At 35.4% G+C, this 144,179-nt stretch overlaps 9 protein-coding genes, 2 long non-coding RNA genes, 4 other non-coding genes and 1 pseudogene across 21 annotated transcripts; 9 read left to right on the top strand and 7 right to left on the bottom strand.

Annotated features, from left to right (window-relative positions):
- Positions 1-7,381: 7,381 nt before the first annotated feature.
- On the bottom strand, positions 7,382-9,202 carry LOC131175916 (uncharacterized). Its single transcript, XM_058140612.1, has 3 exons — positions 8,708-9,202; positions 7,659-7,889; positions 7,382-7,432 (listed from the first exon to the last, which is right to left on the bottom strand). The coding sequence occupies exons 1-3, from the start codon at positions 9,200-9,202 to the stop codon at positions 7,382-7,384; spliced, it is 777 nt and encodes a 258-aa protein (XP_057996595.1).
- A 25,848-nt stretch (positions 9,203-35,050) lies between these two features.
- On the top strand, positions 35,051-35,157 carry LOC131176200 (small nucleolar RNA R71). Its single transcript, XR_009146325.1, has one exon. It is a non-coding gene; the product is annotated as a small nucleolar RNA R71 (small nucleolar RNA).
- A 4,465-nt stretch (positions 35,158-39,622) lies between these two features.
- Positions 39,623-43,016, top strand: LOC110654938 (G-type lectin S-receptor-like serine/threonine-protein kinase At1g11410). 3 transcript variants are annotated; one of them, XM_021811085.2, is made up of 7 exons: positions 39,624-40,966; positions 41,090-41,215; positions 41,422-41,627; positions 41,704-41,914; positions 42,065-42,302; positions 42,477-42,538; positions 42,623-42,970. In XM_021811085.2, exons 1-7 carry the CDS (start codon positions 39,703-39,705, stop codon positions 42,664-42,666), a joined length of 2,151 nt encoding a protein of 716 aa, XP_021666777.2. In that variant the 5' UTR covers positions 39,624-39,702; the 3' UTR covers positions 42,667-42,970. The 3 variants fall into 3 exon arrangements, with proteins under 3 accessions (XP_021666776.2, XP_021666777.2, XP_021666774.2); XM_021811082.2 differs by having other exon boundaries at positions 39,627-40,966; positions 42,388-42,538; positions 42,623-43,016; XM_021811084.2 differs by lacking the exon at positions 42,065-42,302 and having other exon boundaries at positions 39,623-40,966; positions 42,623-43,016.
- Positions 43,017-45,125: 2,109 nt separating this feature from the next.
- LOC110654940 (U-box domain-containing protein 8) lies at positions 45,126-46,789 on the top strand. The gene has a single exon (XM_021811087.2). It carries the CDS (start codon positions 45,278-45,280, stop codon positions 46,388-46,390), a length of 1,113 nt encoding a protein of 370 aa, XP_021666779.2. The 5' UTR covers positions 45,126-45,277; the 3' UTR covers positions 46,391-46,789.
- Positions 46,790-53,185: 6,396 nt separating this feature from the next.
- On the top strand, positions 53,186-56,826 carry LOC110654941 (probable NAD(P)H dehydrogenase (quinone) FQR1-like 1). Of its 2 annotated transcripts, XM_021811089.2 has the most exons (5): positions 53,192-53,340; positions 54,931-54,992; positions 55,083-55,176; positions 55,982-56,244; positions 56,414-56,826. In XM_021811089.2, exons 3-5 carry the CDS (start codon positions 55,093-55,095, stop codon positions 56,643-56,645), a joined length of 579 nt encoding a protein of 192 aa, XP_021666781.2. In that variant the 5' UTR covers positions 53,192-53,340; positions 54,931-54,992; positions 55,083-55,092; the 3' UTR covers positions 56,646-56,826. The 2 variants fall into 2 exon arrangements, with proteins under 2 accessions (XP_021666780.2, XP_021666781.2); XM_021811088.2 differs by lacking the exon at positions 54,931-54,992 and having other exon boundaries at positions 53,186-53,340.
- A 5,182-nt stretch (positions 56,827-62,008) lies between these two features.
- Positions 62,009-62,115, bottom strand: LOC131176108 (small nucleolar RNA R71). The gene has a single exon (XR_009146236.1). It is a non-coding gene; the product is annotated as a small nucleolar RNA R71 (small nucleolar RNA).
- Positions 62,116-78,086: 15,971 nt separating this feature from the next.
- On the bottom strand, positions 78,087-78,193 carry LOC131176258 (small nucleolar RNA R71). Its single transcript, XR_009146382.1, has one exon. It is a non-coding gene; the product is annotated as a small nucleolar RNA R71 (small nucleolar RNA).
- Positions 78,194-86,088: 7,895 nt separating this feature from the next.
- On the bottom strand, positions 86,089-86,195 carry LOC131176123 (small nucleolar RNA R71). Its single transcript, XR_009146251.1, has one exon. It is a non-coding gene; the product is annotated as a small nucleolar RNA R71 (small nucleolar RNA).
- Positions 86,196-88,150: 1,955 nt separating this feature from the next.
- Positions 88,151-91,523, bottom strand: LOC110654942 (transcription factor bHLH112). Of its 2 annotated transcripts, none has more exons than XM_058141048.1 (8): positions 91,019-91,523; positions 90,082-90,685; positions 89,887-89,994; positions 89,693-89,758; positions 89,544-89,609; positions 89,218-89,268; positions 88,841-88,979; positions 88,151-88,755 (listed from the first exon to the last, which is right to left on the bottom strand). In XM_058141048.1, exons 1-8 carry the CDS (start codon positions 91,396-91,398, stop codon positions 88,727-88,729), a joined length of 1,443 nt encoding a protein of 480 aa, XP_057997031.1. In that variant the 5' UTR covers positions 91,399-91,523; the 3' UTR covers positions 88,151-88,726. The 2 variants fall into 2 exon arrangements, with proteins under 2 accessions (XP_057997031.1, XP_057997032.1); XM_058141049.1 differs by having other exon boundaries at positions 88,151-88,760; positions 91,019-91,522.
- A 9,735-nt stretch (positions 91,524-101,258) lies between these two features.
- On the top strand, positions 101,259-102,834 carry LOC110654944 (multiple organellar RNA editing factor 9, chloroplastic). Its single transcript, XM_021811091.2, has 4 exons — positions 101,259-101,665; positions 102,017-102,114; positions 102,212-102,277; positions 102,382-102,834. The coding sequence occupies exons 1-4, from the start codon at positions 101,274-101,276 to the stop codon at positions 102,555-102,557; spliced, it is 732 nt and encodes a 243-aa protein (XP_021666783.1). The 5' UTR covers positions 101,259-101,273; the 3' UTR covers positions 102,558-102,834.
- Positions 102,835-103,999: 1,165 nt separating this feature from the next.
- LOC110654945 (uncharacterized protein At5g39570) lies at positions 104,000-104,986 on the top strand. Its single transcript, XM_021811092.2, has one exon. It carries the CDS (start codon positions 104,000-104,002, stop codon positions 104,984-104,986), a length of 987 nt encoding a protein of 328 aa, XP_021666784.2.
- A 9,163-nt stretch (positions 104,987-114,149) lies between these two features.
- Positions 114,150-114,869, top strand: LOC131175995 (uncharacterized). Its single transcript, XR_009146112.1, has 2 exons — positions 114,150-114,298; positions 114,510-114,869. It is a non-coding gene; the product is annotated as an uncharacterized LOC131175995 (long non-coding RNA).
- A 1,313-nt stretch (positions 114,870-116,182) lies between these two features.
- Positions 116,183-117,202, top strand: LOC110654946 (uncharacterized). Its single transcript, XM_021811093.2, has 2 exons — positions 116,183-116,693; positions 116,912-117,202. The coding sequence occupies exons 1-2, from the start codon at positions 116,249-116,251 to the stop codon at positions 116,962-116,964; spliced, it is 498 nt and encodes a 165-aa protein (XP_021666785.2). The 5' UTR covers positions 116,183-116,248; the 3' UTR covers positions 116,965-117,202.
- Positions 117,203-127,208: 10,006 nt separating this feature from the next.
- Positions 127,209-129,509, bottom strand: LOC131176025 (uncharacterized). Its single transcript, XM_058141074.1, has 2 exons — positions 128,161-129,509; positions 127,209-127,514 (listed from the first exon to the last, which is right to left on the bottom strand). The coding sequence occupies exons 1-2, from the start codon at positions 129,122-129,124 to the stop codon at positions 127,477-127,479; spliced, it is 1,002 nt and encodes a 333-aa protein (XP_057997057.1). The 5' UTR covers positions 129,125-129,509; the 3' UTR covers positions 127,209-127,476.
- Positions 129,510-129,749: 240 nt separating this feature from the next.
- LOC131176026 (uncharacterized) lies at positions 129,750-131,528 on the top strand. Of its 3 annotated transcripts, XR_009146170.1 has the most exons (4): positions 129,768-129,888; positions 130,516-130,586; positions 130,914-131,317; positions 131,425-131,528. It is a non-coding gene; the product is annotated as an uncharacterized LOC131176026 (long non-coding RNA). The 3 variants fall into 3 exon arrangements; XR_009146171.1 differs by lacking the exon at positions 130,914-131,317; XR_009146169.1 differs by lacking the exons at positions 130,516-130,586; positions 130,914-131,317 and having other exon boundaries at positions 129,750-129,888.
- Positions 130,787-131,935, bottom strand: LOC110654870 (transcription factor DYT1-like; annotated as a pseudogene).
- Positions 131,936-144,179: the final 12,244 nt, after the last annotated feature.

A 144,179-nucleotide genomic window follows, 5' to 3' on the forward strand; every position in this document is an offset into this window, starting at 1 on the left:
ACGCAAATCTAAGGCACACACACAAATCGCACAATCACACAGTATTGAAAAAAGAAGAAGAATAATACAAGATTTAACATGGTTCAATCGTAAGGTCTACGTCCAAGGGCAAGACAAGAGAAAAATGTTCCACTATGATGAAAAGAGCAAGATACAATCAATCAGAATTCTCAAACCCTAACCCCAGTGTGTTTCCTGAATATCTCACAACTCTACCGCAAAGGTAGAATATTATAATATTTATACTGATCCATACCGCGGGGGCATGGCCATCATATCTGTTGGATTATTATGTGTAGAGACTTTCTGCATAACTACAGTCTCCTGAGATACAATGTCCTGAATGAAGTGATATCTGACATCATTGTGCTTAGTTCGCTCATGGTACATTTGATTCTTTGTGAGATGTATTGCACTATGACTTTCACAAAACACTGTTACCTTATTCTGTATCAACCCAAGATCACCCACCAAATCTCATAACCATAAAACTTCCTTTACTGCCTCTGCTAAGGCCATATATTCAGCCTCTGTGGTAGACAAAGCAACTGTAGCACAACTGTAGCTTGTAATATTTCCTTCCAACTGATAGCACTTCCAGAAAGAGTAAATAACTAACTTGTCAAAGATCTCTTCTTGTCTAAGTCCCCTGCAAAATTAAATCCACATAGCCAATAACTAAATCACTCATCTTGGTCCTATCAAATGTCAGACCAACATCTGTAGTACCCTTCAAATACCTCAAAATCTATTTCACTGCCTGCCAATGCTCTTTCCCAGGACACCCCATGTATCTACTCACAACACTAACTATATGTAAAATGTCAGCTCGGGTGCATACCATAGCATACATGATGCTACCAACAGCACTTGAATAGGGAACACTAGACATGTGCTTAATCTCCTCATCTGTTTTTGGTGACATGTTTGCAGATAACTTGAAATGGGTAGCAAACGGAACAGTCACAGGTTTAGCATTATTCATGTTAAAACGCTTAAGCACTTTCTCAACATAGGCCTGTTGAAACAAGAAAAGCTTCCCAACACTTCTATCCCTAGTAATTTCCATTCCCAATATCTTTTTTGTAGCACCTAAATCCTTCATCTCAAACTCATCACTCAACTGCTTTTTCAGAATATTAATTTGTGACATGCTTTTAGCAGCAAGAAGCATGTTATCCACATACAACAGCAAATAAATAAAGGAATCATTTGAAAGCTTCTTATGATACACACAACTGTCACATGAACTACGATTAAAGCCATTACAAATCATGAATGTATCAAATCTTTTGTACCACTGCCTAGGAGACTGTTTTACACCATATAAAGATTTCTTAAGCAAGCAAACACGATTTTCCATACCTGGAATGACAAATCCCTTAGGCTGACTCATATAAATTTGCTATTCCAACTCACCATGTAAAAATATTGTCTTCACATCTAGTTGCTCAAGCTCTAGATCATGAAGAGCAACCATAGCAAGTAAGACTCTGATAGAACTGTGCTTTACGACTGGAGAAAACACTTTAATAAAGTCAATCCCCTCCCTCTGAGTAAATCCTTTTGCTACCAACTGTGCCTTATATTGAGGTGCTTCAACTCCTGGAGTGCCTTCCTTTTTCTTGAACACCCATTTGCAACCTACCACTTTTTGTCCCTCAGGCAATGTTACAAGCTCCCAAGTTTGATTCTTGTGAAGAGATTCAATTTCTTCACTCATAGCACCAACCCACTAATTTGTATCTGAACAAGAAATAGCCTCTTTATAATTGCTAGGTTCATGCACATCAACTGTCTCAGTAATTGACAAGGAAAATGCAACTAGATCTGCATATGCATATCTCTGCGGTGGTCTAATCTATCTTCTCTCTCTACCAGTTGTAATGCTATATGGTTCCTGCTGCTATTGCTCAGGTACATCCTCTTGTTGATCAGGATCTTGTACCTCATCCTCTGAATCACTAGACTGAACTACTGAAGTATCAATATCAAGCTCCACCTGTTCTCTAACATCGTGATCTGATTCTGCTATTGACTTCTCCCTCTGACTATCCAATGAAGCAGATTCATTAAATGTCACATTCCTGCTGATAATTAATCCTGGAGACTTTGGATCATTGCACCACAACCTGTAGCCTTTCACTCCAGATGCATACTCTAGAAATATGCATTTTCTTACCCTCGGCTCAAGCTTACCATCTCTCACATGAGCATAAGCAAGGCAACCAAATACTCTCAGCTGAGAGTAATCAGCAGGTGAACTGGACTAGATCTCAAAAGGTGTTTTGCACTCAATAGCTATAAATGGAGATCTATTAACTAAGAAATAGGCTGTATTAATTGCTTCAGCCTAGAAATCCTTTCCCAATCCTGAATGTGAGAGCATGCTTTGTGCTTTGTCACAAAGCATTCTGTTCATGCTTTCTGCAATACCATTCTGTTGTGGTGTCCTTGTACAAATGTGATGTCTCACTATACCTTCATTGTTGCAGAATGCATTGAACTCACGATTGCACAATTCCAACCCGTTATCAATTCTAAGACGCTTGACCTTCTTTTCTGTCTGCTTCTCAATCAACGTCTTCCACTTTACAAAGGTTGAAAATGCCTCATCTTTTGTTTTCAGAAAATACACCCACACCATCCGAGAGTAATCATCAATCAAAGTTATGAAGTACCTGGCACTGCTCTTGGACGGGATTCTGTTAGGAACCCATAGATTCGAATGGATATAATCCACCGTTCCTCTAGTCTTGCACACTACCTTTTTGTCGAACTTTACCCTGGTCTATTTGCCAAACACATAGTGTTCACAAAAGTCCATAGATTCTGTTTTCTGCCCATCCAACAAATCCTGCTTACTTAACACAGATAATCCTCTTTCACTCATATGACCAAGACACATATGCCACAATTGAGTCTGATTCTGATTATTGCTTCTGGATGCTACTGTAGCTTCCCCTGAAACTATACTGCCTTGAAGAAAATACAATCCTGAAACTAAACTGCTCTTCATGAGTACCATAGAGCCTTTGCACACTTTGAGGACTCCATTCTCTGTATGCTATCTGAATCTATGAGAGTCAAGTGTCCCAAGAGAAATCAAGTTCCTCTTTAGTCCTGGAACATGCCAACACTTTATAGTTCTAACAATACCATCAAACATCCTCAATCTGATGTTACCAATTCCTTCAACAGATAATGCATGATCATTGCCAAGAAATACCTTGCCACTCATCTGTTTGTAAGTGACAAACCAGTTTCTGTGTGGACACATGTTATAAGTAGCATCAGTATCAAGAATCTAGGAATTTTGTCCATGATTTGAACTCACGGATAAAATTTCTCCAGCACTGTCATCACCATCAAAATTAATAAAACTATCAACCACATTCGCAGAACTTTCTGGTTGCTTTCCCCTTTTATTTTTCAACTTATGACAGTCTCTCCTATAGTGACCTTGCTCTTCATACTCAAAACAGTTGGCCTTTTTCACTTTTGACTTAGATCTGACCTTAGATTTCTTTCTACTGGAAGAACCCTCCCTTGAATGTGTTCTTCCCTTGCTCACCAAACCTTCCCCCTCAAATATTTCTGATGTGACTTATCCGCAAGTATAAGGGTCGTCTCAAGTAATAAAGTGATGAATCAAGTATCGTTCCCACGAGGATTTGCTGTTTGATTACCAAACTATGAATGAAGCGATTATTTGGGCTAATGATTAATGAATAAATGGTAAATGTAAATGAGCAAGATAAATTAATTATTCTAATTGAAATGTGTAAGAAGCAAACAAATAAATTTTACTTCTAGTTCGCAATTAAACTAAATTAACAATGGGTAATTTAAATGAAAGTCTAATTATGGTAAAAGTGATTCCAGAGTTGGGGGTTTATGCATAAATTAATTGGGATTTGTCTTGGGCATTCCAATTTTTAGGGAAAAATAGAGTTTGAAGGAAATTGATTCTAAATTCCTTTGATATCTTTTTCAAGCAAACCAAAGTGTGTTTTAAAATAACCAAACCTACTTTTGTATGTTATTTGATTACTTTAAAACCCATTAAGTTTTGTAATCAATAATTAATTTCTCTTAAAATCCTAGTTTATTTCTAAATCTAGGTGGTTTTAAGTTCCAATCCTTGATTATCTATCAATGACTTTCACCTTTCGGTCCTTCAATCAAAGATTAACACAATACCCAATGGGTACCAAAATTAGGCAAGTAAATCAAGCACACAAGGAAGGAATCAAAATTCATATTTATGTAAAATAAGGAAATACCCAGTACAAATCCACAATTTAATCTAAAACATACTTCCCAACTCTGAAATCTAAAGAGATTACTCACTCATGATGGTATTTACAAGAAAGGATGATGGAAAAGTAAAGAAAAACATGATAAAAGGACTAAAATAGAAAAACCCAGGTAGAAGAACCAAAATCTCTGGTTTCTGGAGCTCCAGAACTGGTGCAGCAGCTCCTTCCCAAAAGGAATGGCGTCTCCTCCTCTTCCTCTATTAAATTTTCTTTCCTTTTTTTTTCTTTCCTCCCTTTCCTCTTGTGGCAAAAATAAGGAAATGATGAATTTATATCGTCCCAAAAAGTTGCCCTAAAAGTAAATAAGAGTCAAGGAGTGGGTAGGAAATGAGGTGTAAAATTATCCAAGTCAGCAGCATCTTTCACGTTCTGGGCAGTCTGCTTAGGGTTTGGCTTAACCCTAAGCAGCTTCTTAGCAGATTTCAGCTTCTGGTCGCACTATCTGCTTAAGGTTAAGTAGACCTTCAGCAAATCTTGGCAGACTTAGAGTAAAATGGACTTTTCTGCTCATGCTTGACTTGTGCTGCACCTTAAGCACTGCCGTTTTACCCTAAGCATGATCTTAAGCAAAGTTTTAAGCAAATTTCGGCTGGTTTGCTCTTTCAAGGCTTGATTTCTTTAACTTTCCTCCATGCTTAAAGAACTCCAAATCTCTTCAAATCACTTCCTCTTGCACTCATTGATCTTCGATTTGCCACGAAATCCTATCAAAATAACAAATTTACAAAAATCAAATATAAAGTATCTAAAATTAACAAATAAGATAAAATAAAGCTAAAAACATAAAATACACTAAAATATGAGGGCAAAATGGATGCAAAACTACCCTAAAATGCCTATATGAAATGAGTGTAACAAATTCCCCCAAACTCAAACCTTTGTTTGTCCTCAAGCAAATTAAAACAATTAATGCAATTTGGGGTACCTTACCTTAAATTTATGAAAATTATTTATCCAAACTCTCAAACTTACTTTTAGCCACCAACAAATCACATACCCACTTTCAAGATGCAAAGAATTCAATCCTTACCAAAGTTATCACCGCTTAGCCTTGGGTCAATTATCCTTATCATAAAGCCCAAACCAATCAATCACAAGGAATAATCATGCCTAAGTAGACTATAGGGTAGCCCATAAACTAAAGTGTCTCAAATAATGATGGAAGTAAATGAATGGATTAATGATATCCCAATCCCATAGGCAATTCTCCTATTCCAATCTCCACTAATGTAGCAAAACACCATCAAAAGATCAAAAGGACTTTCAAGGGTTGTAATGGGGCTAAGGAGGTAATAATGTTGCTAACAAGGAAAGGATAAAGGTAACAAAATATGAGAATAATCAAATTATTAAAAGATCAAGACACACAAAATCTCTCTCTCTCTTTTTTTTTTTTTTTTGAATCAAATGGGAGAAGGAACTTTACAACTATTCACTAATGCTAGCATATAATTTTGAAGCTTTTAGAGGGACTACATAAAAAGATTGACTTTGAATTATAATTGTCCCTTTCAATTCACCCCCAAACTCATTTCTTTGTGTACTTGGGTGGTGAATTACTTTACATACCATAATTAAATTTGCTAACCTTTTTATTTTAGTCACTTCTCCCAACTAATTGTTATATATATTTTTTTTCTTTTTTTTTTTATGTGTATCTATCACTCAAAGGATTATTCTCATGGAGGGTAGGTAAGTGTTTGGGTTTATGGCTAGGTAATAATTTGGGTTCCAAAGAAATAAGAGGGATAAATTTAGGCTCAAATTGATTCCAAAGGGAAATTTTTAAGTGAGGTTGGCTAAGGCTAAAATAATGGTTTAAAATTCAAAGAATGCTTAGATCATTTCTTTTTCAAGTGTATGCTATGATTTCGCCTTGAAAGGTTTAGAAAGATCGTTCTAGGATTGGTGAGACATCAATTAGCTACTTCTCACCCTAGAGTTTTCTCTAAGCACTCAAAATCAATGCAATTGATTGGGTGGCCCTTGGCTAAGAAGATATAAACAAAAGCAAGAATCTAATAACTTTGCACCTATCTAGAACTTTCAATCCATCAAACCCTTCTAAAAGTAAGCTTAATTGCTCTTCAAAGCAACTCTCAATCCTTTAAGGACAAGGTAAAAATTATTTTTATGATATGCATGATCCTAAAATGAATGCATAAATCGAATTAAAGCTAAGTGTAATCTATATGAAAACTATATGCAAATGTATGTGTATGAGTATAGGCATGTGTGTGGTTTATGTATATGTGTATGAATTATCATTATATGAATGAATGAAATGCAATAAATGAATGAATGAAAATTTTAAAAAATTTTGCAAAAATTTTGCCCTCACCCCCAAACTCAAATGAAATATTTTCCTCAATGTTTAAAATGAATGCAAAGATGGGCAAAATTGTGTAAACTACTCAATTAATGAAATTTATACAATTGGGGATTAAATCAATATAAGGTCAGGAATTCCAAAATTAGCTCAAAGTGATATTAACAATGAAGCTTTAGAGAGAAAAATGTGAAAAAGTATCCCAAGTGTATGAATTTACACTGCTTAAGATGTTGCTTAACCTATTGCGTAGGGTAAAGCGAAAGCATAAGCATTGGCAACATACCATAAGCATAAATGGTAAAAGGGTAAGCTGTTAACTCCAAATGATGTGAGATAGATGCGGCTCAAAGAAACTTTGTGCAACTCATCAATGTCAACAAAATTAGGATTGAAGAAAAAGATAAAATGCAAAAATAATGTGCAAGAAAATGAAAAAGTGTAAAGAAATAAAATCTAACAGTTAAATCAAAAATTAAACCAAAAAGCATTCACAGAGTAACTATGTCCATAGTAGAAAATAAAATAAAATAAAATAAAATAAAATAAAGGAAAGAAGTGCAAGTATAATCACAAAAACTAATTACCAAAGTATTACAACTATTACTAAAGTTTGAAAATTAAAATAAACAGATTACAAAATAAACCTAACACGTAAACCGAATCAAAAACTAGTAATCATATCGCATCTTGCATCAGACTAAAACTAATACTAAATTGCTGCTACTTTTCAAGCTCTGCTATCAAGGCTTTGCTGCTGCATCAGGGTCTGCTTCAGGTCCTGCAGTAGGTTCATTGTGATCCGAAGCTTCAGAAGCAGTTTCCAAATTTTCTGTGAGGTCTTTCATTTCTTGAAGCATGTCTTGGCCCCAATGATATAAATTGTTGTAAGATTGGGCCAGTTTGTTGTAAAGCTCCAACATTTGAAGTTGATGTTGCTTCTGTTTCTTTTTAAGAGATAAAAATCTCTTTTTAAGTTTCTTTTCTAGCTTCTTCTTTTGGTTAACCTGCTGCTGACCCATGGTATCAATTTTGACTTCTAAGCTCTTTAAGGTAGCAAGGATTTCTGTGGTGTCAGGTGAGGGAACAGATGGTTGGACAGTGAAACTTGCTATTCTGGATTCCAAGGATCTTAAGAGGGACAAAATGTCTGCTGAAAACTGTGGGGTAGTGGTTGGTTGGGGTTCTGCTGGTGCAAAGGTAGTGGGGTCTGCAGTACCAGTGGCTTCAGGATGCTGCTGTAACAGAGTATAGGTATGGCCTACTTTCTCACAAACATCCATGTGTAGCAACATTGTGCTGTCTATATATGATTCACCAGAAACTGGCAGCAGCTTATATAGACTAGCATCAAAGCTAAATGAGTTTGCTATAGCAGTTATATACCCCCCAAAAACTATACTACCTTTAGTATGCTTCGTGACAATTTGGTGCCAATGAGTAGCTATGAAATGGGCTGTGCTTACTTATTTTCTCTCCTTCATGCACCACAAGAAAAATAAGTCTCCAAAGACCACACATCATATCTGCGTCCCTTCCTAAAACAAAGGTAAGAAATGAACCTATGGAGGTATTTCAACACATGATCAACTATCCTAGAGGCTTTTGCAGTCCTCTGTCTATAATAACCCCCAAAAGGTGCAATATCTTTCCAGAATTGAACAGGGTCATAAACAGTTTGCTGCCACTCAATATTTTTATACCCCGAATCTTGAAAACCAAAAATTGCATTCATAGCATCCATGTCTAACTCCCTATCAATTCCAGCACATTGAAAATATATCACATCCTTATTCTCAGGTACTGTTGGTTTGAAATTTAGCCTTAAGGAACTCAAAAATTCCAGGGTCAAATCCTTGTACACTGGTTCCCTAATCTTAGCAAAATTAGTCCAGCTAATAGCATCCAAATAGGCAAATACAGAGTCATAAATGCCTAATTCTTTTAAAATTTGCTCATCCATATATTTGTTTGCCAAAATAGGTTTAGAAACTAATTTCTCATAGGCATTTTTCATATCCATATCCTTAAAAGCCCAAGGTAATGGAGAGAGTACCTCCTCTATATTATCGGCAGACGACGCAGGTGCTGCTGGAGAATTTAAGGGTGACTGAGATACAGGTGTTTGGACCGCTGGTGCTGGAGTTTGCGAGGAAGACCTAGTCCTTTTGCTGACTGGTTCAGAGGAAGGTTGAGGTGGAGAGTTTAGGTCGAAAGGAACAGAGGGTACTCTTTTTCGTTTTCCGACAGGGGTTTTCCTAGGTCGACCTGCAGCCTTATTAGTTTTGCCTTTGGTTTTCGTTTGAGTAGGCGCAGGCTCAGGCATTGGTTCTGGGAAATGAGTGTCGAAAATGGGTGTTTTATTTTGCAGTTCAGTTTGCGGCGAGAAGGGAGTCGGCGGAATGAGGGTTGGTGTTTGGTTTGGGGGTAGTAGTGGTGACTGAGGGGGTGGTGATTGAGGTAGCGGCGGCGTTTGCGGTGGTGGCGACTCAGGGAGCGACGGACTGGGACTGGAGTTAGGGTTTATGGGTAGGGAGGATGGAGCACCCATTTTCTATTAGACAGAGTGTTGAGATTTTCTGGGTTTGGGTTTGTGGGTAGACCATATTTTAGTTCTCACCATTTATTGAAAAGAAAGAAACTTTTCAGCTTCCCTTAAAAATTGCCGAAAAAAATGGTGCGGGAAGGAAGTCTGTAGAATGAGAGTTGTGGCTTATCGGGAGTGTGGGCGAGGGAGTTTATAAAAATGGCAGAAGTTTTGGGCTTTTTAAAATGTGGGGCAGACATCTGGTAATTTAGGCCATGCTTGGGGTTAAGCATAAGGTTCAACAGAATTTGCTTAGGACTCTGCTTGACAAGCAACATCATCAGCAAGTTTCGGCAGGTTTTGGGAAAAATTGTAGTTTTACTTACCAAAAACAGTCCAAAAGCTATGGAATGCTATCATGACCCTCAACAATTACCAAATACACACAAACACCATAAATTTGAGGAATTTAAGCTCATCATCTCTTAGAACTCATCAAACACTGTATATGTTCATTTAGCTTATGCAAGCATTTTTTAATTGAGGCACCAATTGTGACTACCTTTTTGCACACTTAATGAAATGGTCTCCTTTCTAAACTTATACCAAAAGTACATTTCAGCAGCATTTGAGACAAGTTCCAAACATTCAAAAATTGCAGAAAAGACATAGAAATTGACCTTTTAAGCAGCATGAACAGTAGTAAAAATCTGTAAACAGTAAAAACTAGCAGCAATTCAAACAAAAACATGTAAATTCCTATCAGACTACAAAATTATATATACACTAAAAGGTAAAACTTAACAAACACTATTTTTGCACCTCAATAAAGCTCACATCAGTCCTAAATATCAAAATTGATCCTCATTCAAGTTGCATTTCATAAAATTTACACAAGACACAAAATTAAACATGTGCTATCAAGTAGATTGCAATATCAGCCATTTAGCACAAGTTTAAAGGTGTTACTGTTCACAGGCACTGGATAAGGTGCAGAATTTTGCTTATTGCTTGCTCCCTTTCAATTCTTTGTTTTTGCTACAAGTGTTAATTTGCCCAATCTTCATGAAGGACCTACAAAAGATAAATAAATGTCACTTTTGAGTTTAATGAGGGCAAAAACTGAAAATGAAATGAAATGGAAAATTAATAAATTATAAAAGGATACGCTTGGGTTGCCTCCCAAGAAGCGCTTGTTTAAGGTCTTAAGCTTGACCTTCCACTCCAAATCACCTAAGTATCCCTGATTGGAGAACCAAGCCATGAAACCTCTACAACCTTTTATGTGGGTTCTCCAACAATATAATGCTTTAATCTCTGCCCATTAACTTTGAAAGTCCCTGAGGTTTCATTTCCTATCGCAACAGCTCCATAGGGGTATACCTTTATAACAGTGTAGGGCCCTGACCATCTTGACTTTAATTTTCCTAGAAATAACCTTAACCTAGAGTTGTATAGAAGAACAACATCCCCTTCCTGAAATTCTTTCTTCCTAATATGCTTATCATGCCATCTCTTAGTTCTTTCCTTTTAAAGCTTGGCATTTTCATAAGCATCCAATCTAAGTTCCTCAAGTTCATTTAGTTGCAGCATTCTTTTTTCTCCTGCAATTTTTAATTCAAAATTCAGTGTCCTTATGGCCCAATATGCTTTATGCTCCAACTCCAAAGGTAGATGACAAGCTTTCCCATAAACCAATCTAAATGGGGTGGTCCCAATAGGAGTTTTAAAAGCTGTTCTATAGGCCCAAAGAGCATCATCTAACTTTAGTGACCAATCTTTCCTTGAACTATTCACTGTTTTCTCAAGAATTCTTTTCAACTCTCTATTTGAGATCTCCACTTGACCACTAGTTTGTGGATGGTAGGGTGTTGCAACCTTATGCTTTACTCCATATTTTTGTAATAATCTTTCAAATTGATGGTTGCAAAAATGAGAACCTCCATCACTTATAATGGCACGTGGAGTTTCAAATCTTGTGAAAATGAACTTTTTAAGGAATTTAATCACAACTCTAACATCATTAGTTGGAGATGGTATAGCTTCAACCCATTTGCTCACATAATCTACTCCAACTAAAATGTATTTGTGTCCAAATGATGATGGAAAAGGTCCCATGAAATCAATGCCCCACACATCAAATAGTTCCACTTCCAATATATTTTGGAGGGGCATTTCATCTCTCTTTGAGATATTACCCATTCTTTGACACCTATCACATGCATTTACAAACTTCCTCACATCCTTAAACATGTGTGGCCAAAACAACCCTGCTTGAAGAACTTTTTCTGCAGTCTTTGTCACACTCATATGACCCCCATAAAGTGAAGAATGGCAATCTTTAATAACATTCCCTATCTCCTCATTAGCTAAACATCTTCTAATCAACCCATCTCCACATCTCTTGAACAAAAATGGCTCTTCCCAATCATAATCCTTCACATCAAAAAGAAATTTCTTCTTTTGCTGCCATGTTAGGTCAGGTGGAAGGATTCCACACACTAGATAGTTCACGAAATCTGCATACCAAGGGGTTTTTGCATTCATGATTACTAACAGTTGTTCATCAGGAAAATAATCATCTATTGGGGGCTCTTTTCCCAAATTATCTCCTTGTTCTTGCCTCAATCTAGATAGATGATCTGCTACCACATTTTCTACTCCTTTCTTGTCTTTAATTTCCAAGTCAAACTCTTGAAGGAGTAGCACCCACCTTATCAATCTAGGTTTAGCCTCTTTTTTCTGAAGGAGATACTTGATAGCTGCATGATCCGTGTACACTATTACCTTTGACCCCACAAGATAGGACCTGAATTTGTCTACTGCAAATACCACTGCCAAAAACTCTTTCTCTGTAGTAGAGTAATTTATTTGAGCATCATCTAAGGTCATACTTGCATAGTATATTGCATACACCTTCTTATCTTTCCTTTGTCCCAAAACAGCCCCAATGGCATAATCGCTAGCATCGCACATTAACTCAAAAGGTAATGACCAATCGGGTGACTGCATAATAGGAGCAGATGTCAAAGCTTCCTATATCCCGCAAAAAGCATTCATACAATTAGTATCAAAATGGAATTCCACATCTTTACTCAATAAATTAGTAAGAGGCTTAGAAATTTTAGAAAAATCCTTGATGAATCTCCTATAAAATCCAGCATGCCCCAAGAAACTCCTCACTCCCTTCACGGATCTTGGGGGTGGCATTTTCTCAATAATTTCTACCTTTGCTTTATCCACTTCAATACCCCTGTTTGACACAAGATGTCCCAAAACAATTCCTTCTTGTACCATAAAATGGCACTTTTCCCAATTCAAAACTAAATTGAACTCTTCACATCTCTGCAAAACCTTAGACAAGTTAGATAAGCATTCATCAAAAGATTTACCATACACAGAAAAATCATCCATGAACACTTCCATAATACCCTCAATCATGTCAGAAAATATGGACATCATACATCTTTGAAATGTAGCAGGGGCATTACATAGTCCAAATGGCATCCTTCGATATGCAAAGGTACCATAAGGACATGTGAAGGTAGTTTTATCCTGATCATCTGGGTGAATAGGGATCTGAAAGAACCCTGAATAGCCATCCAAATAGCAAAAATAAGAATGATGAGCTAGTCTCTCAAGCATTTGATCTATAAATGGTAATGGAAAATGGTCCTTTCTAGTTGCATTATTCAATTTCCTATAGTCTATACACATTCTCCATCCAGTTACAGTCCTTGTAGGTATTAGTTCATCATTTTCATTTTTCACTACTGTGATGCCCCCTTTCTTAGGTACAACATGAACTGGACTTACCCAATTGCTGTCAGAAACAGGGTAAATGATACCTGCATCAAGCAATTTCAAGATCTCCTTTTTCACAACCTCTTTCATATTTGGATTCAATCTCCTTTGTGACTCTCGAGAGGCTTTATGATTATTTTCCAACAAAATTCTATGCATGCACACAGAAGGATGTATTCCTTTAATATCATCAATGGTATAACCAATTATCCTTCTATGCTTTCTAAGAACTCTTAATAATTTTTCAACTTCACAATCATTCAATTTAGCACTAACAATCACAGGATATGTAGAATTTTGACCTAGAAAAGCATACCTGAGATTTGTTGGAAGAGGTTTCAACTCTACCTTTGGTGCTCCATTTTTTTCAAGCTTTGATGATGAAGTTGTATCTTGCTTCAAGTCCCCAATCTTTTTAATATCAGCCATAGGCAAAGGTGGATTTCCTTCCAAAATTGTAGCATATTCTGCAGCTTCTTCAATCTCGTCCCCTTTTTTGATGTTATGAACCAAACAAGCTTCTAAGGGATCTTTAGGATGTTGCTTTTTAAACACTTCTCTGACCTCTTCATCTATCACATCAACTCTCAAGCATGAATTTGAATCATCTTTCTTTTTCATTGCTTGAAACAAATTAAATTCAACTTTCTCTTCCCCAACTTCTAATGTAAGCCTCCCATTTTTTACATCAATCACAACTCCAGCAGTAGCAAGGAAAGGTCTACTAAGAATAATAGAAATGTGTACATCCTCCTCCATCTCCAATACCATAAAATCCATTGGTATGAAAAATTTTCCAACTTTCAGAGGAACATTCTCAATTACCCCAATTGGAAATTTAATAGACCTATCTGCTAACTGTAGTGATATGGTAGTAGGCTTCATTTCTCCAATCTTCATTTTCTCATAGATAGACAATGGCATCAGACTAACACTGGCTCCAAGATCACATAAAGCCTTATCTATACTGATATCCCCAATGTGACATGGTATGGAAAAACTTCCAGGATCTTTCAGTTTGGGTGGAAGCTTATTTTGCAAAATAGCACTGCTTTCTTCCGTGAGAGCTACAGTCTCAAATTCATCCAATTTCTTCTTGAGACCGGATACGAACTCTCCTCCGATCTCTATTAAGTGTTTATTAAAATTTTGATTTGAGACCGGATAAGAACTCTCCTCCGATCTCCTTTCTAAATGTTTATTAAATTTTTAGTTTGAGAACCGGATAAGAACTCTCCTCCGATCTCCTTTCTAAATGTTTATTAAATTTTTAGTTTGAGAACCGGATAAGAACTCTCCTCCGATCTCTTTAATATTTATTATAAAATTAAGTGAGGATCGGATAAGAACTTTCCTCCGATCTCTTTTGAATTTGGACACAGCCATATATCATAAGAGTCTAAGTTTAAGAGTTCTAATATTTAAAGGTGCCAAAGGTCGAAATAAGACTTTTTTTTTTTAACTCGTTGGTACTTTGTGACTAAATAAGGGACGCCGGACTGAATTTTGCTGACCTCCCCTAAGGTCACTTTACCAGTATCCTATCTGTACCCTTTTTCTTATCTGAGTTTTGATTTTAATTCCGCCTTATGGCATTATGCCGGATCGCCTCCCATGTCAGCCTAGTGATTCAATTTTGCTATTTTCTTGACGTGTTATTTAGACCCTCTTTTTTCAAAGAGACACTTTAGACACAGTTACCTACATTTTGTCTAGCTGCTTCTACGTAACTCGGGGCTAGATGACTTGTGTTCAGAAATAATGAAGGTTAACAAAAGTGTGGGTTAGCCAGCACGGGAGTAAACTAGAGCATATCTTTCCTTTGTATTTTTTTAGCGTGACATGAACTTAAAGAAAACAACAGGCACAAGAAAGAGAACGAAGGAAATACGTGAAACAAGAACTAGACTTAATAAAATGGCGATATTAACACTGACCTATAGGGAGACGAGTCTATTGAACTAACTACAGAATCGCAAAAAGTAGCAAGATTGCAGGTTGGCAGCCGGAGGTCTATGGTTCGCCTCGAAATGAAGTGTTCTTTGTTAAAATGTAAACGGGTCAGAATAACCAAGCTTGAGTGGAGTTGAGCTTAGACAATATGAATGGAAATAGAGGATAACAAAGACAGAAAGTGAGAGTGCCACAGGATAATGAACGAACTGAAAATGAAAAATTTCAGTATTCAAGAATCCCTTTTGCAAGAAAACACTTCAGAAAACTAGTTTCGAAAGTTTCTTCCTACGAAATCTCAAAAAAAATAGCAGAGTAACAAACTGAATTAAGTTTCAGAGTTATTCTGCTATAGTTACTGCCTCTTGTCTATATGTCTTTTTTCGTCCCCTTGAACAGTTTTCAGGCAGGTATTTATAGGAATCGGGTGCTCCCCATGAAGGGTCAGGATTTATTTTGAGGGAGATGGAGGGTCTGGATTTTGAAGGACATGATCGGATGCTTGAGAATTAAAGAGAACCAAAATGAACGGCTGAGATTATTCTTCAGAATATTCGTCCTTTTCTTCTTTCAATCTGACGGTCTCAAATCCTCTTGTCCGGAGTGATCTGAGGGCTAAGAGCGAAAGACGCTGGTCTTGTCGTCTTCTCTCTTGATCCAAGGGTTCCGGGCTCGTCCTTACAAGTGAGATCAACGGTGGAGATTGGGATGTACAGGACTGTCATGACATACCCTGGTACCTGTCAGCATTGCGGGCGATTCTTAGGCGTGCGGTGGAGATCTCGTCTGCCACGCTTTAACTACCTCGGCTCACGATTACGGCGGCGGTTATTTGGGATTTGTCTTTATTCTTTTTGCCTTTCGATCCCTCCCCCTTTTCGATCTTCTTGACACGCTCCTATTCCGATCTCTCATGCTGATCTCCCATCTTCCGATCTCTATTATTCCGATCCCTTAATCAGCCCTGGTCCGGTCAAAGCATTAATTCCTCTCGATTCCCGAAGCATCCGCTTCGTTTTCTGCTTAGCAATAAATGCCCGGTTTCTCCCTATATATACCCCTGACAAAAGAAACTTCCTTCATTCGATTTCCCTCTTTTCCTTCTTACTTTCCAGTTCTAGCTGCTCCGACAGAAGTTCCGGCCATGATTGTGGTTTTTGATCCCTTTCCGATAGACTTCTTTGTTCCTCGACTGAAAATTTATGATCTTGGTGATCGCATAACCTTGTTTGATGATGGTGAGAGAACTGGACCAATTAACCGATCTGAATCGCGGATCTCGATCGTGTCGATCCCGAATCGTTCCACAGACATAATCGGCGAACCGATTTTGGCCGAGCAAATTGCTAATGTTCCGCCGACCCTTGGCGGTTGCTCTTCCGAGTTTATTCGGCTTCTCACCACATTGGGTGTTCCGACAGCGGCTTTCCTCCACATTGGGTGTTCCAACAGCAGGTTAAGCTCCGGTCGGCGACACCCTTTGGATCAGTCACAATGTTGACTATTGACACAGGCCTCTTTAGATAGGATGTTCCGCTGATCTTTTAGAGATCGGCCTTTTGATGTAATCAGATCTCTAATGTATTCCGATCTTTAGATCACCCAAATTATGTAATCTGACTTTTGGAAATGTATTCCGATCTCTTGAGATCGCCCAAATGATGTAATCCGATCTTTTGGAAATAAAGATTTCATTTTGTCAATTGTTATCTTATTAATTATTTTCTGAGCTCTAATATGATTATCTGATCTGATTCTTTACCTGAATGACACTTATCCGATCCGTAATTCGAAACACCTGGATCTGCCGATCTATAATTAACCGATCTCTTTATGGAATCTTGGGAATATGCGTGAGACGTGTCAGAACAGCTGGCGAGTCCCGCTAACCGATGCAGTGCCTGGGACATCGTGAGCATTAAATGCTCGGACGAGTATAAATAGGGGTGAAGGGTTAGTCATTTGCTCCTGTATGTCATTTTCAGTCTCTTGCTCACAACTTCAAAGTTCTCTCGTTTTCTCAAGTTCTTCCGACGCCGATCAGACTCCGGTAAGGGTTTTGATCTTCTTTTTAGTTTAAATTCTTTATTTCCTTTGAAAATGAGCGGCACCGAAGGTCAGAGAGCGACGAGCCCTCCTTCCATTCAGTTCTCGTGGTCGTCTGATGAAGAAGAGGTGGTCGGGCCGAGCGCACAACCAGAACCTTCTAGGGTCTCCGTTCCAGCTCGGGGGCGGATCGCACCATCAAGGCATGCACCTTCTTCAGGGAGGGAGAGTCTTCCTATGGACGAGCTGCCATCGATCTTGCAAGAATCCGATCTGCAATCGTTCAGCCACGAGTACAATATTCGTCCTGATTCGTACGAACTTATCCGGTGTCGCGGCGATCATCGAGCCGATCACTTCTTTGAAGAGAATGACATGGTTATGGTATACGAGGAACAGTTAAAGGCCGGTCTTCGGTTCCCTCTGGACGACTTCTTCAAGGAGGTCCTAAAATATCACCGAGTGTGCATTGCCCAAGTTCACCCTAACTCGTGGCGGATCTTAGTAGCCTTCCGAGGCCTGTGCCGAGCTAAGGGAATTAGTCCTACGGCTAAGGTGTTCGCCGAACTGCACAGGCTAACTCGCCAAAAGGACGATGAGCACTGGTTTTTTCAGGCGAAGCCTCATTGTGGGCTCTTTACCGATCTGCCCTCCTCCCTTAAGAATTGGAAGAACCGCTTCTTCATTCTGAGGAGCAAAAATCCGACCTGCTTTGAGGACTTCCCCCGTAGCTGGTGGCACCAAGGGCCCTTGATTCCGAAGCGTATTACCCTGAACAAGGAGGAAAGCCTAATAGTGATGGAACTGAAGAATCAGGCAGCCACTCAGAAGTTCTCCTGTTTAGATGCGATGACTGCCGAGCTGCACCATTGGACCATACAGCTGATCACCGGCCAAGATCGCGAACTTCCGCTCTCTGACCTCTGCATTGGTATTTTCTACATCTCAGATCTCAGGACCTTAGCGATCTCACTGACCTCTTCTTTGTGCAGGTATGGCGGGTGGTGAGGGTTCCAGGAAGCGGAAGAAAGAAAGAGAGATTTCTCGGAAAGTAAAAGAGATGAAGCGTTCGGCACTACTTCAAACACCCGGCCATGAACCTGGGGAGATACAAGGGGACCCGCCTCGACCTTCAGGACCACCGATCGCAAAAGCTGTCCGATCTCCTCCTCGATGAGAAGAGCCGCCTCCACCTCCTCCAGTTGCTCCAAGCACAGAAGGGGGTCGTTCTCGACCTCCTGCGAGGCCCCCTTCTCGTGGCGCTCAAGTGCTGATTACTTCCCTGGAGAACAACCGGACTGTTCGGGAGAACCCCGATTTTTCCAAAGTCTTGGGGTCTTCCATCTGCCTTCGGGAGGATCGGACGCATCGTCTCCGGACAATCTTGACGACATCCTGACCCGATCCATGAGTTTGAATGTAGAGTGCCTGGTGAACCAGCACGTAGTCCGGGAAAAGGCTCACCGCCTGGGTAAGGAGGTCGAGAAGAAGAGTCAAGAAGTGGCATCCCTCCGATCCCAACTCTCATCCGCTCAAGATTACATATCTCAAATTGAGGGGCGCATGAAGTACTATGAGGATAAGCTGGCCGAACAGACTCATGTTCTGGCTGAAAGGGATCATGCTCTTAGAGAAGTCCAGGCGCTCCGGACCAACGAAGCTGCTCAGGTCGCTCACCTTGCTGAGGAGCTTAAGGCAAAAGATGAAGAGATGGTGACAGGAATAGCCGGTGCCTATGTGAATGCTCACAAGGATCTCTTGACCGAACTCCAGAAGCGTTACCCAGAGGAGGACTTCTCTTGGATGGCCGACCTGGCTCCCGGAGGTGAGAGTGAGGATAGTGAGGAGGAGGCTGAGGGTGAGTGAGAAGACGGACCAAATGTAGATCAGGCTGGGGGTGTTCCTCCAGCTGAATAACTTGTACAAATTTTTGAAATGAAATGAAGTGGAATGCCCTTTTTTATTCGATGAATGGTTATGATCGGAAAATTTCTAAATTATTAAACACTTGATTGTCTGAGTATGTTGAAATAACTGAAAATGATTATTAACCTAAGTGTGAGAGATCGGAAAACACAATGAGCATGAGATCGGTAAACGGGACTTGGTCAAAATCGGCTTAAACACTTAGGATCGGGGTCATCATTAAACCGGTATGGAACCTTTAATCATTCTTAAACTTTTGAAAGAGAGATCGGCAATAAAACTGGTAAGAAGAGATCTATTGTCAGTTTATTTCGTTTGCCAACAGAGATCAGGAATATACTTGACTGGTCCGGAGATGCGACAATGGGTTTGAGAGATCGGTGAGCGATCTAATAGACTGGTAAGGCTTTGACTGATGTGAGGACTTAGCATTGATTCAATTCTTTGTGAGGAGAGATCGGAAATGTGACTGTCTATCAAAGAGGGATCAGAAATGTGATTAGCTGTCAAAAGGAGACTTAGTACTGGGGGTCAGTTTCAAAGTTTTATTGATTTTGGGGATCGGCCAAAATATGGTGTCGACAGCTGCCCCTCTTTACATAATTTCTATTAAAGGGAAAATTTCCCGTGTAGGAATTATGTAAAGATTCAGACTCATATTTTGGACGATTAGGTGTTCGAAGTTAGGGAGCTAAAGCACACTTAAGTTGGTGACCTAAAAATTGGCAACAGAAGTTGAACTAAAATCAACTTGGATCAAAGAACCAGAGGTTGATAGCAGGAAATGTAAATTGCAGGTAATTAAAATCAACTTAGATCAAGGAACCAGAGGTTGATAACAGGAAATTTAAATTGCAGGAAATTAAAATTGGCAGGAAATTTAAATTGCTGGAAATTAAAATCAACTTAGATCAAGGAACCAGAGGTTGATAACAGGAAATGTAAATTGCAGGAAATTAAAATCAACTTAGATCAAGGAACCAGAGGTTGATAACAGGAAATGTAAATTGCAGGAAATTAAAATCAACTTAGATCAAGGAACCAGAGGTTGATAACAGGAAATTGCAGGAAATTAAAATCAACTTAGATCAAGGAACCAGAGGTTGATAACAAGAAATGTAAATTGCAGGAAATTAAAATCAACTTAGATTAAGGAACCAGATGTTGATAACAGGAAATGTAAATTGCAGGAAATTAAAATCAACTTAGATCAAGGAACCAGAGGTTGATAACAGGAAATGTAAATTGCTGGAAATTAAAATCAACTTAGATCAAGGAATCAGAGGTTGATAACAGGAAATGTAAATTGCACTTACAAAGCAAGCCTAATCCGGACACGAGAAGTTCTTCCCCAATGAAGTGTACTTAACAAAATCCCGAAGACTAATGATGAATGGAGGACGAGTTGCAAGACTTAACCTATGACCCCATTTCTTCAAATGCCCCTTTTCTGTTTTTTTCTTTCTCCCGAAAAGCGCCCTTGCGGGTTTTTACTTCCCCTTCGTCTATATGCCTAGAAGTGCCTTTTCGCTCCTACCCCTTTTTTTTTTTTTTTTAGGCATAGTATTTCTTGACGGTGTCAGCATTCACAGGTCTCGGAAACTCTTCACCGTCCATGTGGGTCAAGATCAGGGCTCCTCCAGAAAATGCCTTTTTAACCACATAGGGTCCCTCGTAGGTTGGTGACCATTTGCCCCGGGGATCGTTTTGATTCGGCAGCACTTTCTTCAGAACTAGGTCCCCGGGTTGGAATTCGCGTGGGCGAACGCTTTTATCAAATGCTCTAGCCATCCTCATCTGGTATAACTGCCCATGACATGCTGCTGCTAACCTTTTCTCATCTAGCAAGTTTAACTGATCCAACCTTGACTGGATCCATTCTGACTCATCAATCCCTGATTCCCTCAGAATCCTTAGGGAAGGAATTTCAACTTCAATAGGTGATACTGCTTCCATCCCAAAAACCAGTGAGTATGGAGTTGCCCGGTTGAGGTTCTTACAGAAGTCCGGTATGAGTGGAGAGCGTAAGGAAGCATATCATGCCAATCCCTATACGTGACCGTCATTTTCCGGATTATCCTCTTGAGGTTTTTGTTTGCAGCTTCCACCGCTCCATTCATCTGGGGATGGTATGGGGAGGAATTGAGGTGTCGGATTTTGTATTGATCACACAATTTCTGAATCCTTGGACCATTCAAATTCTTAGCGTTATCAGTGACGATTTCATTAGGGAGGCCATGCCGGAAGATGATATTGTTTCTGAGGAATTTGAGAAACGTGTTCTGCGTGATATGGGCGTATGACGTGGCTTCGACCCACTTAGAAAAATAGTCGATAGCTACTAGGATAAATCTGTGCCCATTGGATGCCTTAGGGTTGATGGGACCAATCACATCGATGCCCCACATTGCGAAAGGCTATGGTGAGGCGAGGTTGAACAATTTGTGAGGCGGCACACTTATCGGATCGGCATAGATTTGATACTTATGGCATTTTCGGAAATACTCGATGCAATCCTTTTCCATTGTAGTCCAAAAATATCCCCGTCGCATGATTTGCTTAGCCATCATGTGCCCATTGGCATGGGTTGCACAATTTCCCTCATGAGTCTCAAAAAGGATTTTCTTCGCCTCTTTTGCATCCACACATCTCAACAGTTCACCGTTGAACCCTCTCTTGTATAGGGTTTCACCACTGGGAAAGTATCCCAATGCTAATCTCCGAAGCATCCTCTTTTCGTTTCGGTTTGCCCCTGAGGGGAATTCTCTGGTTCTGCAGTAGACCAGGAGGTCATGATACCAAGGTTTACCGTCAGGTTCTTCCTCAATCATGAAGCAATAAGCTGGCTCATTCCTTGCCTTAATCTTCAATATCTGAGCCATCTGCCCTTCTTCGATTTGAGCCATAACGGCTAGAGTAGCTAAAGCATCAGCAAATTGATTCTTGTCTCTACTAAGGTGAGTGAAAGAGATCTCTTCGAATTTCTTAATCAGCTCCAGTAAGTACTTCTGATATGGGATTAGCTTGGGATCGTTGGTTTGCCATTCTCCCTTGACTTGGTATATAATCAGGGCTGAGTCTCCATATACCTCCAACTTCCTGATTTTCATTTTGATTGCAGCCTGTAGACCCCTCACACAAGCTTCATATTCTGCAACGTTGTTGGTGCAGTCAAATCTCAACTTAATGGCTATCGGGAAGTGCTTTCCATCTGGGGATATCAATACAGCTCCAATTCCATTACCGGACAAATTGACAGCTTCGTCGAAATACATTTCCCATACATCGGCTGGCCCCTCTTCTTCGCAGTCTACTTCATTAATATGCTCATCAGGGAACTCAAAATCCAGAGCTTCATAATCCTGGATAGGATTTTCTGCTAGGAGGTCAGCGATCACGCTATCTTTCACTGCCTTCCGGGTCATATAGACTATGTCATATTGGGAGAGTATGACCTGCCACTTGGCTATCCTACCTGGCACGAATGGGCTTTCGAATACATATTTGATAGGATCTATCCTGGAGATGAGCCATGTCTTGTGATTCAGCATGTAGTGCTTGAGGCGATTTGCTGTCCAGGCTAATGCGCAGCAAGTCTTTTCTAAGAAAGAGTACCTTAACTCACAATCATTGAACTTTTTGCTCAGGTAATAAATAGCCCTTTCCTTTCAGCCAGTATCATCATGTTGTCCCAAAACACATCCCATCGAGTTCTGTTGGACTGCCATATACAGGATCAAAGGTCTCCCCGCTATGGGTGGAACCAACACTGGTGGGTTTGATAGATACCGCTTGATTGTCTCAAAAGCCTCTTGACAAACTGAATCCCATTGGGTGGTGTTGTTCTTTCGGAGTAGTTTAAAAATAGGCTCGGCTTTAGCGGTGAGATTGGAAATAAATCTTGATATGTAGTTCAATTTTCCCAGGAAACTGCGCACCTCCCTTTCTATTTTTGGGGATGGCATTTCTTGAATAGCTCGAACCTTGTCTGGATCTACTTCTATTCCCTTTTCGCTCACTATGAATCCCAACAATTTCCCTAACCTAGCTCCGAATATGCATTTGGCAGGGTTTAGTTTCAACTGATATTTCCTGAGTCTCTCAAATACTTTCCTCAGCACCTGCACATGACTTTCTTCTCCCCGGGATTTGATGATCATATCATCCACGTACACCTCCATTTCTTTATGCATCATATCATGGAATAATGTGACCATGGAGCGCTGATAGGTGGCACCAGCATTCTTCAACCCGAAGGGCATGACCCGATAGCAAAATACTCCCCATTGAGTGATAAAAGCAGTTTTCTCTTTGTCTTCCTCATCCATTGGGATTTGATTGTACCCAGATGCCCCATCGCAGCATGAGCACCTGCCCAATCCCGCAGCATTGTCTACTAACACATCAATGTGGGGGAGAGGGAAATCATCTTTTAGACTTGCTTTATTAAGATCCCTGTAATCAACACACACTCTAACTTTCCCGTTCTTCTTCATTACCGGGACAACGTTAACTATCCATTGGGGATATTTGACTACTTCTATGAACCCAGCGTCGTACTGTTTCTTGACCTCATCCCTAACCTTGAGCAGTGTGTCAGGATTCATTCTTCTTAGCTTCTGCTTTACCGGGATTGTCCCTGGAATTAGGGGAATTTTATGCGCCACTATCTGGGGGTCTAAACCAACCATATCATCATAGCTCCAGGAAAATATGTCCAGGAATTCTCTGAGCAAACCGATCATATCTCCCAATTCCTCACTCTCCACAACCTTAAGTTCCCTCTTTACTTCTTCCGTGCCTAAGTTTATGGTGTGTGTTTCATCTCCACAAAGCACGAGGGAAGGTTTATCGTTTTCATTGCTTTCCTCTGTGAGCTCCACCTCAGAATCACTTGAAGTAATGGCAGTTATGGGGATTTCAAAATTAACCAGAGGAATCTCTGAGTCTATTGGATTATTAGGTGTTAGATGAAAGGTCCTGAATGAACGAAAATAGAATATTTTATAAAGATGGAATTCAAAGGGAGAGCATAAAAAGGATTTGGAAATAAATGCGCTATTAATTCATTAAAAATTTATGTCATAAGAAAAGGGTCCATTTACAATGTTACACTTGCCACCATGGACAAAATGATCAAGTGTAGATAACCAAAGGTACTTTACTCGAAATTGAGTACAGGGATGTCCTCTGCCGTCCAGTTGTCCAGTTCTTGCCCCTCAGCTATTGGAGAGACCAGAGCCTCATACAGGGAATCCATGGATGGTTCTTCAGGGGACTCTTTCCTTTCATCCCCAAATTCTATCATGTTCACACCATTGCCTGCATTATGGTTGGGCAATGGGTTTGAGGTAACATTGGGGAGGGAATCATTTCCCTCAATTTTCAGCCACCCATTTCGGATTAAAGCGTGCACTCTCCCCCTGAGTGCACCGCAGTTGTCAGTTGAATGCCCTTGTGCCCCTCCATGGTACTCACAACGGGCAGTGGCATCATACCACCTGGGGTATGGCGGCTGGATCGGGTCTAGGGGAACTGGTACAATTTAGTTTATACCGACAAGGTATTGGTATATTTCACTGAGTGGGAGGGGAAGAGGTGGATCAGGGTTTCTTGGGGGTCTTGGGTTATTTTGTGGTGGTCTTGGTTGAGCAGGAGGAGGAGGTGGTCTCGGTTGGTAATTTGTAGGTGGGGGATATTGTGGGCGCGGGTGTGGATAATTTGGGAAAGGAGGCGGAATATTTGCGATGGTTTGGCCATGAGGGGAAGGATATGGCCGGTAATTGTTTTGAGGGAATGGGGAATAATTGTTTTGACGGGTGACAGAATGCACATCACCCTCCTTCTTCTTACCAAAGCTGGCAGTTTTCTTCGCAGGGTTCTCAGCCAACTCCTACAACCGTCCCATTCTTAGATTGGCCTCTATTCTTTCACCGGCCTGTATGATGTCAGAGAAGCTGTTGGAAGTGTTCCCAATCATCAAATTGAAATAGGGGGCTTTCAACGTCTCAATGAACAGAGAGCACAGCTCATTGTCGATCCATCGGAGGGTGTACTTCTACCGCCTTTTCTCTCCATCTCTGGGCATACTCCTTGAAGCTTTCCCTGTCCCTCTGCACCAGGTTTTGAAGATCCCTCCTTGTGGGGGCCACATCGCAGTTAAATTTGTACTGCTTTAAGAAGGCATTAGCTAAATCCTTCCAGGAGCGCAGTTTGCTCCTGTCCAACTGAATACACCACCTCAAAGCTGCCCCGGAGAGGCTCTCATGAAAGAAGTGGACCAGCAGTCTGTCATCCTCTGTCAGAGCAGACATCTTGGCGATATAGGTGGCCAAGTGAATGCGAGGATCTGAATTCCCTGTGTACTTGTCGAAATCAGGGACCTTGAACTTGGGTGGCACCACCACGTCGGGAACCAATCTAAGTGATGCCACATCAACTGAGCCATACATATTCAGCCCCTCTATCGCTCTCAATCTCTCTTCTAGTGCAGATAGTTTCTCATTTTCTCTCATCTTATTTTCTCCTCCCACTGTATGAAATGCTCCGCCAGCTGGGAGATGAGGGGTGGAGTGAACTGGAGGGATTAGAATGGAAGGGTATGGGTCGGTGTTTAAAACGGTTGGGTAATGAGAGTAAGTAAGTCATTATTCATGGCAGCCGGATTGACAGTGATTGTCGGGTCCGGAATTGGTGAATGGAAGGTAAAAGAAGTTGAAGCTTGGTGTGGATCATTTGTTTGAGGTGGTGGAGGAGGTAGCGGTAGGCTAGGCTCTGCTGTGGGTTTATTCTGGGACATTTCCCTCATTAGTCTCATAAGTTCTGAGATCTGATCTTTCAATTCGGAAACCTGCCCTTATAGGTTCTGTACTTGTTCCTGATCTTCCATTATCTTCTTTGTCCGAGATCTTGTTAAGTACACTCGCTTGGGTTGAACCGTGTTTTTGGTCGGACTTGCCTTGTTTGAAGCAATGTTGATTTCCTGTAAGAAAAAAAAGGTTTTTAAGGAATTTCGAATTTTGTAAAAAAAAACTAAAAGTCCTTGTTCGGACGAAGGATACAGTGGCGTTTGGGAGCCAGAATGAAATCTGCGAAAGGATGATTGCATTAATTTTATCATGGCATCGTTCGATAGTCTGACCGTGAATGACTGGATTGAATGCGTATTTATGATACCTGTCCATATAGCGCACTCAATTTTTCACATAACCCTAACGAGGAAGTTCCTACGGGAGTCATATTATTCATTCACAAATTTGCTAAACAATGGTCCAAAAATCATCTCATTAACTGAATAATTCGTACACCGTATTCTTTACATCGGCCTAGGTTCTGGGAGGTTCTTTATAATGAGATGGCATTTTCTGAGATACTCATATATCCTTTCTTCTTGTTTGGCAGGGTTGAATGCTTTCAGAGCATACTCGGATTCAGGTAATAGCTCTTGTTTTCCCTGTGCTATCGTTCTCTCCAGCTGGTCAACATTCTCTTTCAGCTCTTGATAGAGAGCAGCTTGTTTTTCTTTCTCTTTCCTTTCCTTAGCACACTCTTTCAAGATATCGTTGATGAGTAGTGCCTGTTCTTTTAATTCGAGCTTCTTCTTTTTGTTTTCCTGTTTATACTCTTCAACGAATACCTCTTGGTATTTCATCTTTTCCTGAAGCTTACTATTCTGCACTTTCATTTCTTTGACCTCAGCTTGAAGAGAGTCTCTTTCCTTTTCCCACCGTACCTCTTGCTCTTCGAACCCCATCTTTTCGGCCCTTGCTTCTTCCTTGAGCCTTCTCACCTTTCTTTTAAGTTTTTGTTGTTGGTCCTCCAACTGTTTTATTCGTTCTTGCCGTTGTGAGTTCTCGGTATTTGCCTTTTGTAGCGAGTCAACCAGGCGATCATCAGCTTCTTCTAATAGGACGTCTTGGCGCGGATCGCTGTCTTCGAATTCTGTAGTTGAGTATTCTCGGTCCCTGTCAGCTCTCCATTTAAGATAATCGTCCGAGGCGCTTGGGCCTTTAGGCGATCTCTCCATCAGAGTGATGTTTTCCCAAGACTTGCGAGCCATTTTCAACCCTTCCACTTCCCTGAGCTCATGGTAGAAATGACCTTGGTGGTATTCTTCAACGTTGATCCTGGTCTGTGTTGAACCAAACTGCCTCATTACCAATGCCGGAGTGTAACTTGTGTATTCGGTTACTCCGATTAGGGATACCGACTGATTACCTCCCGTGCTGATCAAAATGGATTGGCTCGACGCCACGACTTCCTCCAACAATAATCATGGCTATTGAAACTCAAAATCTGCTTTCGCCATCGTTGTTCATTCTTCTGATCGATTATTAACCGGTCATCTTCTCGATGGGAGGTGGTCAAGGTACCAAGTCAATCCCTTTGTCTCCACAGAGCATATGTGACCGATAATCCGGAGATATAACAGCTTGAGAACAACACTTGATGGACCCTTTACCTGTTGTGCAGAGGTAAGGGTTAATAAGGTCTCCGCAAGAATTGCCGGTATCGGATTGACCTCCTGCCTTTCTACCGCCCAGAATACTTCCACCGTGCTGCAGGTTATGATTCCTAATGGTCCCGGGAACAAAATCAGGCCATAGATTCCCAATGCGAGTGCTACTGAAGCTTGATCCCACTGTTTCTCTTGGAGGTATTGATCTAACCGCTTCTTGAGGTAGGTCCAATACCATCCATGCGTGTTCCCTTTTAACGTTTCTTTTGACTTAGCCTCCTCTGAAGGAATACCCAACAAAAGTGTTAATCAATTCCACGTCTGCCTATGCTCAAGGTGTAGGTAGATCCGATTCTGTGTTGAGTAAGGAATCTCTAGTAATGCCTGATATTCTTCCATAGTGGGAACTGTATCAATATCATTGAAAGAGAATACCCCGTACTTAGGACTCCAAACCGACAGCATGGCCTTTAATGCCGGGATTTGGACCTTGACTCGCATTAAGGTCGCAATTCTCCCGTATTTCTTTTCAAATCGTGCCTTGACCTGATCGGGAAGCGACCTCCAACCATTAGATGCACTCGAGGTCGTTTCATTCTAACCTCAATTTTATTCAGGTCCCATGAAGGTAGTAAGCTAGCATGTGCCTTGGAAACATCGTTTTGCGGGGGTACTGGAGTATGAGTTGATTTGGACCAAAGTTTAGCATTCTGAACTTCTTCTGCCGACTGACTCGAGGATGCCATGATAAAAATGATGCCTATCCTTTTTACAGACTTTTGGTTTGGTGATGCCTGTGGAAAAACTCGTTAGCAGGATAAATTCAGGTAATCTTGTATTATATTGTTGGCAGAGTGGTACCTACACATTTATCAAAGTAGGAAAATGTGCAGGTTTTCTTAACAACATGATTCAAGATTACCCTTAAAAGTAAGAATAAAGTAAAATTAACAGAATAGGGTAAGAGTAAGTATGCCCCTTTTGTCCTAGCATAGGAGACTCGATCTGGGATGAGTGCTACCTAATTGGATAGTTCTATCTTATAAGGTAGCTTACTACGGCTTTCAGCTATTGTGATAGTTTAGCTCAAGGTCTAATTTTCTAAAAGCCACAGGTTCCCAAATTGCCCCTACTGTAATAGTAGAGCCCCGTTCTATAACCATGATATTATCGGGAAAATTCCACGAGTATCACAGTGGATAGAACGAGTTTCAATCTGAGCAGAAGCCTTCACGGATACTAACGGGGTAAAACCCACGGGTACCGCTACATGACCCCCTCCTACTTTCCTAAAAGGGTAAGAAAGCCCGGGTATAGGACCGAAGTGTGTGAGGACATCGTGTGAGTGTTCAGTGTGTGAAGGGACACCTTTACCTCTTCCCAATTCAGGGGGATTTTATTCTTCCCATTTTTTCCCTTTTTCCTTTTTTTTTTTGAAACGGAGAGCACTGTAGGGAATAAAACAAGCGAAACAAGCAAAACAAGCGGAACAGTTAGTAGGAATAAACAAAAATTAACACATAAAATATTGCCGGGTGAGCCCACCTAACTATAATTTGATTGAAAAATTAAATCTACTTTTGGACCTCTAGACCGGGGTTAAATCTCAAGATTTCCCCAGTGGAGTCGCCAAGCTGTCGCAAGGTGTTTTGCGGTCGCCTGAACGAACCCTCACCGAAGTGGGAAAGAGTGAGGAGTCGCCACTTTAATTTTGAGGGAAATTAAAGAAAACCGTTTATGAAGATAAATCGAGATGAAACCACTTCTAGGCAGAGATTCTAGGTTCGGGGTCTGTAAACGGGTGGGGAAGGTATTAGGCACCCCACCTCGTCCCTTAACAAGGGTAAGTAGATTTAACTTTGCATTAGTTAGGAGGGCTTGGATGGACATGTTAATCCTTTTGACTAAAGGAACATTTGATTTTTCACTAAATTTGGATCACCCAGATACATAAGTAAATGAGACAACCTTAGTGAGTTACTGTTGTTTGTTAATTTTGTTTGAAAGGAATATTTTATTGAATTTTAATTTAAGGATCAGATAAGAACTCTTCTCCGAACTCTGTAATATTTATTAAAATTTTGAGTTGAGACCGGATAAGAACTCTCCTCCGATTTCTGTTAAATATTTTTTTAAAAATTCTGAATTGAGACCGGATAAGAACTCTCCTCCGAGACTCGTTAGATTAAAATTGAATTGAGATCGGATACGAACTCTCCTCCGATCTCTATTAAGTGTTTATTAAAATTTTGATTTGAGACCGGATAAGAACTCTCCTCCGATCTCCTTTCTAAATGTTTATTAAATTTTTAGTTTGAGAACCGGATAAGAACTCTCCTCCGATCTCCTTTCTAAATGTTTATTAAATTTTTAGTTTGAGAACCGGATAAGAACTCTCCTCCGATCTCTTTAATATTTATTATAAAATTAAGTGAGGATCGGATAAGAACTCTCCTCCGATCTCTTTTGAATTTGGACACAGCCATATATCATAAGAGTCTAAGTTTAAGAGTTCTAATATTTAAAGGTGCCAAAGGTCGAAATAAGACTTTTTTTTTTAACTCGTTGGTACTTTGTGACTAAATAAGGGACGCCGGACTGAATTTTGCTGACCTCCCCTAAGGTCACTTTACCAGTATCCTATCTGTACTCTTTTTCTTATCTGAGTTTTGATTTTTATTCTGCCTTATGGCATTATGCCGGATCGCCTCCCATGTCAGCCTAGTGATTCAATTTTGCTATTTCCCTGACGTGTTATTTAGACCCTCTTTTTTCAAAGAGACACTTTAGACACAGTTACCTACATTTTGTCTAGCTGCTTCTTCGTAACTCGGGGCTAGATGACTTGTGTTCAGAAATAATGAAGGTTAACAAAAGTGTGGGTTAGCCAGCACGGGAGTAAACTAGAGCATATCTTTCCTTTGTATTTTTTTAGCGTGACATGAACTTAAAGAAAACAACAGGCACAAGAAAGAGAACGAAGGAAATACGTGAAACAAGAACTAGACTTAATAAAATGGCGATATTAACACTGACCTGTAGGGAGACGAGTCTATTGAACTAACTACAGAATCGCAAAAAGTAGCAAGATTGCAGGTTGGCAGCTGGAGGTCTATGGTTCGCCTCAAAATGAAGTGTTCTTTGTTAAAATGTAAACGGGTCAGAATAACCAAGCTTGAGTGGAGTTGAGCTTAGACAATATGAATGGAAATAGAGGATAACAAAGACAGAAAGTGAGAGTGCCACAGGATAATGAACGAACTGAAAATGAAAAATTTCAGTATTCAAGAATCCCTTTTGCAAGAAACACTTCAGAAAACTAGTTTCGAAAGTTTCTTCCTACGAAATCTCAAAAAAAATAGCAGAGTAACAAACTGAATTAAGTTTCAGAGTTATTCTGCTATAGTTACTGCCTCTTGTCTATATGTCTTTTTCGCCCCTTGAGCAGTTTTCAGTGTATTTATAGGAATCGTGCTCCCCATGAAGGGTCGTGGATTTATTTTGATGGAGATGGAGGGTCTGGATTTTGAATTACATGATCGGATGCTTGAGAATTAAAGAGAACCAAAATGAGCAGTGAGATTATTCTTCGAATATTCGTCCTTTTCTTCTTTCAATCTGACGGTCTCAAATCCTCTTGTCCGGAGTGATCTGAGGGCTAAGAGCGAAAGACGCTGGTCTTGTCGTCTTCTCTCTTGATCCAAGGGTTCCGGGCTCGTCCTTACAAGTGAGATCAACGGTGGAGATTGGGATGTAGAGGACTGTCATGACATACCCTGGCACCTGTCAGCTCCTATTCCGATCTCTCATGCTGATCTCCCATCTTCCGATCTCTATTATTCCGATCCCTTAATCAGCCCTGGTCCGGTCAAAGCATTAATTCCTCTCGATTCCCGAAGCGTCCGCTTCGTTTTTTGCTTAGCAATAAATGCTCAGTTTCTCCCTATATATACCCCTGACAGAAGAAACTTCCTTCATTCGATTTCCCTCTTTTCCTTCTTACTTTCCAGTTCTAGCTGCTCCGACAGAAGTTCCGGCCATGATTGTGGTTTTTGATCCCTTTCTGATAGACTTCTTTGTTCCTCGACTGAAAATTTACGATCCTGGTGATCGCATAACCTTGTTTGATGATGGTGAGAGAACTAGACCAATTAATCGATCTGAATCGCGGATCTCGATCGTGTCGATCCCGAATCATTCCACCGGCATAATCGGCGAACCGATTTTGGCCGAGCAAATTGCTAATGTTCCGCCGACCCTTGGCGGTTGTTCTTTCGAGTTTATTCGGCTTCTCACCACATTGGATGTTCCGATAGCGGCTTTCCTCCACATTGGGTGTTCCGACAGCGGGTTAAGCTCCGGTCGGCTACACCCTTTGGATCAGTCACAATGTTGACTATTGACACAGGCCTCTTTAGATAGGATGTTCCGCTGATCTTTTAGAGATCGGCCTTTTGATGTAATTAGATCTCTAATGTATTTCGATCTTTAGATCGCCCAAATTATGTAATCTGACTTTTGGAAATGTATTCCGATCTCTTGAGATCGCCCAAATGATGTAATCCAATCTTTTGGAAATAAAGATTTTATTTTGTCAATTGTTATCTTATTAATTATTTTCCGAGCTCTAATATGATTATCTGATCTGATTCTTTACTTGAATGACACTTATCCGATCCGTAATTCGAAACACCTGGATCTGCCGATCTATAATTAACCGATCTCTTTATGGAATCTTGGGAATATGCGTGAGACGTGTCAGAACAGCTGGCGAGTCCCGCTAACCGATGCAGTGCCTGGGACATCGTGAGCATTAAATGCTCGGACGAGTATAAATAGGGGTGAAGGGTTAGCCATTTGCTCCTGTATGTCATTTTCAGTCTCTTGCTCACAACTTCAAAGTTCTCTCGCTTTCTCAAGTTCTTTCGACGCCGATCAGACTCCGATAAGGGCTTTGATCTTCTTTTTAGTTTAAATTCTTTATTTCCTTTGAAAATGAACGGCGCCGAAGGTCAGAGAGCGACGAGCCCTCCTTCCATTCAGTTCTCGTGGTCGTCTGATGAAGAAGAGGTGGTCGGGCCGAGCGCACAACCAGAACCTCCTGGGTCTCCGTTCCAGCTCGGGGGCAGATCGCACCATCAAGGCATGCACCTTCTTCAGGGAAGGAGAATCTTCCTATGGACGTGCTGCCATCGATCTTGCAAGAATCCGATTTGCAATCGTTCATCCAGGAGTACAATATTCGTCCTGATTTGTACGAACTTATCCGCTGTCACGGCGATCATCGAGCCGATCACTTCTTTGAAGAGAATGACATGGTTATGGTATATGAGGAACAGTTAAAGGTCGGTCTTCGGTTCCCTCTGGACGACTTCTTCAAGGAGGTCCTAAAATATCACCGAGTGTGCATTGCCCAAGTTCACCCTAACTCGTGGCGTATCTTAGTAGCCTTCCGAGGCTTGTGCCGAGCTAAGGGAATCAGTCCTACGGCTAAGGTGTTCGCGAACGCACAAAGTGCTAACTCGGCCGAAAGCACGATGAGCACTGGTTTTTTCAGTAAGCCTCATTGTGGGCTCTTTACCGATCTGCCCTCCTCCCTTAAGAATTGGAAGAACCGCTTCTTCATTCTGAGGAGCAAAAATCCGACCTGCTTTGAGGACTTCCCCCGTAGCTGGTGGCACCAGGGGCCTTTGATCCCGAAGCGTATTACCCTGAACAAGGAGGAAAGCCTAATAGTGATGGAACTGAAGAATCAGGCGGCCACTCAGAAGTTCTCCTGTTTAGATGCGGTGACTGCCGAGCTGCACCATTGGACCATACAGCTGATCACCGGCCAAGATCGCGAACTTCCGCTCTCTGACCTCGGCATTGGTATTTTCTACATCTCAGATCTCAGGACCTTAGCGATCTCACTGACCTCTTCTTTGTGCAGGTATGGCGGGTGGTGAGGGTTCCAGGAAGCGGAAGAAAGAAAGAGAGATTTCCCGGAAAGTAAAAGAGATGAAGCGTTCGGCACTACTTCAAACACCCGGCCATGAACCTGGGGAGATACAAGGGGACCCGCCTCGACCTTCGGGACCGCCGATCGCAGAAGCTGTCCGATCTCCTCCTCGACGAGAAGAGCCGCCTCCACCTCCTCCAGTTGCTCCAAGCACAGAAGGGGGTCGTTCTCGACCTCCTGCGAGGCCCCCTTCTCGTGGCGCTCAAGTGCTGATTGCTTCCCTGGAGAACAACCGGACTGTTCGGGAGAACCCCGATTTTGCCAAAGTCTTGGGGTCTTCCATCTGCCTTCGGGAGGATCGGGACAGACTGTCTCCGGACAATCTTGACGACATCCTGACCCGATCCATGAGTTTGAATGTAGAGTCCGGGAAAAGGCTCACCGCCTGGGTAAGGAGGTCGAGAAGAAGAGTCAAGAAGTGGCATCCCTCCGATCCCAACTCTCATCCGCTCAGGATTACATATCTCAAATTGAGGGGCGCATGAAGTACTATGAGGATAAGCTGGCCGAACAGACTCATATTCTGGCTGAAAGGGATCATGCTCTTAGAGAAGTCCAGGCGCTCCGGACCAACGAAGCTGCTCAGGTCGCTCACCTTGCTGAGGAGCTTAAGGCAAAAGATGAAGAGATGGTGACAGGAATAGCCGGTGCCTATGTGAATGCTCACAAGGATCTCTTGACCGAACTCCAGAAGCGTTACCCAGAGGAGGACTTCTCTTGGATGGCCGACCTGGCTCCCGGAGGTGAGAGTGAGGATAGTGAGGAGGAGGCTGAGGGTGAGCGAGAAGACGGACCAAATGTAGATCAGGCTGGGGGTGTTCCTCTAGCTGAATAACTTGTACAAATTTTTGAAATGAAATGAAGTGGAATGCCCTTTTTTGTTTGATGAATGGTTATGATCGGAAAATTTCTAAATTATTAAACACTTGATTGTCTAAGTATGTTGAAATAACTGAAAATGATTATTAACCTAAGTGTGAGAGATCGGAAAACACAATGAGCATGAGATCGAAGCGGACTTGGTCAAAATCGGCTTAAACACTTAGGATCGGGGTCATCATTAAACCGGTATGGAACCTTTAATCATTCTTAAACTTTTGAAAGAGAGATCGGCAATAAAACTGGTAAGAAGAGATCTATTGTCAATTTATTTCGTTTGCCAACAGAGATCAGGAATATTCTTGACTAGTCCGGAGATTCGACAATGGGTTTGAGAGATCGGTGAGCGATCTAATAGACTGGTAAGGCTTTGACTGATGTGAGGACTTAGCATTGATTCAATTCTTTGTGAGGAGAGATCGGAAATGTGACTGTCTATCAAAGAGGGATCGGAAATGTGATTAGCTGTCAAAAGGAGACTTAGTACTGGGGGTCAGTTTCAAAGTTTTATTGATTTTGGGGATCGGCCAAAATATGGTGTCGACACTTATCCATCTTCCTTGTCAAAGCATCAAACTTAGCATTAATCATATTCATGGCATCAAGCTCAAAGATACCAGCTGGTTTCTTGATCTCATTCCTCTCACAAATCCATTGGTAGTTGTTATAAGCAATTTTATCAAGAGGAGAAAAAGCTTCATCTTCAGATTTCTCCATAAGATCACCTCCAGAAGATGCATCAATTGTACTTCTAATAGCTGGTGAAACTCCATTGTAAAAGTATTGAACAAGCATCCACTTAGGAATCCTATGATGTGGACATCTCCTTTGCAAATCCTTATACCTCTCCCATGCTTCATACAAGCTCTCATCATCTCTAGGTTTGAAAGAAGTCAGCTCATTTCTTAGCTTAGCTGTCTTGCTTGGTGGAAAATATTGAGCTAAAAATGCTTGAGAAAGTTCATCCCATGTTGTGATAGAACCCAGTGGCAAAGAATGTAACCACTCTTTAGCTCGGTCCTTCAGAGAAAAAGGAAATAATCTGAGTCGAATTGCATCATCAGAAACTCCATTTATCTTCAACATATCACTGATCTCAAGAAAGTGTGCTAGATGCACATGTGGACTTTCACTTGGATTTCCTCCAAATTGTGATTGTTGTACCATTTGACAGAGTGCAGGCTTCAGTTCAAAATTATTAGCTTCTACTCTTGGTCTTGTGATACTTGGCATGAAATCTCCAATGTTAGGATAGGCATGATCCTTCATAGAGCGGTTGTTATTGTTGTTGGCCATTTCTTCTTGTAATTGCTCTTGCTCTTGTGCTCTTTCTTGTTGTTGTTGAGCTTTAATTTCAGCTTTTCTCCTCTTAGATTCTGCTCTTAAAGCTTTTGCTGTCTTTTCTATTTCTGGGTCAAAGAATAGATTGATTTCTTCACTTTTTGTCCTTCTCATAAAATAAAGCACCTGAAAAACAAAATAAACAAATTCTCAAAGTAAAATGGTAAAAAGAAAATAAAATAAAGTGCCCAAATTAACCAAACAAACAATTGTTCAATATCAAATAAAAAAAATCAAATCCCCGACAACGGCGCCAAAAACTTGATGTGACTTATCCGCAAGTATACGAGTCGTCTCAAGTAATAAAGTGATGAATCAAGTATCGTTCCCACGAGGATTTGCTGTTTGATTACCAAACTATGAATGAAGCGATTATTTGGGCTAATGATTAATGAATAAATGGTAAATGTAAATGAGTAAGGTAAATTGATTAATCTAATTGAAATGGGTAAGGAGCAAACAAATAAATTTTAATTCTAGTTCGCAATTAAACTAAATTAATAATGGGTAATTTAAATGAAAGTCTAATTATGGTAAAAGTGATTCCAGAGTTGGGGGTTTATGTATAAATTAATTGGGATTTGTCTTGGGCATTCCAATTTTTAGGGAAAAATAGAGTTTGAAGGAAATTGATTCTAAATTCCTTTGATATCTTTTTCACGCAAACCAAAGTGTGTTTTAAAATAACCAAACCTACTTTCGTATGTTATTTGATTACTTTAAAACCCATTAAGTTTTGTAATCAATAATTAATTCCTCTTAAAATCCTAGTTTATTTCTAAATCTAGGTGGTTTTAAGTTCCAATCCTTGATTATCTATCAATGACTTTCACCTTTCGGTCCTTCAATCAAAGATTAACACAATACCCAATGGGTACCAACATTAGGCAAGTAAATCAAGCACACAAGGAAGGAATCAAAACTCATATTTATGTAAAATAAGGAAATACCCAGTACAAATCCAAAATTAATCTAAAACATACTTCCCAACTCTGAAATCTAAAGAGATTACTCACTCATGATGGTATTTACAAGAAAGGATGATGGAAAAGTAAAGAAAAACATGATAAAAGGACTAAAATAGAAAAACCCAGGTAGAAGAACCAAAATCTCTGGTTTCTGGAGCTTCAAAACTGATGCAGCAACTCCTTCCCAAAAGGAATGGCGTCTCCTCCTCTTCCTCTATTAAATTTTCTTTCCTTTTTTTTCTTTTCTTCCCTTTCCTCTTGTGGCAAAAATAAGGAAATGATGAATTTATATCGTCCCAAAAAGTTGCCCTAAAAGTAAATAAGAGTCAAGGAGTGGGTAGGAAATGAGGTGTAAAATTATCCAAGTCAGCAGCATCTTTCACGTTAGGGCATGCGCTTAGGGTTCGCTTAACCCTAAGCGACTTTCTAGCGATTTCACTGGTCAGACCGTCTGCTTAAGGTTAAGCAGACCTTCAGCAAATCTTGGCAGACTTAGAGTAAAATGGATTTTTCTGCTCATGCTTGACTTGTGCTGCACTTTAAGCACTGCCGCTTTACCCTAAGCATGATCTTAAGCAAAGTTTCAAGCAAATTTCGGCTGGTTTGCTCTTTCAAGGCTTGATTTCTTTAACTTTCCTCCATGCTTAAAGAACTCCAAATCTCTTCAAATCACTTCCTATTGCACTCATTGATCTTCGATTTGCCACGAAATCCTATCAAAAACAACAAAATTACAAAAATCAAATATAAAGTATCTAAAATTAACAAATAAGATAAAATAAAGCTAAAAACATAAAATACACTAAAATATGAGGGCAAAATGGATGCAAAACTACCCTAAAATGCCTATATGAAATGAGTGTAACACTTTCTCTATTATCTGGAAATTTCTTTTTCAATTCCTTCGATTTTAGAGAATTACTAATATCGTCTAGTGAAATACTGTCTTTCCCTTACAACAGAGTATCAACAAAAGTTTCATAGGAGGGTGGCAAAGAACATAACATAATAAGGGCCTGATCCTCACTATCAATCTCAATATCAATATTAATATTCTTCAGATCCACAATGATTGAATTGAATTCATCTAGATGTTCTTTAATGGGCGTACCTTCGCTCATTCTCAGATTGTAAAGTCTTTTCTTCAGATACAGGCAGTTAGTCAGCGATTTGGCAGAGTATAACTCCTCTAATTTCTTCCATGCCGCTGATGCTAAGCTTTCACCAGTAATCTCGCGTAGGACATTATCAATTACGCTCATGAAAATCACACTCAAGACTCTCTCCTTTAGATCAGCCTTCTTCGCCTCTTTCATACCTTATGGAAAGTTATCCTCGATTGCCTTCCTTAGACCTTGTAGGATCAAGGAAGATTTAATTTTAATCTTTTACAAACTGAAACTTGATCCACCATCAAACTTTTCCATCTCATACGTAAACCCTAGGTTTTACGCACAAAGCTCTGATACCAGTTTGTTATAATAAGCACGCAAATCTAAGGCACACACATAAATTGCACAATCACACAATATTAAAAAGAGAAGAAGAATAACACATGATTTAATGTGGTTTAACCGTAAGATCTACGTCCACGGGCAATACAAGAGAAAAAGGTTCTACTATGATGAAAAGAGTAAGATATAATCAATCAGAACTCTCAAACCCTAACTCCAGTGTATTTCTCGAATATCTCACAACTCTACCACGAAGGGTAGAATATTACAATATTTATACTGGTCCATATCGCAGGGGCGTTGCCCCCACACCCCCAAGGAGATCAATAATGGGCTTCGGGCCTGGCCCTATCAGCCCATGCCCTCCACTACCATCACAGATCTCACTTTTTTTCCCAATCGAATAACAAAAAACGTGAAACTCTCAGGTCAGGCCACACATTCGGACCCATGAAAATATATTCAAAATTTTCAAAGCCACAAATAATAAACAAGATGCCTATGTGGCATAGCTTTTGGATACAAGAATTTTGATTTTTGATCCAAGGCAGAAGTAAAACAATTCTATGCCAGAGCTTTGATTATCCCACCAATACCCTAATACCAGGAATGAAATTTGTGCAGAATCGAAAGGTAGGACTGAATTGGATTTTGGAGATCAGCAAATGACCCAGGAATTGGAGACTACTCACTTGAGTTAAGCCTCAAAGGCTCTGCTGGAGATCAGCAAATTCAAATATTTTTTCCTTAAAATTAGAATCTACTCATACATATATGATGATGATTTCTAGCGAGACAATGTAAATATAAAATTCTCTAAATTCTAAAATATACCTTTTATTGTGTTTGTTGAACTAGTATAATATTTATTTTCCAATGTAGGAGATCAAACGATTTAAATCATAATATTCTCTTTTTATTTTAAAATTTTCAAAATATTTAAAAAATTACTCATCACCAAAGCATTTTTCAAAGAATTTTACTAGACATAATGACGCAAAATTTATCATAATTATGTTATAAAACTTTCATATATTAAGCAAAGGCTGGCCCGTCCGATCCTTAATGGCCTTGCTTGCGTAGTATTTTTCCAGTGAAAAAAAAGAAAGTGAGAAAATTTGTACATTATTTTGCCCAAAATAAATATGAGTTTATTATGGTTATGGATTTCATATTCATACAGAGAATTAGGAATGAAAATTAAGAGAGTAAAGACTGAATTTTTTCTAAGCCACTAAATTAAATCAGATTAAACTTATAATCCTTTGCTTTAGTTCTCTCAGCAAATAGTAAATAGATTATGAAAGGTTCTACGTAATTTTCATATACAAAAATAATACAACGTGCAGTTGAATCCTAAAACTAAGGACAAAAAAAATTCAAGATTCAATGGTGAAGGCAGTTCTGTCAAAATTATCTATGAACGCCAATTATCAACATTCAAATTCGGGCTTGGTTGACCCAAATATGAGGTGCTTGTTCATGCATAGTTAACGAAATTTCCAAGCAATTATCACTAGCACATGGTAGACAAGTAATTAACTTTTGAATTTTCTAACGTTAAAAATCAGCGACTTGTCAAAATAGCTTGTCATGGTAAGGACATCAAGCCACCCACAAAAAAGCATTCAAAACGTGACAAAATTCCCATGAAAAATGCTAGGGAAGAACCCTGTTTGAAATCAAAATGACTCATGGCTTCCAAGATACACTCTCTCAAGCATTTGCTTCTACTCTTCCAAATCACATTAGCTGCCTCCCTTGATATCATACCCATAAACCAATCCTTTACAGAAGGCAATCTTCTAGTCTCCAAGGGAAATAATTTTGCATTTGGGTTTTTTAGCCCTGGCAATGCTACCAGTAAATATCTTGGAATTTGGTTCCATCAAGTTTCAAAACCATCTGTTGTGTGGGTGGCAAACAGGAACAACCCTATCACTGGCTCCTCGGGAATTCTTTCGATCAACCCATGTGGGAATCTCGTTCTGTATAATGATCCTAACCGAAAAGTTCCACTTTGGTCTACAAATATTTCAGGGGAAGTAACTGATTCTTGTGTGGTTCAACTCTTGGATTCAGGAAACTTGGTTTTGCTCCGAGGCAGAAATAAAAGATTGGTGTGGCAAAGTTTTGATCATCCTACTGATACCCTTCTACCTGGAATGAGAATTTCGCTAAATCCGAAGACAGGTCTAGAGCGGATCTTAACCTCATGGAGATCAGAAGATGACCCAGGAACTGGAGACTACTCGATTAAGTTCAATCCAAGGGGGATACCGCAAATCTTTCTTTATAAAGGCTCAAATCCTCACTGGCGATCCTCCCCTTGGCCATGGAGGACTTTCTCAGATTTATACAACTACACTTATGAATTAGATCAAGAGGAGTTATACTTATTATACCATATCAAAGATGCTTCTATTATCATAAAAATTACGATTGATGATCAAGGATTCAACAAGTGGCTAAGGTGGCAAAAGAGTGATAATCAATGGAAGGAGTTCTGGTCTACACCTAAATACAGGTGTGATTTCTATGCACAGTGCGGCGCTTACAGTAAGTGTGATCCTAGCAATCCTGATAGATATGAGTGTTCTTGTTTACCTGGGTATGAACCCAAATCCCCAAGGGACTGGTATCTAAGAGATGCATCAGGAGGATGTGTCAGGAAGCGATTAGAATCTTCCTCAGTCTGTGGACATGGAGAAGGGTTTGTGAAAGTTGAAAACGTCAAGTTTCCTGACACTTCAACTGCAGCTTTTGTGGGCATGAATATGAGCCTTGTGGAGTGTGAACAGGAATGCTTGAGGAATTGTTCTTGCTCTGCATATACAAATGTAGAAATTGCTGGGAAAGATAGTAGATGTGTAGCATGGTATGGGGAACTAATAGACACAGCAGATCATATGGATAACAAACATAATCTGTATGTTCGTGTTGATGCAACTGAATTAGGTATTGCAACGAATTTTGAAATGATGAGAGATATTATTATTATTATTATTATTATTATTATTACTTTGGAAATCATTAAAGGGTCTTTGGAGTAATATTATTTTCTTTTTTCCACTGATGCAGTTGCAAATGCCAGAAAGTCAAGCTTTTTTCTCAGAAAGGGGCTAGACATTCTAATACTGTCCGTTGTTTTAGCATGGCTCACCGTTATCTTATTTGCCTATTTGTGGATTAGGAGGAAGAAAAGTGGTAAGAAACAAACTTACAGATTGCTTTTTGCTTTTCCATGTTTTATCTATTCTGCCTACTGTTCTCTACATGATCTAAGGAACACATAAGACTATCTTCTTAAATAATAATTTAAAGATTTTCTGAAAATTAACTGCTCTTTACAGAGTCCCATAATCCATCAACAAGTAGATTACTCATTAGTTTGTTAATTTGTTTAAGGACAGTGACTAAGAACAAATGGAAAAGAAAACTCTTTGATCCTACCACTGATTCAATCAACTACAAAAATACTCTGGTGGCAAGTGAGCTTGGTCGGAATAGCCATCCTCCTGACATAGAATTTTTTGATCTCGGCACCATAGTTGCTGCCACTAACAACTTCTCTCCAGCTAACAAACTTGGCCAGGGTGGCTTTGGTTCAGTTTATAAGGTCAGTCTCTATGCAACATCTGAATATTTATTGGCCTTGCCGGGTTATATATTGACTCATGTAGACATAATTTCAGGGTCAGATATCTAATGAACAGGAGATTGCTGTAAAACGACTATCTAAAAGTTCAGGGCAAGGAATAGAAGAATTTAAAAATGAAGTTATGTTGATTGCAAAGCTTCAACATAGGAATCTAGTGAAACTTCTTGGATGCTGTATTCAGGGAGGAGAGCAAATGTTAATTTATGAATATTTGCCAAACAAAAGTTTGGACTCATTTCTTTTTGGTAAGCATTCTTGCTCATTTGTTGCTTTTGTGACAAATTGGCTGCCCATTTTCTTATGTTTCAAAAGAAATATGATTGAGGTGCACAGCCACAGACTGCATGATTTAACACATTAGCCCAAATGATAAATATGTAAAATCTTTGTTGTAGATCAAACAAGAAAATCATTGCTTGATTGGAGGAAACGCTTCAACATAATAATAGGGATTGCTCGTGGGATCTTATATCTTCACCAAGACTCAAGGTTGAGAATTATTCATAGGGATTTAAAATGTAGCAATATTCTATTAGATGAAGAGATGAACCCAAAAATTTCAGATTTTGGCATGGCTAGAATATTCAAAGCTGACCAAATTCAAGAAAAGACAAACCGAGTTGTTGGAACATAGTAAGTATTAGATGATACAATAGTTTATCACTATGAATACCCATGAAAACTCACTCAGTCTAATTCAATAACTTTGTTTATGTAGTGGGTATATGTCACCAGAGTATGCAGTGTTTGGAAAGTTTTCAATAAAATCTGATGTGTTTAGTTTTGGCATCATATTGTTGGAGATAGTGAGTGGCAAGAAGAGCACTGGGTTTTACCAAGAGGATTCTTGCTTGAGCTTGATAGGACATGTAAGTGATGGAAACTTTTAGATACATATATTGGATAGTTCTGTTCATCCTAAGTATATATGCTAATGCTTTGAACCATAATAGATGTGGAAGTTATGGGAAGAGCAAAGAGTGTTGGAGATGGTTGATTCATCACTAGAAGGATCATATCCTCCCCAAGAAGCCCTGAGATGCACTCAAATTGGGCTCTTATGTGTTACAGAAAATGCTGTGGACAGACCAACTATGTCAGAAGTTGTAGTGATGTTGAGTAGCGAAACAGCTGCTCTTCCCTCTCCAAAACAACCTGCTTTCATTTTCAGAACATCTTGTAGCAATGCTATATCTCTAGCAATAGGGGAAGAGGAAGACTCATCTTCCATCAATGAGGTTACAATGGTTAGCTTTGTCACCCGCTAAAGATTATAAATGTGTATGTAAATTGTAATTATAGACTCAATCTAGTAGTCTATTTGGGAATTTCAGAAAAATTCCTCCATCATAGGACTTAACTAGTCGAATGCCTACATATTTTAATTGACTTGAATTGCACAATTAAAATCTTTAATTTTCTTTCATAAAATTACAAAATTAAATTAATTTTCATTTTTAATTAAAAAATTCCTCCTAAAATTAAATCAATTCCCATTTTAATTATTTGAATTAAAAACTCAATTAAAGATTTTTTTTTATATAAAATTGTACATTTTACTTAAAATGAAATTGTAATAAATTAAATCAAACAGTGTATAAATTGAAATTACTAAAAAAAAGTTAGAATTAATTAAAAATTAAAAATAAAAATAAATTGAATGGATCAAAATGATGATAAATCAAACCTAATTGATTCAATCTCAATCTCTTTTTTCTCAAATTAAAACCATTCAACCCAAAATTAAAACCATGGAAATTTAATGTTATTAAATTCATTAAACATTAGAACACGATGAGGGTGGAAAAAAAAAATATTGAGTTGACACGGAAAATATTAAAAAGGGACAAAAGAAAAAGCAAATCTAAACTTGTGCATAAAAGGCCAACTGCCACATACACATCACATATCACGTTGTCCCTTTTTATCTTCTTTTTCTTCCATTTGGCTTTTTTTTTTAATATTTTTTTATAATAATAATAATTATTATTATTATTATTATGAAAGTGAATAAAAGAAAGCAATCCACCTGTTAATTTCTTTTTTTTTTTTTTTTTAGCACGGCACCTCAATTTCTTGTCGTTTCACCTTCAACAAGAGGCTCATATTACTCCACCTATCACTCTCCACAAAGCATTTCAATTCAGTAAATTCATGCCACCCATACCCACGTACAATCTATGAAAATAAATCTAAGACAATGATTTATATGACTAAATTTACCCGATTGATACATGTTCAAGTCTTTCTGCTTTGATTTTCTGTTAAAAGAAAACAGTAAAAAATTATCAAAATAAAGAAAATTAAATTCAAAAGTTAGTTGGTTAGGTGAGTAATACACAACGTAATTAATTGGTTTTACATACACTGCTTCAAACTTAATTAAATTAAAGCCAATGTAGTATTTGATGGGCCACACATATAATAAATTCATATGACACATGCACAACAAATTTTTTTTTTTTTCAATTTTCCCCATTTGTTATTACCAGCAGGTGAATCTTTGATTGTACTGTGTCAGTACAGAATTGTGCTTGGAGGCATTTGCCAAATATACATTTTGTCAAAATATAAAAGAAAGCTTCCCCAATACTTGGGCAGGTAATGCCATTTCCCACCTATCCTTCTTTCTTGGGAAATGTCATTATCACTTACTCTCACACACACACTTGGCAACATCACCTCTTCATAAGCTTGATGGGTAATTGGGTTATTTATTTATTTATTTATTTGGGGACATTAATTTTTTTAAAATTAATTACTGAACTTTAATTAAAATATAATGACATTAGCTTTAATTTGTACTTTAATTAATTTATTAATTAATCACTTGATTGCCTATCTAAAAAAAAAAAAAACTAAACTTGCACTTATAGTTCCCTGTACCATAAGCATGGATTGATGTTGGGTATAATTTGAACGTTTCTTGTAATTCATTATTAGTGTGGAAACTTCACATTGATGACTTGAGAATTCTTCTCAAATTAAGTGTGAATGTTTCACATTAATGATATAAATATTTTATTTTTTTAATAATTTATTCAATTAATTGAATACACACTTTAATTAATTTTTTTTCCATAAAAATATGTACATTTTTTACATAAATTAAGATAATTAATTAATATAGTTAAATCATTAAATTTTATTTAATTTTTTAATACACTATTCTCTCATATTATTCTATTAAAAATTAAATAATTTATGTTTTTAAATTATTTTTAAACTTAATAAATTTTATTTTTTTAATACATAATAAATGAGATGTATTAATAAATTAATAAATAAACTATTATTTTTTAAAAATTTTGATTAATAATTTGAGATAGTAAAAAAAAATCCCTTTGTGTAACACACGGCGTAATGAAAGGAAAATTGGGGTATTTAAAAAAAAAAAGAAAGGAAATTGGGATGAAGCATGAGGGTAAAAAAGTAAATGCGTTAACGTTTAAGGGCTAAAGAGGCTTCTGGTCATCCTCCTCCTCCGAGCAGTTCCAAAAACCTCATAAAACCCCTCGCCCTCAATTTTAAGAGAGAGACAAAGAGAACCTCGATTTCTTTTTTAGAGAGAGAAGTGGAGGGAAAATTACAGCAACCCTCTTGGGGAAATGGCTACTCAGTTCCCGGACGATTTCAAGTGCCCGATTTCTCTCGAGATAATGTCGGACCCGGTAATCCTCTCTTCCGGTCACACCTTTGACCGTGCTTCTATCCAACGGTGGCTTGACTCCGGCCACCGTACTTGCCCAATAACTAAGCTACCACTTCCCGACCACCCTCCTCTCATTCCCAACCATGCTCTTAGAAGTCTAATTTCCAATTATACCCTCCTCTCCCCTCCAAAATCACAGCCTAACCCTTCACAGCAACCGCAGCCTCAAACCCTAATCTCCGCTGTCATTTCTCCGTCTTCTCCTCTCAACTGCAAGCTCGACTCCCTTTCTCAGCTCACCAGGCTTAGCAAACTAGACCATGCCCTTCGCCGCCAGCTGACCGAGTCTGGAGCCGTGTCAGCTGTTCTCAACTGTGTCAGCTCGACGGAGACTGTCCTTCAGGAGAAAGCCCTCTCTCTATTACTCAATCTCTCCCTTGACGACGATAACAAGGTGGGTTTAGTAGCAGAAGGCGCAATTGGTCGGGTTGTCACAGTTCTACGGATTGGGTCGCCGGATAGCCGTGCCTTGGGTTGCACTATCTTGACCAGTCTTGCAGTCGTAGAAGTGAACAAAGCGACAATCGGGGCGTACCCAAATGCAATTCAAGCGTTAGTCACACTACTAAATAATGGGAAAGTTAGAGAGGTGAAAGAAGCAGCAACAGCGTTGTATGCTATCTGTTCATTTCCGGATAATAGAAGGCGAGCCGTGGAATGTGGGGCGGTGCCCATTTTGGTGAGGATAGGCGGGATGGGTCTGGAGAGAGCAGTGGAAGTCTTGAGTGTTTTGGTGAAGTGTAAGGAAGGGAGAGAGGAGATGGGGAGGATTGGTAGGTGTTTGAGGGTTTTGGTGAAGGTGATTAAGAATGGGAGCGAGAGAGGGATTCAATGTGGGCTTTTCACTTTGAATTCTCTGTGTTGTTACAGTGAGGAAATCTGTGGGGAAGCCAAGAGAGAAGGGGTTTTGGAGATATGTTTGGGGTTGGTGGAGGATTACAATGAGAAGGTAAGGAGTAATGCTTTAAGTTTGGTGCAAACGCTAAGTGGGTGTCGCTTGGTGGAGTGATGGAGGGTCGCTGTCGGTTATGGATGGAGGTGAGTTGGGGATTTTTCGGTATTGTTTTTGTGGGTATGAGTACTCTCCTTGCTGGATAGTTCTGTGTACAAATGAAAGAAAAGGATTAGAGTTTGATGGGCGATATGTTCCTTCTTTTTGAAAAAAAAAAAAAGAAAGAAAGAATTTTTGTACATTTCAATAAATCAATCTCTGAATTCAGAAACTTGTAGTTGAAAGATTATAAATTGGTTCTTTAAATTGTAATTTGTCAAAATTTAGAAAATTTTGTATCCAAACCATTTACCATTTTCCTGCTTTTCATTGAAGTTCTTGAGGATTTTCAATTGGGTGGTGGGAGAAATAGCATCTGAACCTTAAATTTTATACAATATGACGGCTTAACTGTGATTTATGATATTGAAATTAGAAATTAGTAGAAAGGAAACCTGTTTATATGTATTAAATTTGAATCCCTTTGAGCTTGTATGAGAGTTTTTACAGCCATTGAATAAGCGTCATATCTGTCCGTGGTCGACTAGTTTACCTCGTCATGTTCCTGCTGTTATTCCTTCCTGTTGAAGAGCATCATCCCTTGCTTTTTGTTCCCGAGTATACATGTGGATTCATGGAGTTGTCCACTAAGAGTTCACGATTCTTGAATCGGGATGGACTCTTTCCCCTTTTGCTAACTTTGCACAATGGCCCCGGAGAAGGCTTGCTTTGGAATGGTCAGAATGTCCTTAATACTATAGATTCTGAGTGACTTTATTTAATCTCCATTATAGATATGTATCTATACATAGAGCTGAATAAGTTGTGTTAAGAGTTCTCAACATGATCTCTTGAGATGAGTTGATTCCACTAATGAGAACTAGGAATTGCATTTTAAAGCATGTAAAGGATACTCTGCTTCAGTTTAAAATATATGCTGAATGTTAAAGTTTTGCCAGGTTTTAACTCTCATACAGTTTAGAATTCTTTCCTAAAATGTGATTTGTTGGATCGAATGAACAAGGATTTGATTTACAGTAGTTCTGCGAGGGCTTCTACTTTCTAGTAGGGTGGAGAATTTTTGATGGGGAAGAACAATGGAACATCTTTGTTCTTAAGAATCAAATTTCTGAAGCTTGCATTGATGATTTAGTAATTTGAGCAAAATAGTTGTATGGAAGGGAACAAACAAGCTGATTTTTGTGGGTAGATGAAGAATTTGTTTGGCAGATTGGTACTTTCTGCTGGTTGATTTGGTGTTACTTTTTTGATGATACACTTCAACTCTACATGAAGCAACTGTGTGCATTCTTATCAGCAGCTCTACAATCACAACACTATACGTGAGGTGGTTGCCGCTGCTTCTGTATGCTGCATGGTTAATGATTACAAAACTCTTTCTAGATGAACGGTACATGGTGGGTCATTTTCACGCGGTACATGTACTGATACCTTTTCTTTAAAAGCTTTTTTGGTTTTCTGTGTTGACAAATGGTTCATTTTGCTCGAGCTCATTTTAAGCTAAACCATTTGTTAATGTTTGTCTTCAATTTAACCTGATAAATCCTGGCTTTATTGATAATTTGGTATTGGCAGATTGATTCTGTTACTCAACGCCCGCCAGAAAGCAGCAAAGAGATTAAGTTTGTATATATCTCACTGAAAAAACAATGAGCCGACTCCATCGGCCAATTTTGACGTTGGCTTGGTACATTTCTTTGACAAAGACATATATCAAGTAAATGAACTATATCATCCAAGAAGTAAAGAACAAGAAACTTTTTGAATTTTAAATTGGGTTGAAAGTTTGCTCCTCTCCTCCATTTGGAATAATGGTGTGAAACTAAGTTAAGATTCTCTATATGTGATTGGACATATTACCAATATCATCTTGACATTGATTTTGGATTAAGTGATTGGATTGTTAGAATTGTAATAGCTTCAAAATAACAGTTAACAGCAATTAAAAGGGTTAATGCAATTTCCTTGTGTGGCAAATTGAAAGCTCTTGGGGCCTGATTCGGTTGCCTAATACGCCATCCTTTGGGCTGGGGAAAGCTATGGGTGACATGGACAATCTTGAAGGAAAGAAACTCCAGAGTCTACACCTTTGATTCTGATTGAGCTATGCTGCTGTTCCTTGGTTGGCCAAACAGTGTGGAATTCTTGATTTTGTTGAAATAATAGAAGAATGTGGCAAAGTAAGTAGAGCTAATTTGTATAGTGGTGAAACCAAAAAGGAAGAAGAAATGTTCCATAATGGCATCCTCTCAAAGGGCAACACCAACTACCAAGAAAAGCCAATTTTGAAGCCATGATTGTGGAGAAGTAGGTTCATGTTTTTAAATATAAAAAGAAAGATTCGTGAAGACATTTGGCCTCCTCCTCCAAGCATTGCTTTGTTGGATATGATTTGAAGGAGGGGCCATGCTCTCCAAGCATTCGTGGAGCGCAAGCCATTTCTGCTTCTCAAGCTCTTTGTGGGTCCAATCAAACACGTTTATTTTATACCTACTGACTATTAATCAACTTTCAATGGTGATTTAAATTTAAGATTTTATAATTTATTCGATAAAAAATTATCGGGTGTTATTATTATTTTTATTTAAATTAATAAATTATCTTTTTTTATTTTAATAATTTATATTTAAATATTACATATAATAAGATGTAAATAAAAATAATTAAATTTGAATTTATCAACTCTCAAGAGTCAAAATTAATGTTAATTGCCCACTTTAATTCTTCTATTTCACCAACCTATAATTAGATTTTAATTGAAATGATGTCTTAGCATCATAGAGCACTAAATTATTAGGGTTAAGAGAATTTCATGCCTTGAGGACAACCCAAAATCCACTCATAATTTTCTCATTTCAAAATGATGCCATTCAAGATAAAATAAAATTAAATTTTTAATATTTTTAATTAATATATATTTAAAATAATAATGCTATATATATATATATATATATAGCATTATTATTTTAAAAATAAAGTGTTAGGAACGGTTGAGTTGACATCTATCAAAATTAAGTGGTGTGATTGTTAATTTACTTAGACAATATATAAATGAATTGGAAGGTTGTCATTATTTATTTATTTAGTTATGTATCTTAGCAGACATGTTTAAATTAAAATAATTTTCCACGTTGTAACAGTTTACTAGATATTAAAATATTTGTTAAATTATTAATCTTATAATATAGTTCTGAACCCAACTTGTTCAATTATATTCCCTATTTTTATCATGGATGCACCCTAACCATCATCTATTATTATTATTATTAATTAATATCTTTGAACATCAAATATTTGAATTGATTTTTTTTATTAATAAATAAAGAGGATCAAATTTAAAATCTTTTAATTTTTTTCATTTTTTAAATAATTATTTTTTTATATATTTTCAAGAAATAAAAAAAAATGACATGGGAGATAGGATAATGTCATTTTTTTATTTGTCCTTACAAAATAAATTTATCACCAACAAATGGTTAGATGAATGGCATGATCTGATTTTCAGGGATTCTTAATCTGAAATTATCTTTATTGACAGGGTTTTATTGGAATACGTAGGACACCACGTACTTAAAATAAAATAAAATAAAATATTTATTTTTTAAAAGGTTTTTTAAGATATAATTAAGAGTAAATCAAGTCAATGATCAAGACCCTCTAACTAGTGATGAGATGCATCAACTCTCGTGCACATTGCGTCTAGATTCATTAATTTGAATTTATTTATTTATTTATTATAGAGAGAATAAAATAAAAAAGTTGACTAGAGTGAATTGGGGGAGACGTGATTTGATCATTAAAGTATATATATATATATATATATATATATATATATATATATATATATATATATATAGTTAAAATAGTATCAATTGATTAGGCGTGCACATGATCTTTTCTTTCTTTATTAGGTTTCTCTTTTGCTTAAGCTAAAGATTATAATATGGAAAGCTATGTTCTAGACTTTATTTATTAAATAAAGGCTAAAATATTTTATTATAATTACAATTTTGAAGGGTTAATGCTCGTTATGTTTGAATAGAATGATCAAAATCAGACATGGTCAGCGTCCGAATCAATAATTCAAGAACCTGAATTGAAATTGAATTGATTTTAGAGAAAGAGGTTTTGTTTTCCCTTTTTAAGCTTTGAATTAAAACTAAATTAAAATTGGCAATTCAATTTGCTAACTTCAATCCAATTCAAATCGGATTAAAATTGGGCTGAATTATCATCCAATCTTATTCTAATTCATTCTCTAGTCAAATCTTTAACTATTAGTTACAATCCAAAATTAGTTGGAATCGAACCGGTAGCTACACCTAATAAAACCATATATATATTTTTGATGTCGTGAATCCTATATGCTTTTTCTATTTAACTTTAATAATATGCCGATTTAAAATTTTATAATCATAAAATAATATTAATAAAAATAATATTTTATTTCATATCTAATGTTACTATTTAAAATATTAAAACTCTAAAATATTAGCAAAATATTACTTTCAAATCAATCCCCTTAATGGTCATAAGTTTTTATTTTTAATAGCTATAAGATATTATTTGTTTATAATAATAATAATAATAATAATAATAATAATAATAAATATTATTATTATCAAATTATTTTAAAATAATTAAAATAAAATAATATTAAAATAAATTAAAATTTATTAAATATATAAAAGGAATGGAGAAAATTTTTAAGTATTGATTTTCTTTTAAAGTAAATATAAGTTTTGATTTTAAATATTTTTAAATTAAAAATTAAGAAATATAATAATGTGTAATAATTATATTTTTAAATTATATATTATAGCTATTTAGAAAATATGAAAAAAAATTTAGTGTTGACTTTTTTTTATTTAAAAATCAAAGAATAGATATTACTTTTAATTATTAAATATGTTTAAAAGAAAATTTAATCATTAGTTTCTCACAAAAATTTAAATATCTCCTTGTATCATATTCTAATTTAGAGTATATATTTAAAAAATAAAATAAACTTTCAGTTATCACAATAATTGAAGAATCAATATTTATTAAATTTTGAAATTAAACGTTGATCAATAAATTATCAGTAATTAAATACTAAATTTAAGTGCAATATATTTATTAAAAATACTATACTAAATGGTTTTGATTTTGAAAATTAAATTAGAAAATATGGGTCTTAATTTTATTGCCATTGATATTAGGAAATCTCACAATAAATGATAATTATATTTAATAATTAATATTTTTTATTATTTAAATTTAAAAGATCAAATTAATTAATGATTATATTTAAAAAATTAAATTATATAATAATTATTTAATACAAATGTTAGGAAATACAAAAAAAAAAAAAATACCATCATAACTTCAATGAAAATTTATCATTTGTTATAAATGTGATAGATTTAACATCTTATCTCTTCTTAAATTTGTTTTACAAAAATATGGATTATCTTAATTTTTTCTATTTCTAATTAAATTGGACTTTTCAAATAATAATAATAATAATAATAATAATAACTACTTAATATAGTATTAAAGTGTAATGATTAAATAATTTGTAACTTATATATATAATTAGAAAATTAATAACTTAATTATAATTTAAAGAAATTATATAATTAATTAATAAAAATAGAAAAAATTTAATGAAATTACTTGGCATATATATATATAATTTAAAATTTTTTTTAAATAATAATAAAATAATATACCATAATTAATACTACCCATTAATAATATTAATTACACTATAAAAATATCAAAAGAAAAATTTAATATTAATATAAATTTTTTATTTATCATAACTATAAAAATAAAATTTTATTTTAATATATATAATTTAAAATATATTTTTATTAAATATATATTAAAATAAAATAATATTAAAAGAAATTAAAATTTATTAAACATATAAAAAGAAAGAGATAGTAAAATATTTAACTTAATGTGATCATTTTTAGAATATAATTTTAAAATATTTTATTAATTTTAAGATATATAATGATTCAATTTTTATAATTAAATAAAATAATAAAATAATAAAATTATTAAAATATATTTAATATTTTTAATTAATTAATTATAAAAATTATGATAATAATGATGATAATAATAAAAATATTTAAAAAAACAAGTTAAAAGAGAATTAAATAAAAAATTAAATTAAATATTTATTATAAAAGATAATAATTATTATAATTATAAAATATAATAATTTATATAATCATAAAAGTTATGGTAAAAATAATAATAATACAAATATTTAAAAAATTAAATAAAAAAATAAAATTAAATATTTAATAGTAAAAATAATAATTATTATAATTATAAAATATAATAACTTATATATAATAGGCAACATGCGATAAAAAAAAGATGAATATATTTTGTTTTAGAATGTCACATATGATAATATTAAAAGAGAACTTTTCTATTTTATATAAAAATATAAATTACAAATATATAAATTACGCCAAACAAATGATATTAAATAGAAAAATGACGATGGGTATGACATCAACATCCTCAAATCACAAGTTAAAAATAATCAAACACAACATAATGGATAATTTATATTTTGCTACAGTAAATTTATGAATAAAAAATTAAATGAAATGATAAATAAAAATGTCTCATGAAATTTAATTTTATTTATATATAACTATTTTTTTTATTTAATTACTACCATTTTATAATTGATTAACCATTTCATAATGACGAAATTAGTGAATAATTAAAGGCTTTAACGAACTAAATTCTGGGTTCAAGCCAAGTCGACCAAAATAAATAAAGGGCCTTTTCTCCTTCCCTCTCGTGCATTTTACTCCCTCCTCATCCGCTTCTCTCTTTCTCAAACGCTCTCTTCTCTTGAGTCAGCTCAGGACTAGCGCAGACATACTGAGAGCTACACAGCCTCTGTCAATGGCTACAAAAGTCTATGTTGTGTAAGCAATACCATCTCTTTCTCTTCTCTCTTATCTTCTCGGTTTACTCACCCCCTCATCCTCTCTTTTTTCTGCCCTGTTATTGATTTGTTTCCTGCTGTGCATTAAAGTTTAGCTGCTCATTTCTTGATTTATTTTTATGTATTTTACCTTGATGATTAATGGGCTTTGCTCTTTTCATTATTTTGGAGGCTTTTTTTTTTTTTAATAATTTGTGTTGTGCATAGTCCTTTATTTTTTTCTTTGATAGAAAATAGCTCCTGGAAAATTTTGTTATAAGGCTCCATTTGATCTTGATGCTGGAAATTTAATAATTTATCCACTCTTAGCTATGGGAATCAATATCATGGATTTTAATTCACAGCGGGTCATTTTTTGGAGTACAGTACCACGGATTTTAATTTATTCTGGGTAGGAATACATGAAGCCAAAACTAGAAAAGATAGACTTCTAAAATTCTTGTGACCGATATTGCCATTCTTGATTGATTTCTAATTTATTGGAATGAGGGGCTGAGGATGTATATACTTTATGTTGGGCCAAAAAGATTGCGGAGTGGCCAAGACGTTTTGCCTTATGTGTGCTTGAACTATGGGCTGTGGATCTAGGTTTTCCATATTGCTCTTCCCTTTTGTTTCTTGTACAAGCTGGGAATGTTTTGATAGATAGAAAGCTAAAAGAAAAATAAAACACATGGAGATTGGATAACAAGCAACACATGTCTTTTACCAATTTATAAGGGTTGATATATGACAATATCTGAACAACTTGTGGCCCTAAAAAATTTATTTTTCTCTTTTCTGTTCTATTTTTTTTCCTGCTCAGTGGAGACCGTCGGTGATTTTTGTTCTCTTCCACATTTGACAGATGGATCTTAAGAGTGAAAAAATTCATATTTTTCAATCTTTGCCACTCATAGTGATAAATGACAATTATTAAAGCATATATAACTCCTGAAGGTCTTAGGTATAATAAATGGAGCCAGAGATTTAAACAAGAAGATTGCAAAAACTTATTGACATAATTAGGTGTTAGCCAAGAAAAAGTGATTGTGAAATTGGACCTACTCGTTGAAATTATAATTTAGAGAGGAATTAATGCCAGCCCCATACTTTTAGATCATGTGGTCCCAGTAGTCATCATTATTGAAACTAGTTCTTGGCATGTAATTTAATATGCATAAAACATCACAAATGGCTTTCATTTTCATGGCCTGGAATGCACAAGGAACAGCATCTAAATGTTCTATTTTAATTCTGGAAACAAACTACTCCCGATTTGTACAAATGGTGGATTTATTGAAGTAAAGCAATGATGTCCGGTGAAAGAAAAAATTTGTTCAAAGGGTACAAGCACGTCTTTTCTTTTCTCTGCACCTACGTCCATGCAATTATGGTGATTATACTGCCTTTTTATGGCATCTAGTTAAAAAGATATTTCCCTTGATGTAGGCCTATGTAGCCATTACACTGATATTATATGTGTTGTTATTGTCCTACCAAACTTCCTTTCTCCTTTCACTATCATTCAATGAGGTAACTTACAGAAAAATTTTATTGCTTTTGTGCTAAAAATCCTTTTCCCTTTCAGCATCAAGCATTGAAAGATTATCCCAATGATAACAGCCTGGAAATAAAGTCAATAAAAAAAATGTAATATATATAGTTTCCCCTGAACTGTATGTATTTTATTTTTCATGTTTATTGTGCTAGAATCTAAATGATCATTGATGCCTTATGCAGTTACTATTCCATGTACGGACATGTTGCAAAACTTGCTGAAGAGATAAAGAAAGGAGCTGCATCAGTTGAAGGAGTGGAAGTGACACTGTGGCAGGTTTGTAATTTTGTTTGCAATTTAACTTTTTGAACTATTGGGTCGATAAGCTTGTTTGTCTTGTCATTTAAATGTCTATCAGTCTGTATGATGTTAGACATTTTTCAGGTTGAACAAAGCATAGTGACTAGAACATAAGAAAATATACTGTCAGTTAGAGCATGCTTTCTTTCACTGATGGGGATGTTCTTTCAATTTGATGTAAATAAAGTTTGAAGGATTTGATTTCCTTTGTAGCTGGCTGGCCAGAGTAGTTTTAAAATCCTGTAAACTATATTGACTTTTGCCAGTCTGCTCAGAAATTTGCCTTGAATAACATAGCCATTGTCTGGGAGAAATCTAGGCAGACACGTATGAGATCACTGATTTAAATCTGGAGAGCATGCACTTCATCGAAAGTGAAGGATGCATCCTTTCCCCATTTTTCCCTCACATGACCTTGTTGTGGGGAACCTCATAACGGGTACTTGCTTGCTTGCTTATGCTGGACAAGACTGCCTTGTCAAAGAAGGTATCTTTTTATTTTATTTTATTTCTTTTGGAAGGGAAAATTGTTATTTCTTCAAGAACATAAAAGCCAGCTGAGTTGATTTTTTGACAAGATACAATTCTAATTTTAGTTGACTCCATCTAAATATATGTTCCTTGAGAATCTTCAACTTGATTCCATTATTAGCTTGTAAAAAATATTTGAATTTTCGCTGGAATAATAATATAAGTGCATTTCATTTCTAAGTGTTTGGTTTTCTCTATTCCAAAGTAAGAATTAGATATGCCTTATTGATTATAGTTGGCACATCAACAGGTACCTGAAACACTGTCAGAAGATGTTCTTGGGAAAATGGGTGCACCACCAAAGAGTGATGTACCTATCATTACTCCAAGCGAGCTAACTGAGGCTGATGGGGTTCTTTTTGGTTTCCCTACTAGATTTGGAATGATGGCTGCACAGTTTAAGGCATTTATGGATGCAACTGGGGGGCTATGGAGAACACAAGCGCTTGCGGGCAAACCTGCAGGAATTTTCTACAGCACTGGTTCTCAGGGAGGTGGACAGGAGACCACTCCGTAAGTTTCATTTCACCAAGTCTCACACTTCTTATGCTCCATTTGATTTTCTAATTGATCTAAAGGCTTGCTTTCTTGAGTACCTTTTAATGATTAATTTATATATTCTGAAATTTTTTTCCTTTTTGTTTTTTGGCCTTTCCTTTTCTCTAATGGAAAAACTATATAGGTTGACTGCCATCACTCAGCTTGTTCACCATGGAATGATCTTTGTTCCCATTGGATATACATTTGGAGCCGGCATGTTTGAGATGGAGAAAGTGAAGGGTGGCAGCCCTTATGGTTCAGGAACCTACGCTGGGGATGGTTCCAGACAGCCTTCTAAGCTAGAGCTTGAGCAAGCTTTCCACCAGGGAAAATACTTTGCTGGCATTACAAAGAAATTCAAGGCAACTGCTTGATTTTTATTTCTCATCCAACTTGTCTTGATCTTGCTATATATACCCTTAAAAATTTTATTCCGTTCCTAAAAAAGATTTCGGTTCATGTTCTTGTGAAGAATAACGTGCCTTTTGGATTATATTGTTGCCATGAGCTTACTGTTGTTCCATAATTACAAAGGCATCTATTATTGCAAAATTATTTTAGGCATTGATCTCAAATGTCATAATTTTCCCTGTTTCTGCACTTCCTAGAAAAAAAAGAGAGCATGATGAGTTCGTAACAGCTTGCAGATCAGAAAAAGCCAAGAACCTGGTGAAAGTGGGCAAATTTAAGCTTAAATTTTATTTACCCATTTATGTTCTTCCGTGCACACTAAAAGCTTTTATTGTTTTGGGAAGAGGAGTATGTGGTGTATATCTCATAGGCCATAGCATCGTGGAGAGTTACAGGTTATCTCTGCATTGAGTGGTCCAATTTGATCTTGTCACGGGCAAAAATTTATGGAGCCCAAATCTAAAAGAAAGTGGGTGGGCTTTCCCTTGAATTAATAGGCTCCCACTCAAAATTTTAACTTCAGCCCACTTGAAATATAAGAAAACTTAATTATATTTGCTCAAATTAAAAGAACCTCATATAACACATTGGAATCAAAATTGCAGTGAAGTGAGAACCTTGAGAAATCAAATTATCAGCTGTCTTGATGACAAGAAATTCTCATTTTCTTTTGTTTGTGCTACCTTTATAAAAGTGATAAGCAATAACATCCTTCTTTATCATTAAAATCACTAAGTTTTGTATTAACCGGAACTCTTGCAGAGTGCAAGAGAATGGAATATATGGTTTTGAAATGATAAAACAATGAGGTCAAAGAGCTTGACAACTCAAGGACATATGAAAGAACCAAAATAGGTACTTTCAAAATCATCTTTTGATAGCTTAAGCTATATATTTATATTTATATTTATATATATATAGGTATTTTAATTTGTAACGAGATTAGATTCAAAGGTGCAAAAAGAAATAGCCCTTTTTAAGCATGGAAAAACTTGCAGCATAAGACAACTCTTAGGTTTGTTCTTTGATTAGCCAAAACAAGAAAAAGAAAAGTTGTGCCATTATAGCAAAGCTTGTAAAACATATACTTTATTATTAACATTACAATGATGCCTAGATGCTTTTGCTTTTTAGTATTCCTTCTATGCTTCTTTCTTCTTTTCATTAAGAAAAAATTATTAAGAATTGAATTCTCTCTGTGGAGTACTGGTACTGATCCTGATGCTTGAAGCTATTGGTATAATACCCATCACCCGATCAATTTCAAAAAGATAATAAAGAAAATGCCGAGGGATACTAATCAACAAGAGATTAGCGATTAAAGTGCTTTTTCATGATTAGTCACTTGTCACAGGGATTCTTCAATATTAAGCTTTCTTTGAAATTTTGCTTACTTATTGATTGAACTCTACACATTTCAATGATATTGCTTTTGCTTTACAGGTTTTCGTATCTTTTCATTTATTTGGATAAAAAAGGCCTAAGATTTAATGTCTGCATTATTGCCAATTAATTAATTAATTAATACTTTTTTAAGGATTACCTATATAAAAAGAGAAGAAAATTCATGCTGCCGGTGGATCTTGGGTTGACAAATAGGTGTAATGAGTTTTGGATGGCCTGCAACCAAAGAAAGATGTAAGGGCTGTGGTCTAAAGGCAACCGCTCTTATGCTTAAATTAAAAAGTGTTTTGATATCTGCGAATGATAAAAATGAACAATAGCTAATAGAAAATGAAACGAATTAATTAACTTGTTGGACGTTAGGAGCCTAATTATAAGGTGAGGGGTTACGTATTAGAGTAATCCTTGAGATTTTGTTGATTTACGTTCAGCTGTACACCTCCTTATGTTTTAGAAATGTATCATATTAACAATATTCTCAGCAGTAATCTTACCTGCTTTAACGGCTTTTGTCCAATCTTTGTGTCTCTGAAGTGAACTCCATTTACCCGAACTCAATCCAAACTAGATTCTCAAAGTACCTTTTTTTTTATAAGCAAAAACTTTATTAATAAAATGTTAGGAAAAACTTAGCTTGCAATCATGCTAAACCTAGACCAGTAGGTCTCCCCAATATACCCACCTAAAGAGAAACAAGCTAAGGCAAAAAACTCGGCTAGAACGATACGAACACCATGACAAATAAACCAGAACACAACTAAAATAGAAACGAAAGCAATGACGAGAATCACAAGCAAGAAACAAAAGCACTCAACAAAGACCTAACAATAACTTATTGCAAACCACACCAAGCTAACAACCAAACATCCCAAGCCATAAAGCAAAATAGTGATAACTCTCCACACGGCATAACCATCAACATAAGGAGAAAGGATTTCAATAGCAATGAGCACCAACCAAGAAACACATGCTACAAAAAAATTAGGAAAGTAAGTAGTGATTGCATGAGAAATCAGAATTGCAAAAAATCAGAGGGTGGCAACCAGATATGTATTACGGGCAAGTCCTTCCTTAGCCAACGAGTCAGCCACAACATTAGCCTTACAAATAACATGGGAAATCAACATTGGTGGCAAGGCCTTCAAGAGATTGGAAATCTTATTCATAATAGAGGACTGTAATACCTCGAATTGTTAAATAATTATTTTATGTGTAATATATGAGTTTTGCCTATTTTAGAGAATCCAGGAAGCACTATATGATGTTGATAGGATATGGATTGAGGTATATGATTTAGAAGTGTTATTTGAGCTCGTTTGTAGGTTGGGTAGGTCTTAGATACAGGAGAAATTCTACTGAATTTTCAGCAAAACCTAGGCTATCTTTGACTCTTTCAAAGTTTTATTTTAAGTAAATATTGATCAGTTTGTAATGTAATTGTTTAGGTGAGCTGGGTCAGCTTTCCTCCTCTGTTCAGCCACTACAGTGACTTTCGGTTAATTTGTGACTAGATATTGGTTTTATTTATAATCTCAATATTATTATTGATACATACATTTTGCATAGTCATTTAGGTTTAATTTCATAGCCATTTTATTTGATTATTAGTCACTTTTAGCTAATTTCATTAGTTATTTAGATAGTTTTTCATATTTGCTAATTTTTGGATTAATTTGTAATTTTACTTTGTTTTGTAGGTAAAATGGTGTTTTTGAGGGACTAAAAAGAAATTTTACTTTTGAGGAGTGATTTCCACAACCAAAGATGTCAAAAACAAGTTTCAAAGTTGAAGTATGCATTGGCCAAATTGCGTATAACTTGCTACATAAGTTATGCAGTTCTGCATAAGGAGAAGAAACAATGTCCCAAACACCTACCGAAATCTGCATAAGTTGCCGCATAACTTATGCAGATTCGTGCCTCCCTTATGCAACCTCACGGAATCCTGCATAACTTATGCAGTCTTGCACATCGCTCATGCAGTTTCACACAGAGAGCCATAAACCAGCCAAAAACTGCATAAGGGACTGCATAACTTATGCAGTCCATTATGCAGTCCACTTATGCAGTCCCACAAAGACTTCATAATGAGCTGGCAGAAGATTCCCTCAGAAAATCACACCTCAAACACACCATTTTAGGGCTCCTTGTCAGAAAAAGTTATAAATAGACCCTTATCCCATTTTAGAAAAAGGAAGAAAAAAAAGGAAGAGAAAAGGGAAAGAAAGAGGGCAGCAACTGAAGAGTCAAAAACGTCACCCACACCATTTCCAACCAGATTTGGAGTTTTCTTTCCTTTCTTGCTTATTTCTTACCTTTCATGTATTGGGTTTCTTAGTTCTTAGCTTAAATTAAAGTTTTATTTCCATATTAACTCAGAATATCTTGTAAATATTATGGATAGTGAGTAGTTTTCATTAGATTCTAGAGTTGGGATGTAATATTTGAGATATTTTGTGGATTTTTGATTGGATAATCCATATTTTGTGGTCTTAATGAGTTTTATTCATTTCTTGTGTGCTCAATGACATGCTTAGTGTAGGATCCCATTAAGTGATGTTCTTAATCCATGGTTGAGGCACCGAAAAGAGAAAACCTTATGATAGATAATCAAGAAATTGGACTTACTTAACTTAGATCTAGAAATAGACTAAGGATTAAGAGGATTTACAGATTAATTAAGGAACTTAATGGGTCTTGATTAACTTTAACTCCACGAAAGTAGGATTAGATTGATTAAGGCACTATTTATCCCACTTGAAAGGGTATTCAAAGGATTTAAGAATTAATCTCCTTAAAACCCGTAAGCTCCACAGTATTGGATAACCAATTTAAAAAATTCCAAAATAGCTTGAATATGAACTCCCGAACTCCAGAATAGCCTTTTTATCATTGTTAATTTCTAATTGAATTTAATTGCTTGTCATTTTAAATCTTGCCATATTTCAATTTGTTTATTTTAATTTGATGCAAATTTAGTTAAATCGTTACATTGTTGAATAGATCATTAATTTTACACATATAGAATTCATGCTTCAATATCCATCAATTTATTGCTTTAATTTCAAAAATAGTTTAAATTAGTCAACTTTTTATATAAAAAATTAAATCATTAACACAACTCCTCGTGGGAACGATATCTTTTCTATATTACTTGTACGACCCGTGCACTTGCGGTTGGGCCACACCAAGTTTTTGGCACCATTGCCGGGGAGTTGTTTGTTTAAGATTGAATTCTTGATCATTTTAGTTGTTTATAGTTTTATCTTTGTTATCTTTTCATTTTGTGTTTGTTTGTTCTTTTTAGGTACTTTTAATCTTTTATGAGAAGAGCTAGAAGCACAAGTGACACATCCTTATTGTTTGATCCTGAAATTGAGAAATTTTATAAAGCCAACAAGAAAGAAACCAGAAAAGGAAAGAAGCCTTGAGAGAAACTGAAATTGAAGCAGACATGGCTAATGAAAGAATTAGAATTAGTGGCGTTAATGCTGGAAATGATTGAAACAATGAAAATGTAGCCCAAGGTGAAGAGGTTGTAAATGCTAATGTGCCTAGGGGAAGTATGATGGATCATGCTTTTCCTCGTTTTGATGACTTGAGAGAGAGTATAGCAAGACCAAGAATTGATGCAAATAGTTATAAGATGGATTTTGGAGTTCTTCAAATGATTCAAAATTCCCAATTTGGGGGACATCCTTTTGAAAATCCACACACACATCTAAAGAAGTTTGCTATGATTTGTGATATGCAAAAACAACTTGGAGTATCTGATGATGCAGCAAGATTGAAGCTATTCCCATTCTCTTTGAAAGATAGAGCATTGGATTGGCTTGATTCTTTACCTCACAACTCCATTACAAATTGGGAGCAACTCACTGATGCATTTCTTGCACAATATTTTCCACCTAGAAAAACTCAAGAATTGAGGAATCAAATGACAGCTTTTAGACCAAGAGAAGATGAAACTCTCTATGAATCATGGATGAGATGGAAGGAGTTAGAGAGACAATGCCCACGTCATGCCATTCCAAAATGGATGATAAACCAAAATTTTTACACCAATGTTACTCCTGCAATTAGAGGGATAATTGATGCTCAAACAGGAGGAGAATTTATTATGAAACATGAAGATGAAGCTTATGAGCTATTGGAGAGAATTGCAAAGAATACTCATCTTTGGAGTAGTCCAAGAGGACTAGCTCCAACTCAAAAGAGGCAAGCTGCTGGAATGTATGACCTTGATCCATTCAACATGATTAATGAAAAGTTTGATGCACTTACAAATGTTTTGGCTAAAAAGATGGAAGATTTAAGTATGTTGGTTGGTTCATCATCATCATCTGGAAGTTCACAACAAGTTGCTTATGCAGAAGGAACTACCAGCTGTGGAGTAGACTATGGAGAGCAAGCTGCATATGTTAGTAATTATGGAAACAAACAAATGGGGAATTCTTACTCTCAAACTTATAATCTAACTTGGAGGAATCATCCCAACTTTTCATGGGGAAATCAGCAAAATCAAGTCCCAAATCAGAATCTTCAGCCACAACAACAATAAGGAATTCCATATCAGCAGAATAGGCAACCATTGCCTAATTTTCAGCAGAGAAACATGAATCCTGCACCTCCACCAAAACAGTAAGAACAAAATTCCACTATAGAAGCTTTATTACAACAGATTCTTGCTAACCAAAATAAGCATGATGAAGAGATGAGAGAGATGAAAGCAAGGCTAGAACAGATGCAAACACATAACAGAATGTTGGAAAATCATATTACACAACAAGCATCTTCCTCAGGTACCAAGTCTTTTGGAAAACTTCCAAGTCAACCGAAAAACCCAAGAGAGCAGTGTCAAGCTATTACTTTAAGAAGTGGGAAAGTTGTAAATAATGAGAAGAGTGAAAAAAATGAGAAAAGTGAAAATAGTGAGAAGAGAGAAAATGAGAAAGAAATTGATGAGAGTGAAAAACAAGAAAGTGAGAAAGAAAGTGCAGAAAAATGTAAAGAGAAAATTGAAGAGAAGGAAGAGAAGTATATACCTCCAGAGCCTTACAAACCTCAACTTCTCTTTCCACAAAGATTTCAAAAAGCCAAGCTTGATAAGCAATTCGGAAAGTTCTTAGAGGTTTTGAAGAAGCTATACATAAATGTGCCTTTTATTGATGCTCTTTCACAAATGCCCTCTTATGCAAAATTCTTAAAAGAAATTCTCTCAAACAAGAGGAAACTTGAAGACCATGAAACTGTAGCTTTGACAGAAGAATGCAGTGCTATCCTCCAAAGGAAACTTCCTCCAAAGCTCAAGGATCCAGGGAGTTTTTCAATTCCATGCCACATTGGGGAATCATGTTCTACAAAAGCTTTATGCGATTTAGGGGCTAGTGTTAGCCTTATGCCCCTCTCCATTTATGAGAAGCTCAATATGGGAGATCTTAAGCCAACCCATATTTCTCTTCAGTTAGCTGACATATCAATTAAGCATCCTGAAGGGATTTTGGAGAATGTGCCTCTGAAGGTTGGGAAGTTCTATATACCTGTTGACTTTGTCATCTTGGACATGAAAGAGGATTCTAATATTCCAATTATCTTGGGAAAACCCTTTCTAGCTACAGCAGGAGCATTGATTGATGTTAAGGGAGAAAAATTAACTTTTAGAGTTGGTGAAGATCAATTGGTTTTCAATATTAATAACACTATGAGGAAGCATCATTCTGAAGCTGATACTTGTTTGAGAATTGATATCATTGATGAGCTGGTTGAAGAACACTTCAGAAAGAGATATCCGGAAGATCCACTTGAAAATTGCTTGGTTCATGGAGGAAGCATAGACTATGACAACCCTCACGTGGCTGCATATGCTCAACATTTAGAGGGTAGTCCACCATTCATTTCTGCTCCAGTTTTTCAACTCACACAAAAGGAAAAAGTCGAATCTAAGCAACCATCATTCAAGGAAGAGGATGCACCTAAGCTAGAACTTAAGCAACTTCCTTCTCAGCTCATGTATGAATTTCTTGGCACCAATAATACTTATCCAGTAATTGTAAATGCAAACTTGAGTACTTTAGAGGTTGATAAGTTGTTAAGAGTGTTGAGGCAATTTAGGAAAGTTTTAAGATATACCATAGATGACATTAAGGGAATAAGCCCACACTTTTGCATGCACAGAATTATTTTGGAAGAAAATTGTAAGCCATCTATTGAACATCAGAGGATGTTGAACCCAAATATGAAAGAAGTTGTTAAAAATGAAATTTTAAAGTTGCTTGATGCAGGGATCATATATCCTATCTCAGACAGTACTTGGGTGAGCCCAGTATATGTTGTCCCAAAAAAGGGTGGAATGATAGTGGTAAAAAATGAAAATAATGAATTAATTCCTACCAGAACAGTGACTAGTTGGCGAATGTGCATAGATTACAGAAAATTAAATATTGCCACTAGAAAAGATCATTTTCCACTTCCCTTCATTGATCAAATGTTAGAAAGACTGGCTAGGCATTCTTATTTTTGCTATTTAGATGGGTATTCAGGATTTTTTCAAATCCCTATCCATCCAAATGATCAAGAGAAAACCACTTTCACTTGTCCATATGGAACCTTTGCTTATAGGAGGATGCCATTTGGGTTGTGTAATGCACCAGCCACTTTTCAAAGGTGCATGATGGCAATCTTCTCAGATTTCATTTAAAATATAATGGGGGTTTTTACGGATGACTTTTCTGTTTATGGATCTTCATTTGACATATGCTTGGCTAACCTTTCTAAAGTTTTGCAGCGATGTGCAGATACTGACCTTGTGTTAAACTGAGAAAAGTCTCATTTCATGGTTCAGGAAGGGATAGTGCTTGGACATTTGGTGTCTAACAGAGGAATAGAGGTTGATAAAGCTAAGGTTGAAGTGATAGAGAAGATGGCTCCTCCTACCAATGTCAAAGGAATTCGAAGTTTTCTAGGGCATGCTGGGTTCTACAGACGCTTTATTAAGGATTTTTCTAAAATAGCCAAACCTTTGTCTAATTTGTTAAGTCATGACATACCATTTGCATTTGACCAAGATTGTTTGGATGCCTTTTGTAGGTTGAAGCAAGCTCTTATCACTGCACCAATCATGCAACCGCCTGATTAGAGCTTACCTTTTGAAATTATGTGTGATGCTAGCAACTATGCAATTGGAGTTGTTCTTGGTCAAAGAAAAGACAAAAGGGCTTATGTTATTTATTATGCTAGTAGAACACTAGATGAGGCTCAAACAAATTATGCAACAACTGAAAAGGAATTCTTAGCAATTGTCTTTGCATTGGAAAAGTTCAGACCTTACATTATTTACTCAAAGGTGGTTATATTTTCAGATCATGCTGCCATCAGGTATTTACTCCGTAAAAAGGAGGCTAAACCTAGGCTCATTAGGTGGATTCTGATGCTACAAGAGTTTGATTTGGAGATTAGATATAAGAAGGGAGCTGAAAATGTAGTTACGGATAATCTTAGTAGGTTGAAATTGGATGATGAAGAAATGGATGAAGTCCCTATTGATGAGTTTTTCTTGGATGAACAACTTTTCTCTCTTGTTGCTAAACTACCTTGGTATGTAGATTTGGTGAATTATCTATCTTGTGGAGTTTTACCTCTAGGAATGACATGGCAACAAAAGAAAAAGTTTTTGCATGAGGCAAAATTTTATAGATGGGATGATCCTTTACTCTTTAGGAGATGTTGTGATGGTTTAATAAGAAGATGTATTCCTGATGAGGAGACACAGAGTGTTATGCATCATTGCCATGCTTCTGATTATGGAGGACATTTTGGAATCTCTAAAACAGCTAATAAAATTCTGCAGGCTGATTTCTTTTGGCCAAATCTTTTTAAGGATGTGAGGAAATTTGTGTTAGAATGTGATAAATGTCAAAGGAGTGAAAATCTGTTAAAAAGAGATCAAATGCCCCTAAATGATATTCTTGAAGTGGAATTATTCGATGTCTGGGGAATAGATTTTATGGGCCCATTTCCTCCTTCGTATGGTAATAAATACATTCTAGTTGGAGTTGACTATGTGTCAAAGTGGGTAAAAGTTATTACAACTCCAACTAATGATGCTAAGGTGGTAGTGAAATTCTTGAAGAAATTTGTCTTGAGTAGATTTGGAGCTCCAAGGGCTGTAATTAGTGATGGGAGTTCACATTTTTGTAATAAGAAATTTGAGAGCTTAGTGAGGAAATATGGTGTAGTGCACAAGATAGCTACCCCATACCATCCTCAAACTTCAGGACAAGTTGAAATTTCTAACAGAGAACTCAAACATATCTTGGAGAAAACAATGAGCAATTCTCGGAAAGACTGGTCTGTTAAACTAGATGATGCTTTATGGGCATATAGGATTGCTTACAAAACCCCTATAGGAACTACTCCCTTTAGGTGGTGTATGGTAAGTCTTGTCATTTACCTGTGGAGCTAGAACATAGAGCATATTGGGCCATTCAGACCTTGAACTTTGATCTCAAGCAAGCTGGTGAGAAGAGGCTATTGTAACTTAATGAGCTTGAAGAATTGAGGATGGATGCCTAAGAAAGTGCCCGTATTTATAAAGAAAGAACTAAAGTTTGACATGATAAGCATCTTAGAAAAAAGGAATTTAAAGAGGGTGATTCAGTTTTGTTGTTCAACTCAAGATTGAAATTGTTCCCTGAAAAACTTAAATCAAGGTGGACTGGTTCATATAGAGTTTCTAAGGTTTTCCCTTATGGAGCAATTGAAATTTGGAGTGAAAAATCTGGGAATTTTAAGGTCAATGGGCATAGATTAAAACATTACATAACTGGAGACCCAATAAAGGGAGCAAGCTGTTACAAGCTCTCTGATCCCTCACCTTTTTTTAGTGAAATGCATGAAGAGTCTAGCTAAGGACTATAAATTAGCACTCTTGGGAGGCATCCCAAGTTCTTTTATTTTGCTTTTGTTGATTTACTTTTATTTGGATTACTTTTATTTTTATCTTAAATCTCCCCAAATTCAATTTTTGACATTGTTGAATCTTGTCCTTTGTAGATGTATTTCAATGGATTAAGGTTGTTGAACTGCTGGGGAGTGACTCTTAATATGATATTTTGTCCTTCAACTCTCCCAAGATTGGTTTATTTTCATTGCATAACCTGTGCAGGTCTACTTCTTGGTTTATACAGAGAAATGAAATTTTCAGCAAAGAGAGATCTGCAGCACATGGCATTTGTTTCTTTGTTGAGGTTACGTGTGTAACTTTTAAGTATTTGTGCTTATCATGTTAATATGATGGTAAGTGGGTCATTTTAGTAGTTTTGAGCTTAGTTGGGTTGTTTGATTCAATGTGGACATGCTGCATTTTCTTGGAATAACTTAGAGAGTCCGTTTTCTTTTGTGGATAAATGCAACTTTGTGCAGATTTTTATTGAGTTTTAATGTGCTAAATGTTAATTTACAGAGTTTGAGTTAAAATGGCATAATTCGCAAATGCCTCTTATGCAGAACTCACTTCTACAAGCTTGTATGATTCAATTGTGATGGATTTTGTATATATTGATGTGTTTTTAGTGATAATTTCTCATGATTTATGCTTCATAGGACTACATTTCTTCATTCTAATGTATTTTTCAAACTTGCAAATCATTTTCAATTGTAATCTCAATCTTGTTGAAATGTGCATAAGTAACTGCATAGCTTATGCAGCTTTTAGACCACAAATTTTGCCATTTTTCATCTTTGCTAAAACCTGCATAAGCCATTGCATAACTTATGCAATCCTGCATAACCACAATTTTTGCCATTTTTCATCTCTGCTGCAATCTGCATAAGGAAGTGCATAGCTTATGCAATTCTACACAGCCACATTTTTGCCAAATTCCATTTTCTGCCAAAACTTTCATAAGGAAGTGCATAAGTCATGCACTTTTGCACGACCAACTTTTCACACTTCCATTTTCTGCCGAAACTTGCATAAGGGACTACACAGCTTATGCACTTTTGCATGACCACATTTTCTGCACTTCCATTTTTAGCCGAAACCTGTATAAGGGAGTGCATAAGTTATGCACTTTTGCATAACCAATTTTTTAGACCACTTATTATCTGTCGAAACTTGCATAAGGCAGCGCATAAGTCATGCACTTTTGCATAACTGACTTTTCACACTATAAATTTCAGCCGAAACTTGCATAAGGCAGCGCATAAGTCATGCACTTTTGCATAACTGACTTTTCACACTCCTTATTTACCGCCGAAACCTGCATAAGAGAGTGCATAACTTATGCACACTCATTCTCCCCTTATGCAGTTTTACACATGTCCTGTGAAAATCAAAAAAACTTTCGGCACCCACTTTGCCACCTCCCACTTCCCGTCGTTCCTGTTCACACACCCCCACGTTCATTTTTTTTCGGCATTTCTCTTCCTCCCCACACCTCTTTTCACCGCCCGATACCCTAACTTCCCTTTACCTCTTTCACTTTCTTCTTCCCTCCTCCATTCTCACCATCGACAATAACCACCATGGAATCGCATCCCCATTCCCCTCAAGGCTCTCCTCTCCAAGTCACGCCCCTAGCAATGCAATCCCTCAATCCCGATTCTCCTCCACAACAAACCCCTCCATCACCTCCCACATCCACCTATAAGAGGAAAATCCAATCGAAATCAACCCAACCCATGGCCTCTGCACCACCTCTCACAAAACGCAAAGACCCACCTACCACTCCACTTTCAGAGCCTCCACCCAAAAACCCCAAAACTTCAGCTTCCACACGATAGGGGGTTGGCATTTCTACCTCTACCCCACAAGCCAAATCACCCTCTTCTAGCAAAAAGCAAACTTCAGCAGCAACACAAGTATCTAAACTACCTTGGCCACTTCCTGATGTAACCCATAAGGTAACTTTTAAGAGACTAAAGGACAGGAAAGTGCAACCCACTAGGTACATTTCTGCAGATGCCCTCCAATCAGTTGGTTTATTTGATAATGTTGTTGCCTACCTTGATGGTTTAGGTTGGATGGAATTTGTGCATAAACAAGAACTAGTTTATCCAGCTCTAGTTTTGGAATTTATTTCCTCATTTTCTGCTACTCTGAAATTACATGAGATAGATTACAAGCCAACTATGAAATTTAGGTGTTTGGGGCAAAATAGAGAGCTATCATTAGACCAATTTCATAGTATTTTTGGGTTTGCAATTGATGGACTATTTAGGGTGCCATATACAGGCATAGAGGTAGTAAATAAAGGTGTTTGGAATGCTGTTCAGTTTTGGAGGAGTATCACAAACCAACCTCAAAGTTTTTATGCTGGCAGATCCAAGACCTGCCAAATAATAGACCCTGCACTTAGATTTATCTATAGGCTTATTGCTAGCACTATCTTAGGCAGAGGGACTAGTTCTAGTGCTGTTGGAAAATCTGAATTGTTCATGCTATGGTGTGCTTTTCACAAAGTCAAAGTATCTCCTGGTTACTTCTTTTGTGAGCATGTGTTACATATTGCTACCAAATCTATAGGTGATATAGTCATGGGTGGGCTCATAACTGTTATAGCTAAGCATTTTGGTTTTAATTCGGAAGAGCATCCTCTACCAGCACTTTCAGACACTCTATATTTTGATGCTACTCACCTATACAAAACCGGATTCAGTTTGCCACCTTCTAACACTGCACAACCAGCAGTAGATACAGGACCCACTGCACAACCAGAGGTATAATCTTTACCACCAGTCCAACAGCATTCTACTGAACCTGCACCACCCACTCAGTTTGCATAGGATACCCCAGCAGATTCTGCATAGCCTACACATTCTGTAGCTGGACCCTCTTCATCCACAGCACCTCCTCCCTTCAACACTAAAGCCTTATTCACCTATCTTGAGAGGCTTAGTGATGATATATATTTTATGGATAGGAAGCTTGAAACTGGTCTTGATACCCTCAAGGATCGTCATGATCAACTCTTTGATTTTGTTATGGAAACCAAAGATAAACAGAAAGAGTTAAAAGAGATGATGAAGCAGCTCATGGCTTTTCTGGGAATGCCACCTCCACCTCCATCACCTCCTCCAGAACCACCCCTTCGGCAGCAGCCAGCTCTATCCAGTCCTTTAGCAGTATCTTTGGACAAGAACAAAACCATAGAATTAGACTAGTTTTTATTTTGCTTTTATTCAAACTTCTAGGAGTTTTTTTTTCTTTTTGGATGTGTTGAAACAATTTTAGTTTGCCTTGAATTCTGTTTTCTTGAAGTTCTATTGGATGGCTATTCTATTAGTTTTTCATTGATTCTCATTGCCTTTATTGCCCTTTTGTGCATACTTATCCATACACTGTCTATATTTACATGTCTTTACTGGTGTTTGCATTTTTTTTCCTTGCTATATCATTATGCAGTAGCTTTTGAATATATTGCACAGGCTATGAAACTTCTTATGCAAATGTTCTACATAGCCTGTGCAGTCCCTTATGCAACTCATGCCATACTGCACAGCTTATGCACTCTCCTTATGCACCTGTTCTGTACAACATTTTATTCTGCATAACCTGTGCAGCTTCTTATGCATCATCATTATCTCTTGAATTCACATCTGCTCTACACCAGGTAACTCTTTCTTTTTGCTCTTAAATTTAACTATTCCTGGTTATTCCTCTTTGCTTTGAGTTTTGATAATGCACTGCTTTAGACATTGAGGACAATGTCCAATTTTGAGTTTGGGGGTGTGCATTTTGATTTTTGCTACATTTTTCACATTTTGAGTATAGGAACATTTCATCCCATTCCATTTACATATATATTGTAAATATTTTACATATACATCCATACATACATATACATAACACATTTACACACACATTATACATCACTTAGAAATTGTACACATTGTGCACAAATAGATTTCCTCCATTTAGTTAATGCATTGCTCATTTTTAGGAATCATGCATCATGAAATAAAATCTTTTGCCAAATCCCTTGAGTATTGAAAAGTTGCCTATGAGAGTGATTTGACTTACCTTAAGTTGGGTTTGTAGATTGAAAGTTTCCTAAGAGGTGCAAAGTTTTGAAATGTTTATCCCTTGCCTATATCTTCTTAGCCAAAAAGCCGCCCAACTAGTCCTTTAAAGATTGGAGTGTTTAGAGGGAGTTATTGGATATAACGTAGTCAAATGATGTCTCACCAATCCTAGAACAAATTTTCTAAACCTTTCGAGGCGAAGTACCAGCTTGTACTTGAAAAGAGAGATGATTAGGCATTCTTTGATTTAAACCTTCTCATTTTAAACCTTTGGCCTTTTTCCTAATTAAAATTAACCCTTGCAAACCCTTTTGAGCCTTTATATTCCTAATTTTTCTTAAAAGCCTTATTGCTACCTAGCTAATGAACCAAACACTCCAACCCTTTTCATGAGAATAATTATTCATAATATTAGGTACATAAAAAAAATAAAAAAAAGAGAAAAAGAAAAAATACAATAAAAGGGAGAAGAAATGCTTGTCATCTTGTAAAAGTGCTAGTATATGTGCTTTTCACTATTGTCATTCAAATTGAAAGAAATCCACCCAAAGTAATTAATGGAAATGAGTTTGGGGGTGGCATTTTTAGGAACAATCATCAAGAGAAAATATAAAATTCAAGCTTAAAATATCAAAGTGTCCATTCATTTTATGTATTTTGTAAAATATGCTAGCACTTGACAATTCTCATTGTGTATTTCTCTCCTCCATATATATATACATAATGAGTTTTTTTTTTAAAAAAAAAAGAGAAAGAAAAAGAAAAAAAATAATAAAATAAGAAGTGTACCTTATGTTTTCAAGATTGAAAATATTCTCATACTTTGAATCCTTTTTACCCCTTTTTCTTCTTAGCCTCATTTTGAACCCCATGGCCCCATTACATCCCTAAAAAGACCTTTGATCTCTTGATAGTACTTGCTACATTAGTAGAGATAGGAGTAGGGAATTTGCTTATGGGATTGGAAAATTATTCATTCATTCATTCAATTCCATCCTTCTATATAGAGACACTTTGACTATTGATTGTTCTAGAATTTCTTTTGAGCATGACTCTCTCTTTTGATTGGTTGGTTTAGGAATTTTGGATGATAATTGACTTGATGGCTAAGCGGTGAAAGCTTGGATAAGCATTAGATTCTTTGCATTTTGAAGGTCGGGTATATGGATTGTTGGTATGGCTAAAGGTGTGTTAAGTTACTTTAATAAGTGATTTTCATAGCTCTTTGGATAAGGCACCCCTAAAAAATTGCATTATATTTTAAAGTTTGCTTGAGGACAAGTAAAAGCTTGAGTTTGGGGTATTTAATACATATATTTTGCATAGTCATTTAGGTTTAATTTCATAGCCATTTTATTTGATTATTAGTTACTTTTAACTAATTTCATTAGTTATTTAGATAGTTTTTCATATTTGCCAATTTTTAAATTAATTTGTAATTTTACTTCGTTTTGTAGGTAAAATGGTGTTTTTGAGGGACTAAAAAGAAATTTTACTTTTGAGGAGTGATTTCCACAGCCAAAGATGTCAAAAACAAGTTTCAAAGTTGAAGTATGCATTGGCCAAATTGCGCATAACTTGCCGCATAAGTTATGCAGTTCTGCATAAGGAGAAGAAACAATGTCCCAAACACCTACCGAAATCTGCATAAGTTGCCGCATAACTTATGCAGATTCGTGCCTCCCTTATGCAACCTCACGGAATCCTACATAACTTATGCAGTCTTGTACCTCGCTCATGCAGTTTCACACAGAGAGCCATAAACTAGTCAAAAACTGCATAAGGGACTGCATAACTTATGCAGTCCCACAAAGACTTCATAATGAGCTGGCAGAAGATTCCCTCAGAAAATCACACCTCAAACACACCATTTTAGGGCTCCTTGTCAGAAAAAGTTATAAATAGACCGTTATCCCATTTTAAAAAAAGGAAGAAAAAAAGGAAGAGAAAAGGGAAAGAAAGAGGGCAGTAGCTGAAGAGTCAAAAACGTCACCCACACCATTTCCAACCAGATTTGGAGTTTTCTTTCCTTTCTTGCATATTTCTTACCTTTCTTGTATTGGGTTTCTTAGTTCTTAGCTTAGATTAAAGTTTTATTTCCATATTAACTCAGAATATCTTGTAAATATTATGGATAATGAGTAGTTTTCATTAGATTCTGGAGTTGGGATGTAATATTTGAGATATTTTATGGATTTTTGATTGGGTAATCCATATTTTGTTGTCTTAATGAGTTTTATTCATTTCTTGTGTGCTCAATGACATGCTTAGTGTAGGATCCCATTAAGTGATATTCTTAATCCATGGTTGAGGCACCGAAAGGAGAAAACCTTGTGATAGATAATCAAGAAATTGGACTTAATTAACTTAGATCTAGAAATAGACTAAGGATTAAGAGGATTTACAGATTAATTAAGGAACTTAATGGGTCTTGATTAACTTTAACTCCACGAAAGTAGGATTAGATTGATTAAGGCACTCTTTGTCCCACTCGAAAGGGTATTCAAAGGATTTAAGAATTAATCTCCTTAAAACCCGTAAGTTCCACAAGATTGGATAACCAATTTAAAAAATTTCAAAATAGCTTGAATATGAACTCCCAAACTCCGGAATCGCCTTTTTATCATTGTTAATTTCTAATTGAATTTAATTGCTTGCCATTTTAAATCTTGCCATATTTCAATTTATTTATTTTAATTTGATGCAAATTTAGTTAAATTGTTACATTGTTGAATAGATCATTAATTTTACACATATAGAATTCATGCTTCAATATCCATCAATTTATTGCTTTAATTTCAAAATTAGTTTAAATTAGTCAACTTTTTATATCAAAAATTCAATCATTAACACAACTCCTCGTGGGAACGATATCTTTTCTATATTACTTGTATGACCCATGCACTTGCGGTTGGGCCACACCAAGTATATTCAAAGCATGTTCATGCATCACTTATACATATATGTATATAGTAAACATTAGGCATGCTTTATATTGCATTTGTTCTTGATGATATTGCTGAGATTGTTATTTTATAGCGATTTGAAGTTGTGTGCATGAGTGGGTGTGTATGTGGTGTGTATATGATTATGGATAGGACGAGTAGACGCAGCTTGACTCGTTGGGACCTGATCCTTATTATGGATAAGTTGGGGTAGGCATGGCTTTGAGTTGATCTCACTGGCCCTCGTATTTGGATATTAAGAGAAAGTCTAGCTTGGAGTTGATCTCGCTGGCAGAGTTTGGAGTTAAGAGAGCTGTATAAGGGATCAGCTCCCGTATATATATGTGTGAGTATGGATGTGACACACGGGTGTGTAAGTGCTCTAGATTGTTTTTGATGTGATTATGACTTGTTCTGTTTAAACTGTGTGAAGGTGTTGTATTCATTCTTAGGGATGCACTAGACTTAGGTAGTTATAGAAATTGTATGTAAAATCAATATCTTATTATGTGAGTCAAACACTCACTCCTATTTACCATTTTTCTAGGTTACAAGTGAGCTTATTTCTTGTGTCTAACCTGTTTCCTATCTCGCAGGTCTATTAGCTGTTATTTTTGTATTTTGTATTGTTAAATTTGAATTCTATACCTTCGTATGTGTAGAATCATTTTACTTAGCTTGGGTTTATAAGAATAATTATTTTAGAATTGTAAACTTATTAATATATGTATGTGAAATAAATGGATGGATGATCATGTTGGATGAGAGAGTTGAACTCCCATTTAATCTTATATTGAGTTGTTGATGATTGTGAGGGAGAGTTGAGCTCCTCATATATATGTATGTTGTGATCATAGATCGGGTGAGCTAATAACTTCCCATTGAATGGTCCAGTTTATGGTCGGACTCTGTCCGATTGTTTTCTTAAAAATGGGCTTGTATATGGGTTTCAAGGTTGGGCTAATAAATAGTTAGGCTTACTACAGGCTTTGGGGACCTTATGCTGACCCAAGTCTTAGTGTCAGTCCGGCTCATAATTTGGGTCATGACAAGGATAGCTTTCAAGGCATAGAAACAGGGTTCAACGCCCAAGAAATAACATTTTTGGAGTTAGATTCCAACAAGATTTGGGGGGGGAGCAATCCTTCAAAAATGGTAAAAATAAAGAAATAAACAAAGCTTTGTGAATAGCAAATAATTTTGCTGAATTAGAATCCATACAACTTATAGGACAGGAGAAAATATAGTGGAAGAAACCTTTAGAATTTCACATAAATCCCCGAATGGCACTTAAACCTGGCTTCCCTAAAGATGAGCCATCGACATTCCACTTGAAACTCGAAGTAGCAGGTGCAGACCAAGAAGCAGCTTGGAAAATCTTAGGTGGATTAGAATACGATCTTATGGATTCTGAAGTGATAAGAAGGTCTGAAGTAGAGAATAGAAACTTAGATTCCAATGCCTTCATCCATAATGAGAGACGATGAAGGATAAGGGCACACAAATCAAAATTGGAAATATCTTTTCCATTAAAAACTTCCTAGTTTCTAGCCAACCAAAGAGACTAAATAATTAAATAAAAAACGATTTGCCCAAAACCCTTTTCGAAAATTACCATGAGTAAGAGAGTTCCAATTCGTAAATAGAGAGGAAATAGAATAAGGCAAACAAAAAGAGATGTCCCCGATAAACTCATTTTATATAGGTATTTTAGGATAGTTTAGTATCCATTTTGCCCTTTTTAGTTTAGTAATTTTATACTTTTAGTGCTTATTTTAGTTAATTTGTTAATTTTAGTTTCATTATATTTGATTTTTTGAATTTTAATATTTTTGATAGGTTTTAACAAGGTTTAAAGGAAAAAGGTCCATATAGAAGAAATTCAAAGTGATTTAGAAGCTTAAATTAAAGGAAAAAGGTCCATATAGAAGAAATTCAAAGTGATTTAGAAGCTTAAAGTAGTGTAAAAAATAAAGAAAATTTGCCTAAGGAAGAAGACTAGTCGAGATTTTCAAGGGCTTTAACATGCCACGTGTTGAAGGTCGTGTGAAGATAAGAGTCAACCAGCAAGAATCTACATGAGGCACGTAGATTCAATACTAGGTCGTGTAGACAGAGATTTTGGAACAAAACTTGCCAAAAGTTTCATAGACTTCAACATGCCTCGTGTAGCTGGTCATGCGGAATCTAAAGGCTCCTCCTCCGAATCAACATGAGGCATGTTAAAAATAACTTATATCAATATGAGGCATATGGGATGATGCTAGCAAATTTGCTGACATAAAAAAATTTTCTCTTTTTACACCTTTTACATCTTTTGTCTTTATCCCTTTAAAGACCATTTTTAAGGCAAAGCTTAATGGGATATATAAGGATCATATTCTCATTTTTACTATAAGGAGAAAGAGAGAGAAAAATCAAAAGGAGAAAGAAAGAAGGAATCACGCCATTTTTTGAAGGAATGACACCTACGGAGTGACATTTCCAACTTCCATTTTTAGATATTTAGGTTCTCTTCTTCTAGCTTCTTTTATTTTTAGTCTTATTTTGATGTTTTCTTACTTTATTTTATATTTTCTACTTGTAAATACAAGCATGAGTGAGTAGATACTCAAGATTTCAGAGTTGGGTGTAATGATTAAAGTTTTATTTATGGATTTGGACTGGTTTTAACTAGATTTTAGTATATATAAATTTTGATTCTTATCTTGTGTGCTTATTTACATACCCATTATTGGTACCCTTTAGGTTTTGTTCTTAATCTTATATTGAAGAACTGAGAGGTGAAAATCTATGATAGATAATCAAGATAATAAACTTAATCACCTAGTGTTAAAAATAAACTAGTGGGTTAAGAGAAATTTCAAATTGATTAAAGTGCTTAAAGGGTTTTGGGTAATTAAACATCACATGAGAATGGGATTTAGTTTTCTTTAAAATACTCTTCAGTTTGCTTGAAAGAGAAATTAAAGGAAATCAGAATCAACTTCCTTCAAACTTGTATTTCCCTTAATCTTGGTTTTGCCTATCCAAATCCCAATGAAATTTACTTCATGAACCTCAACTCTGAAATTAATTTTGTCATTATTTAATTAAATCTTCAGTTACTTGCTGAAATTTTAGTAAATTAGTATAGTGTTTAGGAATTTAATTACTTATTTTATTATAATTTCCTTACTTTCCCAACTTAATTTGCTACATCTCTTACTCTACTTTTTGGCACACATTATCGATAGCCTAAATAATCGTGACTTTTATAATTTAGTACTCAAACAGAAAATCCCTATGGAATGATTTTTACTACTTGAACGACCCATATACTTGCGGAGTACGCACCAAGTCTTTGGCGCCGTTGCTGGGGATTTGATTTTGTTTGATATTAGACGATTGATTGTTTGGTTAATTTAGGCATTTTATTTTTGATTTTAATTTCTTTTCTTTATCATTTTACTTTGAGATTTTCTTGTTTTGGTTTTTTAGGTACTTATCTTTTATATGAAAAGGATAAAAAGTGTAGAAATTAATTTAATTTTTGATCCTAAGATTGAAAAGATAGCTAAAGCTTCTAGAGCAGAGTCTAAAAGAAGAAACGCTGAACTCAGAATTCAAAGACAGCAAGAGCAACATCAAGAGCAATAAGTGATAGAAGCTATGGCAAACAACAACAACAGATCAATTAAGAATCATGCTTTTCCTAGTTTTGAAGATTTTAGACCGAATATTACAAGGCCTAGAGTGGAAGTAAATAATTTTGAGTTGAAGCCCTTACTTTATCAAATTGTTCAACAATCACAGTTTGGGGGAGATCCTACTGAGAGTCCACATGTGCACCTTGCACATTGTCTTGAGATTAGTGATATGCTGAAGATAAATGGAGTGTCAGATGATGGTATCCGGTTGAGATTATTTCCTTTTTCTTTGAAGGATCGTGCTTGAGAGTGGTTGCATTCATTACCTCAGGGTTCAATAACTACTTGGGATGAGTTGTCACAAGCTTTCTTGGCTCAATACTTTCCTCCTATCAAGACTGCAAAATTGAGAAATGAATTAACTTCTTTCAGACCAAGGGATGATGAGAGTCTCTATGAAGCATGGGAGAGATACAAGGATCTTCAAAGGAGATGTCTACATCATGGAATCCCTAAATGGATGCTAGTTCAACATTTCTACAATGGTGTTTCTCCAGCAATTAGAAGTTTAATTGATGCATCTTTAGGAGGTGATCTTATGGAGAAGTCAGAAGATGAAGCTTATTCAGCATTGGATAAAATTGCTTACAATAATTATGAATGGAGCTGTGAAAAAAATGAAATGAAGAAGCCATCAGTTGGTGTATATGAGTTAGGTGCCATGAGTATGTTCAATGCCAAATTTGATGCTTTGACTAGAAAAATGGATAAGTTAAGCATGAAGGTTGATGCTTCAATTGGAGGATCTAGTCATACAGAAGATGTAGGTGCAGGAAATATGCATTGTATTAATGATTTTCCTTCCTATGGGCAAGAGTTTGGAAATGAGCAAGTTAATTTCATTGGGAATTACAATAAAAAATCAACTGGTAATCATTTTTCAGCTACATATAATCCAGCAAGGAGGAACCACCCTAACTTTTCTTGGGGAGATCGACAAGGACAACAGTAGCAGAATTATCAACAACCTCCTAATTTTCAACAATAACAACAGAATTTTTTGCAAAATTGAGTGCCAGCTGGATTTTCACCATAAAAGAATCAAAATGCACTTGTTCCACAACTACCAGTTCAGTCTTAAGACCAAGATTTAATTTTAAACTTCTATGATGGAGAATTTCTTAATTGCTCAACGAAAAAAAGGAGAAATGATTCAACAATTTACTTCAAGAATAGATCAGCTTACCACTCATAATAGGATGTTGGAAAACCAAATAGCTCAGCAAGCAAGTTCTTCTAGCAAAGCACAAGGGAAACTTCCAAGTTAGCCAGAGAATCCTAGAGAACATTGCAAGGCAGTGATCCTAAGGAGTGGAAAAATTATGGGAGAAGAAAAGAAAGATGAGGTAGAAGAGGAAAAGAAGAAAGAAGATGAAGACAAGAATGAATCTATTTCAATTCATAATGAAGTTAATGAGGAAGCAAACAAGAAGAAGGAAGTTGAAAAAAAAGAAGGGGAAAAGTATGTGCCTCCACCACCATACAAGCCACCATTGCCATATCCTCAGAGGTTTCAAAAAGCAAAGCTAGATAAGCAGTTTGGGAAATTTTTAAAAGTTTTGAAAAAGTTATACATCAACCTTCCATTTATAAATGCAATTTCTCAAATGCCCTCATATGCTAAGTTCCAAAAAAAAATTTTATCAAATAAGAGGAGACTAGAAGATTATGAAACTGTGGCATTAACAGAGGAGTGTAGTGCTCTATTGTAGAATAAGCTCCCACTGAAGTTGAAAGATCCAGGAAGTTTTTCTATTCCTTGCCACATTGGGGATACTAGCATTGATAAAGCATTGTGTGATCTTGGAGCTAGTGTGAGCTTAATGCCACTCTTCATTTGTTAAAAGTTGAAGGTTAGAGAATTGAAGCCAACAACCATTTCTTTGCAACTAGCTGATCGATTTATTAAATATCCAGTGGAAATTTTGGAGAATGTGCCATTGAAGGTTAGAAAATTTTTTATTCCTATAGATTTTGTGGTTCTAGAGATAGAGGAGGATGTAAGAACACCCATCATACTTAGCAAACCATTTTTAGCTACTGCAGGAGCTACTATATATATGAAGAATAGGAAATTGAAGTTGAAGGTCGGAGAAGAGGAAATAGAATTTAATTTATTCCAAGATTCCAAGGAATCAGTTATGGTAAATTCTTGCTATAGGGTGGATGTTATAGAAATTGATACTGGAATGGAAGATATTAAGTTAGAGGGAAGTCAAATTACTCTTCATTCTCAATGTAATCAGCATACAATGCGAAAGAAAAAGTCTCATTTGCCATCTCCTTTTGATAAGAATGAAACTCCAAGAGTAAAACTTTGGGCTCCATCCAAACAGCTCAAAGCAGAAGGTTCATCTCAAGTTTGTAAGAGTAATTTGCAAGGTGTGGTTGGGATTCTAAATAAAGCAACAAGTACTTTCATAGTAAATGGGAAAGTTAAAGTACAAATTTATTGCATCACTTATTGAGAAGGGAGGCAACACTTTCCAATTCCAACCACCATGAACTGAAAATGGGTCAAGCTAATGACCTTAAATTAGCACTTATTTGGAGGCAAAGCAAGTTTATTTTTATTATTTTGTTAATTTTCTTTTTCTTATTTCATCCCTTACAACTCAAATTTTGATATTTGTCCAATTTTTGGTTTGTAGGCGAAATGCAAAGATTGGATGTTTTGGAAATTACTGCAAAAAAAACCATGTTGCTGATTTAGGGGAAATTTTCTGTGTTTCTTTTAATTTGTTGGTAAACAATAATTTTTTTTGCCATGATGAGTGTTGCTTGAGCTAAAATGAAATCAGAAAATTTAGTTGAGAGAAATTGATGATAAGGATTAAATTTTGCTCTAGGAGTTTGCAATGATGTTTAACATGTTTGTATTTAATTTTGGCTTATTTTAGTCTTTTAGCTATGTTTATGTGTGTTAGTTTGGCCAATTCAGCTTATTTTAAACTTGTTAATCTTGAAGGGATGATTGCTATAATTTGGAGTTAGTAATATGCTGCAAAAAGGAAGGGTAACTATTGTTTGGGGAAGTATTCTGCACTTTTATCTCATTGTGAACAGTTTTTTTTTTTTTAATGCCAAATTGCTATTAGGTTGAATATACTTTGATGGAATGAGGAAGTTTGGTTGATATATATGTTTTGAAGTGTTAATTTGATGAAAATTTAATATAAAGTGTCAAGGTATTGATTTTTGTTATTTTGAGTGTCAAGCATACATTAAAGATTGAGTTTGCCAAATATTTTTTTCATGTGAACAGTACTTTCTTGACTTTTATTAGATATATTGAATATGCTTTGTTGGTATGAGTATATGGGTTGATAATACATGATATTGAGTTAAACTTTTGTGTTTTGAGATGTGAACTATGGTTGATATCTTTTTGAAGTGTTTTGAAAAATAATTCATACTGATTTGGTTGTTCTTTGATAGAGTATTTTTAGAATTTTGGGTTTTTAGAGTGAAATCTTGAGTTTTATATTAGGTCTGATAGCTTTGAGTATGACATGCCTCATACTGAGGGTTATGTTATCATGCGAGCTATTTAAATTACTTAAAATTGCAAAATTTTTGAAACCTACTGAAATTTTCACTGGGCATGACACGTCCCATACTGGTATCCAGTGTCAGTTGATCAGCATTTAATAGGGGTGTGCAAACAGTCGGTTCGATTCCGGACCAAACCGAACCAATAAAACCGAAAATCAAAAATTAAAAATTTTAAAAACCGAACCAAATCGATTAATAAGAGAAAATCGAACCAAACCAAACCGATAAATATCGGTTTGGTTCGGTTTTAAACTGATCAAACCAAATTTTATAAAATTTATCGGTTTGGTTCGGTTTTAAACTGATCAAACCAAATTTTGTAAAATTTCATATTTTCAACATTAAATCTAAATAACAAAAACATAAAAACAAAAAAAATTAGAAATCAAAACTAAAAAATCTTAGGATTGGGTTCGGTTCGTTTTTTTTTTCTTGATATATATATATATATTAATAATTTCGGTTCGGTTCGATTTTTTTATTTTTTGTGAAAATAACCGAACCGAACCAATTAACCGAAGTTATCAAAAATTATAAATCGAATCGAACCGATTAAATTTTAAAACTGAACCGATTGAACCGACTTGACTCGGTTCAGTTTGGTTTTTCGGTTTAAACCGAATTTTGCTCTCCCCTAGCATTTAGCACAGGGCATGCCAATTTATCTTTACTTCAACATGCCTCATGCTGCTCAATCAGCACAAATGTTCACCTAAAAACCTAAAATCTAAAATTTTCCAATTCACTTTTCCTTTTTTCACCTCACTCACTTCTATTTAATTTGATATAATTGGGATACTTTTGCATATATTTTCTTTGAGCTATATTGTTCATATTATTTTGGGCTTAATTTTGAATTAATTGTTCTTATTTAGCTTTAATTCCCAATTATATATATTGTATGAGCTGATTAGTTTATTCACTGTTTGTCCATCTTTGCATTCATTTTAGACATTGATGACAATGTCTCATTTGAGTTTGAGAGATGGGCAAAATCTTTGCAAAATTTTTACAAAAATTTTATTTTTTTTAAGCATATTCATAAATTCATTGCATTAATTAAATTGCATCTCATTTCATTTCATTTATACTTAGTTATTTAGTTCACATACATCATACGCTTACACCATGTAAATATACACTTGAATATAAATATCATATAGATTATGTATAGTTCTTATGTCATTTTTTTTTATTTAAATTTTGCATTCATTTTAGGAATCATGCATACATAAAAAATAAATTTTTACCTAATTCTTAGAAGATTGAGAATCATTTTGAAAAGCGATTGAGCTTGCCTCTAGATGGGTTTGATGGATTGAAAGTTCCAGATTGGTATAAGGTTATAAGATTCTTATCTAGGTTTATATCTTCTTAGCCAAGGGCCACCCAATTAATTATATTGAGTTTTGAGTGCTTAGAGAAAACTCTAGAATAAGAAATAATTAATTGTGTCTTACCAATCCTAGAACAAGCTTTCTAGACCTTTTGAGGTAAAATCTTAGCATGCACTTGAAAAGAGAAATGATCAAGGCATTCTTTGAATTTTAAACCCACATTTAAGCCTTGATCAACCTCACTTTAAAATTTCCTTTTAAAACTAATTTGAGCCTTCATTTATACCCCTTATTTCCTTGGTAACCATAACTTACCTAGCCATAAACTTAAATACTCACCTACCCTTCGTGAGAATAATTTATTTAAGTGATAGATGTCAAAAAAAAAGGGTATATAATAATCAAGTGGGAGAAGTACTAAAGTAAAATTAACTAGCAATCATATCATATTGTAAGAAATTATTTACTACTCAAGTATACAAAGAAATGAGTTTGTTGGTAGATTAAAAAGGGATAATTGCAATGCAAAATTCAATGTTATTTATATAGTCCCTAAAAGAGTTTCAAAAATCGTATGCTAGCATTGGTGATTTATTGTATAGTTTTTCCTCCCATTTGATTCAATAAAAATAAAAGTGTATCTTGATCTTTTTAACAATTTAATTACTCTCATGTTTTACTACCCTTATACCTTTTCTTTGTTAACCACATTATTACCCCTTAGCCCCATTATAACCATTAAAAGTCCTTTTGATATCTTGATTGTATTTTGCTACATTAGTGGAGATTAGATTAGTTGGTTTGCCTATGGGATTGGCACATTATTCATCCATTTAACTATTTCCATAATTATTTGAGGCACATTAGTTTATGGATTGTTTTAGAGCCTATTTGAGCATAATTTCTCTATGTAATTAATTGGTTTGGGTTAGATGGAATGAACAATTAACCCAAGGCTACATGATGATAACTTTGGTGATAGTTAAATTCCTTATACTATAAAGGTGGGTATATGGTTTGTTGGTGGCTAGAGGTAAGTTTGAAAGCTTGGATGAGTGATTTTCATGAATCTAAGTAAAAGGTACCTCAATTACATATAATTGTTTTTAATTTACTTGATGACAAGCAAAGGTTTGAGTTTGAGAGAATTTGATAAACTCATTTTATATAGGTATTTTAGAGTAGTTTTGCACCCATTTTGCCCTTTTTAGTTTAGTAATTTTATGCTTTTAATGCTTATTTTAGTTAATTTATTAATTTTAGTTTCATTATATTTGATTTTTGGAATTTTAATATTTTTGATAGGTTTTAATAAGGTTTAAAGGCAAAAAGTTCCATATAGAAGAAATTCAAAGTGATTTGGAAGCATAAAGTAGTGTGAAAAATGAAGAAAATTTACCTAAGGAAGAAGACCAGCCGAGATTTTCAAGGGCTTCAATATGCCCGTGTTGAAGGTCATGTGAAGATAAGAGTCAGCCAATAGGAATCTACATGAGGCATGTAGATTCAACACAGGGTCGTGTAGATAGAGATTTTGGAACAAAACTTACCGAAAGTTTTAGAAACTTCAACATGCCTCGTGTAGTTGGTTATGCAGAATCTAAAGGCTCCTTCTCTAAATCAACATGAGGCATGTTGAAAATAACTTAAATTAACATGAGACATGTGGGATGACGCTAATAGATTTGCTAACATAGAAAAATATTCTTTTTTCATACCTTTTATACCTTTTGTCTTTATTCCTTTAGAGACCATTTTTAGGGCAAAGCTTAAAGGGATATATAAGCATCACATTCTCATTTTTACTATAAGGAGAAAGAGAGAGAAAAATCAAAAGGAGAAGGAAAGAAGAAACCACGCCATTTTTTTGGAGGAAGGACACCTGTAGAGTAACATTTTCAGCTTCCATTTTTAGAGATTTAAATTCTCTTCTTTTGGCTTATTTTATTTTTAGTTTTCTTTTCATGTTTTCTTGTTTTTTTATATATTTTCTACTTGTAAATACAAGTACGAGTGAGTAGACGCTTAATATTTTAGAGTTGGGTGTAATGATTTAAGTTTTATTTGTGGATTTGGATTGGTTTTAACCAGATTTTAGTATATATAAGTTTTGATTCTTATCTTGTATGCTTATTTACATACCCATTATTGGTACCTTTTAGGTTTTGTTCTTAATCTTATATTGAAGGACTAAGAGGTGAAAATCTATGATAGATAATCAAGATAATAAACTTAATCACCTAGTGTTAAAAATAAACTAGTGGGTTAAGAGAAATTTTAAATTAATTAAAGCGCTTAAAGGGTTTTGGGTAATTAAACATCGCATAAGAATGGGGTTTAGTTTCCTTTAAAATACTCTTTAATTTGCTTGAAAGAGAAATTAAAAGAAATCAGAATCAACTTCCTTCAAACTTGCATTTTCCTTAATCTTGGTTTTGCCTATCCAAATCCCAATGAAATTTACTTTATGAACCTAAACTCTGGAATCAATTTTGTCATTAATTAATTAAATCTTTAGTTACTTGCTGAAAATTTAGTAAATTAGTATAGTGTTTAGAAATTTAATTACTTATTTTATTATAATTTTCTTACTTTCCCAATTTAATTTGCTATATCTCTTGCTCTACTTTTTGGCACATATTATCGATAGCCTAAATAATCATGATTATTATAGTTTGGTACTCAAACAACAAATCCCTGTGGAATGATATATTTTCTTTATTACTTGAACGACCCGTATACTTGCGGAGTACGCACTAAGTTTTTGGCACCGTTGCTGGGGATTTGATTTTGTTTGATATTAGACAATTGATTGTTTTGTTAATTTAGTCATTTTATTTTTTATTTTAATTTCTTTTCTTTATTATTTTACTTTGGGATTTTCTTATTTTGGTTTTTCAGGTACTTATCTTTTATATGAGAAGGAAAAAAAGTGCAGAAATTGATTTAATTTTTAATCATGAGATTAAAAAGATAGCTAAAGCTTTTAGAGCAGAGTCTAAAAGAAGAAAATTTGAACTCAGAATTCAAATACAGGAAGAGCAACATCAAGAGCAACAAGTGATAGAAGCTATAGCAAACAACAACAACAGATCAATTAAGGATCATGCTTTTCCTAGTTTTGAAGATTTTAGACCGAGTATTACAAGACCTAGAGTGGAAGCAAATAATTTTGAGTTGAAGCTCTCACTTTGTCAAATGGTTCAACAATCACAGTTTGGGGAGGTCCTCCTGAGAGTCCACATGTGCACCTTGTACATTTTCTTGAGATTAGTGATATGCTGAAGATAAATGGAGTGTCAGATGATGCCATCTGATTGAGATTATTTCCTTTTTCTTTGAAGGATCGTGCTAGGGAGTGGTTGCATTCATTACCTCAAGGGTTCAGTAACTACTTGGGATGAGTTGTCACAAGCTTTCTTGGCTCAATACTTTCCTCCTAGCAAGACTGCAAAATTGAGAAATGAATTAACTTCTTTCTGACCAAGGGATGATGAGACTCCCTATGAAGCATGGGAGAGATACAAGGATCTTCAAAGGAGATGTCCACATCATGAAATCCCTAAATGGATGCTAGTTCAGCATTTCTACAATGGTGTTTCTCCAGCAATTAGAAATATAATTGATGCATCTTCAGGAGGTGATCTTATGGAGAAGTCAGAATATGAAGCTTATTCAGCATTGGATAAAATTACTTACAATAATTATGAATGGAGTTGTGAAAGGAATGAAACGAAGAAGCCATCAGTTGGTGTGTATGAGTTAGGTGCCATAAGTATGTTCAATGAAAGGATCTTTTGCTAGTAAAGGCAATACCATTCTCAGAGATGATCAAAATTTTGTTTTTTCACCTATTTGAGCTTTGGAGATGAAAAAACCTTGCATTTTTATCCCCTAGTCGACACCAAGTTACCTTAGACTTCTGCCTCCATGGACATTTATTCCTAGCTGACCAAGTGCTCAAATCATCCTTTAGTTGGCGAATAAAATCAGATTTTGATGAAGAAAGAGGCCTTTGCTTAGCCATACTTTCCCACAAATCTAATGATTTCTTGATAGAAGACAGCCTTAGATCAATACTACCAAAAACACTTTCGTCTTCGAACTATGTGAGTGATGTATCCAAACCTTTCATGATCGGATCAGATCAAGGGGATCCAACCCTTTAATAACTGGTTTGAATTTTGGGGTATCCTAAATCAGAAATGTAGATCATCATTTACAAATTAAGTGATATCTTGCTATGATATATGTAGTTGATGGCTTATATGTTGGCTTAATTTAGTTGATAGTTTGAAATCTCACGGTCATAGTTCTAGCTAGATGATTACATTATCATTAAGCTAAAACTTATTGGTTAGTTGACAAATTATATTTGAATGTGCTAATTAAAACATAACGAAGTAAACTTTCAAGTAGACAATTGACTATGAATTTTGCAAAGCTAACAAATGACCAGAAGGATGGCTTTGGCTATCAGAACTTCTCAAAGTACAAAATTAATTTTTAAATTCATTTTTTCTTTGATATAGTATCATTTAAATTAATATTCACTTTTATATTAATGAATTTTAATTTAGTAATATTTGAGTAATTACTGTAATTATATTTCAAGTTCAAACCCTAATCAAAACTTAAGCAACTAAAAAGAAAGAAAGAAAGAAAAAAAAACTTATTCTCATAATTCATAATATAAATAACTGTTGAAATATTATTTTCTTGGCAGTATGTGGTCATTGAAAGAAAATCATAGCACAACTGCAGCTCCAAACTGAAAATAACAGCATATATATATATATATAATGCAGCCTAATGCTTGTTTATTTATATGTTATTTTGCAGTCTGATGATATTACAAATTAACTTTTGTATGTTATACTATTAAACTCATTTTCAAGCGACTAATAAAAGAAAAAAAGTTTTTTTTTTTAACTTACAAGAAATCTATAAATAATTTTAAAATCATTAAATTAAAACTTATTAATAACGAAAATTTTTTTATTAGGATGGTGAATTTCCAAATATATTACTTGTTTGTTTGTATCAAGCAATCAAGAAATGCTTCGTTTTTTAGCAGAATGAACACAAGAAAACAGGAACGGGTTAAGACAACAGTAATTATGGCAAGAACAATTAATACTCGATAAAGTTGCACACAATTATAAATCATCCTTAATTTGTACAAGCAAAAGTTGTTACATATATAATTAAATTAACACAAAAAACACAAAGTAATGATTAAGTTGAGATTATGATTTAATTAATTAAGTGGGTATTTAGCAGTAATTAAGGATCCAACTGAAACTCTTTTAAAGCTATCTTCTCATAGAGAAGAAAGACCTTAGCTTTGTATGGATATCTATCAAAATGTCATATAGATAACCATAGAAGGACGCGCATGGCTTGCACGCGCGAGCATGGAGGTTCTTCTTCTCTCTTTCATTGTGATTGCTGAGTACAGAGAGAGAGAGAGAGAGAGAGAGAGAGAGAGAGAGAGAGAAAAAAAAAGTAACCCTAAAAGCAGGAACAGTGGGCTCGCCTTCTGACTTCCACTAGCACATTCCAGACGTATAAACAAATGAAAAAGTTATAACAGCAATCAAATGAGCTCCACTAACTTCTATTTTAAAAAAAAGAAAAAAAAAATAGAATCACTACAATTATTTTCTTTTTCTTTTCCTTCAATAACAATAAAAATTAAAAGGTGGGTTTTTTTTTTTCACAGGAACAAAAGGCTTTAAATTATTATTATTATTGCCCCATCTGCTAAATTCAGCTCTCATTTAACAACAAATGTCAAATTTTTGGCTAAATTTAGCACTTGTTCCTGTGCTTAACCGAGCTTTTAAATGTGTATATATATATATATATATATCTCGACTCCCCGATCAATTGCTAGCTCTAAATCATTTTGCTTGCAGCTGGCCCAGCATTGCCTGTTTCCATCTTTGAAGGGTCACTTCCTTTTCTTTAACTATCTTCTTTTTCTTTTTTGTTTTCTTTGGCTTTTCTCCTAGGACTGTTACAGCTAGCAGCCTATAGCACAGCAATTCAGCTCCTAATGATCTTCTCTCCTTTTGTGTTCAAGTTATCAATCCCATCTTGCTTTGAATAATGATGCTACACTGGATATGCAGGAATCATTAGTACTTCCCCAATCGGGTTTCAAACTCATAGTTTTTTTATCCTCTCTACTTGAAAGTACCTCCAAACGTTGGCGTCCAGAAATCTGCTGTAGTCTCATTAGCGACAGGAAATGTGCTTGAGATTGGCACAAGACACAGCCCTCGACTTTTTAGATCTAGTTTTGATGACCCTTCTGCGTTCTTCAATTTTTCACCACCCTACAATATCAATAAACAAATAATGTGTCAAATTATTTTCCTTTTTTCACTTCGCTTTTATCAAAATTTAAATTCAAGATTTCAGTCTCATTGGTTGTCAAATTCTAATGTGGCAAACAGAATATGTATATATATATATATATATATATAATCTTTTAAGTAATCATCAGTTTAATATGCTATCAATGCAAAAAACCAAAGGAAAAGGAAAGGGGAAAAAATGAATTCTGTGAAGCACCTGTTGATGTTGAAAGGGATTGCCATTTTTCATATATGGAGTACTCAAAACCTGCAGTCATTGGCGAAAAGCAAATGTATCAGGACAAGTTAGTATATCAATAAAAGATCTCTCTCTCTCTCTCTCTCTCTCTCTCTCTCTCTATATATATATATATATTATAAAATTTGTTGTTGGATGATTAGTTTCTAATATAATCTTGTTTAAATCAAGTAGCTAGGAATCTAGGAATTTTTTTTTTTATCAGAGCTAGGAATCTAGGATTATTTCCTATAATTTCTTAGAATCTCATAATTGGCCAGAAGATCATAAGGTAATTAACTTACACTGACTTGATCATGGAGGAACTTGATGTACTCGATGGCTTCATGGAGAACAGATGCTGTATCAGTCTGAAAGAAACAGACACTATCAGAGATTCATATTTAACCAAAGGTGAACTTTCAATTGAAAGAAAAAAAATCCAGAGACTCACCTTTCCAAAAGGTGAAACCAATTGCTGAAGGGCAGTTATTCGGTCCCCTAGCTTCTCTTTCCGGACCTGATCATAACAAGGGTATCATTCACTGATTAAAACTATAAAGAAAAATAAAAGTATAAGAAAACAAAATTTGATAGAAAAAGCTCAAAGTTCCCACTAGTCAATAGCCTGATCGAATATTTTTGTACCTTAAAAGTTGGTAATGGCGATGGCGTTTCAATTCGAGGCCTTTTGAATGCTGGTTCACTTCCTTTCTTAACAACTGATCCTGAGTCTCGAACTTCTCCATTGTTAGTCTGAAATATAAGTGCCCACAAAATGATTTAGCACAAAAAAACTCTAGTTATAAATCTAAAATATTGACGAACAACCATCATCTTTACCTTTGTAGTGAGGTTGGGACAGTTGCGTTTCTCTTCAAAAATTGGAATAAGAAACTGAGGTTGAGAAGAGGGTACAAAACTGTGTCTAATATCATTTAGCCCAGTTGCCGAGGCATTCCAAAAGGGAGTATTGTTAGAGAAGTGCAAGCCACCTGCAGGCTGCTGCTGCTGCTTTGGCAATGAGGTTTTTAGAAAGGGAGCAAATTTAGGCCAAGAAGGGGAGAGTTCATTCAAGATGGTCCCATAATTTGGAGGGGAAGAATAGTTTATGGTGCGGTTGTTGAAAAGAGTTTGTTGTGGCTGAGGATCAGGATCAAATAAACTTGGTATCAACGTTGAAGGGTAGCCATAAGATGGTGACCCAATTGAAAATCCTGTGGATAAGCCTTGGCAAGTTGTTGCCGTGGAATTTCCGGAGGTGTTTAAAGGATTATTTAGCCTTGGTTGCTCTAAAGAGAAATCTTGATTTATTACTTTAAAACCGTTATTGGAAGAATCTTCCCCAGCACTTCTCTTTGGACTACTCCAATCTTTTTGGACTTGAGAAGAGTTCATGTCTTCTTGCAGTATGGAATTATAACTCTCAGCTCTTCCATTTCTTCGACTGCAAAAAGAAAAGAAAAGGGTATCTGATTGATACAAAATTTTTTCCCACTTGATAATTAAAACTTAAAAGAAAAAACTAAATTATAATGATGATATTCACTTCCTTCTCCAATCAAAGATTGTAAGCCAAGTCATTTGCTATATCTTCTTCTAACTTGTAGTTGAAGCTTTGGCCGACTTTTAAGGTCTTCAAGTGCTTGAATTCAACCATAATTAGAACAAGAAAATATTTTTCTTTTTTTTTTTTGTTTAAAGAAGGAAACAAACACACAAAACTTTATATCTAAATCAGGGCGCTTAATCTTGAATCTTGATTCGTAAGAAAACTTACAGTAAAGTTTGGCTCCAATCTAAGGAAGATGATGAAGAAGAAGAAGATGAAATCCCAAAACCCATCATTTGCAAGGTAGAATCCATCAAAACACTACTACCAGCTCTATCAGAATCAGTCTGCTGAGTCTTTAACGAATCTTGCACAAGAACTGAGGAATCTGAGAGTGAATCAGTGGTAGTAATATTATTAGAATTATCGAGCTTGCATGATCTTGGCTTCAAGTCCCCCACATCCGTCACCATCCACGGCCCATAATTCCCCATGTCAGTTGCGTTAATATCCGTAGAGCATGGTGATGAACCACCACCCATGAACACGCTTTTCGACAAGCTCCACCAGTTCCCGTCGCAAATCCCGGTCTGAAACTCCTCTGCCATGTCCAAGAAAGAATTTTGTAGTATTCTGTGTTTCTCTTTTATCTATATATCTTCCTTCTTCTTCTTGTGACCTTGTGCTAGCTCTCTGTTTCTGTTTGTATATATAATAATAATAATAATAATAATAATAATAATAATAATAATAATACTGGTGTAGGAGCTAGTATAATTTATATATGAAACTCTTGAAACCTTGAAGGGTACGGATAAAGGAAGTCACAAGAAGAAACAAGTTGACAAATCAAAGGGGATGATTAGACAAATGAGAGGAGGCATTTTGAATCGAATTTTTCTTTAAGTCTTTCTAAATAATTAATTTTGTTCTTTTTTTTTTTAATTTCTAGTATATATATATATATATATATATATATATATATATATATATATATATTTTTTTTTTTTTTTCGGGGAAAATTTTTGTTCCTTGTAAGTAAAGGGTTGTGGTGTGATGATATTATACAAGGGTTTTGATCAAGATGCCATGCCAATGTTTTAGAATTAATTATAATATACTTAATGTAAATCTAATGGCCCGTATTCTTTGTTGATTATTATATGAAAAAGTTAAAAAAGATATTTAAGTTTTTTATTGATAAACCTGAGAATTGGCACCGTATAGGAACTTCATGGTCCCATCTCAAACTCAAAACACAATGAGTTCGAGTTCTTAACTTCCGATACTCTTAATTCATGGTGCGTGAGACTCACTGGCTAACCAAAATTTACCCAAGACAATCCCTTTCTTGGTTTTTGCTTTTGTTTTTATCTGGGTTGATTTTGACTTTTAGAAAAGTTTTGATAGTTTTTACGACTTCAATGAAATTTTTGTACTTAAAGCTTTTTTGTTATTCTTCAATTTATATATAAGTAATTTGGTAAATGGCAATAGCCAATTTGGTCCCATTTTTTTTCCTTTAATTTCTTTTAAAATAGAAATTTCTTCAAATTAGCATCTCTATTTCATTTTTTAGTTTTTTTTAAATAAATTTATATCTATATTCACATATAAATATGATATAAACTTTTATATAATTTTATTATTAACGATAAATTTTAACTTATCGATAGTTAAATTATTTTTAAATCTGTAAAATTTTAAATTTAATATAAAATAAATTAAATATATATATATATATATAATTTTATGATTGGATTAATAGTTTAGTAATCAATTCCTATCTTATCTTATATTAGATTATAAAATCAAATTTGATAATTTTATTTTTTTAAAAATCTTATTTAATTAAAATTCAATAAATTAATTAATAATTAAAATTAAGGCTATCATCTTTTTTTTTTTTTCCTCACCATAAAAAACTCAATAATAGGAAAGATTTCATTTCAAAACAAGAAGTTGATATGTACAATAGGCATATAAATATTTTGTAGGATATGGAAACAGTATAATTGGAATCCCACAGACTGAAAGGCATGCCATTGACACGTATGCCAATTATTATAATTATTCTTATTAATTATTCCACAATTGGCTACGTGAAATCATACTATATAAATATATATTAGCAATTCTTAATCACTTTCAAGCAATCAAAGTCTATCATGTTTCTCATTTTTAATTATAAGACAGTTAAAAAAAAAAAAAAAAAAAAGCTGTCAAGCTAAATATAATAAGCTTATTTTTTCTGGAAAATGGAAATATTCCATTATTTTTCTATGAATTACTCTCATTAATTTGCACTGCAAATTCAATGTTTTAATTACTGTTCTTAATATTGTAGTCAAATTCTAAAAAATTATTCCAAAGGCCATATTTTTGAGAAATTTACAAGTAATTCATGCGGCTCTTTTCACCCTCTCTAATATAGACATATTTTTTTTTTCTTTGGTTTCTTAATCAAATTATAAAAATTATATAATTTAATATAATATATGAAAATGGACTCATTCAATATTCAATAGTAATGAAATTATCTCTAAATTTATGAGATTTTGCGAGTCTCAATTAAAATCAAAATAAATAAATAATAATTATGATGAGAAACTTGTATAGGCAAACTTAGCTAATTCAGTGGCACAGTTGACCAAAAACCTGAAAACTCACCTAATTTGTTATGCAATGAAGAAATCAGCAAACTGGAAACTTTTGGCAAAAATTAATCATTATATATAGTCAATGAAATCTAATTTATCCAATAGATGACCATATAAAGAAAAATATTTTTGGATGAATTTTTTTTTCTTTAAATTTAATTGAAATTCAAACTTATAATTTTATAATATAATTACAACTTTAGTGTCGTCAAATTAAAATTTATTAGTTTGAATGAATTAAAATTTTTTATTAGATTAAATTTATTATAAATTTAAAACACAATATATACTTTGATAATCATGTATAAAATATGTAAAATTTGTATGTTGAGCATATAAGATTGAATCAAAATAATTTTTTATTAGATAAATATTAAATTGATAGGAAAGAATGGGAGTCCAAAGCAACGGTAACTAAGAGCAGAAAATTAGGTTCAACAAATAATATTGGAGACGGCAGTTGACTTGAAGTCTTGGAGAAAAAATGATCAAGAATGAAACAGGTAAGTTAGGTGAGATCCATATATAGAGTTTTTTTTGGGATTCTTGATGAAAATGGGAATTAAGAAAGCAAGAAATTAAAGAGAGAGACTGTGTTAATTAATTTCAACACTTGAAAAGCTCGCTTGTTCAAAGTTACTCATAGTTTGCGATTTCATTCTATCTCATGAGATTCACATAAAGAAAGAGAGAGAGATGACGGTGAAAGAAAACCCTTAGCAGTTGCAGAAGGAGTCAACGAAGGACCCACGCCTCTTAAGCACCGCCAACGCCAAGAGTCAAAAGGGGCGATTGTGACAATTTCTTCCTTTCATTAAACTCGGCATTGCCTTTGCCTTCGCATTATCTTTTTTCTTCTTCACTTCTCTCCCTGCAATAATAAATGATTGTTGGTTTAAATGTGCAAGCAAGAACTAGAATCGACAGCGGCCGGTATAGCTTAGCGGTAGCCATATTTACATCTTAAATAAGTCTTTATACATAATAAAAAAAAAAAAAAAAGAAGAAAGCAGAATTGGGAAGGGGGGCAGCGCGTGGGAGAGAAGGAGAAGGAGTGCGGGGAAGACAGAATTGACCCTTTACTATATAAGGGTAAGACATAATAGTCACTTTCTAAATTGTGTTGTTTCAAAAACGATATTAGGTGATTCTCCATCCATCCTTTGGATTTTCTGCTTGTAATCTTTCTCTTGAAGAATGTTCCTTCCTCATTTTCTTCAATTGTAATACTAACTAATTAAAAATAATTTTTTACAAATATAAATTGCGATTACATCCCAAGATAAGGATTTTTTTACACATAAATTTGCAATTTGATTGTATTAATTAATGTCCTAGTCAAGTGTAATTTGATGGTTCAATTTGAGGAGAGACTACAGAGTAAACTCATGAAGATTAATTGATGTGTATATAACATATGTGCATTTGTAATCGTATGTATGCATATACGAATATAGGCATGTATATATATATATATATATATATACATATACACACAAACAACACAAATGATGTTAAAATGAGGTAATCCTGAGGTGTTAAAGATGACAAAACCAATACACGCACACACACACGTATCTGGACTGGACCAGACATGTTTGGACTCAGAAGAAGAAGATCGTGGTCCATGTAAAAGGTACACTGGGATCACGTGGCAGTAACGAGAGCCATGGACACGTGGCAGCAAAAAGAGCGAAGGACACTTGTCCAAGGACCCACAATAGAATATGAAAGAAAACAACAATATATTATTATTATTATTATTATATTTTTTTTTCCTTCAAAATATTATAATATTAAAATTTAGAAAAAAAAAATAGTGTTTTGTGGCCAAGGGTTGACCATGTGTTTTTGAAAGAGAAAGTGCAAATGTTGTGATAGTCAACCCAAAATGAGTGAAATAGGAGCGTTTTGAGCCGCCCATTATTATTATTACTATTATTATTATAAGATATAAATTTTATATTTAATTAAAATTCATTAGGAGCCATTTTTATCACGATTAAATAGAGAAGGAAAATAAGGCAAATCTTTAGGGTTAAATTAATTAACTTGAATAAAAAAAAAAAGCTATCTAATTCCCTAGAAGTGCGCCGATGGCCACCCCTATGATCAACTCTTGCAGTTGATGTTGAGGTTTTAGGTTTCTGTCGAAGACTTTGATGTAGATTGTACAAATTATTTGTAAAAAAATTTGAACAAAAGCAATATGGTTAATGAATTGACAATTTAAAAGAGAGTATGATCCATTTAGTTGGTGACAGGCAATATTAAAAATAAATATAGGAGGATATGAGGCATGCTCAATCGACAAATGATTAAAGAGATGTAAACATGCTTTTATATTTGCCGTCCTAGAGCTCTCGTTCTATGATTTAGGAGTTATAATTATTATTGTGTACAGGGTTGTGCCATGACTCGTGGGTTCTAAAATTTTATAGCCTCACCAACTTTCTCTCTTTCTCACCATCTCTATTTTTTTTTTTTTAATGCATCATATTCCTCTGTTTTTGTTTTAGGGATGATGAAAGATTGATTTTTATTTAGTGTTAGATATATAAAGTGAGACTTTTCTCAAATTATCGACTTCATAAATTAAATATTTGATCAATTCATAAAATGTAGTGCACGTTAATCACTATATTAAACTCACTTAATTTTTTTTATAATATTATAAGTATTTTTAAAATATTATTCAATGTAAGTAAATTAAATAAATAAAAAGAAAAATTTCAATCTTTGCCGACGATATGTCAAATAACATTGTTTTCCTCATCTTTCTCTCACACACGCATACCCACCCGCACGTTAATCTCTTGAGGATTCATCTAGATTGACTTGTGGGAGAGGGTTTTGAATATTTAAAATTCAATTTCCACCAAGAGTTCCAAAATTCCGAACAATGACAAGTCCTTAATCATTTGCTTTTTAGACTTATGAAATGTCACCAAAGTAAGTGAGGCTCGCTTTTCTTTTGTTTCGTGGGGTTGACATGGATAATTGCTCCATGTTGAAATATCGTTCCTTTAGCCCTTCATTTGGGTCCCATGTTTCTTAAACCATTAATTCAATTAATACTCTCACCATTAATTAATAATAATTAAGATGGGTTTTCCTTGCTTAGGACATTGATTGAAATATGTGTCATTCCTTGTCATCTTATGCTCGACAAGTCTCCTTCAATATTTCTTATGCTTGTCTCTCTGATTTCAATTTCTAAGATTGTATATCGTCTTGCGTGTTTAATTCTCCTAAACATAACAATTCTCCTTTGGGAATTTCATTTAAAATTCTCTAAAGATCATGCATGATCTTTATCTACTAATTAACCTTTTCTTGTTTAAATTCTTAACTTGATGCATATTTCATCACTAAATTGTTCATGAATGAATTTTAGCTCAGTAATATTGAAATATTTTTATAATTATTATGAAATATGTATGTATGATGTAAATAATTAGTTTGATAAATGAATTGGTGTAAGCGCAATAAATTTATAAAGGCCTAGATGATACATATTAGGGCTTTGGCTCATGAGATCCCTAACAAACTGACATGAAATTTTCACTAGCATAATTGATGTCTAATTCAAAACTTCACCCATGGTTATGAATTGTTTCCTCTCCATTAGGTAGCTAGTCCCACAGCCATAGTATGACTCATCATCATTGCAGAAAAGAGAAATAGAAACTGAAAATGGGTCAAGTTTGTAGTTATTGATTAAAGGACTTTCAAAAGCCATGGTCTATAAGGAGTTCAAATAAGGTTGATTAGGTTGTACATATTATTGTTTTAGGGTTTCATCTTTCATGATGAAAGAATGGAGAGTTGTGAAGATGCATGGGTGGGTTGGACCTACTCTTTTCAGCCCTTTCTGTGTTGCCATTATTACCAAAGAAATTAAACTATTCCCCTTAGCCAGAGCCCCTTATAATATTTCTGTTCGCACAAATCTTTCCTCCCCACCCAATTTCAGACCTTTGTCCGAGATCTCAGATTGTCTCTAGAGATGCATGCTGTTATAGGAGACACATGAGGTCATTGCGCGAGTAGTATAAGAGGTTCAAACCATGATAATTCTCATACTCTTTTAAAATTTTTGACGTAACAAAGACACATGAACTATTTTAGATAAAAGCTTGTATATTTGGTGGTGAACACGCTTTTTGACCCTTTTGTCGCTATTTGTGCTTGGAGATAATTAAGCATGGAAACAAGATCAAATAATGTTGTCATATTTATAAACCACCAGTTTAGATCACACAGAAACTGACATTACCACTTATCTCCATGTCTCAATATGGCTTTCGTCCAACAACTAAATTCCCAAGGAAGGTGGGAAGTTTAAGCTGCTCCTGTGTTAATTGAAGGGTAAATTTGCAAAATTAATATGACTTTAATTTGTAGTCTCCAATCAGAAGCCAGCCATATATTAAACTAATTAGTTCAATAATCCGTCCAAACCAAACCAAGTCAATTAGATGGCATCTCATAAAAAAAACATTTTTAATTATTTTAATTAATAATTCAACTAGCATGTTTGATTAAGATTGTTAATATATAATTTACTTATCAAATTAGTTAATACTTTAAAATTCATTTTTAAATACACCCCGCCGATCTTTGGTAATTCTTGATTTATATTTGAAAATACACATATATGTACAAAGTTTGGTTTGGTTTGGTTTTATTCCTGCTTCCTAGTGTTTCTTCTTCTTTTTCTCTGCATATCCCTTAAAATACACAAGCATTTGTTGAGGAAGTGATGTAATAGAAGATTTGGTCAAATATTTATCATAAAATAATAGATAAATTATTTAGCTTAAAATCAATGAGGATTAATAATAGAAATTAATTAATGATGTGTGCTTGTAGTTATGCTTTTTGTTGAACAGGATTTGATAGTATTGCTGATGTTATATGCACCTAATCTTGTAAGTATTCAATTGAGAGAATCAAATAACTAATTTTTCTATTCATGGATCATATTTAGTCTTTTTTGCTTAAGACTTGCGGGTCAATTATTCCTTTTTGTGAAGATTTCTTCAGTTTTCCATGCCGGTTTGAGTCAATTATGGGGGAGAAAAATTATATAGAAAATGACTAATTTTAGTTATTTTATAAAATTTTAAAATGACTAATAAATTTAAGGATTGATTCAACAATGGGTTTTAACTCAATGACATCGGAGCCATTTTCAAGATTGTGAGGTCTTAGATTATTTGAGTCTCAATTACGATCAATTGTTAAAAAAAAAAATGTTAAGAATTGATTCAAATGAATTAAATTAATCCATTTTGATTTACACAAACAACAAGAAAATCAAGTGCAAATGGATGCTGAATTCAACCCATAAACAAAAGCCCGACCCAGTGAGTAAATCTGGATAAGCTCTACTGGGCCTCGTGATCTGAAGCAATGGTTTATCCACTCTAAAGAAAACACCCTAACTTGGGCCTCCATAATCCCACGAAGTCCAATTTCATAGCAGGGTCTCAAATCTGAATGATTTTATTTTTTAAATAAATCATATATTTTCATAAATAATTACATATTTTTTAAAAAATTTCTTAATTATATCAAAATGTGCAAATATTCACTAAATAAAAAATTATCTACATATATTTTTAAATAAAATTTATCATAATTTTAATTAAAATAATAATTATTAATTAATTAGATATTTACATATGAGAGAGTGCAGGTGAGAATTACACTATTTTCTATTAAAAAAGGGAAAATAATTAAAAAAATTCATAACTTTTCTATTTTATATAATTATACCCTAAACTAAATATTTTAACAATTATATCATGTGCTTTACACAATGAAACAATTCCATCCTACTGTTACTTGCACCGTTAGTGACTAACGTTAGAGCCTATTTGGGAGCAAAGAAACTGAAAGAAAGAGACGAGAAAAATAATAAACAAACTTATTTGTCCATAAATTCATTTATTCTTAAATTCCTTCCTCCATTTTTCACAATATCTATTTATTATTATTGCTTCCTTCTTTTTTTCTTCTGTGTTTGTTTTGTCCCTCTCTCCTTTTGATTCTATTAAAACTCTTTTTTTTTTTTTTTCCTAAGGGTTTCTAGCCAACCAAACAGAAAAGAGTTAAAAATGAATTTGGTGAATGCAAGCTGCAGGAAAAATTTAAAAATATTTTAAAAAAAAAAATCCTTTTACAAATTGATATCTTAAATCTCATTTTCATTTTCTGCAGTATTTCTAGGCAACCAACAATGGAGATTTTCCCAAGAACATATAAAGGTAAAGGTTTTAGAGAATTCCATTGCACAATCCTTGAAAAATCTCTTAGACAAACCTTTAATGGCGGCTTTCTAATTTTCCCTTCTCTGTCTAGAACCTCTCATTTTCTTCTAAAAATGAACTCCATCCTCCAATGATCTGTCCTTGCCATCACCGCTAGTTTTCTTTTTCATCTCTTTTCTCTTAGCTTTCATCTGCCTCGTCAGCAAATCCTCCAAAACTCACTACTGTTGCCATGACCACCAGCAACCCCAACAACAAACGCATCTTGAACAGCCATGGAACTATACCCATTTCTCAACTCTCCTCCATAACCAACATTGAGAGCGTCACTTTTGAACATACTCTGAACCGAATCTCCATGGATGCGCTAAAGTTTGCTATATACATTTTGCTAGGAGAGACGAGAGGCAAATAGAATGCGAGGAGGTTAAGTAGAGAGAAATAAACGAGGGAAGAGTGATGGAGCCAGAAAATTCACTTAGGGCCGATTAAAAAAATATGTAATTCTAAAATTAATATAAATTTATAAGAAAATTTTTTAAAAATAAAAATAAAAAATAATAAATACTTAATATTCAAAATTATTGTATTTATAATATATTAATGACTTAAAATTAAAAAATTTGTTTAATTTATCTCAAATTTATTTTTTTTATAGTAATCACAAAAGATAAATTTAATTAAAAATATAAATTAAATAAAATAAATGATATGACTTTAATTTATAAAAAAATTTATTTTTAATTTTAGTCTAAAAAAATTATAGTAATGAAAAATTTTCAATAATAGCAATAAGATTATAAGAAGAAAGTCATTAAAATTTTAAATTGATAAAAAAAAATAAGAAAATGAATGTACTAAAATTTCATTTGATAATTTATTTAATAATTTAAATTTAAAAAAAAATTAGTGATTGCAATAATATAAAATTAATGATAAAAAATAAGTTAAAAAATAATAATATCTTAAATTTTTTTATAAAAAAATTTATATTACACTATTAATATCATTCAGTTAAAATTTAAAATTTTATTTTTTATAAAATTAATAATACTTTTAAAAATTTTTAAAATATTAAGATAACAATTTATTTTTGAAAAACTCTTATTATATTATATCTTTAAAAGATTTTAAAATATTTATTAAAATTTTTTGAGATCTAATGCCTCTATAAAATTTATATAATAATTAAAAAATATTAATATTTTAAAAAATTATTATTATTCTTTTAAAAATTTTGAAAAATTAAGGGGCTCAGTACCTCTCGGAGTCCAAGTGTAGCTCCGCCCTGGAGGAAAGGAATGAGATAGAATTATGGAGAGAGAGAGAGAGAGAGAGAGAGAGAGAGAGAGAGAGAGGTGGTGACATTCTGTTAGTAATTAACGGTGAAATTAACGCGAGGTTGGAATTGTTATTTTATATAAGTACGGGGTATAAGTGTTAAAATTATAATTTAGGGTATAATTGTAAAAAGAAAGAAACTTTAGGATTTTTTTGACCATTTTCCCAAAAAAAAAAAAAAAAGGTCCTGCCTTGTCTTCCAAAATGCCACTCGCCATTGCTTGTGTCTCAAGTGCCCTAAATCCAATGGCAACATTTACGCTCTCTTGTTTCACTCCCAAAACCCTAGCCCCTATTCTCTCTCCCCTTAAACCCTCCTTCACTCCACTCACTTCCACATCGCAATCATGGGCTCTACCACCGCTGCATTCTGTCAGGGGTCGGAAGCAAACTCAGCCATTGGTGACCCGAGCGGCGGTGGATTCAGATTATTCGGCGAAGCGGAGTAGCAGTAGCGACTCTAGAGAGACAATAATGTTACCCGGGTGTGATTATAATCATTGGTTGATTGTGATGGAATTTCCCAAGGACCCTGCACCTACCAGGGAGCAGATGATTGATACTTACCTCAACACTCTCGCCACTGTCTTGGGCAGGTTCGTTCTTTAAATCTATCTACTTAAAGTTTGGTGAGTTTGTGTTGGTTGTTAGATGCTATGGTTTGATGGGTTTCCTTTTTAATTGGTAAAGTCTCGCTATTTTTACTTGAGTGAAACAGAATTGGGCATTTCCTTAGGTTTGGTTCATTTTTTTTTTAAGATTTTTGCATTGATCGATAGAAATTGATTGGGTTTTATTTGTATGTTGTCCTTGGTTTAAGAATGTATGAGAAGCAAGTGATTAGATTTGTGGTGCTTCATTGTTTTCTGAAGAATTATTTTCTTTAAGTTGTTATTTCACAAATTATTTGGTATTGCCCTTCAATTTGTGCTGCACTCGTGTATCAGCATGGAAGAGGCAAAGAAGAATATGTATGCATTTAGTACCACCACATACACTGGATTCCAATGCACTGTTGACGAAGCTACCTCTGAGAAATTTAAGGGTAAGAAACCATGTTAAGCATAGATTTCACTGTCCTTATTTTTTCAGAATAGATTGTTGCTTCTGGGGAAATTTATTTGTGTATTCATTTTATGTAGGTTTGCCTGGGGTCCTCTGGGTACTGCCAGACTCATATATAGATGTGAAAAACAAGGATTATGGAGGTCCCTTTCTCAAAATTCTGCGTCAATATTCATTGCTTCGCGTGTTTGCATGCATTTTTTTAGTTTATATGGATTCCTTCATGCATTCTTGGTTCTTTTTTCAGGAGACAAATATATCAATGGAGAGATAATTTCTTGCACTTACCCTACTTACCAACCAAAGCAGAGAAATAGTTCAAAGTACGAGAGTAGAAGATATGAAAGACGGAGAGATGGCCCACCTCCCGAGCGGAGAAGACCAAGACAAGGGGCAAGTACATCAGAGTCAGCATCAGGATGAGCTAGTGGAATGTATATGAGTCTGTTTTATGATTTTTCTTTATTTCATTGTTCTGGTGTTTAATTTGAACTTTCTTAATATTGTTTTAGGCACTGTAATTGATTTGCCAATGGGCTTCCTTTTATAAAGTCTTTAGTTAGTATACTTAGTTTAAAGCATTACCTTTCAGATGGGAGCTTTCATCTTTGAGGAACATGAATTATGAATGTATCGATTTTCCATGTAAATGGACTTGTTACTCATAGAGACTGCATGGAATTGTAGCTGACTTTTATTATGTGATCCTAGTTAGCTTTTCCTTTCTATTCACTTCATAGTAGCTTAAGCCTAGGCTGTTCTCTTGATGGCATCTCCCGTTTTGCTTTATATCCTGGTTTTTTCACTCTTCAATTAGATGTTATTGCTTGTTGGTCTGGTTTTAAGTTAGTTCAGTTTATGGCTTGAGCTAGTCCTTCTTTTGCAGTATGTACTTCGTCTTTTTAAGCTGGGCTTGTTGAAAGGAATTAGTTGGAACTGGGGCATTAGTGGCCCTTGTATTGTAGGATCACATTGCCATACCTGGCCTGCAGACAAGTCCATTGGTACGAGAAAGGGGTGTTGTAAAGTTGGCCGAGTAATTAACCATAAAGAAGATTAGCCATGCAATTTATCTCCCCTTTTCACACCATTTAACCAGAGAGCAGTGGCCTTTCATTAGCCCAGCATCGGATCAGCAATTATTTGATACTTGAATTCGGCTCTTTCCAATTTAACTTGATTCTTCCAAATCTTAGACCATTTAAATTGCTATATAATTTTGAAGGATTTGTTATATATATATATATATATATATATATATATATATATATATATATATATATATATATATATATGAATCAAAACTTGACTCATTTGAATATATTCAAGTTTTAATAAATTTAAATAAAAGATTAAGTTTAAAGTATAAAAATAAATTCGATTGAACTAAGTCAGCCCTATTATCCTATTACAACCTTAAAACGAATATTTACTGGGATGCTTAAGCTTTTTGGGTTGTTTTCATTACTATTTCTCTCAAACCAGGTTCAGTGAAGCTATGGTTTTCCATCATGTATAGCCTTGAAAGTTCTGTCCTTTTAACGGACTGAGGGCAAAGGCACATGCTTGTCTTCTTTAACAGAGAGAAAGTATCTTGCTTGGATTCGTATCATTTAAATCACAAAACGACAGATTCTTTTTGGTGGGCTTTTCTTCTGACAGTTACATCACACCAATCTTTCTTTTATCCGATAAGGATAGTAACTGTAGGTGTACGTTTTCAATTCTTGTAGATGATTAAGGCATCTGAATTGGGACAAGCTCAGATGTGCAAGAAACAGCTTTCTTCATCCTTTTGATTTTTCAGAATATATGTGAATCTTGACTTTTGCAGACAAATTGAAAGGCAGATAGTTGGATAAAGAATGGCTTATTACAGCTCTAGCTATTACATGGATGATCATGGTGAGTACGATGGTGAATACCCTTTGACCCCTTGCTATAATAGTTATGATTCTGCAGCAATTCAAGATGCTATAGCTTATTCCAGCTACAAGTCCAATGATTACCAAATTTTTGCCTATGATCCGATTCCCCTTTTTGCTGCTGCTTATGATCCAGTTTCAAGCTGCTCAAGAACTGCATATTCTGTATACACTTCCTGCGAGCCTAAGAATATTCAGTATGACCCTGCTCTTTATTTTCCTGCTCAGACTCGGTTCATAGTCTCTTACTCTGTTTCAGAGTTTAATGAGCCTGATTTTGAAGACTATGATCCAACACCTTATGGCGGTGGCTATGATCTTACTCTAACCTACGGCAAACCCCTTCCCCCTTCTGCTGAAACTTGTTATGCTCGCTCTACACCTGATCCAGCTACTTTACCTTCAAATGGTGTCTCTTCTGGGCCGATCACAGCACCTATTGAGAAAAAGGAACATGAAGAGCATACAGCAACACCCCAGACTGAAAGCAAACCAACTTCCATCAACGAGACAGAGAAGCAGCAGCTACGGCAGCTCGATGAGTATGAGCATGATCATGGCAATCACCAAGGAGAAGAAACCAAGGAAGGGTATGGTGATGGATCAAGGGGAGAAATCGATTATGAGTATGAGAAACAAGTGATTGTCCCTCAAATTCCATCTGGGTATGGGTTAGAAGCTATGGATCTTTGTGAAGGTATATTTGGGTACTGGCCTTGCCTGTCTCGTTATGGAAGGAGAGTGGAAGATTTTCAAGAAATGGGGGATTGTGGAAATGACAGCAATCAATGGAAAGGGAGTGCTGATTATTTGTTTGGGAGTCCATTTCCATATGGCGAAACAAGTGATGATAGGAACAATATCTATGGTTATGAAAGTCATTATCAGCTAGTAGAACATGTTGAGCATTCACGGTGGTCTGCATAATTTCAGAATAATCTGAAGCTTTGTACCAAAAACTTGCTTCAAATCTCCTTTGTTTTTTTTTTTTTTTTTTTAAATTCCTTGTCTTGTTTTGTTGTTGTTGTTGTTGCCTAGCTAAGGTAAGCTGTTCTACTCGATCAAATTGAGGATCAGTAAAATTCTAAGATGAGGCAGGGAATGTGGGTCCTATTCAGCATTAATTTATACTAACTAATTGAATAATTCCACTAATGGTGGATTATTGAGCATTTCATTTTTCAAATGTCACGACCCAACCTATGGGCCGGACCGGCACTAGGACCTGGGCCAGCTTAAAGCCCCCGAGGCCCGTAGTAAGCCTAACTGTTCATTAACCCAACTCTAAGGCCCATTTGGGCCCAATATCAAGAAAACAAACGGACAGAGTTCGGCCATAAAATGGACTTTCCAACGGGGAGTTTTTGACTCACCCGACCTGTAAACACAATATATAGTCATTTGGGGAGCTCAGCTCACCCTCCACATACTCATTAACATAAAATAAATGGGAGCTCAGCTCCCTCATCCAATCCATCAAACATGCATAGCATATTTAGTTTACAGGTCCAACATGATAACAATATTACAGACCATAATCAAATAATTTCTGCTAACACATGCGGAAATTCTAGGAGTAATTAAAATTACACAAATATTGATAAACAACCTGCGAGGTAGAAAAGCAGGTTAACCCAGAACAAAATATCCTCCTGTGGCCTGTAAAAATTTTTGAACAGGAGTGAGCGTTCGACTCAGAGAGTAAAATATCAATCTTAACTATAATCTCTATAACTATCTGAAACTAATGCAACTCAGAGAGTGAAATGCAACATTTACATCATATTCACATCATAGCATCAAAAAGGTAATTTGGAGCACTCACACACCCTGTAACATCATTCATAGTATATGGGAGCTGATCCCCTATACAGCTCTCTTAAATCCAATCTGTGCCAAGAACTCACTTTCTGACTTCCACTTAAATACCAAATCGGGTCCCAGAAGAACTCAAGCCGTGTCTACCCCAAGGACCGGGTCCCAAGAACTCAAGCCGTGTCTACCCGCCCTATCCATAGTCCACACCACATCACACGCACGCCAACGCACGCACACCGCTCCAAATTACCACAACAACACTCATGGCACATTAACGCTTATCAATGCAACATAATTCGTGCCTAGAGTTTAACTACATAAATATATGCATATAAGTGATGCATGGGCATGCCGAACATATAATAATATCGAAATTACGCTTAAAATTAATATTTTACTCACAAACTTGACGACAAATTATCGTGGCGGCCGGGCGGAGGAAGAAGGTCGTCCCGCTCACGACAATTACATTACATATATTTAATAAATTTGACTCAATACAACAAAGAAAAAGATCAAGCACGCCCTAAGTCGTGTTTAAAATCCTACAGAGTCTCCCTATACCTAGGACCTACCCAACCCGCAAAAGGGCTAAAAACGCACTTCTATATTCACAATCCATATATCAACAGTTCAATCATATCACTCAGCCCTCCCCGCCCATCAAATCAATCATCCATCACAACACGCAAAATTTCAATTTAGTCCTTATTATTGATCATTTTTGCAAAAACTGCCAAACAAGCTCTAAAAATTATAAAACTTTGCCCCACGGTCCTTAGCAATATTACTAAGCTATTGCAAAAAGAATCGTAATTTTCTAAGCTACCACGAATATTTTATGGATTTTTAATCCTATTTAAGCACTAGAAAATTACGAAAAAAGCAAGGTTCGGGTTTACCTTTGCCGATTCCGACTTCGGGAACGCGCTCGGGATGCCTGACAATCGTGGGGTAGCCAAAACCTCGATCCAATTCTGAGACTTTTCCGGTAGCTAGTCTGTCTGGCCGGAAATTCACAGATCCGGACAACTGTCAAATTTTCGCGAATTGAGGATACCTACACGAAGCCCCATAATAATATATAAAAAATCAGGGGTGTTACATTCTTCCTCTTACGTAAAAATTCGTCCTCGAATTTTACACAAGGCAGAATAAAGTACATGATTACACATTGAACAGATAAGGGTACTTGCTACGCATGTCCCGTTCCGACTCCCAGGTGCACTCTTTCACTGACTGGCTCCTCCACAAAACCTTAACCATAGGGATCTGTTTTGATTTTAGCTGTCTCACTTGGTAATCCACTATGGCTACAGGTTGCTCCTCAAATGTCAAGTTCTCCTTTAGTTCTATTACATCCGACTGTAGTACATGAGAAGGATCGGGAATGTATTTCCTGAGCATGGAGATGTGAAACATGGGATGAACGTGAGAAAGGTTGGGTGGTAGCTCCAACCGGTAGGCAACTGCTCCAACTCTATCAGTAACCTCAAAAGGTCCAATTTACAGTGCTGCCAACTTGCACTTCTTTCCAAAACTCACGACTCCATTAATTGGAGAAACCTTCAGGAATACATAGTCGCCACCGCAAACTCCACATCCTCCGTCTGGGTCCGCATAACTCTTCCGCCATCGAAAGTCAAGCTGCTGCTCGATTAAAGGAACTATCTCTGAAGTGTTCTGCACTAGATCTACATCATGCACCTTCGCTTCCCCCATTTCCGTCCAACACAGAGGAGACCTACACTTTCTTCCATATAGTGCCTCATAGGGTGGCATCCCTATGCTGGAGTGATAACTGTTGTTGTAGGCAAACTCCACCAAAGCTAGCTGCTCATCCCATTGACCTCCAAAATCCAAAACACTCATGCGAAGCATGTCTTCCAGTGTTTGGATTGTCCTTTCGGACTGTCCGTCTGTCTGAGGGTGGAAAGCCGTACTGAAGTTCAACTGTGTGCCAAGTGCCTCCTGCAACTTTCTCCAAAACCGAAGTGAATCGGGCCCTCTGTCAGATATTATGGAAGCCGAAACTCCATGCAATCTGACTATTTCTCGAATGTAGAGCCGGGCATACTGTGCCACAGAGTAGGTAGTCTTTACAGGCAAAAAGTGAGCTGATTTGGTCAGACGGTCTACAATTACCCATATCGAGTCATATCCTCGCGTGGTACGAGGCAATCCAGTCACAAAATCCATAGTGATCATTTCCCACTTCCATTCTGGGATAGGGAGCTCTTGCAGCTTCCCTGACGGTCTCTGGTGTTCAAACTTCACCTTCTGACAAGTCAAGCACTTGGACACAAAGTCTGCTATGTCTCTCTTCATGCCATTCCACCAAAAGCTATCTTTCACATCATGATACATTTTGGTGGAACCTGGGTGGACACTGTAAAGTGTGTAGTGTGCCTCTCGCATGATTTCATTCCTGAGGTTGTCCACATCGGGCACACATATCCTAGAACCATGCACTAGGGCGCCATCATTGGCAAATCCAAACTCACCACCTTCACCTTGTCAGACTCTTTCTATGATCTTCATCAATTGTTGGTCTCTCGCAGGGAAACTCTAACTCGTCCCTCAAGTCCGGCCTCACCGAAAAGTGAGCCAACAATACCCCATCATCCGAAAGATCTAGGATTAAACCTTGATCCATCAACTCATGTACTTCCCGAATCAACGGCCTCTTCTCTCACAAATGTGCGCCAAACCGCTGTAAGATTTCCCGCCAAAGCATCTCTACAACATTGGCCTTCCTGTGGTGGTACCGGATGGTGCAATCATAGTCTTTCAGAAGCTCCATCCATCTCCTCTGTCTCAAGTTTAAATTCCTCTGTTGGAAGATGTACTTTAAACTCTTATGATCGGTGTATATCTCGCACACTTCACCATACAGATAGTGTCTCCAGATTTTCAGCAAAGACTACACCGCCATTTCCAAATCATGGGTGGGGTAGTTCGCTCATGCCTCTTCACCGCCTTAAAGCATAAGCCACTACCTTTCTATTCTGCATCAAAACACATCCAAGGCCAACTCGAGGCGCCACAATACACTGTATCCTTCACCACTCACTGTAGTGCCAACACAGGCAAAGTGGTTAGACACTCCTTATCCTCATCATTATAACCGACTCTATCGAGCTCTCTTCCCGTCCCTTTGCATCTTATCCACTTCCTTTTCCTATTTTTGGTATTGTTGGTATCTTTTCAACTCATTGTACTTATTCCTTAATTTTAGTCCTATCTCATCCTTACACCTTTTCCTTCAAAGATGTCTATCCCATCATCAACTTTAACTTTCTTTTTATTTCTTAGTCTTATCTTGATTACTAGTTTCATTACTTCAAGAATTCTAACCCTATGATTTACTCCTACCAAAGACATTCTTCACCTTATGTAACACTTATAATAACCCATATAAAATTTTTCTTGTATCACCTTTTTTCCAACTTAACTATCATAACATTATCATTCCCTACCAGCCTTAGTAGGAAATTTCTTATCCTGGATGAATATGAGCCCCATAAACTATAAGTTCCATCCGAACTAACACTACTGTAGGGAAATATGTGTCATGCCTTAATTCCAAACAAGATACTTCACGTGTTCATTCTCCTTAATATAATCATATATACGCCCATAGCTTTCTAAACTTCAACCTCAAATTACCCATCAAAGAACAATTTCATCTATTGAAACTCATCCATAAATAGTACTTCATCTAGCTCATAGTTTAAAAATGCATAAGCCTTAGTAGCTAACTCAATTTAACTCCTGTCATTACTCGATCGTCCTTTCATACTTAACACTAGGTATGCACTTACCGTCATTCTCATATCAGAAATTGTATATGAATTGGTGCCTATCAAAATCTCAAATAACTAGGTCTCCTTGCCTCGCCTCTCGCTCCTTATATAACGCCTGAATCAAAAACACGAGCTAAACTTGAAAAGAAAGGAAAATATCCTCTATATTCAACTACGCCGATTGTCCATATAATAACGCTTTAACCTATGTTTCTTAGTCTTTCTCTTCAAATTTCATCATCTCCTAGCACAATTGTGCTCTACCTATAAGGTATCATCCGCATGAACCCTTTATCGTACTCATCGCCCTTCCCGACATAATATTTTATAATTTATTAACTTTACTTATACTCGACCTATGATTCATATCCATCATCGTTTATATTGTGCCCTTAACCCTTGTTGAATCCTGAAAGATTTCTCTCACTAATAGATTCTTTCAACACTAATTCCACCCTTATCTATGGTCATTAATTTGATCCTTAAACTTTCTAGTGATTTATAACCACCCAGACTTGTCACTTTTCATTCTACCCCTACTATTATCCCGTCATATTGCTTCACTACAAAGTGATTCGTTGATCACACTAACAATGTTTGCCCGAGATTCATAACGAACCTCTAACTACCTTATCACTATCTCAAAAGTCTAAACTAAGCATATGTATCATTATCTATCATTCTTTTCCTATCATCATACCTATTTGATCCCTTAGATTGACCTTTAATCAACTTACTACTTACTAACTTCGTTTTCTCTACCTAATTAGGTAGTCCACAATACCATCGCATACCTTCTAGCATTTACTCATTATTATTGTATTCCATACCTCCATCACTATTCTTGCTAATATGGTCCCATTTTGGGTTCTCCATCCTTGTCATTCACCTTGTCAAGAATAACACTTAGCCTACCCTATATCTTAACTTTGTTCCTTCTATTATGCGCCATTCAGATTGTCCTTTCATTTATTTCTTTTGTCTGACCCAAAATAGAACTTAACTATTCTATTCCTGGTTCCATTCTTCTTCCTAACATGACAGCTGTACCTGCTAACTATATCTTTCAGAGTCTCTACCGCTGCTATCACATATCCTGCTACTCAGATTTGGTCCTTTGACCACTCTAGCTAGTACTTCCACTAGCATTTAGATTATATTGTATCCGCAATCACTTGTCCAAACTTTCATTCTGTACTTACTCTATCCATTGGCCTTCTATAATTAATCTTTGCTAATTTATTACTCTTAACACTATTATAATTAGATTATACTATTGTATTTAATAATAAGAATTCAAAAAGGAACTCAGGAAGTTACAGTCATACTTTTATCGTATGATTTCTATTCTTATCCTTTAGCTTACATAATACCTTTACTACCTCGAGAACTGATTCTGCAGTAATTTTATTTATTTGATATTATTATTATTTTCCATGTTTACTCAATTACCCAAAACTTAAGATTCCGGGCACCCAAACCCGTCATCCAATTTAAAGGATTTACATCCATCGTGATCTGATTATATATGATTCCTATAATGAAACTTGTATCCTTTGCAAGATACCCGAGCCAACTACTCTCTACCACACTCTACAGTCCTATCTGGGGCACTATTTTATTGGTCACCATTATTAGTAATAACTTTCGATCCCTTCTGAAAAGATAGGACTATACCATAACTTGCTGCAACAAAGGTACTACATTTACCACCTTGCCCAAAACCATGTCAAATTAATGTCTCATTTATTATATCATAGCTCCGTAAATCATCAATTCATAGTTTCGACCTTCCCTAGGTAGTAGGGTTGTACTTTATTCCATACTAATACACACAAGATATACTATTCTCACTAAGCTCTAAGCAAAATGTTTGTCATACTACAAAAATCATCCAAAATTCCATACCAAAGACTAGATGGTCTCACTCTATAGGTGTCACCTTTACTTTGCAACTAGTCCGAAACCTCTGGTCTGATGGCAACTCTTACTGTAACTCTAGCTCATGCTAGGTTATCTGAGTCACTGACTCTAGTTACCACCCAACCGTGACCTTCGATATTCTAGCTCTAGGCTCTTAACCAGAGTTCACAACTCCTCTCAGATATAAAACTGCTCGGTATTATCGTACCAAAACAGACCGCTCGCAAAATCCTCATCATAAGCACTACAGGGAAGTACGCAGCTCTACACAATAATCTCATGTCGCATCAGAATCGCAACTTACAGAGCGACATCGAGAACATTGTATAGTTACTACGATACGCCCCGGAAGACTAGGTCTCTTAATCTCTTATCTCTCTTGAATCTTCTATTATCATAAACTTATTCTCGACGGTCATCCATCGATGACCGCCGCATGGTATCCTCATCCTTATCTAGGCAATCAGATTTTCAAGACTCACGTTTATGTACTCGTGCCTTGCACCTAAATGGGCACACCATTTAAACCCATACATGTTAAACATAGCATTTCTTGGAGTACGTATCCTCATTATGGACCTCACATGTCTACTAACTCTATTTCACATTTCTGTGTACTCCACGAAAATCAAGACACTAACTGAGGTAATCTTATATTTCCCGAGGTATAACGTAGAATCTAGAAACAAAGAATTACAGGAAAAGACGAAACAGAATCCTATACTCCGCATGTGACTCCTAGTAGACTCTTCCCAACACTTAGATAATTTTTCCTATGAATCTGGAGCCTAAGCTCTGCTACCACATTTGTCACGACCCAACCTATGGGCCTGACTCCAAGACTAGGACTCGGGCCACTTAAAGCCCCGAGGCCCGTAGTAAGCCTAACTGCTCATTAACCCAACTCTAAGGCCCATTTGGGCCCAATATCAAGAAAACAAACGACAGAGTCCGCCATAAATGGACTTTCCAACGGGAGTTTTTGACTCACCCGACCTGTAAACACAATATATAGTCATTTGGGGAGCTCAGCTCACCCTCCACATACTCATTAACATAAAATAAATGGGAGCTCAGCTCCCTCATCCAATCCATCAAACATGCATAGCATATTTAGTTTACAGGTCCAACATGATAACAATATTACAGACCATAATCAAATAATTTCTGCTAACACATGCGGAAATTCTAGGAGTAATTAAAATTACACAAATATTGATAAACAACCTGCGAGGTAGAAAAGCAGGTTAACCCAGAACAAAATATCCTCCTGTGGCCTGTAAAAATTTTTGAACAGGAGTGAGCGTTCGACTCAGAGAGTAAAATATCAATCTTAACTATAATCTCTATAACTATCTGAAACTAATGCAATCCTGTAGAGTGAAATGCAACATTTACATCATATTCACATCATAGCATCAAAAAGGTAATTTGGAGCACTCACACACCCTGTAACATCATTCATAGTATATGGGAGCTGATCCCCTATACAGCTCTCTTAAATCCAATCTGGTGCCACAAGAACTCATTTCTGACTTCCACTTAAATACCAAATCGGGTCCCAAATGAAGAACTCAAGCCGTGTCTACCCCAAGGACCGGTCCCAAATAAGAACTCAAGCCGTGTCTACCCGTCCTATCCATAGTCCACACCACATCACACGCACGCCAACGCACGCACACTGCTCCAAATTACCACAACAACACTCATGGCACATTAACAGTTATCAATGCAACATAATTCGTGCCTAGAGTTTAACTACATAAATATATGCATATAAGTGATGCATGGGCATGCTGAACATATAATAATATCGAAATTACAGCTTAAAATTAATATTTTACTCACAAACTTGACGACAAATTACCGTGGGCGGGCGGAGGAAGAAGGTCATTCCCGGCTCACCGACAATTACATTACATATATTTAATAAATTTGACTCAATACAACAAAGAAAAAGATCAAGCACGCCCTAAGTCGTAGAAAATCCGCAGAGTCTCCCTATACCTAGGACCTACCCAACCCGCAAAGGGCTAAAAACGCACTTCTATATTCACAATCCATATATCAACAGCTCAATCATATCACTCACCCCTCCCGCCCATCAAATCAATCATCCATCACAACACGCAAAATTTCAATTTAGTCCTTATTATTGATCATTTTTGCAAAAACTGCCCAAACAAGCTCTAAAAATTATAAAACTTTGCCCCACGGTCCTTAGCAATATTACTAAGCTATTGCAAAAAGAATCGTAATTTTCTAAGCTACCACGAATATTTTATGGATTTTTAATCCTATTTAAGCACTAGAAAATTACGAAAAAATAAGGTTCGGGTTTACCTTGCCGATTCCGACTTCGAACGCGCCGATGCCCGACAATCGTGGGGTAGCCAAAACCTCGATCCAATTCGAGACTTTTCCGTAGCTAGTAGTCCGCCGGAAATTCACAGATCCGGACAACTGTCAAATTTTCGCGAATTGAGGATACCTACACGAAGCCCCATAATAATATATAAAAAATCAGGGGTGTTACATCAAATTTCTTTATTAGACAAGGAGAAAGTTCGAGGGTTTCTCTAATTATGCATTGTTGATGAGGTATCAGCACATCGAGTTTATGATTTATTGATAGAGCACGAGCATGGTGGTAATGGAAGCAGCTATTATAAGAAAAAATAGATGCTACAAGGTAATTATATGAGAGTGCACACATTTGATGCATCATCATCTCCTTCATTTAATTTTCAATCCTATAAACAATTTCAATATCATTAAATTAACTACTTATTGATATCTTTTTCTTGATGACAGTCTAAAATTATGGTATTTTCTGTATTCATAAAGCTTTATAGGTAGATTAATAATCTATTTTCCATGCCATGGATGTTTATAATATAAAGGTTCACAGTTGATATGGAGCAAATTAAGGAGCAACAGTGAGAAGGGTAGGGGGAAATAAAAACGAAGCTGAGGAAGGAGAAAGCAGAGCAGACATATGTGTCGTGTGCCCATAAATTATCATTAAAGAGAGGCAGAAAAAGTCATGAAAGCAACGGAAAAGTTGTTGCTTATGATTATGCTTACCATTTTGTTCAACCAAACCAATCAATTCTTAGAATTCATTAGCTTTACTACACATTTCTTAGCATTTTATTTCTTGCCCTTTTTTATATACTTGGCCTTGTTTGAAACCGAAATTTTTTTTGAATGGATTACTTTATTTATAATTAAATTGATTATTCTAATTTATAAGAATAAAATCCCTTTTCTCATTAATTAAAATTTAATTTTATTTACATTATTCTGAGAATACTTAAAATATATTAAAAATTTTGACATTTATTTTAAAATTCATGATTATTTACCTATTTTAATACCATTTGATGCAATAAAACCACCATTGTTTATCACTATGATTTACTGATTTTAATTCTATTGATCTATATCTTGATATTTAATTAAAAGATGAGCCATTATAAATTATATCTTTTATAATTTCACTATACGATGTGAATCTTAATCAAAATAATAGAGTAAACTTTCATGCAAAATTGAATTAATTATTTCAATTAATATGTTTAATTTTTTTTTTAAAAAAAAAAATTATAAGTTAATGCTGATTTGGAATGCATGACTATTAATATTTGCTTGTCTAATTTGATAATATATATGAACTATTAACCAAATTGGTTAGGTCCTCTATTATAATATAATTGAATGCATACATTTATCATGCTGGATAAGATTAGCTTGAAGAAAATATAAATAATAATTTGATTATTATTGAGGTATTTTTAATTAATTTTCACATATCTTTCTTAGTGGACTTAAAAATTTTACTATTTTTATCGATTTATATTATATTTGAATACTAAAATTTGAAATAAATAAATTTAAATTTAATTTAGTATAAATTTTTAACAAATTATAATTTTAAATAATATTATTTTACTTATAAATCATTTTAAATATATATATAAATAATTTATTATATTTTTATGACTTTAATCAATTAAATAAAAAATATATTTAAATGTTATTATTTTTAAATGAAATTAAATCATAATTAATAAGAAAATGAGGTTTACATCATTATCAACTTATAATATATTAAATTTTTAGAAAATATAATTTTTAGTATAATATATGACTAGAATACAGTATGAATCAAGGGTATAAGAGTCATTTGATAAGGAATTTTGAAACCCTAGCGTATCAACAAGGCCAATTTAGGAATTGAAATTCGGCAAAGCATATTTTGTTGTATAGTGGGGAGGCCCACAGTTTCATCATTACAACTCGATCCCCAAGAAAAAAAAAGTTAACAAAATACAAAAATAAATTTAACATTTCTAAATAAAATATTTAATATAAATTTAATTTTACAAAAAAAAAAAGTTAAATAATCATAAATTAAATATATATCGAATTATATATAAAAAATTTATATAATTTAAAAATAATTAATTCTCATATAAAATTAAATTTTTAATAACATATTTTATTAATATTTAGTTTTAAAATTATTCAACTGTTTAAATTTATAATATTTGCAAACACAAAAATATGCAAACAGCCTTAAACCCCCCACCTAAAACCCTTGCATTTTTTTTCCTACTCTGTGTTACCGTCCTCAACAATGTCTCTGACACACAGATCTTTCCTCTTTCCCTTTCTCTCTCTTCTTCTTCTTCTTCTTCTTCTTCTTCTTCCTCCCACCGCCTCATCCTCGTCCATACAAAACCTCCTTAAGAGCCAAGGCCTGCCCGGTGGTCTCTTCCCTGAAAATGTTAAATCCTTCGATCTTGGCCAGAATGGCCGCCTGGAAGTTCACTTGGACAGTCCTTGCATGGCCAAATATGAGACGAGGGTGCATTTTGATAGTGTGGTTAGAGCTAATCTCAGTTATGGTGGGCTTGTGGGTCTTGAAGGTCTTTCCCAAGAAGAGCTTTTCCTTTGGTTTCCAGTTAAAGGGATTATAGTCAGTGACACATCTTCTGGTTTGATCTTGTTTGATATTGGTCTTGCTCGTAAGCAGCTCTCTCGTTCTCTTTTTGAAGATCCCCCTGTATGCAAGCCTCAAGGTATTCTCTTTCACTTATGGGTCTTGCTTAAAAATTGGTTCTTTGTAGATTGATTTAATTTCTGATCTGTGAGGTGGCTATGAAACATTAGGAATGGAAAAGTTTTTCTCTTTCTTCTCATGAAATGGTAAAAATGGTCAATTTAATTTAATATTATTTATATATTTTTTTTATATTATGGATTATGTAATTAAGTGACAAACTGTGTGAAAATGCAGGAGCTGTACCGGAGAATTTTGGAAGGAAGATGGGTTTTGCTGTTCTGGGATGAAGACAAGAAGGCTTAGTTCAAAGAGAATTTTCTCTTCCTTTTTCTTTTTTCCTGTCTTTAATTCGAACTTGAAAAAGGAAAGTCTGGAGTAAAGTGCATAGATTCTATATAGGTTTGTAAAAAAAAATGGAAACAGGGGATAAGTTTGTGGAATCAAATGTTGAAAACTTTTTGGATTTCTTAGATTCTTAACTGAGTTATATCTAATGAAAGTATCTTAATTATTGTGTTTGTATAATTATCTTCTTATGCTTTGCTGAATCTCTATAGGAAAAACCTTTTTTTCAACTGAGGAAGAGGAAGGTAATTGGACATTATATGGTGGCTTAACCACTAGCTAAATTATCGTCCTTGAATTTGTATCGAGTATTGTCTGAGGAATTAGTGCTGTTAGTTAATTTCATTAATGCCTGCAATAGAAGGAAAGTGAATTATTTTGCTCTAGTAATTTAGCAGATAATGGTACTGGCTAAGATTTAGTAGGAAAAAACTGTAATGCTGCATATAGACTCTGGATTTCTAACATTAAAAGATATTTGGGAAAGACAAAAGCCAAGACATCTGAACCTACCACAGCGCAGTTCATGACAAGTTCTTTGTTGTGCCTAGCTCCTCGACCCTTCCAAGCTCTCTCGATCTCACATGAAAACTATGGCCACTAGTTTGCTAGTTAGAAATTGAAACATATTAAAGTTAAAGAATGTATCTATTAAGTTCTCTAGTCAAAGAATAAATACCGTGTAGCTTGTATATCATCCTCTGAAATGCTCATAAAAGTTTCTAGAAAAATTTGTCCCAGTCCAAGAAAAATTGAAGGATGGCATTATCTAAGCGTCTTGTACTAGCGAAACAGTAGTACAGTACCTACTATGACTTTTCCCTCTCTCAACCTCAAGCTTAGCAACAGGCAAGGGAAAGAGATCAAGATTAATGGACTTCTTGGTTCTGCCTTGTGACGCGAATGTAGAAGAAAACTACTGCAACTATGGTCACCAAGAACCCACCAAGAATCACCTCTCCACCAGCCGCAGACTGATCATGATGATGCCATCCCATTCGTCTGATTCCTGGATTTCTGGTTATAATCCCACCTTCTGATGGAGCTGGACTTGGAGCAGATAGCTGCATCAATCCTAACACCCACAGATTGGCCAGCACAGTGCAAAAGAGAAGAAAACGAGCCATAAAATTTGATTGTGATGGTAGTTCATGAATAATGGAAGCAAGTCTTAAATTCTTGATGTTGTTAACTTGTTTTGTACCTAGTATAAGATGACTCGGAAATATAATATTTGGGTAGGTAAGAAACTTTGAATATTGCGTGAAAGCTTGGAACACGGTTCCAATTGTTGGACTACAGATCCCCATGTAATATGGCAAAGGTGATGCTTGGGGAGGTTTATTCAGGGGAAGAAAGAGCGAGGAAATCAGGATTCTTAATTGTATTGTATATCCTTTGGATTTTTTAAGCCTCATAAACAGAATGTCAGGACAAAGAATGACAATGAATTACTTCTGTCTTGCGTCTGTTTTGATTCTACAGTTTCAGTCTTGTGAAACCTGCTCTTAGTTTTCCTTTGAATTCAGCTAATCTATGCTATTGGGCAGCTAACAGCTTTAATTAAGTGATATAGAGTTGTTTTCAAGACTATGAGATCTCGAGTTTGAATATTAACCAGAGCTAAATGAATAATAATAATATAAACCATGTTATTTGGCTTTATTCCGTAAGGAGCTGATTTACTTACCTGCAGCAAATTTGGAGGCAAGGCTTATTTTTGTCATAAAAATTAAGGAAAGAAGGGAGGCAGAGAGAAAAAACAGACCTTACAATTATTGGAAAAAGGCTCTCAGCATTTTTCATTCATAACCAATAATTTGTATAGGCTTTGACAAGTTCATGATTAGACAAAAGAGAGCATTACCTACTGCATCTTAACTTTAACAAGTAATAAGCTTACTTGTAGACTAAAATTAACTTATCAAAAAAGAAATAAAAACATCATTACATCTTGAGTCTTTTAGAGAAATCTAAAAGTAGCTAACATTCCTCCTTGAGATTTCTCTTTGAGACTCTAAGTTTCAGCCTCAAATCTTCAAAATTGGTCTTAATTAAGGCCTTAGTCATTATATCAATAAGCTGCTCATTTGAAGTGCAATGTTTCAAATTTACTTCACCATTCCTTTCAATTTCTCTGATTGCATGAAACTTCACATTGATATGTTTTGTTCTTGTCACGACTCAAAATTATAAACCGTGACCGGCGCATAATTTAAGTATTCTTAAATCATGCAAGCCTTATCAGAGTATCTTGAACGAATATATAGTCAATTACTAATCTCAAAAATAGACAAAATCCAAATAAATAAAATGCTGAATAAACATCATAAATATCCCATAGGTAAACTGCGGAGTCTCTACAGATTTCAAATAAAAACTTAAACTGTTCAATAAACTAAACTAATTATTAGCCCGAGAAAACATGAATTCGGGCATACCATGAGAACAAATCAAAGTTGTCCCTCTCCAGAAAATGGACTGAATATTTGGATCACCGCGAATTCTCCGATAAAAGCAGATATGCATGAGAAAACGTGGTTTGAGCTAGATGCTCAGTGAATAATAATTATAGCACACAACGGAATAGGAACAGGCAGACGTTTGATTAATTTCACAATAAATTTTTCTATTCAATAAAATCATGCACATGCTGTCAAAAATCATTAATAAAATAACTTCATAAAAACATAAATATAAAAGAAATTCATTCAATAAAAATTTTATGGTACAGTGCACCAGGGTGATGATACCCCACATCACCAAAGGCCAGATGGTAAGCGCTACGGATATCGATACCTTCCTCCTCCTTCACAGATATCAATGCATATGATACTAATGCAAACCATAAACTGCAATGATGCATGACTCGACAATGCAACCTAATACCGTGATAGTCCACACGGCGGGGCCAGATAACAGAAACAGATACTGGGCACAGGTATCAATTTAAAACAGAAAATCAATTTGTACAAATCAATCAAAATCAATAAAAAATTTCAGATAGCAAATAATAACTGATAGTGCAATTTCAATAGTGTATTTCAATAGTTTCAGAGAGTTAATAAAATCAAATCAATCTCAAATCAATTCAATAAAATCAAATCAATCTCAAATCAATTCAATAAAATCAAATCAATCTCAAATCAATTCAGTAACACATCAGTAAAATTTTATAGTCAAATATCAATCAATATAAATACATTAAAGGCCTGTTCCCGGAATCCTAATGGGTCTAATGCAGAGATAGTTGACAAAATCAATTATTTAATCAAAACCGAAATAAAATTCAATAATAAAATAAAACTGTAGAAAATCACATATAAAATAATTGTTAAAATATTGATTTAAAATTTCATTTAATAACAAACTTAATGCTAAGAAATTTTAAAAGGGACTAAAACGGTGCCATGTACTATAATTACCACTCACCTGGAACCTCCAAAATAATAGCTAGATTCAATAAAAGAAAGACAATTTCAGCTGACAGAATGAATATTTGAATCTCCTACATACCCAAAATATAAAAAAAAATATTAAATAATAATAAAATAAAATAATTTTAATATATATATATATATATATATATATATATATATATATATATATATATATATATATATATATATATAAACCTTAGACGGACGTGGACGAAAGGGATTCAAACGCGTGGATACAAGGGGATTCAAATGTTTTTGTATATATATATATTTGCGGAATTGGATCTGTGCATGTGGGATGAACGTTTTGCTTTGCTGATTTGCGGTGGAGGATTTGTGCATGTGGGAGGAATGATTATACTGATTGATATATATATATATATAACAATTAATTATTATTTAATAATAATTATGATCAATCAATTCAATACTAATGATCAAAGAAAAAAAAGATAAATTTTTAGGGTAGTTGTAACAAATTAATGAAAGAAAATAAAATTAAATTCACCCATTATTGAATAAAGAATGAGAATTTTTACCTTGAAAATAGAATCGAATGTGATGAATAGAGAAGTAAAAATTTAGGGATTCTCTGTTGAGAGTATTTGATAGAGAAAGGAGGTGACAAACAGGTTTTGAGAGCAAAGTTTAGCAGAAGAGATGATTAGGGTATATATATATTTCGAGAGTTCTATTAGGTGTAGAATGGGATAAGAGTTATTATTGAACTGGGTTGTTCAGTTATGAGATATATATTTAATTTCAAAAATAATATATTTATATATCTAAAAATAAATAAGCAGACCATCTAATAAAATATATATATTTTATAAATATACTAAATTATTATTAGCTAATTAAAATAAAATAATAATAAATAATAATTGTATATGGGTTTTTACATACTTCCCCCCTTAAAAAAATTCGGTCCCCGAATTTGAATAGACAAAGTTCTAACCTGAAGAATCAAATAAGTGAGGATATTTGGCTCGCATTTCAGATTCTGCCTCCCATGTGGCCTCACTACTTGAGTGATTATGCCACAAGACTTTGATCAAAGCCACTTCCTTAGATCGGAGTTTCCTAATTTGTCGATCTAAAATCTTTACTGGTTGCTCCTCATATGACATATCATCCCTAAATTGCATGGTTTGAGGTTGTAAAACATGAGATGGATCTGGTACATACTTCCTAAGCATAGAAATATGGAAAACTGGATGTACATGTGCAAAACCAGGTGGAAGAGCTAAACGGTAAGCAACTGCTCCAATTCTCTCCAAAATTTCAAATGGACCAACAAAACGAGGGCTAAGCTTCCCTTTCTTCCCAAACCTCATGATTCCTTTCATAGGGAAAACTCTCAGAAATACATGATCACCAATCATAAATTCTACATCTTTACGCTTAGGATCAGCATAACTTCTCTGTCGACTTTGAGCATTCAAAAGTCGAACCTTCTCTGAAGTTAATTGTATCAACTCTGGTCTAGTAAGCCTTCTTTCTCCAACTTCATCCCAACAAACCGGTGACCTACACTTTCGACCATATAATGCCTCATATGGAGCCATCTCTATACTTGCCTGATAACTTTTATTATAAGCAAACTCCACTAAAGGCAAATGATGATCTCAACAGCCACCAAAATCCATAACGTATGCACGAAGCATGTCCTCTAATGTCTGTATGGTCCTTTCTGACTGTCCATCCGTCTGAGGGTGAAAAGCAGTACTAACGTCTACTCGTGTTCCTAAAGCTTCTTGGAATTTCTTCCAAAATCGAGAAGTAAACTGAGTACCACGATCAGAGACAATGGAAACTAGAACTCCATGAAGACTAACAATCTTGTTTATATACAACTGTGCAAGTTTAGCAAAGTCATATGTAGTCTTCACAGGAAGGAAATGAGCATATTTTGTCAATCTGTCCACTATCACCCAAATTGCATTGTAACCACCTTGTGTACTAGGTAAACCCACAACAAAGTCCATGGTAATATACTCCCACTTCCACTCAGGGATAGGCAACGGCTGAAGTAACCCAGATGGTCTCTGATGTTCTGCCTTAACCTGCTGACAAGTCAAACATTTAGCAACAAAGTCTGCAACATCCCTCTTCATGCCACCCCACCAATAATGCTCCCTTAAATCACGGTACATCTTAGTTGAACCTGGGTGTACTGTGTAAGCAGAATGGTGTGCCTCCTCCATGATTTCTCTTCTCAACTCATCAACATTGGGGACTTTGAAGAACTCCATCATCATTCAACATGAATCCTTGAGCTTGGCCTTGATGAATATTATCTATAATCTCACACAGCTGAGAATCCCTCTTTTGAGCCGCCTTAATTCGATCAATCAAGATAGGCCTAACTCGAAAATGTGCTAAGAATGATCCAGCTATGATTTCAAACTCTACTCCCTGATCTAGCAACTCATGTAATTTACCAATCAAAGGCCTCATATTGGTAGATATATGAGCTAAACTACCAGAAGACTTCCTGCTTAGAGCATCAGCCACTACATTAGCTTTTCCAGGATGATACTGTATGGTGCAATCATAATCCTTCAACAATTCTACCCATCTCCTTTGCCTAAGATTAAGATCACGTTGGTCAAATATGTATTTGAGACTTTTGTGGTCAGTGAAGATTTCACAAGTCTCACCATACAGATAGTGCCTCCAGATTTTCAAAGCAAAAATTACTGCAACCATTTCCAAATAATGAGTTGGATAATTCTGCTCATGCCTTTTCAACTGACGAGAAGCATATGCAATAACCCATCCATGTTGCATCAAAACACATCCTAAACCAATCCTAGAAGCATCACAATATACTACATAACCCCCTGATCCAGATGGAAGGGCTAACACTGGTGTTGTAGTTAAACGAGTCTTAAGCTCCTAAAAACTTTTTTCACAAGCCTCAGACCACTGAAATTTCACATTCTTTTGTGTCAACTTAGTTAAAGGTGCTGCAATACGAGAGAAGTCTTGAACAAACCGTCTATAATACCCTGCTAAACCCAAGAAACTACGAATCTCTGACACAGTTGTGGGTCTAGGCCAATGAAGCACTGCCTCAACTTTCTTCTTATCAACACACACCCCATCCTTAGATACTGTATGGCCTAGGAAAGCCACACTATCTAACCAAAACTCACATTTTGAGAACTTGGCATATAGCTTGTGTTCTCGTAAGGTCTAAAAGACAATTCTCAAATGCTGCTCATGCTCCTCCTTACTCTTTGAGTACAATAGAATGTCATCGATGAACACTATAACAAATTGATCTAAGAAAGGCTTGAAAACTCTATTCATGAGATCCATAAAAGCGGCCGGAGCATTGGTAAGACCAAAAGACATTACAAGAAATTCATAGTGTCCATACCTAGTCCTAAATACCGTCTTGAGTATGTCTTCTTTCTTGACCCTCAATTGATGATACCCAGATCGAAGATCAATCTTGGAAAAATACTTTGCACCTTAAAGTTGGTCAAATAGGTCATCTATGCGTGGAAGAGGATACTTATTACGCACAGTTACCTTATTCAATTGCCTATAATCAATGCACATTCTCAAAGACCCATGTTTCTTCCGTACAAATAACACAGGAGCACCCTATAGAGAAACACTAGGGCGAATAAACTCCTTATCTAGTAGGTCCTGTAGTTGCTCCTTCAACTCCTTAAGTTCTGTGGGTGCCATACGATAAGGTGGTATAGATATGGGCTCAGTTCCAGGGACTAAGTCTATACCAAACTCTACCTCTCGCTCCGGGGGTAAACCTGATAAATCTTCTGGAAATACATCAGGAAACTCCTTAACCACTGCAATATTCTCCAAACCTGCACTTTCTACCTGAACATCTCTAACATAAGCTAGATACACCTTACACCTCTTTCACAATAATCGTCTAGCGCTCACTACTGAGATAAGATTACTAGAGGCTATATTGCGATCTCCCTGAAATTGAAATTCTGCCTCCCCAGGAATTTTAAAGAGTACAACTTTATTATGATAATCCAATGAAACGTGATAAGTGGCTAAACAATCCACGCCTAACATCACATCAAACTCGAATATATCCAAAGAAACAAGATCTGGAACTGATTCCCTATCTCCAATGTGAACTATACATCCCCTATGCACCATATCAGTGTCTATTGCGTTCCTCATAGGTGTTGATACAGATAAAGGATACTCTAACAAAGTAGGTAGTGTACTAAATCTCATGAAAAAGTATGGAGAAACAAAGGAATGGTTGTGTCGCAGTCTTATCCATAGGCGTCTGTTCAGATGTCTGATTAATAGTTTGAGGTGGTACCTCCCCTGTTGGATCAAGGTTTGCACCATTAAGACCCTTGACCCAAGCTCTCCTCTTACGTTTAACAGACTCAGACACCTATTCATTTTAATAAATAAGTATTAAATCTAAAAATGTGAGCCAAATTAAGACAGGTGAAAAAGTACGAAGGACGCAGATATCTAAAGCAATGATAAACTGAAAAGACGTTAAGGGTCCTATGCTCCGCAAATTTACTAGACCTCAACCGAGCTCTGATACCAACTTTGTCACGACTCAAAATTATGAACCGTGACCGGCGCATAATTTAAGTATTCTTAAATCATGCAAGCCTTATCAGAGTATCTTGAACGAATATATAGTCAATTACTAATCCCAAAAATAGACAAAATCCAAATAAATAAAATGCTGAATAAACATCATAAATATCCCATAGGTAAACTGCGGAGTCTCTACAGATTTCAAATAAAAACTTAAACTGTTCAATAAACTAAACTAATTATTAGCCCGAGAAAACATGAATTCGGGCATACCATGAGAACAAATCAAAGTTGTCCCTCTCCAGAAAATGGACTGAATATTTGGATCAGCTGCAGAATTCTCACCGATGCAAAACGGATAGCAGAGAAAACGTGGTTTGAGCTAGATGCTCAGTGAATGATAATTATAGCACACAACGGAATAGGAACAGGCAGACGTTTGATTAATTTCACAATAAATTTTTCTATTCAATAAAATCATGCACATGCTGTCAAAAATCATTAATAAAATAACTTCATAAAAACATAAATATAAAAGAAATTCATTCAATAAAAATTTTATGGTACAGTGCACCAGGGTGATGATACCCCACATCACCAAAGGCTAGATGGTAAGCGCTACGGATATCGAATACCTTCCTCCTCCTTCACAGATATCAATGCATATGATACTAATGCAAAACCATAAACTGCAATGATGCATGACTCGACAATGCAACCTAATACCGTGATAGTCCACACGGCGGGGCCAGATAACAGAAACAGATACTGGGCACAGGTACCAATTTAAAATAGAAAATCAATTTGTACAAATCAATCAAAATCAATAAAAAATTTCAGATAGCAAATAATAACTGATAGTGCAATTTCAATAGTGTATTTCAATAGTTTCAGAGAGTTAATAAAATCAAATCAATCTCAAATCAATTCAATAAAATCAAATCAATCTCAAATCAATTCAATAAAATCAAATCAATATCAAATCAATTCAGTAATACATCAGTAAAATTTTATAGTCAAATATCAATCAATATAAATACATTAAAGGTCTGTTCCCGGAATCCTAATGGGTCTAATGCAGAGATAGTTGACAAAATCAATTATTTAATCAAAACCGAAATAAAATTCAATAATAAAATAAAACTGTAGAAAATCATATATAAAATAATTGTTAAAATATTGATTTAAAATTTCATTTAATAACAAACTTAATGCTAAGAAATTTTAAAAGGGACTAAAACGGTACCATGTACTATAATTACCACTCACCTGGAACCTCCAAAATAATAGCTAGATTCAATAAAAGAAAGACAATTTCAGCTGACAGAATGAATATTTGAATCTCCTACATACCCAAAATATAAAAAAAATATTAAATAATAATAAAATAAAATAATTTTAATATATATATATATATATATATAAACCTTGGACGGACGTGGACGAAAGGGATTCAAACGCGTGGATACAAGGGGATTCAAATGTTTATATATATATATATATATATATATATATTTGCGGAATTGGATCTGTGCATGTGGGATGAACGTTTTGCTTTGCTGATTTGCGGTGGAGGATTTGTGCATGTGGGAGGAATGATTATACTGATTGATATATATATATATATATATATATATATATATATATATATATATATAACAATTAATTATTATTTAATAATAATTATGATCAATCAATTCAATACTAATGATCAAAGAAAAAAAAGATAAATTTCTAGGGTAGTTGTAACAAATTAATGAAAGAAAATAAAATTAAATTCACCCATTATTGAATAAAGAATGAGAATTTTTACCTTGAAAATAGAATCGAATGTGATGAATAGAGAAGTAAAAATTTAGGGATTCTCTGTTGAGAGTATTTGATAGAGAAAGGAGGTGACAAACAGGTTTTGAGAGCAAAGTTTAGCAGAAGAGATGATTAGGGTATATATATATTTCGAGAGTTCTATTAGGTGTAGAATGGGATAAGAGTTATTATTGAACTGGGTTGTTCAGATTGCAGATATATATTTAATTTCAAAAATAATATATTTATATATCTAAAAATAAATAAGCAGACCATCTAATAAAATATATATATTTTATAAATATACTAAATTATTATTAGCTAATTAAAATAAAATAATAATAAATAATAATTGTATATGGGTTTTTACAGTTCTCCCATGCTGGACAGGATTCTTTGTGATAGTAATAGCAGACTTGTTGTTCACCAAAATAATAGTAGCTTCTCTTTGGACTTATCCCAAATCTAATAAAATTTTTCTCAACCAAATTGCTTGATTGGTTCCACCAGTAGCTGAAATGTACTCTGCCTTAGCAGAAAATTTCTTAGGAAGACCCTTTTCATGCAATAAACATCTTGTCATTTCCATCGCCAATCTATTCTTCCCTTCACTCACCCCATTTTATTAAGGAGTGTGAGGAGTAGTCAACTGGTGTTGAATGCCTTCTTGTTCGCGAAAACTTCTGAAATCAGTAGATACATACTCTCTTTCATTGTCTGATCTCAGAGCTTTAATCTTACAACTTGTTTGTTTTTCAACAAAAGCTTTAAAGTTTTGAGCCAAAACCTCAGACTTCTGTTTAAGGAAAAACACCCAACACATTCTGGAAAAATCATCAATGAACAATAAAAAATATTTGCTGCCATTCAAAGATTGGACACTCATAGGTCCACAAACATCAGAGTGTATCAATTGCAATTTTTCATCAGCTCTCCATTTGCTAACTACAAATGGTAACCTGGTTTGTTTTCCAAATTGGCAAGTTTCGCATACACTAACATTATCATCAATAGCAGGCAAGTCACTAACAAGTTCTTTCTCATGCATATGTTTCAAAGTAGAGAAGCTAAAGTGACCTAGCCTTCTATGCCAAAGAGCAGATTCATCAACTGAACTTGAATAAGCATGCAAAGAGTTTTGCTTCCAATTTACTAGAAAACTCTTGTCTTTTATGGCAATGATCATTAATTCACAACCACAAGGATCAAATATAATGCATGACTTATTTTTGAAATGCAAAGTGTAATTTTTCTCTTGCATTTGGCCTACACTCAATAAGTTTTAACTAATAGAAGGTACAAAGAGCACATCAGAAATAAATTTTGAACCTGATGGTGTTTCCACTTGTGCAACACCTTTTCCCTTCACCTCTAAATGCTCTCCATTTCCCATTTTGACTCTTGAGTAGTAGGTTCTATCCAAATGCCTAAAAATTCCAGCATCAGATATCATATGGCTTGTGCAGCCACTACCAACAAGCCAAGAACCCTTGCCACTATTAGTAGCATGACATGCAGCCACAAACAACTTCTTTTCTACTTGATCTTGGTTGTCCACCACCTGTGCTTGCTGTCCCTGCTGATTACCTTTATTTTTGCACACCTTTTCTACATGCCTAAGTTGATTACAAGCTCTACACTTCAAATTTGGCCTGTACCAACAATAGTTTTCAGTGTGGGAACTCTTTTTGTAGTGATGACATGGGGGAAACTTCCCTTTTCTTCCATTTCTACTACCATCACCATCCTTTTTATCCTTCTCTTTCCTTTCTCCAGATTGCTTCTTTCCTCCATTGCCACTTGAGTCCTTGTCTTTAACTTTTGCTTGAAAGGCTACTTCATTTGCATCTTCAAGTCTGATGGTTCTTCTTTGTTCCACAGCTTGAAATGCATTAATCACTTCCGCTAGAGTAATTTGAGAAGGATCTTTTTCTTCCACGGTTGAAATCTTGGACTTAAACCTATCAAGAACACTAACAAGAACCTTTTGCATAATCCTCTTATTAGATAGCTCCTCACCAATCAATCTCAGTTGATTTACAAACTTCATGAGTCTGTCAGTGTAATCTTTAATAGTCTCAACATCCTTCATCTTTAAAACTTCAAACGCCCTCCATAAATTCAGCATTTGAATGAGCCTTGTTCTGTCAGTACCTTGATACTCCTCCTTAAGCTTGTCCCAAGCTTGTTTTGCCGTCTCACAAGTCATTACTCTTGTGAATATTACATCTGTAACAGATGCATGGATAGTTGACAGAGCCTTAAATTTCTTTGCACGTTCTTCACTATGCATCTTGATCTGTGCAAGAGAAGGATTCTCAGGTAGAGGTGTTGGGTCTCATAGTTGCTGGAAGCCATTTCTTTAGTTATCAGGTGTTTGGAGTCTTTTAAGGAGGGGAAGCCTTGCTGGTTTTCTTCTTAAACACTCACAGCCCTAGAAAGATCAATGGTGCTCTGATATCATGTCATAAAAATTAAGGAAAGCAGAGAGGAAGAGAAGAGAGGAAAAACAGATCTTACAATTGCTGGAAAAGGCTCTCAGCATTTTTCATTCATAACTAATAATTTATACAAGCTTTGACAAGTACATGGTTAGACAAAAGAGGGCATTACCTACTGCATCTTAACTTTAACAAGTAATAAGCTTACTTGTAGACTGAAATTAACTTATCAAAAAAGAAACAAAAACATCATTACATCTTGAGTCTTTTAAAGAAATCTCAGCAGCTATCAAGTTTTACTCGTAAGTTCACTGTATCTATACTTAAGCAGCAAGTTTGTCTTCTTTTTGATGTTTTTCTCGTTTCCTTGTCAAGTAAAGCTGTGGGATTTGAGTGTTTATTTTTAATATATTTGAGAAGGTGGGTAAAGAGTAAAGATCCAAATATGATATTGAAATTACCAGTAGGTTTGAAATCTTCAAATGGAGTCCATTTGTTGGACTCTTGAGTACTCTGTGATATCTAATGAGGGGAGGTGGTGTTTGGGGAAGGTTCAATCTTTGGAAGACAGAAATTCAAGGTTAACAGGAAGCAAACTGACAAGAGTCAATTTCAGGTACTTCCTCTTTTTTTCTATGATTTGTTTTTGGCTGTTGCTCAAATAATTGCTGAGAAAAAAATCTAGTTTTAGCAGCTTGTAGAGGTGTTGTGATCGGAAATTCTCCATATTGATTTAGAGAGAAAAAAGGAAAAATGAACTAATAAAAATTATGTTTGGGAACAAAGAAAATCAAGAAAGAAAGAACTTAGGTCCTAAAATCTCATAGAAAATGAACTTAGACAACAAGAAAGAACTCAGGTCCTAAAATCTCATAGAAAATGAACTTAGACAACAACTTTTTTCACCATCCAAACAGAAATAAAACCAAATCATTCCATCAAAACTTGAAGAATTTCCGTTACATTGGTTCCAAGCAAGAAGATGGTGGCGGGCAAGATAAGTGAACAATTTATTTTCTTTTCTTTCTCAAATCTTTCTCATCATCCAAACAAAATCCAAAAGAAAAAACAAGACAAGATTAACTTGAAGAAAATGTTTAAGATTTTGTGTTAAGGAGAAGATTAAGATGGCTTCAAGAATTAACTAATTTTGGCTTTTTATAGTCCTCTTTCAAACAAAACCCAGGTTTCTTTATGGTTGTTTCATGATTTTAGGCATTTCAATTCGAAATTATTTTTGCAGATTTTTTGTTCACAATAATTGCCGTTGTGTAAGAAGAAAGGATTGAATGAGAAAATCTCTGCCCGTGAAAGGTAGGTTGAGATTGTTGATAAGGATTTTTTTTTTTTTAAATTTTAAATTCCTAAAATTTTTTTTTATTTTTTTACATAATATAATATTTTATAACCTTATCAGATATTTGGGTTAATTTGATTTTAAAAAAAATGAAAATTTGAAGTAATTTTGTCCAAATAAAATTTTCTTTGTCTTAATGTTGGACATCAAAGATCAATTTGGCCTCTAATTTGTCCTTGCATCTCAATGTTGAATCACAATATAACTATTTAAGTAATATTTTTTAAGCCCATTTACTATGGATCCATCAATAGTTTAATCAATCTGATCTTTCTTCCTTCCAGATGCTTCCGATGGTCTCTAGCAGAAGCTCCTTAGTGTGGTCAACTGTCAGTGTATCCCCACAACTACCCTGAAACCACAAAACATTCTATTTGATTAAAAATTAATGTTATATTAGAGAAGCAGAGTACCATCTTGATCTTTAAAGCTGTGAGGTTTTGAGTTCGGAAAGTACTATCAGGTACCTCACATGACGAAACAAGCATTGCTCCTTAAGGGGTGGTAACATTGGTGTCAGAGAGTTCGAGGCCGATATAAGTCATGGGTTCTATTAATCTGGTGAACTTCCATCTTTTCTTCTCCAAGATAATCTTAATCCATAGCTTATTCCCATCGATTTAGTCACCTGAACATCTTCCTACAAAAAATGGCATAAATAAAAAGAGTGACATAACAAAATTTTCAGGTAAAAGGAGTTGTGAAATTATTTTAATCAAACCATTATTCCAAATTGCTTCATTTCCTTTGCAGCATTAATCTCATCACTCATTGTCTTGACTATTGCCTCCTCAGACGATGACTGCATTTCAAGAAGCTGGTCACTAAGAAGCTTCGCATTCTGCTGTAGCTTCTGGATGTAAGTAATTGCATCCTCAATTACGGTCGCCTTGTTCATCTGAGCCAGCCAAAAAAATAACAAAAATCCACACTTAGCAAGACAAGTTAATGAAAAAAAAATGAAGGATTTAGAAGAATTTTGCATTTGTGATAATAGGAACCAAAGAACGCAATGCCAGGAGCCTGTCACTAAGCTTTTGTCGTCTCCTCCTCTCGGCATGAAGGTTCTTGGACTTGTACTCTCTGGTATCATCGTAGTCGATCCTTCTCCATCCCAGTCTTCCTCTACCGCTACTTTCTTGAGTATTGCATAACTCACTAATGGTAGAGCCTGCGAATTCCATTGTTGGAGATGTCTAGTCAATGTTGGTTATCAAAAGTTTTCTATAATGATTGGTTCTGTTGATGTAATGAGATTTTTCCTAAATACTTAGAAGCTATTTTGGTTTATGTTTATGTCCTCACAGCTGTGTATTTTGTACTGATGTAACAGCTCCTTTGGTCATGTATGGTTGGGCTTAATTTGCTGCCTAATTTGTTGAGAGTTGTTATTTAATTACTGCTGTAGTTGTTAGAGCAGTAGGTGGTGTGTATTGACTGATGTAACTCTCTTTTTGCATATATATGACCTGTAAAATGAACTCTCCATATGAGAGAAGTATTATCTTCAAAAAACTGGTTCTTTGCAGTTTTTTATCTACTTACTCTGCTCTGTTTTCACTTCCAGAATTGTAACAGTGGTATCAGAGCTCCTTATGATCTTTAAGGGCCTGAAACAAAGAGAGAAAATGAGTAAGAATTCCTTGCACTAAAAAACCTTAAACACTAGACCTGAGAGTGATGGCTTCAAGTGGATACTCTGCTCCTACTCCATCAGTGTTTTTTGGAGAAGGCTATGCTATTTGGGCTATTAAGATTGATGTGGCCCAACCGCAAGTGCACGGATCATACAAGTGATATAGAAAAGATATCGTTCCCACGAGAAGTTGTATTAATGATCAAATTTTTTATACAAAAATTAACTAATTTGAACTATTTTTGAAATTAAAGCAATAAATTGATAGATATTGAAGTGTGAAATTTATATATGCAAAATTAATAATCTAATCGACAATGTAATGATTCAACTAAATTTGCGGCAAATTAAAATAAGTAAATTAAAATATAGCAAGATTTAAAATGGCAAGCAATTAAATTCGATTAGAAATTAACAATGATAAAAGGGGCAATTCCGGAGTTTGGGAGTTCATATTCAAGCTATTTTGGGATTTTTAAATTGGTTATCAAATCTTATGGAATTTATGGGTTTTAAGGAGATTAATCCTTAAATTCTTTGAATACTCTTTCGAGTGAGACAAAGAGTGCCTTAATCAATATAATCTTACTTTCGTGGAGTTAAAATTAATCGAGACCCATTAAATTCCTTAATTAATCTGTAAATCCTCTTAATCCTTAGTTTATTTCTAGATCTAAGTTAATTAAGTCCAATTTCTTGATTATCTATCACAAGGTTTTCTCCTTTCGGTGCTTCAACCGTGGATTAAGAACAATACTTAATGGGATCCTACACTAAGCATGTCATTGAACACACAAGAAATGAATAAAACTTCATTAAAACCACATAATATGGATTACCCAATCAAAATCTACAAAATATCTCAAATATTACATCCCAACTCAAGAATCTAGTGAAAACTACTCACTATCCATAATATTTACAAGAATTTCTGAGTAAATATGGAAATAAAACTTGAATCTATGCTAAGAACTAAGAAATCTAATACAAGAAAGGTAGGAAATAGGAAAGAAAGAAAGAAAACTCCAAATCTGGTTTTGAAATGGAGAGGTGACGTTTTTGCTCTGTTTTTTTTACTCTTCCTCTGCTGCTGCTCCTTTTTTTTTTTTTTTTTTTCTTTTTCCTCTTTTTCTTTCTGAAATTAGATAAGGACATATTTATATCTTTCTTACAAGTAACCCTAAAATGGTGTGTTTGAGGTGAAGTTCACGTGAGGAAAATCTTCTGCCAGCTCATTATGAAGAGTTGCATAGGTTGTGCAAGTTTCTTATACAGATTTCATACAAAATTGGTGGTTTCAGGTGTTCCCTGTGATGTTGCATAAGCTATGCAAGTTGATTGTGCAGTTTCTACAAGCTTTGGAGACTTCTATGAAACTGCATAAGTGGACTGCATAAGTTATGCAGGCCCTTATGCAGTTTTCGGCAGGTTTTGGGCTCTCTGCATGAAGATGCATAAGCAGAGTGCGAGACTGCATAAGTTATACAGTTTTTCGTGAAGTTGCATAAGCAGAACGTGAACTTGTATAAGTCATGCAGAGTAGTTATGCAGATTTCAGCAGGTTTAGGAGTTTGCTTATTCTTCTTGTGCAGAACTGCATAACTTATGTAGCAGGTTATGCACATTTCGGCCACCTTGCATTTTTCAACTTTCAAACTTTGTTTTTGATATCTTTGGCTGTAGGAATCACTCCTCATTGGCATAATTTCTTTTTAGTCCCTCAAAAATACCATTTTTCCTACAAAACAAAGTAAAATTATAAATTAATCTAAAAATTGACAATTATAAAAAACTATCTAAATAACTAATAAAATTGACTAAAAGTGACTAATAAGTGAATGAAATGGCCATGAAATTTAACCTAATTGATTATGCAAAATGCATGTATCAAATACCCCCAAACTCAATTCTTTACTTGTCCTCAAGCAAACTTTAAAATATAGTGTAATTTTTTTAGGGGTGCCTTGTCCAAAGAGCTAGGAAAATCACCTATTAAAGTAACTTAACATACCTTTAGCCATACCAACAATCCATATACCCATCCTTCAAGATGCAGAGAATCTAATGCTTATCCAAGCTTTCACCGCTTAGCCATCAAGTCAATTATCACCCTAAATTCCCAAACCAACCAATCAAAAGAGAAAGTCATGCTCAAAAGGAATTCTAGAACAATCAATAGCCAAAATGTCTCTATATAGAATGATGGAATTTAATGAGTGAATGAATAAATTTCCAATTCCATAGGCAAACTCCCTACTCTTATCTCCACTAATGTAGCAAGTACTATCAAGAGATCAAAGGTCTTTTAGGGATGTAATGGGGCTGTGGGGTTCAAAATGAGGTTAAGAAGAAAAAGGGTAAAAGGGATTCAAAGTATGAGAATATTTTCAATCTTAAAAACATAAGATACACCCCCTCTATATATATATATATATATATATATATATATATATATATATATATAAAGAGGAGAGAGATACACAATGAGATTTTTTTTTTCAAGTGCTAGCATATTTTACAAAATACATAAAATGGAGGGACACTTTGATACTTTAAACTTGTATCTTATATTTTCTCTTGATGATTGTCCCTAAAAATGTCACCCCCAAACTCATTTCCTTTAATTATTTTGGGTGGATTTCTTTCAATTTGAATGACAATAGTGAAAAGCACATATACTAGCACTTTTACAAGATGATAAACATTTATTCTCCCTTTCATTATATCTTTTTATTTATTTATTTATTTTAGTATACCTAATATTATGAATAATTATTCTCATGAAAAAGGTTGAAGTGTTTGGTTCATTGGCTAGGTAGCAATAAGGGTTTCAAGAAAAATTTGGAATATGAAGGCTCAAAGGGGTTTACAAGAGTTCGTTTTAATTGGGAAAAAGGCCAAAGATTTGAAATGAAAAGGTTTAAATCAAAGAATGCCTATAATAATCTCCCTTTTCAAGTACAAGCTAATATTTCGCCTTGAAAGGTTTAGAAAATTTATTTTAGGATTGGTGAGACATCACTTGACTACCTTTTATCCAATAACTCCCTCTAAACACTCCAATCTCTAAAGGACTAGTTGGGTGGCTTTTTGGCTAAGAAGATATAGGCAAGCGATAAACACTTCAAAACTTTGCACCTCTTAGGAAACTTTTAATCCACAAACCCAACTTAAGGTAAGTCAAATCACTCTCATAGGCAACTTCTCATTACTTCAAGGGATTTGGTAAAAGATTTTATTTCATGGATGCATGATTCCTAAACATGAGCAATGCATTAACTAAATGGAAGAAATCTATTTGTATGCAATGTGTACCATTTCTAAGTGATGTATAATGTGTATGTGAATGTGTTATGTATATGTATGTATGGATGTGTATGTAAAATATTTACAATATATATATATATACAAATGCAATGGGATGAGATGTTCCTATACTCAAAATTTGAAAAATGTAGCAAAAATCAAAATGCACACCCCCAAACTCAAAATTGGACATTGTCCTCAATGTCTAAGGCAATGCAGCATGAAAAATCAAAGCAAAGAGGAATAACCAGGAATAGTTAAATTTAAAAGCAAAAAGAAAGAGTTACTTGGTATAGAGCAGTATTTTATCATCTAAAATGTGAATTTAAAAGATGATGGTGATGGATAAGGAAGCTGCACAGGTTATGCAGAATAAATACTATGCAGAACAGGTGCATAAGGAGAGTGCATAAGTTGTGCAGTATAGCATGAGTTGCATAAGGGACTGCTCAAGCTATGTAGAACATTTGCATAAGTAGTTTCACAGCCTATGCAGCATATTGAAAAGTTGCAGCATAATGATATATCAAGGAAAATGAAAACAACTGCACAGGTATGTAAGTATATACAATCTATGAACAAGCATGCAGAAAGGAATCGCAGAGGCAAATATAAGCAATGAAAACCAATGGAATAGCCATCCAAATGTATTTTAAGAAAATAGAATTCAAAACAACCTAGAATTGTTCCAGCACCTCTAAAAATAAAAACTCCTAGAAGTTGAACAAGATCAAAATAAAAATTAATCTATTTCTATGGTTTTGCTCTTGTCCAAAGGTGCTGCTAGAGGACTGGATGGAGCTGGTTGCTGCTGAAGGGGTGGCTCTGGAGGGGGTGATAGAGGAGGAGGTGGCATACCCAGAAAAGCCATAAGCTGCTTCATCATCTCTTTCAACTCTTTTTACTTGTCTCTAGTCTCCATAACAAGATCAAAGAGATGATCATAACGATCCTTAAGGGTATCAAGACCAGATTCAAGCTTCTATCCACAAAATATACATCATCACTGAGCCTCTCAAGATAAGTGAATAAGGCTTTAGTGCTGTGGAGAAAGAGGGTCCAGCTACAGATGGTATTGGCTGTGCAGATTCTGCTGGGGTATCCTGTGCAGATTGAGTAGGTGGTGCAGGTTCAGCAGAAGATTGTTGGACTATTGGTGCAGATTGTGCCTCTGGCTGTGCAGATGGTCCTGTATCTGCTACTAGTTGTGCAATGTCAGATGGTGGCAAACTGAATCCAGTTTTGTATAAGTGAGAAGCATCAAAATATAGAGTGTCTAAAAGTGCTGGTAGAGGATGCTCTTCCGGATCAAAGCCAAAATGTTTAGCTATAATAGTTATGAGCCCACCCATGACTATATCACCTACAGATTTGGTAGCAGTGTGCAATACATGTTCACAAAAGAAGTAACCAGGAGATATTTTGACTTTGTGAAAAGCACACCATAGCATGAACAAGTTAGATTTTCCAACAGCACCAGAACTAGTCCCTCGGCCCAAGATAGTGCTAGTAATAAGCCTATGGATAAATCTAAGTGCTGGTTCTATTATTTGGGAGGTCTTGGATCTGCCAACATAAAAACCCTGAGATTGGTTTGTAATATTTCTCTAAAACTAAACAGCATTCCAAACACCTTTATTTGCTACCTCTATGCCTGTATATGGGACCCTAAACAATCCATCAATAGCAAACCTAAAGATACCGTGAAATTGGTCTAATGATAGCTCTCTATTTTGCCCTAAGCACCTAAATTTAATAGTTGGCTTGTAATCCATCTCATGCAGTTTCAAAGTAGCAGAAAATGAGGAAATAAATTCCAAAAGTAGGGCTGGATAAACTAATTCTTGTTTATGCACAAATTTCATCCAACCTAGACCATCAAGGTAGGCAACAACATTATCAAATAAACCAACAGATTGGAGGGCATCTGTAGAAATGTACCTAATGGGTTGCACTTTTCTATCCTTTAGCCTCTTAAAAGTTGCCTTATGGGTTGCATCAGGAAGAGGCCAAGGAAATTTGGATACCTGTGTTGCGGCTACTAAAGATTGCTTCTTGCTAGAGGAGGGAGATTTGGCATATGGGGTAGAGGCAGAAGCACCGGCCCCTTATCGTGTGGAAGTCAAAGTTCTGGGGTTTTTAGGTGTAGGCTCAGAAAGTAGAGTAGCAGATGGGTCCTTTCGTTTTGCAGGAGGTGGTGCAGATGCCATGGGTCGGGTTGATTTAGACCAGATTCTCCTTTCATAGGTGGATGTAGGAGGAGGTGGAGGGGTTTGTTATGGAGGAGAATCGAGATTGGGGGCTTGCATAGCGAGGGGTGTGACTTGGAGAGGAGAGCCTTGAGGGGAAGGGGGAGGCGTTTCCATGGTAGTGGTGGTCGTAATGGTAGGAATGAAGGAGGGAAGAAGAAAATAAAAGAGATAGAGGGGAAGTTAGGGTATCGATCGACGAAAAGGTAGGGGAGTGAGGGATTGATGCCGAGAAAAATGAAAAAGAGGGTGGTTGTGAACAGTAATGACAGGAAGTGGGAGGTGGGAAAGTAGGTTATGCAAAAATTTTAATTTGCACAGGACGTGCAAATTTGTGCATAAGGGGAAAATGGGTGTGCATAACTTATGCAGGTGCTTATGTAAGTTTTGGCAAGAATGGGGATTCTAAAAAGTTAGTTGTGCAAAAGTGCATAACTTATGCAAGTTTCGGCAGAAAAGAAATCCTAGTAAATTTGGTTATGCAATAGTGCATAAGCTATGCACTTGGTTATGCAGAATTCGACAAAAATGAAAATTTTAGAATTTGAAGTTATACAAGAGTGCATAAGTTATGCATACACTTATACAAGTTTCGACAGAAATGGAAATGGAAAAATTTGTGGTAAAGCAGAATTGCACAAGTTATGCATGCCCTTATGCAGATTTCAGTAAGAAATGAAATGGCAAGAATTTAGTTATGCAGGATTGCATAAGTTATGCAAGAGCTTATAAAGGTTTCGGCAGGAATGAAAATTAAGGCAAAGTGAGACCCGAAAGCTGCATAAGTTATATAGTTACTTATGCAAATTTCAATAAGATTCAGATTATAATAAAAAATGCTTTGCAAGTTTGAAAAATACATGAGAATGAAAAAATGTAACCCTATGAAGCATAAACCATGAGAAATTATCATAAAAAAATATCAATATATGTAGAATCCATTACAATTGCACCTTACAAGTTTGTAGAAGTAATTTTTGCATAAGAGACATTTGTGAATTATGCCATTTCAACTTAAACCCTGCAAATTAACATTCTAGCACATTAAAGCTCAATAAAAATCTGCACAAAGTTGCACTTATCCACAAAAGAAATTAGGCTCCTCAAGTTATGCCAATAAAATGCAGCATATGCACATTGAATCACATAACACAATTAAGTTCAAAACCACTAAAATGACCCACTTACCATCATATCAACATGATAAGCACAGATATATAAAAGATACACGCCCAACCTCAACAAAGAAGCAAATAGCATATGCTGCAGACCCTTTTTACTGAAAAATTGTTCTGCATAAACTAAGAAGGGGTCCTGCACAAGAAGTAATGAAAATAAACCAATCTTGAGAGAGTTAATGGATAAAATATCAGATTAAGAGTAACTCCCCAGCAGTGCAACAACCTTCATCCATTGAAACACATCTACAAAAGACAAAATTCAACAATGTAAAAAATTGAATTTGGGGAGATTTAAGACAAAAATAAAAGTAATGCAAATAAAAGTAAATCAACAAAAGCAAAATAAAAAAACTCGGGATGCCTCCCAATAGCGTTAATTTATAGTCCTTAGCTGGACTCTTCATGCATTTCACTAAAAATGAGTTGTGTAATGCTTCAATCTATGCCCATTGACCTTAAAATTCTCAGATTTTTCACTCCAAATTTTAATTGCTCCATAAGGGAAAACTTTAGAAACTCTATATGGACCAGTCCACCTTGATTTAAGTTTTCCTGTGAACAATTTCAATCTTGAGTTGAATAACAAAACTGAATCACCTTCTTTAAATTCCTTTTTCCTGATATGCTTATCATGCCAAACTTTAGTTCTTTCTTTATAAATACGGGCATTTTCATAGGCATCCATCCTCAATTCTTCAAGCTCATTAAGTTGCAATAGCCTCTTCTCACCAGCTTGCTTGAGATCAAAATTCAAGGTCTGAATGGCCCAATATGGTCTATGCTCTAGCTCCACAGGTAAATGACAAGACTTACCATACGCCAACCTAAAGGGAGTAGTTCCTATAGGGGTCTTGTAAGCAGTCCTATATGCCTATAAAGCATTATCTAGTTTGACAGACCAATCTTTTCGAGAATTGCTCACTGTTGTCTCTAAGATATGTTTGAGTTCCCTGTTAGAAATTTCAACTTGTTCTGAAGTTTAAGGATGGTATGGGGTAGCTATCATGTGCACTACACCATACTTCCTCATTAAGCTCTCAAATTGCTTATTACAAAAATGTGAACCCCCATCACTAATTACAGCCCTTAGAGCTCCAAATCTACTCAAGACAAATTTCTTTAAGAATTTCACTACCACCTTAGCATCATTAGTTGGAGTTGCAACAGCTTCTACCCACTTTGACACATAGTCGACTCCAACTAGAATGTATTTATTACCATATGAAGGAGGAAATAGGCCCATAAAATCTATTCCCCATACATCAAATAATTCCACCTCAAGAATATCATTTAGGGGCATTTTATGTCTTTTTGATAGATTTTCACTCCTTTGACATTTATCACACTAACAAAAATTTCCTTAAATCCTTGAAAAGGTTTGGCCAAAAGAAATCAGCCTGAAGAGTTTTACTAGCTGTTTTACAGATTCCAAAGTGTCCTCTATAATCAGAAGCATGGCAATGATGCATAACACTCTCTATCTCCTCATCAGGAATACATCTTCTTATTAAACCATCACAACATCTCCTAAAGAGTAAAGGATCATCCCATCTATAAAATTTTGCCTCATGCAAAAACTTTTTCTTTTGTTGTCATGTCATTCTTATAGGTAAAACTCCACAAGATAGATAATTCATCAAGTTTGCATACCAAGGTAGTTTAGCAACAAGAGAGAAAAGTTGTTCATCCAAGAAAAACTCATTAATAGGGACTGCATCCATTTCTTCATCATTCAATTTCAACCTACTAAGATTATCCGCAACTATATTTTCAGCTCCCTTCTTATCTCAAATTTCTAAATCAAACTCTTGTAGCATCAGAATCCACCTAATGAGCCTAGGTTTAGTCTCTTTTTTACGGAGTAAATACCTAATAGCAGCATGATCTGAAAATACAACCACCTTTGAGTCAATAATGTAAGGTCTGAACTTTTCCAATGCAAAGATAATTGCTAAGAATTCCTTTTCAGTTGTTGCATAATTTGTTTGAGCCTCATCCAGTGTTTTACTAGCATAATAAATAACATAAGCCCTTTTGTCTTTTCTTTGATCAAGAACAGCTCCAATTGCATAATTGCTAGCATCACACATAATTTCAAAAGGTAGACTCCAATCAGGCGATTGCATGATTAGTGCAGTAATAAGAGCTTGCTTCAACCTACAAAAGGCATCCAAACACTCTTGGTCAAATACAAATGGTGTATCATGGCTTAACAAATTAGACAAAGGTTTAGCTATTTTAGAAAAATCCTTGATAAAGCGTCTGTAAAACCCGTCATGCCCTAAAAAACTTCGAATTCCTTTGACATTGGTAGGAGGAGCCATCTTCTCTATCACTTCAACCTTGGCTTTATCAACCTCTATTCCTCTGTTAGACACCAAATGTCCAAGCACTATCCCTTCCTAAACCATGAAATGACACTTTTCCCAGTTTAACACAAGGTCAGTATCTGCACATCGCTGCAAATCTTTAGAAAGGTTAGCTAAGCATATGTCAAATGAAGATCCATAAATAGAAAATTCATCCATAAAAACCTCCATTATATCTTCAATGAAATCTAAGAAGATTGCCATCAGGCACCTTTAAAAAGTAGCTGGTGCATTACACAACCCAAATGGCATTCTTCTATAGGCAAAGGTTCCATATGGACAAGTAAAAGTGGTTTTCTCGTGATCATTTGGATGGATAGGGATTTGAAAAAATCCCGAATACCCATCTAAATAGCAAAAATAAGAATGCCTAGCCAGTCTTTCTAACATTTGATCAATGAAGGGAAGTGAAAAATGATCTTTTCTAGTGGCAATATTTAATTTTCTATAATCTATGCACATTCGCCAACTAGTTACTGTTTCGGTGGGAATTAATTCATTATTTTTATTTTTTACCACTGTCATTCCACCTTTTTTAGGGACAACATGTACTAGACTCACCCAAGTACTGTCTGAGATAGGATATGTGATCCTTGCATCAAGCAACTTCAAAATTTCCTTTTTAATAAATATTTGGGTTCAACCTCCTCAGATGTTCAATATATGACTTACAATTTTCTTCCAAAATAACTCTATGCATGCAAAAGTGTGGACTTATTCCCTTAATGTCATCTATGGTGTATCCTAAAACCTTCCTAAATTGCCTCAACACTCTTAACAACTTATCAACCTTTAAAGTGCTCAAGTTTGCATTTACAATTACTGGGTAAGTGTCATTGGGGCCAAAAAATTCATACCTGAGCTGAGAAGGAAGTTGCTTAAGTTCTACCTTAGGTGTATCTTCTTCCTTGAATGATGGTTGCTTAGATTCAACTTTTTCCTTCTGTGTGAGTTGAAAAATTAGAGCAGAAATGAATGATGGACTACCCTCTAAATGTTGAGCATATGCAGCCATATGAGGGTTGTCATTGTCTATGCTTCCTCCATGAGCTAAGCAATTTTCAAGTGGATCTTCCGGATATCTCTTTCTGAAGTGTTCTTCAACCAGCTCATCAATGATATCAATTCTCAAACAAGTATCAGCTTCAGAATGATGCTTCTTCATGATGTTATTAATATTGAAAACCAATTGATCTTCACCAACTCTAAGAGTCAATTTTTCTCCCTTAACATCAATCAATGCTCCTGCTGTAACTAGAAAGGGCCTTCCCAAGATAATTGGGATATTAGAATCCTCTTCCATGTCCAAGATGACAAAGTCAATAGGCATATAGAACTTCCCAACCTTTAGAGGCACATTCTCCAAAATCCCTTCAGGATACTTAATTGATCTGTCAGCTAACTGAAGAGAAATGTGGGTTGGCTTAAGATCTCCCATATTGAGCTTTTCATAAATGGAGAAGGGCATAAGGCTAACACTAGCCCCTAGATCACATAAAGCTTTTGTAGAACACGACTCCCCAATATGACATGGAATTGAAAAACTTCCGGGGTCTTTGAGCTTTGCAGGAAGTTTCTTTTGGAGTATAGCACTACATTCTTCTGTTTAAGCTACAGTTTCATGGTCTTCAAGTCTCCTTTTGTTTGAGATAATTTCTTTTAAGTATTTTGCATAAGAGGGCATTTGTGAAAGAGCATCAATGAAAGGCACATTTATATATAGCTTCTTCAAACCCTCTAAGAACTTTCCAAATTGCTTATCAAGCTTAGCTTTTTGAAATCTTTGTGGAAAGGGAAGTTGTGGCTTGTAAGGCTCTGGAGGTATATACTTCTCTTTCTTCTCTTCAATTTTCTCTTTACGTTTTTCTGCACTTTCTTTCTTACTTTCCTGTTTTTCACTCTAGTCAATTTCACTCTCGTCAATTTCTTTCTCATTTTTTTTCTTCTCATTTTTTTCGCTCTTCTCATTGTTTACAACCTTCCCACTTCTTAAAGTAATAGCTTAACACTGCTCTCTTGGGTTTTTCGGTTGACTTGGAAGTTTTCCAAAAGACTTAGTACCTGAGGAAGATGCTTATTGTGCAATCTGATTTTCCAATATTCTGTTATGAGTTTGCATCTGTTCTAGCCTTGCTTTCATCTCTTTCATCTCTTCATCATGCTTAGTTTGGTTAGCAAGAATCTATTGTAATAAAGCTTCTATGGTGGAACTTTGCTCTTGCGATTTTGGTGGAGGATTCATGTTTCTCTGCTGAAAATTAGGCAATGGTTGCCTATTTTGTTGATATGGAATTCCTTGTTGCTGTTGTGGTTGTAGATTTTGATTTGGGACTTGATTTTGCTGATTTCCCCATGAAAAGTTAGAATGATTCCTCCAAGCTGGATTATAAGTTTGAGAGTAAGGATTCACCATCTGTTTGTTTCCATAATTACCAACATATACAGCTTGCTCTCCATAGTCTACTCCACAGCTGGTAGTTCCTTCTGCATAAGCAACTTGTTATGAACTTCCAGATGATGATGATGAACTAACCAACATACTTAAATCTTCCATCTTCTTTGCCAAAACATTTGTAAGTGCATCAAACTTTGCATTAATCATGTTGAATGGATTAAGATCATACATTCCAGCAGCTTGCCTCTTTTGAGTTAGAGCTGGTCCTCTTGGCCTACTCCAAAGATGAGTATTCTTTGTAATTTTCTCCAATAGCTCATAAGCTTTATCTTCTTGTTTCATAATAAATTCTCTTCCTGTTTGAGCATCAATAATCCCTCTAATTGCAGGAGTAACATTGGTATAAAAATTCTG

Source organism: Hevea brasiliensis, chromosome 18 (assembly GCF_030052815.1).
Source record: "Hevea brasiliensis isolate MT/VB/25A 57/8 chromosome 18, ASM3005281v1, whole genome shotgun sequence".
NCBI classification, from domain to species: domain Eukaryota; kingdom Viridiplantae; phylum Streptophyta; class Magnoliopsida; order Malpighiales; family Euphorbiaceae; genus Hevea; species Hevea brasiliensis.

Bases quoted from the DNA above. Each gene is read 5' to 3' on its own strand.
- LOC131175916 (XM_058140612.1), bottom strand. From the start codon at position 9,202: ATGGGTGCTCCATCCTCCCTACCCATAAACCCTAACTCCAGTCCCAGT. The intron at 7,890-8,707 runs GTACTCTCTCCA...ACTCTGTTACAG, and splicing joins CTGCCGATAATATAGAGGAG to CAGCATCCTGAAGCCACTGG. The intron at 7,433-7,658 runs GTTAACCAAAAG...AACCTACTGCAG, and splicing joins ATACCATGGGTCAGCAGCAG to GACCTGAAGCAGACCCTGAT.
- LOC110654938 (XM_021811082.2), top strand. From the start codon at position 39,703: ATGGCTTCCAAGATACACTCTCTCAAGCATTTGCTTCTACTCTTCCAA. The intron at 41,216-41,421 runs GTAAGAAACAAA...GTTTAAGGACAG, and splicing joins GATTAGGAGGAAGAAAAGTG to TGACTAAGAACAAATGGAAA. The intron at 42,539-42,622 runs GTAAGTGATGGA...GAACCATAATAG, and splicing joins GCTTGAGCTTGATAGGACAT to ATGTGGAAGTTATGGGAAGA.
- LOC110654940 (XM_021811087.2), top strand. From the start codon at position 45,278: ATGGCTACTCAGTTCCCGGACGATTTCAAGTGCCCGATTTCTCTCGAG.
- LOC110654941 (XM_021811088.2), top strand. From the start codon at position 53,318: ATGGCTACAAAAGTCTATGTTGT. The intron at 53,341-55,082 runs GTAAGCAATACC...TGCCTTATGCAG, and splicing joins GCTACAAAAGTCTATGTTGT to TTACTATTCCATGTACGGAC. The intron at 56,245-56,413 runs GTAAGTTTCATT...AAAACTATATAG, and splicing joins GGTGGACAGGAGACCACTCC to GTTGACTGCCATCACTCAGC.
- LOC110654942 (XM_058141048.1), bottom strand. From the start codon at position 91,398: ATGGCAGAGGAGTTTCAGACCGGGATTTGCGACGGGAACTGGTGGAGC. The intron at 89,995-90,081 runs GTAAAGATGATG...CTTATATTTCAG, and splicing joins GTCCCAACCTCACTACAAAG to ACTAACAATGGAGAAGTTCG. The intron at 88,980-89,217 runs GTGCTTCACAGA...TTGATATTGTAG, and splicing joins ATCCCTTTCAACATCAACAG to GGTGGTGAAAAATTGAAGAA.
- LOC110654944 (XM_021811091.2), top strand. From the start codon at position 101,274: ATGCCACTCGCCATTGCTTGTGTCTCAAGTGCCCTAAATCCAATGGCA. The intron at 101,666-102,016 runs GTTCGTTCTTTA...CTCGTGTATCAG, and splicing joins CTCGCCACTGTCTTGGGCAG to CATGGAAGAGGCAAAGAAGA. The intron at 102,115-102,211 runs GTAAGAAACCAT...CATTTTATGTAG, and splicing joins TACCTCTGAGAAATTTAAGG to GTTTGCCTGGGGTCCTCTGG.
- LOC110654945 (XM_021811092.2), top strand. From the start codon at position 104,000: ATGGCTTATTACAGCTCTAGCTATTACATGGATGATCATGGTGAGTAC.
- LOC110654946 (XM_021811093.2), top strand. From the start codon at position 116,249: ATGTCTCTGACACACAGATCTTTCCTCTTTCCCTTTCTCTCTCTTCTT. The intron at 116,694-116,911 runs GTATTCTCTTTC...GTGAAAATGCAG, and splicing joins CCCTGTATGCAAGCCTCAAG to GAGCTGTACCGGAGAATTTT.
- LOC131176025 (XM_058141074.1), bottom strand. From the start codon at position 129,124: ATGCATAGTGAAGAACGTGCAAAGAAATTTAAGGCTCTGTCAACTATC. The intron at 127,515-128,160 runs GTTCAAAATTTA...TACTGATTTCAG, and splicing joins ACAAGTGGAAACACCATCAG to AAGTTTTCGCGAACAAGAAG.